The following is a 144,179-nucleotide window of genomic DNA, read 5'->3' on the forward strand; positions in this document are numbered from 1 at the left end:
TCAACTTCAGCACCAGTCCTTCTAATGAACATTCAGGGTTGATTTCCTTCAGGATTGACTGGTTTGATATCCTTGCTATCCAAAGAACTTTCATGAGTCTTTTCCAGCAACAGAATTTGAAAACAGGACTGTAGCCCTGGCTGACAACTTGACTGTAATCTCAGTTTAATTGCTAAGCTTCTCCTGGCTACCTGACCCACATAAACTGGAAGATAATACTCAGTTGTTGTTTTAAGCATCCACGTTTCAGAGTAACTTGCTATATAGCAATAAATAACCAATATACCCCTCAGTGTGTGCTGGGGAGTACAGACTTTATCTTAGCCTTATGCCTAATACAGAGTACCTGATTGATAATTTTGAAGTTGCTCAGTCACGTCTGACTCTTTGCAACCCCATGGACTATACAGTCCATGGAATTCTCCAGACCAGAAACTGGAGAGGGTAGCCTTTCCCTTCTCCATGGGATCTTCCCAACTCAGGGATCGAACTCAGGCCTCCTGCATTGCAGGCAGATTCTTTACCGGCTGAGCCACAAGGGAAGCCCAAGGGAACCACGAGGGACGATTGATAACTGGATCTTACAGTGAATTATGGACTCTCCAGGTGGCTCAGTGGTAACAAATCTGCCTGCCAATGCAGGAAATGAAACAGATACAAGTTCAGTCTCTGGGTGGGGAAGATCCCCTGGAATAGGAAATGGCAACCCACTCCAGTATTCTTGCCTGGAAAATTTCATGAACTAGAGGAACCTGGCGTGCTGCAGTCCATGGGGTTGCAAAGAGTTGGACACAACTGAGCGACTGAGCGTGCAAAGTGAATCACAGATGATAGGGAACCACTGGAGATTTTGGAGTAGGTGAACAACATGATGACAATCTTTTAGAAAAATTAGATGGGAAAGATGAATTAGGGGTGGAGGACATTTGTGTTAGGGAAGCAATTCAGGCTGTTGAAATAGTTAATGCATGTCATGGTTTGGGCCAGGCTTAGGTTTAGGGCAAAGAGGAGGAACAAAGCAAATATAAGTTTCCTGAGAACTGGTCCCTTACTTGTCTTTATCACTAGTGTCTGAGAGCCTTACACAGTGCCTGACACATAATAGGCACTCAGTAACATTTATTGAAGGAGTATTGAATACATGAGTTTGTAGGTAAGTGAATACGAAAGATAGAAATGGGGTGCCCCAGAAACTTTGTTTCCACTTTTCTTTAAAAAGGAAAACTCTCCAAAGATTCTATAGGTAATGTCTGGAGTAGATCTCAGTGACCTCAAACTCCATTTTCTATTTCTGTGATCCTGATTGGGGCCAGCCTGTTTTCAAAGCCCATTCCCATTCTGAGGTTGATTTTAAAACGTTCCTTTTCTTTTCATATCATTCATGCCACAAACATTTATTGGGCATCTATAATATGCTTGGCATCATGATGGGCCCCGGGGGGAGAGGATGAGTGAAAGCTGGTCCTGCGGTGCTTCAGTCTTTCTTTCTCTGCTTTCATCTCTAGTCATCTCAGAAGTTTATTTTTGAAATAAAGATTCATTTTCTTAGTGGAATTCTTAAGTGGGGAGTGATGAGATGAATTCGGGCTTTTAGGAACTGCTTTTAGAACTTGTGGATGACTTCTACTGTTTGCTGCTCACCCTTGCTGATATGCCCTATTAATATTCAAAAGCTGTCACTTTATTTTATCTTTGTTCTTTCGTAGACTAGACTGCTGGCTGGGAGAACCTGGTTTGTCTGGTTTAGTCTTGTCACACTGTGGAGCAGGACAAAAAGAAACATGGCCCAAGGTTGTTAGTTTAAAACAGGAAGTTTCTGCATATTTCTCTTGGTATCACACTCTATTTAATTGACTTCTGTCCCTTTGCCTTGTAAATAAATTTCAACAATGTTAGGAGCAATCCCAGGCTATTGACATTTGCTAGAGGACACACAGTCTGGGATATAAGGCTAAGGAAAAGGCCTAGAGATGGCACTTGTATGTTAAGGGCATTGTCCTTTTAAACAGCAGTGGCTGTCAGCAAGCTGTGTTGAAAGGATTTTGATGCGCACTTGGACATATTATGGGAGTGATGACTGCCCAGGGGCTTGGAATGGGCAGCTATGTGTGGAGCAATTGCTAGAAGGCTTAGATGTTCAGGGTAAGAAACCAGATGAGCAGAAGTGAAGAAAATATATATTTCCTTGACTAATCTTTTCTCCACCTCTTCCGCATCTTCTCTTTCATCATTGCCTTCTTGCTCCCCTCTCTACTTGCCTGCTGCTTCTCCCCATGCTCTATTGTTTTTCGTTTCCTTTCTCCTCTGCCTCCATATACCTCTCTTTCAGGTGATTTAAAGGGTGCCTCTGCACACGCACCCTGGCTGCACACATGTGACATAACCAAGGCTCTTTCAGCTTGTCTGGATACAGTTCAGAACCCCCTAGAGGTTAGGGTGATGGAGGTCAATGGCTTTACAAAGCCCCAGACTCTACCGTACCTCTGATCCTTCTGGCCCTCTTGATATGCTGGCAGAGGCACTAAAGAGGCCGTAAGATCTGCAAGGTCACAGCTCAATGCATGGCCAAGAAGGAGCTCTCACCCTGAGGAGGATGCACGTACCCGTGGCCCCCTGCTTCTCCTCTCCACACTGCACAGACAGACGTGACTCCCAGAGCACTCTCTCTGATTCTTCTCATCAGAATTAAATTCACTTAACATTTTAAAAGAAAAAAAAAAAAATCTGAGAATATTCACACAGTTGAGTCTAAAGGACTCAAAGAACTGGGGTTCATTTACATTTGCTCTCCATTTAAGTCAGTGCGGGCACTCTCAAAGCTGCTTTCTCTAGCAGACTCAACTATTACCATAATGCTTCCCTTTTCTCCCTGATCCCCATTTCATAATCACATTTTATTCTTAAATATTTAGTTTTCTTTTATTCAATCTTTTAGGTTACTATATTGATACAGAAGTGGGGTGGGGGGAGACAGTCTTTTTCTCATCCCAGTTAATATTCATCTGGCTGCCTAAAATTTTTTTTCCTGTTTTTTTCTTTTCTTTTCTTTCTTTTTTCTTTTTGTCATTTACTACCATTTTGGCTGGCGGGTATAGAGTTTGTTTTTTTTTTTTTTTAACCTCTAAGCACACCAAATGTCTTTAGACTTGCATGTTAGACAGGAGACTGATAGCATAATGATGATGGAATGTTAAATGCTATCTATGTAAATCAGCTCCATCAATGGGTACAAGATTCAGCTACTTTAGGCCTCTTTTTTTTTTAACATACATTTTCATTTTTTTAAAGGAGAATAATATTGGATTGTTATTAACCTACTTTAGAAGAATCTTTGCATTACTAGACACATTACTATTTTGCATAAAGCCACATTAGATTTTGGTATGATGTACAACATTATTTCTCCTAAATGCTGCTTTTAACGTCCAAGTAGTTTCTTTTGTATTTTTGGCAGAAGATTGGTTTCTGATAGCCAGATACCAAAGAAATAAGGATCTTTACATGCTCTCTTCAGGCAGAGGAAAGGAAATTATATTTTCTCCACTTATTTGAAGTGTGGATAGATTCTAAGAGTGATTATGCTTTGTGGTGATTGGTGAAACCTCCAGTTCATCTTGGAGTTCTAGAACAAAGCTGTGAGAGCGAGGCTTGTAAATAGGTTTGGATTTAATAAAGGGCATCAGAGTGGTTACCACTCTTGGTTGCAAGTGTTAGGATCAATTCAAACCTGGTTGTAAACTCATGTACACAAGGGTGCCAGGGGCCTCAAGGGTAGCCTGGAAGGAGGACTCCAAGCAAAGCCACTGGGTTTCTGTCTTCTCTCCTTTGTCTCTTATTTCTCCTTCACCTCTTCCCATCTCTCTTCCAATCTGCCTTTCCCTATATCTTTCTCTCTCATCCCAGTTTTTATTTCCCTCTCTCCTTCATTTCTCTCCCTCCTCCACCCCTCTTCCCAACTTGCTCTTTCCCCCAGCATTCTATTATCTCATCTCTCTCCCCCATTTTCCCTCTCCCATCTCTCTCCATCTTTCTCTCACCCCCTTTCTACCCACGTTTGTACCATGTTGTCTCCAATTTTTGTCTTTCTTCTTTCCCCCCATCTTTCTCTGTTCTTCCATCTCTCTTCCCTCATTATCCTCCCCAACTTCTCTCCCATCTTTCTTTTATCTCTTGTCAACTCATTCCCCTCTGTGCCATCTTTCTCTCTCCTACATATCCATCCCATTTACGGCCTCTTCATACAGACTGTGTCATGGCTTCCTCCACATAGTGGGGGATGTGGCATAGGCAGCTCCGGCTTTACCTAGTCCCAGCTTGGTGACGCCAGAGGAAAAAGAATGCTTTAGACTCCAGTTTTATGTAAATATCAGAGAAAGTTGTCATTGACCTAGTTTGGGTTACATGCCCACTTCTTGGGATTAATTCATTTATGCCAACAAAATGAAAAAGCTGCCTCACCTACTTGGATTGAATGCTTATCCCTGTGGCCAGTGGTGATGGGATGGGGGCGAGGTATTAAGCTCGGCACCTTCATCACAATTGGTAAGAGTAAGAAAGAAGTCTTCTATTAGGAGAACAGGAGGGTTATTAACAGAAGATACAGGAAATAGACTGTGGGTGAGCAGAAAGAGCAGATGTCTACTACAGCCACCAAGATGGGCATGGAAAGCAAAGAACAGTCCTCCCATTCACTGTGTTATTCTGACCAGACAGTATACTTCGGAAGCGGGTAGGAGGAGTATATTCCTTACTAGTGGATGTAGCTGGTCTTTTCTCTTTTGATCTTAGGGATCCTTCTCCTGCTGCTGCTGCTGCTGCTGCTAAGTCGCTTCAGTTATGTCCGACTCTGTGCAACCCCATAGACGGCAGCCCACCAGGCTCCCCCGTCCCTGGGATTTTCCAGGCAAGAGTGCTGGAGTGGGGTGCCATTGCCTTCTCCTAAGGATCCTTCTAGTTGGTTGAAAAAGACCTATTTTTAAATCCCTTCAGTGACCTGTCCTCCTTGCCACTAATATCTTCCACATCTCAGCTTGTTGTGAAGGGATGGCCCAGGTGAGCCAAAACAGCTATGCATCTGCCACTCAGGCTCTTTCCCTAGGCTGCTTCTCATTCTAACTGTACCAACTCCACCCAGTTCCTTAGGGTTTCTTAACTCCCTTCAGCAGACGTCAGCTACATACTCTGGACTCATGATTCAGCTTGAACTGGGTAGGTACATTTTTTTTTTTTTTTTAAAGCAAAAAAGAGGGATACCAATCAAAAGAAAAAAGAAATAATAAGAGTTTGGGGACATTCAGTATTGCAATGGGAAATTGGGGAACTGGGCTGTGGAGGGGCATATTCTCCCTCAGTGCATTTTGAATTGATTTTCAGAGATAGAGATGGGCTCTACAATAAGGGCTGAGTATTACCAAACAAGGACTCCCTGCCCTATGAACAGAGAAGCCCATACTATGGCAGTGGCTTTCAAGAAAAGAAAGAGCTTTACTGTGAGGTTGACAGGCAAAAAAGGCATGAGGCAAAGCTCTCAAATTTGTCTCCCTGATCCAGGGTTAAGGTGAAATTTAAAGGGCTAGAGGAATTTCAAATGTGGAAGCTGATTGGCTAGTCTTAGAATTAGTCCTTATAGGCTACTAGTCCTGCTGGAAGCCAAGTTTTCCTAATTGAAAATTTTCTTGCTTGGTAAAGAGCTCCAGTGGCAACATTTTCACTCTTTTGAGTTTTGTAGACTGAAGATTCTTGATTCCAGGGTCATCTTGGGGATGTGGGTTCCTGTTTTGCACATGTCTAGTGCTGTGTCTCTGTAAAGTAACTTAAGATCTGATTAATCAACAACCTGTGCAGCAAAACCCTTTTCAGCTGGTGCTGTTTCACTTAATTGACAAGCTATTTAAGGAGGCAAAACCGGTTCAAACTGGTGCACTTTCAAGAAAGAACAGAGAAGGGATGCAGAGCTGCTGCTGACTCTCCACTTTGCTTTTTTTGTCCTACATTGGAGGTGAATGTCCTTTACTAGGTACAGACAAGCCAGGATTTGGGAGCTGGGGGTGGGGGTGGGGAAAATGATAAACACAAGTTTAATTGGGTTGGAAAGCATTTGTGTGGATTAATTTGCTTCAAAATGCCTTAAGAGAGCCAACCCTGAAGATGAGTTGAAACTATCTTAATTTCTTCCTAATAAATAGAGCCAGGGGTGTAGACAGATACATGTCAACAGAGAAACCAACCTTCATGGGTCCTTCTCAAGAGACTTACGGGAAAGTTGTGGGGCAGAAGGAGAAACGGGGCTCAGAGGTGGTGCTGAGAGCTCCATTTCCTCCTCCAGGCTGTTATAGTAGTTTCTGGCCGAGCCTGTGGCTCTTGCTGCCTATTTTGGATTTGGCCGAGACTCCTCCGGGCAGGCTTTGTGCTGCCTCTGCCTGTTTGTGTAAGAATGTGACACATGGACCCAGCAGTCAGCCAGGTGCCAACCATGTAATCCGACACCATATGTTCCCAAGTCAGGAGCGTATAGAGCAGATTTTTTTTTTTTATACTTTTGCAAGTAGGTTAATTACATTCGTCTATATTTTAAGGTTTAAGGGTCACAGATTCGAAATTATTCCTGACATACTTAGGTGGCCATTTATGACCAAAATTACTAAATGTGAACTGTTGCATCTTGAAGATGGTGCAAAGAGCATATTCTCAGAATGAGACCACAGCTCAAAAAAAATGCTCTCTTAGTAAGACTGTTCTTCATTGGCAGTACTTATAAAAACTGATTTAAAGTGTTGTTTTGAGGCAAAATCAGTGTTGCTCATCTTTTAGGCATCCTTCTTTGCCCAGATGTTTGTTTGTGATATTTAACCAGTTTTCCAGGGGATATTGGTGGATGGAACCAGCTGTGTCTTTTTCTCGGCTGCTCTTTGTTCTTAAAGTTTAAAAATGATGCTAAGGCTGAAACTCCAGTACTTTGGCCACCTCATGCAAAGAGTTGACTCATTGGAAAAGACTGATGCTGGGAGGGATTGGGGGCAGAGGGAGAAGGGGACGACAGAGGATGAGATGGCTGGATGGCATCACTGACTCGATGGACGTGAGTCTCAGTGAACTCCGGGAGTTGGTGATGGATAGGGAGGCCTGGCGTGCTGCGATTCATGAGGTCGCAAAGAGTCGGACACGACTGAGTGACTGATCTGATCTGATAAAAGCTAAATTTTGAAAATGAAGTTTATATAATTCAGGTTATTTTACCAATACCAGTCAATCCAACCAGTCCATCCTGGAGGAAATCAGTCCTGAATATTCATTGGAAGGACTGATGCTGAAGCTGAAACTCCAATAATTTGGCTACCTGATGCGAAGAACTGACTCATTTGAAAAGACCCTGATGCTGGGAAAGATTGAAGGCAGGAGGAGAAGGGGACCACAGAGGATGAGACGGTTGGATGGCATCATTGACTCAATGGAGTTTCAGTAAACTCTGGGAGTTGGCAACGGACAGGGAGGCCTGGTGTGCTGCAGTCCATGGGGTCGCAAAGAGTCGAACACGACTGAGCAACTGGACTGAACCAATACACACTAATGACATAGCTAATATTTGTTGAGAGTTCTATCAGTGCCAAAAAGTTGCTGAGATATTTGCATGCAACGTCTTAATCTTTGAACAACTTATGTAGCAGGGACTCTCTTATTCTTAATGTTAACAATGGGATATGGCTGTTATCTTGCATTGGCCCCTCTGGGTGTGTACCTTACTCTTTCACTCTGTTCTGAGCCTAGGAGGCTGACAGATACCAGTCACATCCACCACTCCTTCCCCTGCCCTCTGGCTTACTTTTGGATTTGGCCAGTCAAGATCCCTGATGAGACAATTAAAGGGATGACTAAGTCTAAAAGAGTTTTAGAAACCCAGTCTCTGAGTACACTACTAAGCATATCTGCTCCTCGAATTTTTGTCTATGAAATAGAGATGAATCTACCTTTTTCTTGGGTGGTGGTGAGGAGGATTAAATTAGATGACTCACATAAAAAATACCTAGCTAGATTTCTCCATTCTAAAGGTCTGTTTTCTGTTGCATTTTGTAACGTAGTAGTCTGTGAAAGTGATGGTTTACAATCACAGTTTGTTCTCTAACATGGCAGGGGCAGGAGGCAGAGTGCCATATCCTGCCCAGACACCCTGGACCCACCTGGGAGTGGCCTACATGCAGTGCGTTGACTGCCACGGCTACTTCTGTCTGCCTGAGTCAGTGTGCTTTGTCCTCAAGCAATCAGAAATGCCAGTGTTTCTTCTGGCTCCTGGACTGATTCTTTTAATATTCACATTCTTACAAATTTCACAAAAATTTGAATTTTGTCAAATGCTTTCCCAGTGTACATGGTTTGTATGATCTCCTTTGATTTATTAGCACAGTGAATTATATTAATAAATCTCCATAGATTGAGCACTCCCTGCATGGCTGGAACATTATTCTAATTGGCTAATTGATTGTTTGCTAATATTATATTTATTTTTGCTTCCATGTTTATAAGTGAAATTGGTCTGTAGTTTTTTTGGCTTTCCTTGTAGCTCAGTCGGTAAAGAATCTGCCTGCAGTGCAGGAGACCTGGGTTCAATCCCTGGGTTGGGAAGATCCCCTGGAGAAAGAAATGGCAACCCACTCCAGTATCCTTGCCTGGAAAATCTCATGGACAGAGGAGCCTGGTGGGCTGCAGTCCGTGGGGTCGCAAAGGGTCGGGCATGACTGAGCAACTAACACTTATTTACTTACCAGATTCAGGTATCAGTGTTACACTTACAAAGGGAATTGGGAAGGTTTCCTTCTTTTTCTACTCTCTGGAACAGGTTGGGTAGCCCTGGGATTGTATCTTCTTTGAAGGTCTGGTTTCTGCATGAAATCCTTTAGGCCTGACACTTTGTTTGCTGTTTCGTAGTAGGTCTTTGATAACTTACTTTTTGTCTCGTAGGAAACTGGTGTGTTCAAACTTTGGTCTACTGGAATCAGTTTGGTGAGTGGTATTAAAATTATTCATTATTTAGGTTTTCAAATTTATTACACAGAATTATACCAAGTATTTTCTAATGGTGTATTTCAGTTTTCTGTTTACCTTTTCTTATTTTGGATGTTTGTGTTTTCTCCTCTTTTTTTTTTTTTTTTAAATTAAATAAGCTAGTGGTTTGTCTGTTGATTTCTTCAAAGACCAGATTTTATTTGTTTGTTGGTTTTACTTTTTCCTCTTTTCTAAAGCATTAGATTTTACTATTTACTTCTTTCCTTCTGGGAGTATATTTTTTATTTTAGGAAGAACAATTTCAAGTTACAATAGCTTTATGATACATAAGACAAATCATTCCTCGTTCATATTTTTCCCCAGATTTTTCTGGGATGTTTTCATTTGTTTGTGAATAGTCTCCCAGAGGTGACTTTTATAATTATTGGTCAAATTTCACTGGAATTACATTGATTATTTTTAGATTTTTGGAGGAGAATGGGTATTTCTATAATACTGAATCTTCTTATCCAGGAACAAGTTATGTCTCTTCATTATTTATTTGTACCTCTCAGTAATTTTATTTTTTATATATATTACACTCAATTTTTGTTAAATTTATTTAAAGTTTTAGCCTTAATTGTTTTTTACTTGTGTGAATGGAATTTTTTCCTTCTATAATCTGTAAGTTGTAAGAATAGTATTGATTTTTGTGTGTTTGTAACTGCCCATTTCATGAATGCTTGTTTCTACTTTTTTGTTCTTCCGTGTTTCCCAAGTGTATAATCATATCATATGCAAATAATTGCAAGTTCATTTTCTAATAGTTGTATCACTTATTGTTTTTTTATATGCACTAATTGGTACTTTCAGAACAGTGTTAAATAACAAATGTAAAAGAAAAACCTCAAGTCATATTGTTGACTTTAGTGAGGATGCTTCTAGTGTTTCAATAGTTAGCATAATTCTTAATTTTGAGGGAGGATACATATGTCCTTTTTCAAGAAGTAAATTTTTTTTAAAGCAAGAGATATATTTGAATATTATTAAAAACTTTTGACAGTTTTCTTGGTAATCATATTTTTCTCCTTTGACCTATTTATTTGATGAATTTCATTAATGGATTTTCTAAGATTGAAATACTTTTGAATTCCTGGAATGAATCAATTTGCATAATGTACTGCTGGATTCTCATTGTTAAGATTTTTAGGGTTTTTCATGCTACTATTTTTAAAGTTAGGTTGGTTTGCATGCTTCATCTTTTATCAAAAATTTAGTTCTTAATGGTTTCCAAGTAGTCTATCATGTGGCTATACCACAAATTAATGCCATTTTCACTTTCATGCATTGGAGAAGGAAATGGAAACCCACTCCAGTGTTCTTGCCTGGAGAATCCCAGGGACGGGGGAGCCGGGTGGGCTGCCGTCCCTGGGGTCGCACAGAGTCGGACACGACTGAAGCGACTTAGCAGCAGCATTGTTCCCTTATAGAGCCATTGATTTGTCATTTCCATTTTTCAACATTGTAAGTAACAATGAATATGCTTGTCCACCCCTTTTCCTTGTTTCTTAGCTTATTTACCACTTCTTAAGAGAGCCCCTTCCTGACCCTCTGACTACACTAAATCCTCTAATTACATGGAACTGTCTTATCTTCCCAGTGCTTTGTTAGGTCTGTAATTTACATTGACTATGTGTAGTTAATGTCATCTTCTTCTCTACTATTTGGTAAGTGGCATGAAGTCATGGACCATGTCTGATATTACACATCACTGCATCCTTCCAGGAGCTCAGTGCCTGACCTATAGTATGAGTTCAGTAAGTACTTTCTGAATAATGATTATCATCTATGTACATATATTTTCTTCTAAGGAGGGTAGGCCTGTTACATAAAAAGAAATTTTAAATTTTATTTTCTGTGTACATTGAGATAGTAAATTAATTGATTGGAACTGGAGGTGAACTACATTATTTTCATAAGAAAGGAGAGAGGAATTTGGGATGGTGGAGAAGGAGCAGGTGAACAGAAAGGTTGGAGTCTGAGACACAGACCCTAAAGCTAGTGGTAAAGGGACTAAGGAGCTTCAGAGAAAGGATTTTTAGTTACAGTAGAATCCTATTCAACTCAAGTGCTAAGTCTTGATAGATTCTTAGGAAAATCATTTTTGTGAAGCTAAGACAGTTATTCAACAAAGATGTCAATGTCATCTGAGTTTCACCAAGAAGGTAAATTAAGTTTAAAAAGGGCAACGGTAAAGTCCTGCATGTAGATTAAAAAATATATCTGTTGCCTGAAGTAGTAGAGGTTTGGAGGGGACCTGACTTTGATAGCTTTCTCTTTAAAAATGTGGGCAATTACCTGAGTACAACGTGTGACAATTTGTGTGATCAGTATTAAAACAGTGAATGCAGGAATTAATAGGAGAACAACATCCTATCCAAGGTAGACCATAGTTCTACTTCACCCTATTGGTCAGGTTACATTTAAAGTATTCATTTCAGTTTTTTTTTAACCTGAACCATTGGCAAACTTGATAGCACCCAGCATGCTACCTAGTAGGGAAGAGTTTGGAAGGCCATGGCCTAAGAATCATGTTTGAGGGGAAGAGAAACCGTTTAGTCTCAAAAAGAGGAAAAGTTCAGGCCACTTGATAACTGTCCTCAAATCTGTTGAAGGACTGATGTGTTGAAAAGGGTTAGATCCTGTTCTATGGGCTGCAGAAGACAGTATTTGGAACAACAGCGTATATTATGGGGCCTAAGATAGACTCAGTACAAAAACTTTAGGATTAAATTAGAATGTGCTGCTGTTGGAAGTGGGAGCTTTCTGGCGTTGAGTATTCTAGCAGAGGCTGTGTGACCATCTATAGAGGAGACTTCTGCTTTGAATGGGTCAGACTACATGACTTCTTCAGTCTTCTCCTATGGAGAATCTATGAAAAAGACTGGCTGCCTCATTGCTTTCACTCTTCATTGTTACTAGTTTAGTATCTGCTTTACTCTTCAGGCTGAAAGCTCTGTGAGGATGAGGACCGTGTCTATTTTGTTCACACTGAAGTAGGAGGGGCTGGCATAGAGCTTTGTGGTCAGTAATTACTTGGTGAAGTGAAATGAATGGTTGTCACCCACGATAAACAATGTCGATGGAGCAGTTTAGCCATTAGAATAGAGGAAATTAATTAAGGGGACTGGGTTCAGTTGATGTCTCTACTTTGGCCCCATCCTTAATATGTCAAGTCTTGAGCCAATAGGAGACCTGGTCTTATTGCCAACTTTATCTTTTAGAGGTAGACTTCCATTTCTCCACTCATGAAATAATAGGGAAAAACCGTATGGCAGAGTGTGTAAGAGCACAGTTCCTGGAGTCAGACTCCCTTGTATTACTTTCACAGGGTTACTGTGAGAATTGAATTTGTGTGTTTGTATGTATGTGTATTGGAGAAGGCAATGGCACCCCACTCCAGTACTCTTGCCTGGAAAATCCCATGGACAGAGGAGCCTGGTGGGCTGCAGTCTATGGGGTTGCTAAGAGTCGGACACGACTGAGCGACTTCACTTTCATGCATTGGAGAAGGAAATGGCAACCCACTCCAGTGTTCTTGCCTGGAGAATCCCAGGGACAGCGGAGCCTGGTAGGCTGCCATCTGTGGGGTCACACAGAGTCGGACACGACTGAAGCGACTTAGCAGCAGCATGTATGTGTATGTGAGCTACTATTATAAATTGGTATAAATTCTTTTTTAAAACTTAAGCATTTGGAAAAGACAGGACACATGGTAGGGCTTTGAATAATGTGCATAATGATGAATTCTCTCTATATATACAGAAGCTTACGAAGAAGCCTTCTAAAAGTTGTACATACACTAGAGAGATAGAAGGCTGAATTTGAATCCCAGTTTTGCCATAAGCCATTCTCCTCTCTGGAATATCAGTAACATGGAGCTGAAAATACCAGTATTGACTACCTTGAGAGTGAAGTGAGCTCAACTATGTGGTAGAATTTTGATAACTGTAGATTAAAATGCATAACTTGAGTTCTATTACTGCTTATGTCTTTATCACTACCACTGGTCTCCCTACCACACACTGTAGTGGGGCCCTGGCTCAGCTGCTACTTTGCAGGATTCTTCTCTTCTACCAGCTTTAGCTCCTTTCCTTCTCATCATCCCTTCCTGGGAGGAGGAAGGGAGGGAGTACTTCCTCTTTGCTTTTAGAGCTATCAGGATCTCAGGTTTAAGGGCTTAGATTAGAAAGAAAAATGGCTGTTTTGATTTCCACCCTGTTCTTCTATGCCATTTCTTTCTTGGTCCCTCTCAAAATTTTCCCAGCTCTCCTGTGGCATAAAGTGAGTCAGAATAGCAAATGAAACATGCAGAAGACATAAATTCCAGGCATAAAATATATATCAAATATACATCTATCAATTGGCTTTATGCTATCTGAGCTGCCCCCAGGGTGTCAGTGGATCAGGTGAATGGATTTCTGCCACTGTGGGTAATTCCGTAAGGTAATAGGGCCGGCCTTAATGCAGTGGAGAGGCAATATTCTCCCAGTTATAGATCAAGGTTTAAAGGGGGATTTGTATATTTTGATTTTGTGAGTCAATGAAGTTGAGTCCCTAAGGCACTCTCGGAACTCAGGCTTTCTGAGGCTGTGGAGAGGAACTGACTAAAAGCCAGGAATGCAGCTTGAAGGGGATGAAGCCACCCTTGGCTCCAAAGGACTGGTCCAGAAAGGTTCAGTCTTAGGATGTCTGAGGAAGCTCAAGAGTAAAGATAATTATTGTATAAATATTGCTTTATTTTTTTCATTTACTTGATCAAGTTAACTATTATACCAAATAGTGAATTTGTCTAATCAAATGGAGAAAAAATTCAAGCTATTTGATTGACTGACAACACCCAACCAGAAAGGTTCATCAGTTAGCTTTAATTGTGATGTTACACCTCTATGATGATGCACTAAGAGGGAAGACTTGGAGAAACACAAGGAACACTTATTAAGATGACATTTTATTTTACAGGTACTGTGCTTAGCATTTCCATGCACTGACTAATGCTTTCTGCACCCCTATGATTTTGGAACTATGGTTATCATTTACATTTTATGGTTGAGGAAATCAAGACATTGAGAAGTTAAGTAACTTGCTCAAGGACCACCTAGTTGGTGGATCAGGGATCTGAATCCATTCTTAACCACTACAAATACTGCCCCAAAGAGAGAAGCTCTTTCCAATTTGGGGAATGGTTTTCTAGGCTCCTGGAAGTCTGAGAACTTAGATTCAGAAAAATTTGATCAGAAATGAGAATATTAGAAATGTGCCTGGGAGTAAGTTAATATTCCTGATATACACCAGTGTGCTTAAGAATGGTTTCTACAGCTCCACACAACTAGTGGGAGGTAGGGAGAAACCTACTCCAACCTTTCTTTAGATGAAATCTGTTAGCAAATTCCACATTTGGACCTGAGCCCTAGCAGAGTTGTTAGAGATCTGATGACTTGGCTGAGATTTAAAAGATTTTCCAAACACAGGGGTCTCAAGAAAGATGCAGACTTTGATTACTGAAGTACAGCTGTGCTAAACATTTCCGATTATTGGGGAGTCCCAAGTCTAGTACATGTCATGCATATGGTAGTAAGCAGGATACTGAAGATTAATATCTATTAGCCGACCTCTTCTTCCCAACAGAACTCAGTTCTATTCCTGCAGTCACCCTGCCCCATGTGGCCAATTAAACACAGCTGATCCCAATTCCAGATCCCAAGGGTGGGCCTGATTAGGTTTAGCAATCCAATTTTTCTATCCTGGGATTGGTTCAACAGTGGGCATATGATCTGATACTGGCCAATTAGAATTGAGAGGATGTCGGGGGAGGAAGAGAAGTTAGGTATCTGCGTCAGTTTTCTTCTATTTTAAGGGAAATTCTCAGAGATTATCTTTTTCTTTCCTTTAGAAGTAGCTATGTTTGTGTTGTGATAACTATGCATGTCTCACAGTGTTTTATAACTTTCTCAAAGACCCAACTAAAATCAGCTTAAAGAATACATGTTTATTTTATAACCATTCACATAAGAGTTTCAGAGGTAGGATGGTTACAGGGTTGGTTAATCCCAGGGGTGCAAGATTCCTTGCACCATTCTCTACTGTGTGTTGGTAGCTTTCTTTGTGCTGACAAGATGATAGTAGCAGCTCTAGGAATCCTCACACGGGAGAGGCAAGAGTGTCCAGAGGCAGGAAAGGTGGCAAGTTCCTGACTTGTGTGGGAAACATTCCTAGAAGGGCCAAAGCTGACTTCCTCTTATGTTGCCAAGAATTGTTGCACGTACATTCTTCAAACAGTTGTGGGTAGATGAAAGAAATGACCATAATTGGCTTAGATAATTAACATCTACACTTCAGTTCAGTTCAGTCACTCAGTCGTGTCCAGCTCTTTGAGAACCCATGAATCGCAGCATGCCAGGCCTCCCTGTCCATCACCAACTCCTGGAGTTCACCCAGACTCACATCCATCGAGTCAGTGATGCCATCCAGCCATCTCATCCTCTGTCGTTCCCTTCTCCTCCTGCCCCCAATCCCTCCCAGCATCAGGGTCTTTTCCAGTGAGTCAACTCTTTGCATGAGGTGGCCAAAGTACTGGAGTTTCAGCTTCAGCATCATTCCTTCCAAAGAAATCCCAGGGCTGATCTCCTTCAAAATGGACTGGTTGGATCTCCTTGCAGTCCAAGGGACTCTCAAGAGTCTTCTCCAACACCACAGTGCAAAAGCATCAATTCTTCGGCACTTAGCCTTCTTCACAGTCCAACTCTCACATCCATACATGACCACAGGAAAAACGATAGCCTTGACTAGACGGACCTTTGTTGGCAAAGTAATATCTCTGCTTTTCAATATGCTATTTAGGTTGGTCATAAGGAAGATGAAATATACTATTTGATACTTGAATAAAACTGGGCTTCTCTTGGAGAGAGAAGTGGGAGAGAGTATGACTGTTGGATAGATAACCAGTAGGGTTGGCCATACCCTACAACAACTGTAGTTGTCAGACTACCAGTTTGAGTGAAGCCAGCATCAAAGATGACAAGGTAGACAGATGCAAGTATCTGGGTCCTTAATGACATAATGAGCCGCTGAATCAAACCAAATAAGAAACCTGCACAGCTTCCTGTGGACTTCTATTATGTGCCATAAGTTCCCTTCTTATTAAAGCTGTTTGAGTTTTCTATAATTTGCAACTGAGATTACTAAAGACAGATACAAGGTGCTTAATGTACACTTGGTGAATAAATCAATGAACAGATGAATGGATTTGAGGTTTATGTACTAAGGATGAAAGTCTCTTACTGTATCATATGAGGATGAGCAATTTTTGAAAAGCAGGCAGGGGTAAGTCAGATTTTGATATACTGAAAATACATAGTAAGTTCTTCTGAAAAGACATATTTATCTTATAAAATAGTTCCTTTTAAAAAACATTAGAGCATATCTGTGGTTATTACTGTTAACAGAAAATTACTGAAAACAACTGGCTCTCTTCTGGATGAGTACAAAGTGGGGAGATAAAGTAGGTATACTATGGAAGTATTTAATAAACCATTTATCAAATATTTCTGGGGTGCTTATGATATGCCAGGCATTGTGGTTGGTCTCAGGGATACAAAAGTGAGCAAGAACAATGTGATCTTACTTTCAAAAATTTGGAGTATTTCTTCTATATTTCAGGGATCTAGACTAAAATATCCCCAATAGATCCTAAACTAGTAGAGAAGCATTACTGTTAATTTGGTTTACTAAAAATTAGGCTAATTGAATATGTAATATTTGGTGGTTGTACAGCACTCCTGTAAAGTATATACATGTATATAATAAAATAAATATTAATAAATACCTGCCATTGATAACTTACTCTGTGCTATGCATGGTTGGTTCTAAATGTCATGTACTTCTCATAATGATCATGTGAAGTAGATACTATCAGCAATCTCATTTTCTAGATGAGAAACCTGAAGCAGAGAACAGTTAAATATTTTATTAAGGTTACACACCTAGCAAGTTGCTCAGTTTGGTTTTCTACCCTGCGAAACTTTTTCCAGAACTTATTCTCATAACCACTCCTATATGGGCATTGTATTTTATTCCCAATTGTATAGATTAGAATCTGAGTTTCAGACAGTGAAAATGACTCACCCTGTCTATAGTAGAAGGGAATCTGTGCTGGTCTCAAAGAGGTTTTTTGAGTATTAAATGAAACAATATGTAAAAAGTACATAAACCAAGGGCCTGGTGTATAGGAGGCCTTCAGAAACTGGAGGGCTTTAAACAAATTTAGGGTTTAGTTTTCTGGTCTTATTCTAGGAATTGTCAGAAATTTCTGAATTTCCAAAACCCACAGCATTTCTTTACCATATCCATTTCTTCTACCCCCCCTTGACTTACAGGAGGCCCCTACTTGCTTTTCAAGTATTGCAGGAGGAAATTATAAGAGGTGATGCAGACTCCTGAATGTAAGTCAGAAAGAGTTCTCCTCTAACTGTCTCATTTCCCTCTTCTGAGAATGTCCAAGGTTAGCACAAGAAATCCATGGGCATTGAATTCTCCATCAATTTTCAAAAGGTTACTTATCATAGAACTTTAGGATTGGAAGGGACCCTGAAGAACTTGTAATTTTAATCCTGTATTTGAAACAATATCTCCTTCTTTGGAATCCCACCAAGAGATAGTTTCTGAAATTTGGATCTGGGCCTGGGGTATTCATGAAGATGTTTATCACTCTTCTATCACACAGAGAAAAAATTAACTTGTTTTTTAAAAATTAATTTTGGTTGAACTATCATCTGTTATAGGAAAGGACAGTAAATCATATAGCTCTATTTATTATCCCCAAGTGAGGCAACAGAAAAGGTTACGAATTTTCACAAAGTGAACTTACTGTGTAACCAGCACTCAGAGGCCTCCTTCATGCCGTTTCCCACATACTAAGCCTTCAAAGGCAATCATTGTCCTAACTTCTGATGCCACAAATCAGTTTTGCCTGGTTTTGAACTTCGTATAAATAGAATCATGCAGCATGTAGTTCCTTGTGTCTGGTTTCATTCTATCAGCATAGAGGTGTGAAATTTATCCATGTTGTTGAATAAGGCTGTAGTTTGTTCATCCTCACTGTTGTGTAGTTTTCACTGTATGACCAGACCGTGACTTATTTATTCATTTTCTGTTGATGAATAGTCGACTGTTTCTAGTTTAGGCTATTAATTACAGTGCTTCTGTGAACATTCCTGTACATGTCTTTTGAACATTTGTTCACATTTCTGTTGTACATACCCAGGATTAGAATTGCCGGGTTATAGGAATGCATGTTTTGTCTTTAGTCAATGCTGTCAAACAATTTTCCAGAGTGTTCTCCAGTCTAAAAAGATTGAGTTGAACTTTTTAAAGGATAGGACCCAAGGGGAACATAAGAAGCTCCATTATAAGTGATGCTACATCTGTACTCAAAGAATCAGAAGCATCTACTTAAAACTTCATTTGTTCATTGAGCACCTACTGTGTGCTACAGGCTCTTAAGTTTTGGGGATCTAAGAGATTAAAAGAGAATTTAAGCATATAATCCAATGATAACTATTTACCAACTGTGGTAAAAGCAATGAAGGAAAAGTACAGAATGCCATAAACCCAAAAGACTAATGCCTTCCCTTTTTTATTCCTTAAGGGAAGGGGAAAAAAAAATAAACAAACAACCAACCTCTAACTGTAATAGTGTTAATTGTAAACCAGCTTCCAGGCTGTCAGGTTGCAACCTAATTAATCACTGAGGGTGGTATGGAATTGACGAATTGCTTTGGTGCTCTTTTACTAGTATAAATCTTTGATTTAATGATTGCTGCTCTCTGATTCATACCGTACTACCTTGGTGATCAATATGCATGATGAATGGCTGATTTTCAAGAACCACCCACTTGGTAATGCTCCTTTACATACACAGCGTGTGTATATATAAATTAGCACGCAAGACAGATTTCTAACAAAGCAGCAGACGGTGAGGTAATATTATGGGTTGAGAAGGAGGGGCAGAAATGGAGGAGATGAATGGAATTTGCTGATAGAAGCTGGGAGGAAATTTTCAGGAAGGGCAAAATAAAACACTCATTGAGAGAATTCTCTTTTCTGTTTACTGTTTGATCAGTTTCCCTTGGCTTAAGTCCTTCAGTTCAAGGATCTGACACTGCTTTGAAGGAGACTTACTATTCACAGCTCCTTCAGAACATGAAATTCATTGTAAGATAAAAGCTATATGTAATTATCAGCTATGGATTCCTTTGCTTTATTTCACAGTTTCTATCACCAGGTGGGCATGAGGGTAGGAAGTTGACTATGGTTTGCAGTGGTCCTGGAAGACCTGTTTTGTGTTTTGTTCATTAAATCCAGAACTGTTTATTGAGTACCTACCGTATCTCAAGCTGCAAGCTAGGTTCTGGAAGTACACTGGTGAGTAAGACAGGATAATGTCCACCCTCAAGGATCCTTTATCTGGAAGGGTCTGTGAGGCTTCTAGAGCCTTCTTTGGTATATTGGACACACATGTGCTATACTTCACTCTGGTGTTGAGATACTTGGTTTCTAGTTTCAGAGAATTGTCTTTAGGTGTCTCTCACCCTCCTGTTCGCACACACATATATTTTGTGATTCAGTTTCCTCATCTGTCAAAACCTTACTCTCTCAGATTTATTAGGGAAAGCCAGAAGTATGTGATGTAACTGTGAAATAGTGAGACCAATTCTGATGTGAGTTTTACAGAAACCAGTCTCTTTATTGCCATGTTGTAAATATGACAGCAACTTGAGTAGTGAAGAATTATATGAATGTAAGCTGTTTTGAATTTTCAGGGAATTTTATTTTATCTGAAAGACAGAATCAAAGAAACACTGAAAGAATTCTTGTTGCATTATTTTTGATAGCAAGAAGTTGGAAAACCTTAAAGACCCATCCCTGGAATTTTGGTGAAACATGATGAAATGATTCAAAATGATTACACAGATCTCTATTGACATAAAAAATAAGTTCTCATCATATTATTGAATAATAAAAAAGGTTTAGAAAAGCACATGTAGTTATGATCCTGGGCACAGAGTGGGTATTTGGTAAATATCTTTTTAATAAACAAATAACTGGTTATTTGTAGCTCTTCCCTACCTCCCTATCAGCAAAAAGAAATGTATGGAATGATGCTCCCTAAATTGTTAAACGTTGCTGTCTTGGTAGTGGAGTTTCATGTAAATAGAAAAAATTTTTGAAAAATATGTTCTAAATAGTTTATTTTTTATAATGAATGTTATTTATTTATATACCTAGAAAATACGAGCTATTTTCATTTTTTTAAAGAACAGTACTCTGAATAAGAATACATTCCATCTGTTAAAAGGAGGCTTGAAGCCTCTCTTCTCTGGGATTTGATCTTCCTCAGTATGCAAGAGAATTAAGAAAAGCGACTCCTGGGCAAGTGGTAGTCTCTTTTTACAAGACCTGGAGGGCTGATTTCATCAAGTCCCCCCTGGAGAAATCTGAATGGTTCCGCATCTCTCCTCCTGGGAGCTGGTTTGCTCTCCCTCTCCTGAAGCCAGGGGATTCTCACTTTTATTACTATTGTGGCTTCTCTTCCCCTCTACCCATCTCAGCCGGGCAGATTTCTTGTTTCATCTAGCACCCAGTAGAGCTCTGCTGAGCTGGGGCCTGTCTTTCCCACCAATCCTCATCCAATTAATTGATAAAAAAATTAATAATTTAATTTTAGTGATGGGAATTATACACCATTCTCTGAGCTCCCTCTTCGTGAAGCATCCCAGAGATGCCTCATACAGACAAGCACCTGAAGCAAGAGGAAGGAACATTTTCTATATTTTAAGTGGATCTGGCCACTTGAGCATCTTTGATTGGAGGGCAGGCAAAAGAACAGGAGTCTGAGAGTAAAAACGGTCCCACTAGAAATCAGAAGGTTGAAAGGAAATTGGTAGGGAAAAAATCACACTTGTTCCCTCTGTGCTGGTGGATATTTCTGGGACTTGTGCCAACCTACTTACTTATTTTAACCCTGAATGGCATAGGTGTGACACAAGTTCATCGATTTTTGGATTCATTTAAAATTCCCTGATAGCTCAGTTGGTAAAGAATATGCCCACAATTCAGGAGACCCTAGTTCGATTCCTGGGTTGGGAAGATCCGCTGGAGAAGAGATAGGCTACCCACTCCAGTATTCTTAGGTTTCCCTGGTGGCTCAGCTGGTAAAGAATCTGCCTGCAATGCGGGAGACCTGGGTTCAATCCCTGGGTTGGGAAGATCCCCTGGAGAAGGGAATGGCTACCCACTCCAGTATTCTGGCCTGGAGAATTCCAGGGACTGTATAGAACATGGGGTCACAAAGAGTCAGATACGACTGAACGACTTTCACTTTCAAAAGTATGAACTCTGAATTCAGTCTTCACAAGCTGTGGGACCTTTGGCTTCAATGTTTTCATCTGTAAATAGAACGAATAAGACAACTTATCTAACAGGGTTGTTGTGACGGTCAGTGATACGATGTCCTTATAGCACTTATAGCCCAATATCTGAGACTTTCTGCAAGGGCTCAAAAGTTTTAGATATAATAGTGAATATTATTTCTGCAAGTCAGTATTAGGGATTATTTAACTAGAGGCCAAGCTAAAGTTTATTAAAGTATTGAAGGGGTTATTTCTTTGTAAATTTAATCTAGGAAGGAAGAGTTTCTTGAAACAATGTGCTGTTTAAGGCAGTGATGTAACATGATTGCAATGGTTAATCAACTCAGAACAGTTTTCAAGTCCCCTCAGGTGTCTTAGAAACCTTGAAATCACATTATTTCTAGTTAGTTATCCAAGTGTACCTTCTGCTAAACATTCTGCTAACAGTATTTTGAATTACTGCAAGTTTTAAAATACCAGTTTATTAAGTATTGTCTAAAGCAGATGTGTGCTTAAATGGACCTTTACATATTTTAAACAAATTGTGGTTTCAGTGTACAGTAGAATTGGTAGCTTAGACTGTATTAAAATGATGAAGATTTGAATTAAACTCTTCTGGGTTTTATTCATGTAAATGCCATAGTATGAAGAGCCATGGAATTATTTGTAAGTATCTTATATCTCTTTTATTCTACAGTAAACCCATAGAGATAAGTGATTGCTCACTTATCTTTTTGTCACGCACATACTATTTATAGCTTGGTTATAGTATAGAGTAAATGCTCAATAAATGTTGAATGAATTATGGCCCAGAGTTTGTGTGAACAAGTATTTGTTAGTCTGGTCAAGGGGAAGATGGTGAAACAGAGCATTTAACCTCAGCCTACTTTTATCTCCTGCAAAGATGAAAAGATCCTTGGGTTCACTGTGTGTTATGTATTTCTTTTGTGTTTTTCTGACAACACATAGGATGGTAAGTATTCAGTATACACTTAATTGGATCAAAGTAAATAGAAGGAGGGAAAAGTAAATAGAGGGAAAAGTAAAATGGGCTACTATTGTTCTTAAATGAGGAAAACAATTTCCCTGGTTTTAGCCTCTCAATAAAATTTTTTGAGCCTTCCCAACTTTGTAGCTCAGCTGCTAAAGAATCCGCCTGCCATGCAGGAGACCTGGGTTCGATCCCTGCGTTGGGAAGATCCCTTGGAGCAGGGAATTGATGCCCACTCCAATATTTTGGCCTGGAGAATTCCATGGTCTGCATAGTCTATGGGGTTGCAAAGAGTCGGACATGACTGAGTGACTTTCTATATATACTATAGATTTTGGTGCATGGCAACACAACTTGATTGCCCATGGAAAACTGGTCATGAAGGGTTTCATCTCTCTTTTTCCACAAAGAATATTTAATAAGGTCACCTTTTGACACACAGTTTTCTCAGTCCTTGCACTCAGCTAAGGAAGGACCCTAGAGCAGTTACCTGGGTAATCGTACCAAGCTTCTCCTCAAATGCAGATAGGGAAGAGCTTTGAGGGAAACATTTGCCACCCTTCTAAACACAGGTTCCTCTGCCTGTAAAGCATAATGAAGCTATAAGCTCAGCTTCAGAGGCCAGGCTGGCACTAACTCTGGAACACCTAACTTCATTGTCCATCTCTAGGTAATGTGTTGGTTTGCCCAGGCATCGCAAAGCTTTGTAGCTAGGGATCTGAGGAACTGATAGAAGAAGGACTTAAAGAAGAATTAATGAGAGAGAAGGGTGATTAATGGAGTGGAGTTGTTTTTGCTGATTAGAACGGTTGATTTTCAGTGGTTGTAAGGAGGGATACCAGACTATTTCCACAAGAAAAACCATAGTCTGTGTAAAAGACAGGCCATTTCGTTCATTAAAAAAAAAAAAAAAAAAAAACAAACAGTAGAAGCAGAGAACCTTAGAAGTCAGGCTTTTAGGATGTTAGTGTCTCCCACCAACAATTAGGTGAGCATAAAGACGCTCCCAAATTGGGTACCAACAGCCGAGAGTATCCAGCCTCTTGAGCAGGACAAAGCTCACCAGCCAGTGTAGGCTTCATGACAGCTGCAAAAGCAATGGCTACATAAACTTTCTCAAGGGTGGGGGGGGCGGGGAGAAAGCGGAATGTGAGAGACGTTTTTGCAGTAAGAAAAACATAATAAATCCAAGAGCTACACATTGCCTGGGGATTTTTATGACCATAGCCAGGCATGAAGGAATGACTGAACTTAACTAAAGCTGTTAATTACCTGGGTGAGATCAAAAGCCCAAGTAAGGGAATATATTTATGATGCACCTTACAGGATATGCTTCAACTTTTTACTTTTTTTCATTAATTGGTTTGATTAAATAGATTTAAAGAGCCTGGGCAGAGCCCTTTAAATCATATTCCATATTGATCTAATGAAATAGTCAATAAATTTACTAACATAGCTCCTTTCCTTTACAGTCTGAAGGGAAATGCTTCACTGAATGGTTATAACTCAACTCCAAACCTCACTGCCATTCCCACAGTGACTCATCGAGAGCAGGAGGATGCTGGGAAAATCTTTTAGGCCATTTGGAGGAGTGCTTGAATAAGTGGTTTAACACCTGTTCACAGACTACTCACCACCCTCTGACCCTCATCCACCAAGCCCTTTGGTATTTCATGGAGGACTTTATTGGAGCTGGCCAGTGTTGGGTGCCTTGTGAATTCTGTGCATAATTTAGCAAATTTACCAATGTTTGCCACCATGTGTTCTAGCCCTGACTCTGGGCCTTCAAGACTCCAGCCATATTTTAGAGCCTTTGACTTTCATTTGTCCATCCAGTTCTGTAAATATTGACAAAATGAGGCTCTTAAATACAGTAAGATGTGCTCAGATGAATAACAAATCTATAGTGAAGATGCCTAAGTCTCTCAGTAAACCTCAAACAAATCCTGGGAAAGTTTCCTAAAGTAGTTTCTTTGTGTCCCTTTCCCACCTCCTAGGGCAGGGCAGAGAACCTGGATGAGAGACATGGATAAAGGGATATTTTATGAAATCTTTTAGACACTGACATTTCATGAATTTCTTCTTTTGAGTGAGGAATGGAGCAAGATTTTGCACTTGCCTTATTGTTATTAATCCCAAAGTTAGGCCTACAAGCAGTGTCCTTGGGGACACAGTTTCCCTGGGCTTGGGGTGTCAAGTCAGCACAGAGGTGACAAAATTAACTTTGGAAGTCCCTTAATGCACCCATACAGGACAGTGTTACTAGTTTTTGTGCCTAAAATCCTGCAAGTAATTTTTGTGTACCTTCAAGTATGAGAACCACTGTGAGGAGGAACAGAGTAGGTGTGCAGCTCTGAGGAATTCAAACCAACCTATCTTTAAAATCACCATCAAAACCTTAGTATGACTGGGGGATGAGCTGGCATTCCCAAAATGACCCTGACAGCCTACAGGCTTTAGTCAACCCTGTTTTTATATTGAGCCTTTCTAACCTTAATGCAGTGTTACAGATTGATTATGATTGCTAAGCTTAAACTAGGAAGCGGAGTCACATCTCGGAGGACGGGGGCAGGGGAGAGTGGGTGGGTTTAGTCTCCCAAACTTGCAAGCCTGCGCTAAATTAGACCTTGATGCAGCTTCACTGTACTCAAGAAAGCAATGGAATTCTTGGGCAAACCAGGGCAGTTTGTGGATATAAAATGACTTTAAAAATTAAATGCTGTAGTGAATTCAAATGTTCAAACTCAGAGTTCCTCAGAGTGGAGGAGAAATCCCTATAATAGAGGCCTTTCTCTCTCCTTTCACTTCTCCCCCTCCATCTTATTGTATCTTCAATTATCTGGGTAATTTGGTCCTGAGGGCATAAATTCCTTTATAACTCAAATCCATTATGCAGAGAAGAGTCATCAGGAAATTACTCAGATTGCATCCCTGATGGTGTGAAGGTTTTGGAGCAGATCCGGCATCCCATTAGCAAAGCACTGCTCTCGAATTTAGATTTGAGCCTGGAGGCTGGACATCCATGCTCTTCCCTTCGCCCCTCTTTGTTTCAGCAAGGGCCGCCTGTAGGGAAGTCCCGTGCTGGTGCTGGCTGGCGGCAGCTTCTCTCCATCCGAGGCCACGGCTGCTGCCAGCTTCCCTTGGCTGGCGTAGACACCTTCTCTCCAGGCCAGGGAGAGCCGCTGCCAGGCGGGCAGACGTATGCTTTCATCATGTCTCACCATCTCCTGGAGCCAGGCACCCAGGCCTTTTAATTCCTGTAAAACTCAGGTCTTTCTGGTGGAGAGCTGGTTTTCATATCTGTGGCCTGACGGGGATCGTCCTTGTGCTGCTGCTGGTGGTCTGTGAGCAGCCTGCCTTTGAGCTGACAGGCCCTCAACCAAAATGCAAACATATTCAAGTTCAATTTTGGAAGAGGACATTCTAAGTCTGGCAACCTCTCTCATCTGGCTTCATTCTTTCTAGATTTCTGGTTTACTAGGGATATTCAGTTTGGTTTTATTATTTGTGTATACAGGTTTTCCCTCTCCCCCCGCCCCCACCCCTGCTCACCCCTGCAAAGTGACGACTTTGAGGAAGGCAGCATGTAGAAGGATCTTAGATTATGGTTCAGGCAGACCTGTGTCTATTGCTCTTTGTGTCTTCCCTCACAATTAAGTAAATACTGTGAGAAGAGAGAATTTTGTGTATTTCAATCTCTGCTGTGTCCCCAGTGTCTGGCATTGTGCCAGGCACATAGTAGGTGATCCATGAGGAATTAAAGTGCATGAGGAAAAGAATGGGCTAGCATGCTGTGCTCTAATTAGCAGCTTTGTGATTTTAGGAAGAATTCTTTTAAATGCCATTTTTCATTTTGTCACCTGCAAAATGGTCATGAAATGTGTAAGACCATAGAGAAAGTACCTGGCTAGTGCTGTGTTCAACAAATGGTAGGGTCTCCCTCTTCCGCTTGTCAACCGTAGAGTGAACTCTTCAAGGACAAACACCTAGTTTGATTCTCCATTTCCCAGGCCTAGCACTGCTCCTGCACAGAGTGGGTGTTCCATAACGACTTGTTGAATGAATCTAGTCCTCCATGGGAAGCGGGTGCTTGGGGATCAGTGAAGTTGACTACTGAGGACAGGCCTAGAAAAGTTACCTTTCTATTGTGTCTCATTCTGGTATCTGTTTCTATGTGAGGGAAATGAATAGAGAATTCTCTCCAGATCATCTGGATCTATGGATTATGTGATGATTTGAAAAGGAATTTTTTACTGAAATTTCTTCTTTTCAGTCAAAAAAGACCACTCATAGGATAAAAGGCCAGGCCTTGCAGTGATTTGCTGACCACACTCTACATATTTTGGAAGTTTGATACTTTATGTGTAATTTCTTGCACATTTGTAATGTTAGGTCACGTGACCCATTCCGTGAGTTAACACACCTGCTACTGTTACACCCATTTGACAAGGAAGAAAAGTAGAGGCAGGACATGGAGATTTGCCAAAGTCAGACACTTATTTAGTGGTGCTAAGTTAGAAACTGCATTTCCTCACCCCAAACTCGCCTCACTAGAGCATGTAGCTTCTGTGAGTATTGAGCTGAAAGGAGGATACAGGTGTTTTGCACTCCAGTTCCCTTTGTCAATGTTACTTATTTGCAAAATCTTGCCTTTTTTTCTGTTACTTGACCCAAGGTCTGTATCTGCCACACCACTTACAAATTGCTCCAATCTCTATTTTTGTTGTTATGCCTGACATATAGTCACTTTCTTAGCTTGCAACTCAATTAATCATGCTCGTGTAATTTTGAAGGGAACTTTTGTGTTCGTTTAAATTTGGAAGGTGTTGAAGAATCACTTACAGCTTTCAGCACTACTTTCTCCAGATATGACCCAGCTGAGAATGTCTATTTGATTTACTGTGTTAAGTTGTGTCTATTTCGTTTTTCAAGAGGGGCTAGCATTATTAATTTTATTCTATTTGGGGGAATAATTAATTTTATTCTATTTTATGGAATCTATATTATTTATAATTTATTTATATTTATAATTCATTTATTTATAATTTTATTCTATTTGGGGAATAATTAATTTTACTCTATTTTGGGCTTCCCTTGTGGCTCAGCTGGTAAAGAATCCACTTGCAATGCAGGAGACCTGGGTTTGATCCCTGGATTGGGAAGATCCCCTGGAGAAGAGAAAGGGTACTCACTCCTGTATTCTTACCTGGAGAATTCCATGGACTAACTCATGGGTTGCAAAGAGTTGGAAACAACTGAATGACTTTCATTTTCAATTTTGGGAAAAAAGAGAAGAATATATTTATTCCTGTATCAGAAGATATTCCTATGCTGGTAATTCAAGGCCAAAATTTTTTTGTTAACCTCTGATAAAATAACATGTAAACTGAATGCAAATCAAGTGTGACCTAAGACTTATTATATTATTGACAATTCTGGTCCCATCCAAAGCCACAGAAGATAATAAATTAAGTACTTCTTCACGTAGTATTGGTGATGTTCAATGCAAACTCTTTTGAAGATGAAATGGAACATTTTTATGAAGAGGGATGAATGAAATACAATAAGCTACTGTGGAGATAATTACTAGAATGGAGGTAAAATAGGTACCTCGGTGATTCTTCTCTAGTGTTGCTATAGGTATGGTCATTTAGATGCAGCATGATGCCTCAAGCTATAGAATGCTAGCTCAAGGGTACCAAAGTGTAGACAATTCTATACTCAGTTCATATGTTTATTCTTCATTCCATTGGACTAACAACTTCCACATCAAGAATGTGTTTTCATGACTTAGTATAGACCCTACAGTGGTGTTTGAGGTCCTTGCTTTAACTAGTGCCCTCCCAACCTCATCTTGCTTTGCTCACTGCACTCTCTCTCCAGTGGCTTTCTTCTTACTTCAGCACATCAAGCTTGTTTTCATCATAGGGTTTGTCTGTGCCAATCCTTCTCTATGGAATAATTTTAATCCAGATCTTCACAAAGTTCAGTGGTTCTTGAACAGAGGTAGGGCTTATTTTGTTTCCTGGGGGAAATTTGGCAGTGTCTGGAGAGATATTTTATAGTTCTGACTTGGATGTAGGGTTGCTACTGGTATCTAGTGGACAGACACCAGGGATACTGATGAACATCTTACAATGCACAGGATAATCCCTCACAACAAAGAATTATCTAGTCCAAAATGTCACCAATGCTGAGGCTGAGAAACCCTGAGTTATAGCTAATCTTTCTCAACTTTCAAATGTCACTTCTGTCTCAGACAGGGGCCTTCCCCATCACCTTCTCTAAAGCAACCACACTCTCTCCCGTTACTTTTTTCCCCCCCTCAGCTCCAGGCTTTATCTGAAATTTTCTTTGTGTATTTTTTTACTTGATTCTTATCTGCTTTTTCTCTTTAAACTATTAATATACACTACTCTGGAGTGAGGCCCTTGTGCTTCTTGTATACCACTGTCTCCTCAAAGCTCAGAATAGTGTCTGTCATTTAGCTGATGCTCAGTACACATTCCTTGGAAAGAGGGAGGGAAGAAGGGAGGTAAGGTGAAGGAGGAAAGAGGAAGGAAGGGAGGTTGGTTGGATGGATGGAAGGATGGATGGATTATGATTATGAATAAATACTGAAAAAACTCAAGGACATAAAAATCACTCCCCATTGTAATGATATATACCAAAAATTCCTAATTGACACACTGACTGTCACATGTCATGAGTACTGGTGATAATAGTTCCTGGTGAATTGTGTAAGTATGTACTATTAATGGTCATTAGTGTAACACTTAATTTTCAGAAGAAGCTCACCAGGTCCATAACCCCAGTTTCCAGTCTGAAGGAATCATGGGCTTCATTAGTTTGTTAGCAGCACAGGTGGAATCTTGGGGACTGATTCTGGGATCTAACGTTAATATGAGTATTAATGTTTGTCACTGGGACAATCTGAGATTCTTTTCTGTGTATTTGTTCTGAGGATTTCAGGGCTTTTCTCCATTTATTTTTCTCAGTATGTTCTTAATTTTCACTGCTTTGTTTTCACTCTTGCTGGACTTTTCTTCCTGATCTCTTTTCATGATTACATGCTGACACTACACTTCTGACTCTGGCTATGTCATCTATAGGAACCTCCATGTTCTTTGGCATCATTTATGGGTAATTCAAGCATATTATATAATCATATGTGTAATTATTTTTAAGAGAAGTATCATAAAAAGTCACTTGGATTATCAATCGTGAAATAAAGTTAGTGCAATGAAATGCGTTTAGTGCTGATATTAGAATGAAGGTAACTGGTTGTAATTGAGTAAGAAGGCAACTCAGGATAACAACGGTGTCATAATCATCATGATGGATTTGCCATTTCCTACTGCAGAGGATCTTCCCAACCCAGGGATCAAGCCCATGTCTCCTGCATTGCAGGCAGGTTCTTTACCTCTGTGCCACCTGGGAAGGCCCCCATCATGATGAATTTGAGTTGTCCTTGTCCCAGAGGTAGGTGTGAGTGCCAAGTTGCAGAGAGATTCCCTGAGTAAAATGGAAAATACGTTTACTCTACCATGGAAAACACATGTTTCATAAAGACATGACTTTATCAGACTTTTCCTCTGGCTTCCTACTGAGACTTTAAACTCTGGAACTTTCATCATGCTTCCATCCCCCCTCACAGCCTCCGTCTTTATCCCCTAATTACATGAGCTTAACTTCCCCTGACCCACAGAGAGTCAAGAAAAATTGGCATATAAAGCCCTGTTGTGTTTTGGTCTGACCTTTGGGTCTTTTAAATGAAGCCAGGATACAGTGCAGGGGTTTGAACTGCTAATGTCTGGACGCCCTTAAGAAGCATAAATCTCTCCAAATCCAAGGGGGACTTGAATGTGGTGATTTCCAACCTTCTTGGATTTGTGACACCTAATGGTTTGATTTGCTAACACCTCTCCCCCAACCCTTTCAAAAGTAACAGGTGTGTCATATGTTTATTTTAAAAATTGAATTATTTATATACTATTATTATTTAGCTTATTTTTGAGGAGGGAGACAGGGAAATCCTTTGGAGAATTTTTAATGGCCATTATGGCTGGCTCCTAAAGGCTAGCTCAGATTTAATCCTCTCTTTATCACTGACCTCATTATCATGATTCTAGTTCATTTAACCTTGCCTGACTTGGTCTGTCATCTGTACTCTCCTGTGTGATACCTGACCACACACTGTCCTCTGTTCTTTAATTGCTCTGGTGTGTTCTGTGTTTCCATCAATATCATTCTCAGATCTGACCCAATTCTAAGCACAGAGTCAGATCAGATCAGTCGCTCAGTTGTGTCCGACTCTTTGCGACCCCATGAATCACAGCACGCCAGGTCTCCCTGTCCATCACCAAGTCCCGGAGTTCATTCAGACTCATGTCCATCGAGTCAGTGATGCCATCCAGCCATCTCATCCTCTGTCATCCCCTTCTCCTCTTGCCCCCAATACTTCCCAGCATCAGAATCTTTTCCAATGAGTCAACTCTTCGCATGAGGTGGCCAAAGTACTGGAGTTCCAGCTTTAGCATCATTCCTTCCAAAGAAATCCCAGGGCTAATCTCCTTCAGAATGGACTGGTTGGATCTCCTTGCAGTCCAAGGGACTCTCAGGAGTCTTCTCCAACACCACAGTTCAAAAGCATCAATTCTTCGGCGCTCAGCCTTCTTCACAGTCCAACTCTCACATCCATACATGACCACAGGAAAAACCATAGCCTTGACTAAACGAACCTTTGTTGGCAAAGTAATGTTTCTGCTTTTGAATATGCTTTCTAGGTTGGTCATAACTTTCCTTCCAAGGAGTAAGTGTCTTTTAATTTCATGGCTGCAGTCACCATCTGCAGTGATTTAGGAGCCCAAAAAGATAAAGTTTGACACTGTTTCCACTGTTTCCCCATCTATTTGCCATGAAGTGGTGGGACCGGATGCCATGATCTTTGTTTTCTGAATGTTGAGCATTAAGACAACTTTTTCACTCTCCACTTGCACTTTCATCAAGAGGGTTTTGAGTTTCTCTTCACTTTCTGCCATAAGGGTGGTGTCATCTGCATATCTGAGGTTATTGATATTTCTCCTGGCAATCTTGATTCCAGCTTGTGTTTCTTCCAGTCCAGCATTTCTCATGATGTACTCTGCATATAGATTAAATAAACAGGGTGACAATATACAGCCTTGACGTACTCCTTTTCCTATTTGGAACCAGTCTGTTGTTCCATGTCCAGTTTTAACTGTTGCTTCCTGAGCTGCATACAAATTTCTCAAGAGGCAGATCTGGTGGTCTGGTATTCCCATCTCTTTCAGAATTTTCCACAGTTTATTGTAACCCACACAGTCAAAGGCTTTGGCATAGTCAATAAAGCAGAAATAGATGTTTTTCTGGAACTCTCTTGCTTTTTTGATGATCCAGCGGATGTTGGCAATTTGATCTCTGGTTCCTCTGCCTTTTCTACAACCAGCTTGAACATCAGGAAATTCACGGTTCACATATTGCTGAAGCCTGGCTTGGAGAATTTTGAGCATTACTTTACTAGCGTGTGAGATGAGTGCAATTGTGTGGTAGTTTGAGCATTCTTTGGCATTGCCTTTCTTTGGGATTTGAATGAAAACTGACCTTTTCCAGTCCTATGGCCACTGCTGAGTTTTCCAAATTTGCTGGCATATTGAGTGCAGCACTTTCACAGCATCATCTTCCAGGATTTGAAAGAGCTCAACTGGAATTCCATCACCTCCACTAGCTTTGTAGTGATGCTTTCTAAGGCCCACTTGACTTCACATACCAGGATGTCTGGCTCTAGGTCAATGATCACACCATCGTGATTATCTGGGTCATGAAGCTCTTTTTTGTACAGTTCTTCTGGTATTCTTGCCATGTCTTCTTAGTATCTTCTGCTTCTGTTAGGTCCATACCATTTCTGTCCTTTATCGAGCCCATCTTTGCATGAAATGTTCCTTTGGTATCTCTGATTTTCTTGAAGGGATCTCTAGTCTTTCCCATTCTGTTGTTTTCCTCTATTTCTTTGCATTGATCACTGAAGAAGGCTTTCTTATCTCTTCTTGCTGTTCTTTGGAACTCTGCATTCAGATGTTTATATCTTTCCTTTTCTCCTTTGCTTTTCACTTCTCTTCTCTTCACAGCTATTTGTAAGGCCTCCCCAGACAGCCATTTTGCTTTTTTGCATTTCTTTTCCATGGGGATGGTCTTGATCCCTGTCTCCTATACAATGTCACGAACCTCTGTCCATAGTTCATCAGGCACTCTATCTATCAGATCTAGGCCCTTAAATCTATTTCTCACTTCCACTGTATAATCATAAGGGATTTGATTTAGGTCATACCTGAATGGTCTAGTGGTTTTCCCTACTTCTTCAATTTAAGTCTGAATTTGGCAATAAGGAGTTCATGGTCTGAGCCACAGTCAGCTCCTGGTCTTGTTTTTGCTGACTGTAGAGAGCTTCTCCATCTTTGGCTGCAATGCCGAGGCCAGGGGCGGCGGCCGGGAGGAGCAACCCCACGCCCGAGGCCGGGGTGGTGGCCGGGAGGACCAACCCCATGTCCAAGGAGCCGTGGCTGCGCGGGCGCAGGAGGGCCTAGAGAAGCTGTCCCATGTTGAAGGTCAGGAAGGGTGGCGGTGAGGAGATACCTCTCGTCCAAGGTAAGGAGCAATGGCTGTGCTTTGCTGGAGCAGCCGTGAAGAGATACCCCACGCCCAACATAAGAGAAACCCAAGTAAGACGGTAGGTGTTGCAAGAGGGCATCAGAGGGCAAACACACTGAAACCATACTCACAGAAAACTAGTCAATCTAATCACACTAGGACCACAGCCTTGTCTAACTCAGTGAAACTAAGCCATGCCCGTGGGGCAACCCAAGTACAGAGAAGATGCACAATAAAATAAATCAGTTGAGTGCTTGGAGACATCCTTGGCTGGTAGTTGGGCACAGTCCATGTTTGGAAGACAAACTCTCAGTGCTCATTGGACAACTCAGAAGAGAGAAGCAAATCTGCTCCAAGATTTACTAAAGATGCATGTTTTCTTTCCATGGAAAGAACAATGATAGCTGTACCATTAGGCACTCTTCTATTCTTTGTGTGCCTGGGTGGAAATAAAATCTCACAGAAATCAAAGGGCATCAGTTGATGCCTTTTAAGGAATGCCATGATATAACCAGGACCTCTTGGCTTATTATCCTGGGTGTTTGCTTCTACTCTTCGTTAGCGTAGGAAGGACAGTCATGGCCATCCTGGCTGTCTTGATCTTTCACCAGCCATTGTACATGGCCAGGCCGTCTGTCCCTCCTCTTTCTCTGCCAACATCTCATTCTTTTGATGAGGATTCCAAACAGCATGGCTTAGTTTTTCTAACTTCTCTTCTGATATTCAACTTATTTGTTTAGCTCTTATCTCCAGGGTCTTGGAACAAGTTCCTATAAAGGAAGTCGGATTGAGAGCTATATGAGAGACATTCCACTATATAATATGCTAAATCTCCTTTTACATCTAGGTCAGTAACCTAGGGTTTAGTCATAGTATTTCCAACCCTTCTTCCTTCCGGAAGAACTTTCTGCCTGGGTTGTTTCCAAATAGAGGGTGTGTGTGTATGCTAAGTCACTTCAGTCATGTCTGACTCTGTGCGACCCTGTGGCCTGTAGCCCACCATGCTCCTCTGTCCATGGGATTCTTCAATCAAGTGTACTGGTGTGGGTTGCTGTGTCCTCCTCCAGAGGATCTTCCTGACTCAGGAATTGAACCTGTCTCTTGTGTCTCCTGCACTGGCCAGTGGGTTCTTTACCACTAGCACCACTGGGGAAGCCCAAAATAGAGGGTAGGCATTCTATGTACCTATTTTATTCCTAACTCCAATGCTCTGGGAAACTCCTTGTACTTAAAAATTCAGCATGTACTTTCCTACCCACAATACTTGCTAAGGGAAACTCCCTTACTCTTTGTACCTCCCTGCAGCTGGTCACAAATAGTTAGATTAGGGATGACTCTGACTCAAGAGTGACCAATTAATAAGCTTTCAGTTTACACAGCCATAAAATTAAAAGACACTTGTTCCTTGGAAGAAAAGCTATGACAAACCTAGACAGCATACTAAAAAGCAGAGACATTACTTTGCCAATAAAGGTCCGTCTGTTCAAGGCTATGGTTTTTCCAGTGGTCATGTATGGATGTGAGAGTTGGACCATAAAGAAAACAGAGCACTGAAAAACTGATGCTTTTGAACTGTGGTGTTGGAAAAGACTCTTGAGAGTCCCTTGGACTGCAAGATCAAACCAGTCAATTCTAAAGGAGATCAGTCCTGAATATTCATTGGAGGGACTAATGCTGAAGCTGAAGCTCTAATACTTTGGCCACCTGATGTGAAGAACTGACTCATTGGAAAAAACTCTGATGCTGGGAAAGGTTGAGGGCATGAGGAGAAGGAGTCGACAGTTGGATGGCATCACCAACTCGAGGGACATGAGTTTGAGCAAGCTCCGGGAGTTGGTGATGGACAGGGAAGCCTGGTGTGCTGCAGCCCATGGAGTCGCAGAGTCAGACATGACTGAGCTACTGAACTGAACTTAACACAGCTTAGGGTGAGAAGTGAGCTGAACAAATCTGAATCTCACCCTTAGGAGTTAGAACTGGGAAACTTGGAGAGCCCATGGCAGCTAGCAAAAGGGGCAGAAAAATGCCCGAAATTAAAGTCATGGCCAGTAGTTTTTATGATGGAGCAGAAACTAAGACAAGGCATGAAGGAAGTAGATAAGCCAACTGTGTCAAGAGGTAAGTGAGATAGGGAGAGGGAAAGAGTGGCCCGGGCAGAAGGAAATGCATGGGGCAGGGTCTGAAAGCAAGTGCTTGATGGACATAGAGAACCAGTCCAGATCAGATCAGATCAGATCAGTCACTCAGTTGTATCCAACTCTTTGCGACCTCATGAATCGCAGCACGCCAGGCCTCCCTGTCCATCACCAACTCCCGGAGTTGTCTCAGACTCACGTCCATCAAGTTAGTGATGCCATCCAGCCATCTCATCCTCTGTCGTCCCTTTCTCCTCCTGCCCCCAATCCCTCCCAGCATCAGAGTCTTTTCCAATGAGTCAACTCTTCACATGAGGTGGCCAAAGTACTGGAGTTTCAGCTTTAGCATCATTCCTTCCAAAGAAATCCCGGGGCTGATCTCCTTCAGAATAGCATAAAGATTAGTGGTGTTGACTGCAGCTGAGACCACACTGGGTCTTATCAGCTGGATGAAGAAGTTGGGACTCTATTAAAGCAGCAACTGACAGGGAACATTAAAATGTTGATTGAGCAAACTAAGCCCTATAATGACGCAGAAAAATATTTATTTTGGGGATTCTTAGAACAGACTTGATTATATCTTTAGGTTTGTAGTTTTTTTTTTTTTTTTAAGGTTCACAGTAAAATTATTCTAAAATGAATTTTTATTGACGCTCAGAGCACAAAGGTGAAAGAAACCTCCAGAGGTCATTGAGATTTTAGCCCTGTCTTTAGGCAGAAACATACATAAATCTTTCTAGACAGATGGGTGTTTGTTGGCAAAGGTATTCAGCCGCAAAGAAGTAATTGCTGCTTTTGTTGACAGATTTAGAGATGTTTCACCAAACACTATCTTAAAATACTATGATTAAATGTAATTTTGCAAAAATGAGTCTATAATGGAGGTGATTCACTTGCCGTATCAACTAAGGAGTATCTTCTATTTACAGTTTATTTAATTTACGTTTGATTAATTTACACTGAGTGCAAGCAGTTATTCTATAATTATCTCTCTGCCTGCATCAGATACATACAACATTATGTTTGGAAAATTGTGAAGTCAGATGTTAACATAGAAAACATGCATTAAGTAATCTCTTTCACCTATTTACCGTCAAAGCAAACCTTTTATGACTTTATATTCATGAGTTTTTAAAATCTGTATTTCCCACATATCGTAACACCAAATACTATTTACCTTCCATTTTTCACAATTTAATATCTAAGCTGTCACAAAACACAATTCTTTTGTTTGTTTAGTCCTAGTATCTCCACCATTAGTAGGAAAAGCAGTAATTTTAAACACATCTTTCAGGAAAACCATATACATGTATATTCTCTGAACTTCACTCAGACAAGAATTGTGTTCTCTGTGATTATTAATTTTTAAAATACTGATGATGCACTTTGGAAATTGTGGTAAATAGGACTTAAATGAACAATTGACTCCAAGTAATGTAAGCCAAGGGTTCATAAACTATAGCCCTTGGGCCAAACCTAACGTGCTACCTGTTTTCCTGTGGCCTTGGAACAAAGAATCGTTTCTACATTTTTTAAAGGATTGGACAACATTCAGAAGAAGAATATTTCATGATATGCAAATATTATATGGAATTTGAATTTTAGTGTCTGTAAATAGTTTTATTGGAAAATAACTGTTCTCATTCATGTACGCATTGTTTATGGGTGCCTTTGTGTTACAGAAGCACCTTGAGGAGTTGCAATGGACACGTATGATTTGCCAAATCTAAGATATTTACAATCTGGTTTTTTACAGAAAAAGTTTGCTGATTTCCTGTCCAGCAGTAATCATGGTAATCTCATTTCCCCTGTGGATGAATGGTTTGGGAATGAACATAAAACCTAATCCTGGGAAATGGAATATCAGAACTATGCCAAGGGCTTCTGGGAAAGGTTTCTAGCTCTTCTAAAAAAGGCACAGGACAGTATAATTCCTTTCTTCTTTTGTCATTGTTGCACCTGGATGAGGAGCGATGGCATCTATCTTATGCCCATGAGGACTCCCACTTGAAGGTAACACCTGCCTCACTGAGATGGCAGCAGGGAGATGGGAAGGGAAAGGGTGTGTTTTATTGTTTTTTTTTTTTTTTAGCTTATAAACAACAAAAATTTACTTCTCAAGTGCTTCTGGAGGCTAGAAGTCTGAGACTAGGGCAACAGTATGAGTGGATGAGGGGTGTGATATTGAATCATTGAATGAGCCCTCAACATCACCCTGTCTTTGTACTTCATGTTGTATTGGATAACACACTTGCTTAATGCTCAGTTTGAGATGAGGTTTTCTGGTCCTTGGAGCCAAAGCTTCCTACATAGGCCTCTACAATTTACTACCCTCTATACCAGTTGAATAAACTCCAGGAGTTGGTGATGGACAGGGAGGCCTGGTGTGCTGCGATTCATGGGGTCGCAAAGAGTCGGACACAACTGAGCGACTGAACTGAACTGAACCGATACGAGTTGTTGGGAATATAACACCAAAATAAAACATAGTACTTTTCTCTACCAGCTCAATCTAATAGGGAGATACTTCTATTAAAAATGGGATCAGATCAGATCAGTCGCTCAGTCGTGTCCGACTCTTTGCGACCCCATGAAGGAATGTTTAAGGCTATTTTGGAGAGTAAGAGTGAACTTCACAGAAGTGCTAGTATTTGATCTGAGAGCTGTATTTTATCAGGCCAATTTATAGGGTCTTTTCTAGGGAAAGAGAAGAATATATAGAAAGGTGTTTGGGGGTAAACATAAGAAATTTGATATGGCTGAAGATACTGCTGAAGAGGGAAGGAATAGTCAGAATTTTTGTAGCACGGAACTTGGATATGTTCTTGCAGCAATCACTACAACCACTACTGCTAGTATTAAAACAACTATGAAAGAATTGGTATTAACAACAGGCATCATTTACTGAGTACATATGAGATTGGGCACTTGAAATGTATTATCTCATTTGATTCTCATCAGAATTCTACGTGGAAGGTCCTCTAAGTCTATTTATGTTTTAAAGGTAATTTACCAAGGCTCAGCCAAGTTAAAGACTTGTCCAAAGTCACTTAGCTAATAAGCAGAGAAGTGGGAATAAAACCTTGATATTTCTGATTCAAAGTTGGTGTCCTGACCAGGATGCCTAAAGCCTTTCAGGTCCTGTGGATCAGAGTTGGTTTGAATCTTGTTGCATTCTGCATACCAATGGATTTAATGACTCTTGCACATCTTGTAGAGCCATTGTTATAGCTTCAGGAACTGTAGCACAGTTGAATTTCAGAGGTTTTAAAAAAATCTTTTTACAAGTACAGTTTTAGAAATGAGTATGGACATTTCAGATATGAATTTGGACTCACAGCTTCAGGTGCTTTTCACAGCTGTGCCAGTGGGTACTCAGGAAAGCATAGTTTGTACAGTAGAGAATTTCTATTTTTGAAAGCAATGCCCATGTCTGTGTATTCTAATTCGGTTGCAGTATAAATACATACCATCTAGTTACATTTGGTGTATACATGTCCTTCCTAAAATGCAAGTTTCTAATACCCTGCTTGAAGAAGCAACACTTGAAGGTGTGAGCAGTAGAGGACCATTTCAGAATCCAGATGCAGTGATAACTAGCTGGAGCAAATGAAAAGCAGAGCAAAAGCTGAGTTGCCAAATGCCCGGGTGCCAGAGCCAATTAAGAGAAGTAGTTTCAAATGAGTAGAGCTGATGGGAAAGTGAAAAGGAAACATGAGGGCTCTGGGGTCACATGGGAGAAAGTGACAAAGAAAAGGTCAGGGAAAGAGGTGGTAGAAAATGCAGGAGGTCACTTGTGGCTGGATCGAAAAAGAATGGGAAAAGTTTCCAGATGGAATACAGTCCAAGTAGGAGTGAAGGCAAGTTTCTGCGGCTGTGTGGAGCCATTATGAGACAGCTGGGCCATGGGGTCAGGTGGCTGCATTCCAACCCCAGTACTGCCACTGTGCCACCTAGAGAGGTTAACTAAATCACTTAAGCCTTTGTTTCCTCATCTGTAAAATGGGGATAATCATAGTACTTGACTTGTAAGGTTGTTAGGATTAAATGAAATCATCTATGTTAAGTACTTAGTACAGTGCCAGACTCATAGTAAAATATTCAATAAATGTCAGCCACATTGATACTATCATAATATCTGGCACAGTAAATCTCATTGTTCTTCCAAACTCCAGGCAGAATCTTTCTCAGAAGGTGGAATGGCTGTCCAGGACAGGCATTTAAAGCCATCTGTTAAATGAATGAATGGCTCTTACCCCCTTGAATTGTTATCATTATTATTTTTTGGTTGGACCACTTCTGCAGTTGATTTACCCGTCCTCGCACAAGGGTATACAGTGGTGAGAATTTTAATGCATGAGTGGTTTGGGCAACAGCCTCAAAATGTCTTATTTTTACTACGTATTATTATAGCATTACATTCATAGTTAGGGGTCAGCTGCCATTTCCTGAGGTTTATAACATGCCTGTTTTAATTAACATCAAGCTAAATTTTGGCATACAGGTGGTCAGCCCAGATGTGAATGTTATTTTTAAAAGTGCCTTATGGCTGTTAAATCTCTTTCTTTAAAATAGCAAAACATATATGAGTGTGTGTGCATGGTTGGGGGGGTGTGTGGTGGAGAGCAGTAAAAATCTGAAATACTGATTATTTCAGGCCTTCTTTAGGCAAACTTCAATGATGAAAAGATTCCTTCAAAATTATTAAAATATGCTCACATAAGCCACAAACTAATATATTGAATAGAATCCAGAATAACAATAAAAATGAGGTGACCACACAGTGGAGAGATGAAAAAAAAAGTATATAGAGCGTTGCATATACACTCCAGTTTAGAAAAATAAGCACAGAGAATGAATAATATGTCAAAGGGATGCACTTAATAGAGGTGTGAGATGGGCACAAGGGTTCTAACTTTTATTTAGGAATATAAAACTATTGTATGTGAACACACAGTATATAGAAAAACATCCTTTCTCTCTCATACACATCATGTGCATGCATGTACACTATATATACATACACATGTCATGAGCTCAGTCATTAATAGATGTGGGTTGATTTCTAGAAAATTTATTTACTTTTCTGAGCCTAATTTCTAAACAAGGATACTGGACCTGATGATTCATGCAACTCATTGATACCTCCTTCTTCTTTATCCCCATATCCATATCGAATCTATTACCAAGTCTAATGAATTTCACCTCCTAGATATTTACCAAACGTTTCCATACTTTATCTACCTCTGCCTCATCTAAGCTACTGCCATCTTGATCTGGGCCACTGCAGTAGCTTCCAGCCTGGTCAGGCTGTAGCTACTCTTGCCCACTTCCAAATCTCATTTCCATACTACTTTCAGAGTTATTTCTTTGAAATAATCTAAATGTATTATGGTCCTGGTTGGGACACTTGGCCTTCCCTCATTGCTCTTCAGATAAAGACAAAACTCTTCACCATGGCCTTCTGAGGTCTGCAAAATCTTGACTCTGCCTATTATCTTACCATAATCTTCTGAATTTCTATGCTCAAGACAAGCTGGATTTCTTTCAGGCCTTGTACTTTCCATACTCCTCACTAACACAGAGCCTTTGCAAAGCTTTGCACATTTTTCCTAAAATGGCCTTCTTTCTTTTCTCTCATTACATTCTCAGTTGGACCTAAATTGGGGACAAAGTCTTTCCTCAGAGAAAAGGCATGGACTAATACAAAGATGATGCTGTGAAAGTGCTGCACTCAGTACGCCAGCAAATTTGGAAAACTCAGTAGTGGACAAGGACTGGAAAAGGTCAGTTTTCATTCCAATCCCAAAGAAAGGCAATGCCAAAGAATGTTCAAACTACTACACAATTGCACTCATCTCACACACTAGCAAAATAATGCTCAAAATTCTCCAAGCCAGGCTTCAACAGTATGTGAACCGTGAACTTCCAGATGTTCAAGCTGGATTTAGAAAAGGCAGAGGAACCAGAGATCAAATTGCCAACATCCGCTGGATCATCAAAAAAGCAAGAAAGTTCCAGAAAAACATCTACTTCTGCTTTATTGACTATGCCAATGCCTTTATCTGTGTGGATCACAAGAAACTGTGGAAAATTCTGAAAGAGATGGGCATACCAGACCACCTGACGAAATCTGTATACAGGTCAAGAAGCAACAGTTAGAACTGGACATGGAACAACAGACTGTTCCAAATATGGAAAGCATTACATCAAGGCTGTATATTGTCACCCTGCTTATTTAACTTATATGCAGAGTACGTCATAAGAAATGCTGGGCTGGATGAAGCACAAGCTGGAATCAAGATTGCCAGGAGAAATATCAATAAACTCAGATATGCAACTGACACCACACTTATGACAGAAAGCAAAGAAGAATTAAAGAGCCTCTTGATGAAAGTGAAAGAGAAGAGTGAAAAAGTTGGCTTAAAACTCAACATTCAGAAAACTAAGATCATGGCATCCGATCCCATCATTTCATGGCAAATAGATGGGAAAAAAATGGAAACAGTGAGAGATTTTATTTTTGGGGGCTGCAAAATCACTGCAGATGGTGACAGCAGCCATGAAATTTAGACATTTGCTCCTTGGAAGAAAAGCTAGGACCAACCTAGACTGAATATTCAAAAGCAGAGACATTACTTTGCCAACAAAGGTCCATGTAAGCAAAGCTATGGTTTTTCCAGTAGTCATGTGTGGATGTGAGAGTTGGACTATAAAGAAAGCAGAGCACTGAAGAATTGATGCTTTTGAACTGTGGAGGTGGAGAAGACTCTTGAGAGTCCCTTGGACTGCAAGGAGATCCAACCAGTCCATCCTAAAGGAAATCAGTCCTGAATACTCATTGAAGAAACTGATGCTGAAGCTGAAACTCCAATACTTTGGCCATCTGATGCAAAGAACTGACTCATTTGAAAAGACCCTGACGCTGGGAAAGATTGAAGGCAGGAGGAGAAAGGGACAACAGAAGATGAGATGGTTGGATGGCAACTTTGATAGACATGGGTTTGAGTAAGCTCCGGAAATTGGTGATGGAAAGGGAAGCCTGGCATGCTGCAGTCCATGGGGTCGCAAAGAGTCAGACATGACTGAGCAGCTGAACTGACTGTGAATGCAAATAGCTTTGGGAGAAGGAGTCTATTGAAGGGATGAAGGTGTAAATGACATATCCTGCTTTTCTTACAGATTGTATGTCTTGATGGAGGGGAAAAGCATCAGAATTAATGACTGAATTGCTAACCATTTTTCAAGGAAATTGACTTTATAAAAATTCTAAGTTATACATATCACTCCCTTTACAGAATCCCATATATAGTATGAGGTAAATACTAATAATATTCCTACTCTATGAATGAGGAAATTGAGGATAGGAGAAGTTGAATAACTAACCTAAAAGCACCTACTTAGTAACTAACTGGTCTGGGATTCCAACATAAGCTCTATTTAATTCTAGAATTATAGCTCTTTCTTTTATTACTTAGCTATCTCCATATGGAAGAATAAAAAGCCACAAGTGTAGGTTTTAGATGCTAATGGTAACAGCTATCAAAATTCAATACAACTTCTAGTGTTCAGCTGTGTAAGTTAATTGTTTATCCAGTGATAAAGAAAAGTGATCCAATAAAAGAAAAATCTGACCCGGTGTCAGTGTATCACCATTAGTCTCAAGTCGTTTGTGTAACTGGGAATTGCTCATTTCCCAGTGTAACTTCCCAATGAGTTTCCCAATCCTTGGGTGATACCTTGGAAATAGCAGAATGAACAAATCCCACCCACAGAGAGGGCAGCAATGGCTTTCTTGCCATGTTTATGGCAAACATTCAATGAGCCTGCTAGAATTAAATGGCAAAATTCATCACAACTAATTTCTATTTGTCATCTATTAAGCTACATTGTTTTGTCTTCAACATCAAGTTAAATAATGAACCTCTCACAATGGAGTGAATTAACTTCCACTTTATGTTCATGTCATTGTCAAATGGAAACATCACTTGCACAAATGAAAAAGATTCATTAGTAACACGAATGCACAAGCTTCACTCTAGTAAAAGATAAGAGGGACTTAGACCTTGTCATAGTGTGTCGGTGCAGAACTCCCAGTTATTTATGATGCCGGCTATAATCTTCAGAGATTATTTTCAGCAATGGCAATTAGCCACAGTGTGTTGGGGCAATTATGGGCCAGAGTGTCTGCCTTTGACAGGTATGCCTCCATGGCTCTAAGAGCCATGATCCTTGAGAAATGTAATCCCATGGCATACTGCCAGGCGTTCATCTGGCTTTCCCATGGGTGAAGCCTGGGAAAGTAAGCTGTGCCCGGCCAGCTCCTTCTAAGTGCTCAGTTGGCTGGCATGAAGAAAACTTCTAGTTTACATTGCTGCCTGATTCTGGAAGGTCATAGCCCTTGCTCAGAGACAAGATCCAGCCTTCTTTTTCATTTTGCCTGATTTCATTCATACCTTGTCAGTATAAACAGCTCTTAGTTGTTCAGATTCTAATTGTCTAAGCAGTAATATATTTGGGTCCTTTTCTTTTCTGTTTCACCAGTTTCTTTGGACCATTTTACTGCATGTTCACCATTTCCTTAAAAAGTCGATAAGAGAATAGTGATAATGCATTTACATATTATATGGGCGTATAAATTTGTACCCCCTTTTTGAAAAGCAGATCAACAAAAAGGATCAATATCTTCAAAAAATGAGTACCATTTGACTTGGGTGTGCCACTTGTAAGAATTTACCCTAAGGAATCAAATGTGTACATACACAAAAACTTAGCTGCATGTCGTCTTCATATTCGGGCATCCCTACTGTCTCAGACAGTAAAGCACCCACCTGCCAATGCAGGAGACATAAGAGACCCGGGTAGAGTGCTTGAGGCAGGGAGAGGATAAGAGGTGTGTATTTTGCTGAGGTAGATTTCTTGAAGAACAATTTAAAGTGGTTGCAGTTCTCCTGCTGGTTATGTCTTGGTTAATTCTCCTTTTTGTGTAGTATTCCCTGTCCCCATCGGCCACAAGGTAACCCGTGTGATTTGCAGTATCCATCTCTGTGGTCCTCAGCAGTTGGTCCAGGTGTGGGTATGCAGATCCAAACCACTCAGTCAAAACTCTTCCTTGAGACTTTTAGAAAAATGAAGCTCTGATGAATGTACTTTCATTCCGCTTTTGTTTGTAGAATTTCAAGGATGGGAGCTATCAGTTGCTTGTGTCTCTCTTAGCTTGTGGTGAAGCATACTGGCCAGTGAAACTTACACCTTAAATTAGATATGTGCAACAGAAATATGCCTGATATGATGTCTCAGGCTGAGGCATTTACCAAGCCTTGGTCTGAATGGGCCACACTACTCCTTAATTCTTCTTAAGGTGGAAAATTGGAAGCAGTGACATTCTCATCTTTCTTCAGAAAGGCCTCGGTTTCTCCATATGGTAAGATGAGCTCAACAATACTGATCTATTCCCACTAAGGGGTGAGGCGAGGTTGTGTGAAACGAGCGTTCATCAAGTACTTTGAGATCCTGGACTGAAAAGCCCCTGAAGCTCTAAAGTGCAATTAGCACTTTCCTTTTTCTTTTTGGCATAGAGTTTTGAAAAAGTTACTTTAAAATGTTCTATTAAATCAGTTTTCAGGATCATGAATGCTGGAAGATTGACAGCTCTGGGAAGAGCGCCATCTCTCAAGTGCACATTTTAGGAGATGCAGTAGTTGAAATTGCACCTCTCCAGTACCTTATGAGGCCTCTGCTGACATGACGTGACATGCCCAGCACTCAGCACGGGTGGGAGAGATTTCCATGATTCTTTGAGTTCTCCCTAGTTTTGCCATTTCCTCCAATCTACTATGACTTTGTGGCATGTCTTTGTGGGTGTGAATCAAAGCACCTCTAAATTGTGCCATCTGGGTCATGCAATATAGTAACTGGGGAGAACTGGGAAGCAGGTACAGATTGTCTTCAACCCCCACTGTCTGACTTAGGGATGGATTGGCTCCAGAAACAAAGCCCAGTTTGCAAAAGTAAAGTTGCGAGTGGAGTTTTTATAATTGCAGTTGGCCATCACATGTTACACAGGAAGAAAAGCACAATTAGGCCCCTCAGAGAAAGGGAGGACCTGAGGGGCCTTTCTGTTTCTCAGGAGTCACAGAATCTCTCTCGTCCTTGCTTGTTGCTCTTCTCCAGCTCTCCCTGCTTGCAGACCCATTCACCTGTCCTCAGCCTCCACCTTCCTCTACCTCTGCAAGTCTGCTACACCCTACTCTACCTCTCAGATATCTACAGTCTGCGTGTGTGTGTCCTGGTGCAAACGAGAGAGGGGGAGAGGGAGAAAGGGGTGAGTTTTTAGTCCTATCATGTGTACCTAGAGATGACCATGGCCTTGTGGGGTTGAAGAGGGGAGCAGAGTAGAAGGGGTGCTGGTAAGTAGGCAAAAGCTGGCCTTACAAGTCTACCCTCTGGTTGATAGATGTGATGTGATATAATATCTAGGCTGAAGCCCACTTCCTGGTGTATTTCCAGTGAGGGTGGGCTGCAGAGAAAGTCCGTGTGTGAAATTTGGAGGCTGGAAGGGAAGTAGGAGTCATTTTGTAGTTCACACACAGTGTGCCTTATCTGAAGGCTCACCTCCTTGGCATCTGGCTGCAGCCAGGCAGATCTGCAACTATTTTTCCTTCCTCAGGACCCTCCTTCAGCTTCTCTCTGACTCTTGGGCAATGTGCATGCTCAGCTCCATGGTGAAAGGCTCTGACTTCCGCAGGAAATCCACACCATCGGGTCAGAGGTCATGAGAACTGACAGAGGCTCCAGTTGATGGGAACTCCAGCTCATACAGTGGCTTCCAGCTTGTCTTTGCTGTTTCTCACTTTTCATCCATCTTTCCTTTTTTTGCTGCCTGCCCTGCAGGCTTTAAGAACCAGCATAAGATGCAAAGACAACAGCCTTAAAGATACAGCTTTACTAGTTCCTACGGTTGTGCAAAGTCAGATCCCTGTAACAAATCCTGTAACATGCACATGTACACATACAGCTGCCTCCTAGGGGTCCTGCTTCTGACTGAATCCAGACTCGTGTAGTTTGTCAGTACCCTCGCAGAGTTGAGCTGACAGTGATTTCTTACTTTCTACCAAGATACCCAGTGTTTCTGTTTATTTTTTCGTATTTAGGTCCTCTACACAAAACTATTCCTTGGGGGTCGTCTTTGTCTTTTCCCCCTTACACCAATGTTTCTTTATTTAAGTTTGTTAGAGTGTAGTTGACTTACAATGTTGTGTTTCGGGTGTATGGCACAGTGATTCAGTTATACATATACATATATTCATTCTTTTTTAGACTTCTTTTCTTATATAGGTTATCGCAGAATATTGACTAGAATTCCCTGTACTATATTGTAGGTCCTTGTTGGTTATCTATATTTAATCTTATATATAGTAGTATGTATATGTTCATTCCAAGCTCCTGATTTATCCGTTCCCCCATGTTTCCCCTTTGGTAACCATAAGTTTGTTCTCCATATCTGTAAGTCTGTTTCAATCTTGTAAATAAGTTCATTTGTTTCATTTTAAAAAAAATTAGGTTTCACATATGAGTGATATTTGTTTTACTCTGGCTCACTTCACTTAGTGTGATAATCTCTAGGTCCATTCATGTTACTTCAAATGACTTTCTATTCTTTTTTATGGCTGAGTAATATTTCATTGTATCTATCACATTTTCTTCATCCATTCCGCTGTTGATGGACATTTAGGTCACTCCTGTGTCCTAGCTATTGTAAATAGTGCTGCAATGAACATTGGGATGCATGTATCCTTTCTGATTATGCTTTTCTCTGGATGTGTGCCCAGGAGTGAAATGGCTGCATCATATGGTATGTCTAGTTTTAGTTTTTAAAGGAACTTCCATACTGTTCTCCATAGATGGCTATACCAATTTACCTGCCCACCATAGTGTAGGAGGGTTTCCTTTTCTCCATACCCTCTGCAGCACTTATTGTTTGTAGATATTTTGATGATAGCCATTCTGGCTGGCATTTCTCTGATAATTAGTGATGTTGAGCGTCTTTTCATGTGCTTTTTGACCATCTGTGTGTATTCTTTGGAGAAATGTTTATTTAGATCTTCTGCCCATTTTTTGATTGGATTGTTTTTTTTTTTTTTGACAGAGAACTGCATGAATTGTTTGTGTATTTTAGAGAATGAATCCCTTATTGGTTGCTTCATTTGCAAATGTTTTCACCCATTATGTGGGTGTCTTTTCATTTTGTTTATGGTTTCCTTTGCTGTGCAGAAACTTTGTGTTCTTGGTATTAACCTTACCTATCAAATTAAATCACACTAAATTAACACTCAGGTGTTAGGAGGCCATTGTGCTTTGGGGACAATCCCCTGAACTCCCACCTAACCCATCTTTATCTCCTGCTCCTCTTGGCTCACTGCAATGCAACCACAATTATCTCTTCCAGATCCTTGGATATGTCAATATCATTTCCTATCTGGCACTTTTCGTATGTTGTTCCCTTCCGCCTAGAATGCTCTTCCCCTGAATCTTTACATGTCTGTCTTCGTCTCATCCTTAAATCCCCTCTGAACTGGATCCTGCTTGAAGAGGCCTTTCTGAATCAGTACATGTTGAACTTGACGAGTAATAAATGTTTGGATTATCATCTTAAGAATTCTGAGACTGAATCCAAGTTTCCAATAAAAAGAGTGCTGTGCTTGATTAGTGTTGCCTGGCACTGACATCACAAAAATAAAGAGCTGAAAGATAATTTCTGTGTATTTTCCTTCTTTGGTTTAAATGATTTTGCCATTAACTAGAACCCTAAATTCTGGCCTTGCTGCTGACTTAATGTATGAGTTTCATTTAGTCATGTGACTACCTTACTTGAGCTTTCTCACCAACAAGGACCCTTAGTGAATTCACAGATCACTGACACATGTGAATGGTGGTGGGGAGGCAATGGGGGTGGGTGTTCAGTAGATAAATGTGAATATTCAGTGACATTTGGAGTTCTGGAGGATGCAAGAAAATTTTAATATCTTATTTTTTAGAAATAATGGCTTCTCAACTAAATTTATAAGCAGATATATGAAGAAACAATTAAACTTGTCTTTTAGAAAGCTAAAGAAAAAGAAAGCCTATGTGGGAACACCTTCTGGGTGCCTCATTCTCTGAGGATGCTAGAAAGAAGCAAAAACCTGGATCTCTGTCTTTGTTGTGCTGTATTAACCAGTATTATGACCTTTGAATATGTCTGTTAACCTCTCAGGACACTGGCTTTCTAATCGGTAGCAGACATATTGCACTTCTGCTAAGATTCAGTGTCAAACTTCCTATAATAAAAATGTTGGCAAGATGGAAGGACTCTAGAAAGTGGTGAAATTAAAGGGTAGGAGAGAGATTCTCTGGGGAAAACAATGGGTTTGCTGGCTGCTGATGCAAGGTTGTAGTGTTGCTTTAGGGAAGGCAGGGAATCTTCAAATCTCTTTTCCCTGGTGTGTCTATCCAGTTTTGATCTGTGACTTCAAATTAGTGTGTGAATGACAAGACACTGCAAAGAAGCATTAGGTGTTTTGTGGGCAGCCTTCATGTGTCCGGGGTGGGAGAGAGGGCAGAGCTGGGGGTCACTCTTGGTCCAGACAGATGCCGCTGCTGCCAACTGCCCCTTGCGGAGCCCAGTGGCAGCCTAGGGAGTTACATGACTCCAGGCTAGTCTGATCAATAAAGGGCATCCTTACTGTAGCAACGCAGCGTGATGGCAGGGCTGTCCATGGATCACGTGCCCCCCTCCCCAGACACTGTGGAGTTTGCAGCAGGCAATTAGAACTTGAGGGCAGCTTCTCTCAGAGGTCGATGAGCTGACAGATGAGCAAAGAGCTTTCCTGCTCTTCCGTCCCTGTATGGGCATGGAAGAGTTTTAGCCCACTCACCTTTGGTATTAGCCCTTCTTGGGTTGTAATGGGAAAATCACAGCAAGGCTTAGAAGTAGAAGCATGGGGAAATCCAGAGAAATCTCTTATTAATAATAACAATAGCTAATTTTTATTGTTCATGTGACTCTGATTAATATCTCCTCTCTAGATTGTAGCTCTCTGAGCACAGAAACAGTAAGTGTTTTCACAAACCTCTATGTCCATAGCATCTTGGGCTCGATAAATGTTTACTGAATGAATTAATCAATTGCTGATTGCAAAACAGGCACCATATTGAAGGTTTAACATAGATTGTCTTGTTGTATCCAGTTAAAATTCTATTATTACCCTCATTTTATTGACAAATCCAAAAGAGGCTGCTAGAGTCAAAGAAGCTTGCCTCGGGTCAGCCAGGAAATGTCTGTGCTATTATAGGAGGCACCTTAGTTTTCTAGTTACTAGAGCAGGGTTTCTTAACTATGACAATATTGGCATTTTGGGTCAGATAATTCTTTGTTGTAGGAGGCTGTCTTGTACATATTAGCAGCACCCTTAGCCTCTACCCACTAAAAGCCAGTAGCACACCCTCTCCTTGCCATTTGTAACAATCAAGAATGTCTCAAGATACTGCCAATGTCTCCTTGGAGGAAAATCACCCTAGTTGAGAGCTGTTGTACTAAAGGAAAGCCCAGGCTGAGCTGAACTCTGAAAGAGGGTTTATTTTGCCTTCCTTTCACAATGTGTATAAATGATGTGTATGTGTTACACTATTGAAGGTGAAAAGGTTGCAAAGCAAAGCTTTTTTTTTTTTTAATAAGAAAAAAAACTTTATTTGAAGTGTTCACAAGAATTTTAACATAGTAAACCTCAACTCAAACATTGACACACAAACAATAAAAAATATTAAAGAGTATCATCATACATCATTTCGGCAAAACAAGATGGTCCAAGTTCTTGTCACAAAACATTGCATAGTGACATTTTTCCTGTCAAATGACTAACTAGATGAAAATACCACATTTCTTTTGTGTCCTTAAGAATATGTAGGTCATTTATCGATTATTGAGTTTTGAGAAGATTCATCTACAATATATTCCTCTGAAAGCTCATAACCTGACCAATTTTGCCATCATTAACAGAGTCTAAGAGTGCTGCTACCTGCCTCTTTCCATTTATCCTCTGATTCATCTAATAACTTGGAAACATCTTCCTCTATCAATTTCCTTTTATTTGCCACTATGAATGGAAAATGAAAAATTCTAAATTCTCAACTTGTATGAAATCTTGAAGCAAACCATAAAGATAGTCCCTTCAAGTCTTATTTTATTCCTTCTTGAAAATGAAAGCAGTACTTTGGGCACTATGATAGGAAAACTGCAGGATAATATATTTTTTAAAGACAGTGCATCATCTTTTAGGGGATTTCATCATTTTCCATGTTTTGTATATCTTAATTCTTTTTACTTTTTTTTTTTAAATTTTTATTCCTTTATTTCTCATGTGTTCCCCATCCTGAACCCTCCTCCCTCCTCCCTCCCCATACCATCCCTCTGGGTCGTCCCAGTGCACCAGGCCCAAGCATCCAGCATCGTGCATTGAACCTGGACTGGTGACTGGTTTCATATATGATATTATACATATTTCAATGCCATTCTCCCAAATCTTCCCACCCTCTCCCTCTCCCACAGAGTCCATAAGCCTGTTCTATACATCAGTGTCTCTTTTGCTGTCTCGTATACAGGGTTATCGTTACCATCTTTCTAAATTCCATATATATGCGTTAGTATACTGTATTGGTGTTTTTCCTTCTGGCTTACTTCACTCTGTATAATAGGTTCCAGTTTCATCCACCTCATTAGAACTGATTCAAATGTATTCTTTTTAATGGCTGAGTAATACTCCATTGTGTATATGTACCACTGCTTTCTTATCCATTCATCTGCCAATGGACATCTAGGTTGCTTCCATGTCCTGGCTATTATAAACAGTGCTCTGATGAACATTGGGGTACACGTGTCTCTTTCCCTTCTGGTTTCCTCAGTGTGTATGCCCAGCAGTGGGATTGCTGGATCATAAGGCAGTTCTATTTCCAGTTTTTTAAGGAATCTCCACACTGTTCTCCATAGTGGCTGTACTAGTTTGCATTCCCACCAACAGTGTAAGAGGGTTCCCTTTTCTCCACAGCCTCTCCAGCATTTATTGCTTGTAGACTTTTGGATCGCAGCCATTCTGACTGGTGTGAAATGGTATCTCATAGTGGTTTTGATTTGCATTTCTCTGATAATGAGTGATGTTGAGCATCTTTTCATGTGTTTGTTAGCCATCTGTATGTCTTCTTTGGAGAAATGTCTATTTAGATCTTTGGCCCATTTTTTGATTGGGTCATTTATTTTTCTGGAGTTGAGCTGGAGGAGTTGCTTGTATATTTTTGAGATTAGTTGTTTGTCGGTTGCTTCATTTGCTATTATTTTCTCCCATTCTGAAGGCTGTCTTTTCACCTTGCTAATAGTTTCCTTTGATGTGCAGAAGCTTTTAAGTTTAATTAGGTCCCATTTGTTTATTTTTGCTTTTATTTCCAATATTCTGGGAGGTGGGTCATAGAGGATCCTGCTGTGATGTATGAAAAGAAAACTACAGGCCAATATCACTGATGAATATAGATGCAAAAATCCTAAACAAAATTCTAGCAATCAGAATCCAACAACACATTAAAAAGATCATACACCATGACCAAGTGGGCTTTATCCCAGGGATGCAAGGATTCTTCAATATCTGCAAATCAATCAATGTAATACACCACATTAACAAATTGAAAAACAAAAACCATATGATTATCTCAATAGATGCAGAGAAAGCCTTTGACAAAATTCAACACCCATTTATGATAAAAACTCTCCAGAAAGCAGGAATAGAAGGAACATACCTCAACATAATAAAAGCTATATATGACAAAACCCACAGCAAACATTATTCTCAATGGTGAAAATTGAAAGCATTTCCTCTAAAGTCAGAAACAAGACAAGGGTGCCCACTTTCACCATTACTATTCAACATAGTTTTGGAAGTTTTGGCCACAGCAATCAGAGCAGAAAAAGAAATAAAAGGAATCCAAATTGGAAAAGAAGAAGTAAAACTCTCACTATTTGCAGATGACATGATCCTCTACATAGAAAACCCTAAAGACTCCACCAGAAAATTACTAGAACTAATCAATGATTATAGTAAAGTTGCAGGATATAAAATCAACACACAGAAATCCCTTGCATTCCTATACACTAATAATGAGAAAACAGAAAGAGAAATTTAGGAAACAATTCCATTCACCATTATGACGGAAAGAATAAAATACTTAGGAATATATCTACCTAAAGAAACTAAAGACCTATATATAGAAAACTATAAAACACTGGTGAAAGAAATCAAAGAGGACACTAATAGATGGAGAAATATACCATGTTCATGGATTGGAAGAATCAATATAGTGAAAATGAGTATACTACCCAAAGCAATTTATAGATTCAATGCAATCCCTATCAAGCTACCAACAGTATTCTTCACAGAGCTAGAACAAATAATTTCACAATTTGTATGGAAATACAAAAAACCTCGAATAGCCAAAGCGATCCTGAGAAAGAAGAATGGAACTGGAGGAATCAACCTACCTGACTTCAGGCTCTACTACAAAGGCACAGTTATCAAGACAGTATGGTACTGGCACAAAGACAGAAATATAGATCAATGGAACAAAATAGAAAGCCCAGAGATAAATCCACGCACATATGGACACCTTATCTTTGACAAAGGAGGCAAGAATATACAATGGATTAAAGACAATCTCTTTAACAAGTGGTGCTGGGAAATCTGGTCAACCACTTGTAAAAGAATGAAACTAGAATACTTTCTAACACCATATACAAAAATAAACTCAAAGTGGATTAAAGATTTCAATGTAAGACCAGAAACTATAAAACTCCTAGAGGAGAACATAGGCAAAACACTCTCTAACATACATCAAAGCAAAGCTTTAAAGGGCTTTTGAAAACCATGTGGGTTTATGTATGTGTGAGCAAGGGGACCTCAACCAGGAGTTACATCTTTGGGCTTCAGGCTTGTGACCCCTTTGGTTATAAACTGAGCAGTTCAGCTTAGACTCTAGAAGAAGGGAGAGGACCCCAAAGTGTCTGGGAAGTTCCTTCTAAGAACCACATTAGCTCTGAGAGAAAATTACATTGTCCTGGAATGATGGTTGAGGGCAGCCTAATATATGGAAAGAGCAAAGGCCTGTAAGTGTTCATTATTTCCTCTAAGCTTGTTTCTTCATCTGTAAAACTAGAGATTCTAGGAAGATGGACTTAGATGATCATCAGTTCTGAGGCACCAGGCTGACAATGACAGCGGCTCCTACCTGGAGCTACTGGTGTGTGCATGTGCAGAGACAAGAGGGATGGACACTTTTCTGAAAGTTTGATATGTATTAACCCACGTAATCTTCACAATTCCTCATAAACACAGCCATATAAGAATGCCTGGTCAGCTGATCACAGAACTGGATTCCAATATATTTCCATTGTCGACATTAAACCCAGTTAAAGTTCTTATTGATGAATTCCAAAAATACTTTTTTATTCATATTGGTTATATGTGGAATTTTGAGACTCAAGTTGTTTTTTTTTTTCATTCCACAAAGCATATATGATAGGATTGTTTCACAGTTATTCTTATAGCAAATTGGGACCTACATGCTGATGAGAGAATTAAAGTAATTTTATGTGATACTCCCAGAATATAATACATATTGCATAATTTTCCTATTGAGAAGAATGATGTTTTCCAGATGCAATCATATATAAACCTAATAATGAAATGTCCACTAGGGTATAATTTAAATTAATCTATTCTGCTTTTTAAAAAATGCATTCCTTCCGTACTGAGATATTTTATTTCTTGTTTAGAAAACTATATAATTTGAACTTTTAACTATCATGCTTAATTTCTCAAAGGAAGGCAGTTAGTCTTTGGAACTTCTATTATTTGTTGTAGTAAATCTCCTGTTCATTTAAAACTTTTCCTCAATTCTTCCTTTTCTTTGGGTTTGGATGCCCTATAGTCCAGGTAGGGATATATATTCATAGATCTGTATTCTAATCTTGTACCTTCTACTATATTGCTTAGAGCAATTGCTTATAAACTTAATGTCATTAAACTTTTTAATGTCACATCACTATCAATAAAATATTTTTGAGTGTGCATCTCTGTGTGCACAGTTGTTATAAATTATATATATTACTTTCTTGCTGTATATTGGTAAGGTTCCACTTATTTGCTTTTTTAGGCAAAAGCATAAATACAACATGTGTATTAATGTATTTAAAGATAGGTGTATTAATGTATTTAAAGATAAAATATGTAATGTATTTAAAGATAAATAATATATAATGTTTTCACATCCATATTAATCATTTCACATGTCATGTTTGAGAGTTCATTGTGATAGAGAAGTAATATGGCCTATTTTCTTCCCTGATAAATGAGGGATATTATCCATCCTGCTTATCTCAAGGTTGGAAGAGACTCAAATGAAATGAAATAATAGTGATTATAATTGTATTAGTAAATTTAGCTATCACTATCTAACAATATTATTTTAATGATTATTTTATTATTTTAATGATTCCTCCAAATAAACTTAAATTATATTGGTATATTAAGATGTTCTCTGGATTGAAAGACTTCATTTGGAGGAATTACCATGAGTTTTCAGCTATGTTTTGCTGAAAGTTCCATTTTTCTTTATGCCACACTATTAAAAATTTTAAAACTGTAAATATCATTTGACCAATGATGAGACTGAAGCCTCAGGACATTTGTTATTATGATTATACCTCACATACTACCTCAAGGATCTGAGTATGCTTATAATAGAGAATACATATTAAAATAGAAATGAGTACATGGATATTAGCTTTTTGTTTTTTTAAAGGAAGGATGGAAATGATTTTTTAAGGATTTTTTTAAGGAATGATTGAATCCAAAAAGTTAGGCTGAGAAAATCTGTTGCAGTTGGGCATAAATATAAGTTCCAAGTTTTTGAGCTATTAGGGCAAAAGGAAAATATCTGCATACTCTTGTTATCCAATAAAAGATAGCATTATATGAGACAACCTCTTTTATTCTCGAAATTTAAACTAAGGGAGAAATTTGCATTGAAGTTATTTATGTTAGTAGCATCATCAAGTCTTGATTGCTATTGTTATGAGATTTTTTCCTTTTAGGTGCTCTTTATACTGACCTTTCATGAGAGAATTATGCTCAGAGTAATAAATAAGAATCAATAAAACTCTTGGGCAGATTTAAAAAATACAGCATATAAAATTTAAAAAATAGTGTTATTGAGATAAATAGATGGATCATATTGCATATTCAGTTCGTTCAGTTGCTCAGTCGTGTCCAACTCTTTGAGACCCCAAGGACTGCAGTACACCAGGCTTGCCCGTCCATCACCAACTCCCAGAGCTTACTCAAACTCATGTCCATTGAGTCAGTGGACATATTGCAGATTATATACAATTAAAAAGGAAATTATTAGATTGGAAGATAAATCAGAGGAAATTACAGATTGCAACACAGAGAAACAAAGAAATAGAAAATGTTAGGAGCTAAGGAGGACAGAGTGAAGTGAAATGAAAGTTGCTCAGTTGTGTCTGACTCTTTGCAACACCATGGAACACAGTCCATGGAATTCTCCTGGCCAGAATACTGGAATGGGTAGCCTTTCCCTTCTCCAAGGGATCTTCCCAATCCCCTGGAGAAGGGAAGGGATCAAACCCAGGTCTCCCTCATTGCAGGTGGATTCTTTACCAACTGAGCCACAGGAGAAACCCAAGAATACTGGAATGGGTAGCCTATCCCTTCTCCAGCAGATCTTCCCAACCCAGGAGTCAAACTGGGGTCTCCTGCATTGCAGGTGGATTGTTTACCAAATGAGCTATCAGGGAAGCCTGGCAGATAGAGTAAAAGACTCTAAACTGTCTAAACAGTTGTGGAAGAAGAGAATAGAAGAGGAGGCAATATTTGAGGAGATAATGACTGAAAAATTTCTAGAGTTAATGAAAGACATAAATTCTCAGATTAAAATCATATCAAACAGGACAAAACAAATTTATGAACAAAGCCTCATAAATAGCAAACTGAAGAAATTTTCAAAACAAACAGAAAAATATCCTTCCCCCAGGTTACCTATACATTTAATTGCAAGCAGAAGATAATTAAACAATGAGAACTGAATTTCAGTAGCAGCAATGGAATCCAGAATGATTGCTTCAAAAATCAAAGGAAGGAATCAGTCAACCTAGAATAATATATCCAATTAATGCATCTTTCAAAAATAGTTGAAAAAAAGAAACTTGCAGACAAATAAAAACAGTGTTCGTAAGCTACCAACAATTCTTAACAAAATCACTTCTAAAGGATAGACTTCAGAAGGGAGTGAAATAATCTCAGAAAAAAAATAGAATGAAATAAACACGCACTTCAAAAGAAAGCAAGAAAGGAAACCCACACAAATGCAAATAGGACAAATAGACAGTACAAAGTAAGATGGTAGAAATAATATAAATGTAACTGTAGTTTATTATAAATAGGAAAAATGATATATTTAAAAGACAAATGTTTTAGGATTTGATTAAAGAAAAATAGCACTAAAAAGAAAGCAAAGCCCAGTTTTATGTTAAGAGACTGGTCTAAAATTATGAGGACACACAAACCTAAAGAACAGATCTGTGGTGGTCAATGTGGTGTAGGGTAGTGAGGGGGCAGGGATGGATTGGGAGTTTGGGATTAGCAAATGCAAACTAGTATATGTAGAATAAATGAAAAACAAGATCCTATTGTTTAGCACAAGGAAGTATATTCAGTATCCTGTAGTAAACCATAATGGAAAATAATAGGAAAAAAATGTATATGAAATATATATATATATATTTCTAAGAATATATATATATATATAGTCTGAATTATTTTGCTGTATGCCAGAAACTAGCACAACATTGTAAATCAATTATACTTTAATTTAAAAACTTAAACTTTTCTGAGGGAAGCAAAATTAAAAATAAGTAGGATATAGGTTAAAAATAAAAGAATAGAAAAAGATATACCAGGCAACCAAAAGAAAGATTGTGTAGCTGTGCTAATTAATAACAAGCAAAGTAGATTTTAAAGGCAAAAGCATGACTGAAGATAAAGAGGGTTCCCATTTGGATGAAAATATTTCAACTCCTCAGAGGTAATATTTTAAAATTTGTGTACACCTTCAAATTATATAAAATAAAAACTGCAAGAATTGCAAAGAGAAACTGACAAATGAACATTGTAAACTTTAACATAACCTCTCTTTCTCAAAAACTGACTGCTCAAACAGATAAAATGTTAGTAAGAATAAGGAATATTTAAGTGAAACAACATTAATCTAAGTATCATATATAATAACAATCGCCTGACAGTGAAAAGACCCTCAGTTTTAAGGATTATATAACAGTTAACAAAAATTGACTCTTTACTTGGCTATAAAGCAACTCTGAACAAATTTTAAAAATCAGCATTAAAAAAAGTCAGCATCATATGAATACTGAACACACTATTCTCTTCCCATAGTAAGAGATTACAAACTGAATCCCCTACAAAGTACCTTATTTTTAGATAAACTAAAAGAAATGATAATAATTCTAAATAACTCACGCATCCAATGCAAATTATAGTGGAAATTAGGAAATTCTTGAATCTGAAGAATAAATAAAACAGGACATATTAAAATTTGTGAGATATAAGAAAGGAAGTGCTAGAGGAAAATTCAAAGCTGTATAATAGAAAAGAAGAAAGGCTAAATTAATAAGCAAACACTCTAAGTTGGAAAAGCAATACCAATAAAAATAAAAAGCAAGAAACTAGTAAAGATAAAAAAATTAATGGAGGAGGAAACTGAACTTTTTCAAATGCTAACTGGGGTTGTCCTTAATCTGTTCACGAAATATTTCTACTTACAAGCAAATGGAATGGCATTTCTCTGATCCTTACGGTTGTGTATGGTCGTTGTGATTTGCTTTGGCTGATGAACTGTGAGTGAAAGGAAGTATGCATCATCTTTGGATGGATGTTATGTTTGTCAGTACATGGCTTACAAAAGTCTGTGTTTTTGTGTCATGTTTAACAGCAGTGCTTCAGATGGTGGCTCCTCAATTAGTCTGATCCTGGAGCTGAGTCGTCAGCCTAACTAAGCTGTTCCACAACAGCTTGTAGTGGAAGCAAGAAATAAAGATCACTGGTTGTGATTCGGTGATTTTCCTAACAGTATAATCTAGTGCAGTGATTCTCAACCTGTTGGTGATTTTGCCCTTGAGGAAACATTTGACAATGTCTGGAGACATCTTGGTTGTCACAACTGGGGCAAGGTGTAGGGGTTCCACTGGCATGTCAGCAGAGATCAGGGATGTTGCTAAACTTCCTACAATGGACAGGACAGCCCCACACAACAAAGAACCCAGAGCAAAATATCTAGTACAAAATATCAATAGTGCCAACATTGAGAAACTCTGATTTTGTGTATGTGGCTTGAAAAAGTTAAGAAGCAAATGTGAAGTGGAATCACACCGATTTTTTTTCTTTTGCTTCTATTCCAGTGAATTCTTTATTCAGTCTCCCTGACACTGAATATGTTCAGTCCCATTTTTTTTAATCTTCCCTCTGATAAGGCTTGGTGAAGCTCAAGCACTCAAGCACAATGATTGGACCGAAAATGTGAGTGTGGAGTCGAGTCATTATGTATGTGCTGATGTAGGCAAGGTCACGTACTAGTGGAGGAATTCTCTGTCTCTAGATTTCTGGATAATTCTCTTCCTGGGATCATAAGTACATCGTCAAATGGTTGGTGTCTGTATTTGCTTCTCTCTGTCTCTCCCATTTACCTTTCCTCTTTTCTGTTTCTTCCTTCCATGCAGCCTAAGTAGTGGCATGGGCAGGATCCTTACTTCAGGAGCAAGCTGAGCTATCTCTTTGCTCTTTCTTTTCTCATGTGGCAGTTAGGTCTACAGCTACTGCATGGACCACAGCCGGGGCAGTTTGATGCCATGTGCTGCAGCATGCTCATTTGTAGTCTGTGGATGTTTGGGTTTATTCATTTTGGAGCTGGCAGGTGTGATCGATTGATTGTCTACCTAGGCAAAAACAGTATTCCATATGGTTCTGTCCAGTCCACTAAAACTCTTTGCACTGAGGTTTAGAGCCAACACCTGTGCTAAAAATGTTACTTTGATTTCCACCTAACATTATTACTTGCTCACATATAACCCCTGAGCTCTTACCTGAAAGAATGGCTGTCGTCTGTATTTTCATACTCCTGGCCATTGTTGTTGTCTAGTTGCTAAGTTGTGTCTGACTCTTTTGCAATCCCAGGGACTGTAGCCTGCCAGGCTCTTCTGTCCATGGGATTTCCCAGGCAGAAGACTGAAGTAGGTTGCCATTTGCTTCTCCAGGAGATCTTCTGACCAAGGATTGAATCCATGTCTCCTGCATTGGCACACTAATTCTTTACCAGTGAGCCACTAGGGAAGCCCACCATCTGGTCCTAATATTATATAATTGCAGGGCAAATAAACCTCACTGCTACTTCTTCTGCAATTCAATTCTCTCCATTTAGCTAGACTAAGCTCATGATTCATCTCAATAGAGAACTTTTAACCTCTTGCTGAATGATGAGTTACTTATCAGCCAACATATTTTAAACACTCAGTATTTACTAGGCAATCATATAAACATTTTAATGAATTACATCATTCAAGTCTCAGTTTATATCCTTACTTAGCATATGAGGACAGTGGACAGTAGAGAGTTTAAGGAACTTGTTGGTAGTGTAACACGCCACTCTTGGACTTCAGAGACTATGCTGTGAACCCCTATGCCATCTTGCTTGCCCTGTGACTTAGATTGTAATCATCCCATTTTTCTTTCAGTTCAGAAGGCGGTGGTCTTGGTCGAGTAGGACAGTTGGCAAAGTAGAGACCCATCATAGGTAGAACTTGGTGTTCTCCGTTCATCCTAGCTTGTGCTGCCTGGGTCTTAGGAACATTAATTTGAAGCATTTGGTCTCAGTATGTACTGTCCACCCTTGGAAATCAAATGAAAAGCTGCCCTGGTGCCATTGCAGGGCTTGCTTCTCTTACATTGACTAGAAAGCCTTTGGTAGAACCTCAGGGGACATCAGCTAGAAAAGCGAGTATGTCAAGTTGATTTGGAAAATTGGTACTGTAAGCTCCTCAGAATCACAAACCTAGTGTTCCCTTAATTAGAGAGGTGGCCCTCCAATCAATATTCTTGCTATTCCTTGCTGAGCCATTTTCCTTGCTTCCCAGCCAGCCACTCTGGGGATTTTCAGCTGACGATGGTACAATCCTCCTGGGGCTGTACAAAGCACAGAAGGAGAGAAGGAGCATAATTTGTTGGCCTGTTACATGGGGTTGGTAAAGCACAGGACTGCATTCATCAAAGCCAGCATAGTTCTTCCCGGTTTTATATTCGGAATGCATGTCCCATGGTTCACAAGTGATGGCAGGATGCAGCAGGTACACTAAAGCATAGTCTGGAAGTGTTTAAGCATTTTAATATTTTTGTTGAAAAAAGAAAATACCCAAAGCTCCATATAAGAAATCACACTGTCCCAAGAACTGAACTCTGCCCAGATGTCTATTATAGCTAGTTTGAACTTTGCATGAGTATCTTCTCATGTAATAAAAGAAACTGAGGTGATAAGAGAGAAAACAAACACAGTCATCAATTCTCATTGTTACTGATTCAGTATCATATCAGGCACTAAATGACTGATTCATTATCTCATTCAATGTTCACAACCATCCTACAAGGTAGAGCTCTAACGTCCATATCATACATATGAAGAACTGGGGATTAGAGTGCCAGAGTAAATTGTCTACAATCCCACAGGATTTGAATTCTGGTCTCACTCACTCTGAAGCCCCTTATCTGAACCACTGGTTTGAATTTGATTTATTTGTTCAAATGAAATTAGAAATTCCCACTCCAGATTTGATTAATCAGGATTCTCTCATAATCCTTGGTGACGGTATGAAATAAACTGATTAGTCTTAAAGCATGGCTGAAACAGGTCACCTCGGCTATGTTTATAGGGATAATATAATTACAGCAGTTTTCAGGAGTTTTCAGACTCCCCCAAAATAAACATTAGTGAAGAAAGATAAGTTAGGGACCCCAATTAGCCAGTTTGGATCAATTTCACTAGCTGGATGTATAACTTCCCAGTTCACTTTCCTTGTATAAACACAGCTGTGATGTACCAACACATGCCTTGGCATGCTGGGATCCAGAGGTAAGATGAAAGTTCTTAAAGAGAATTCTGAAAACTGTTTATCATCTTGTCCTGTGCTGTCTTGCCTTAGGGCCAGATATTTATTTGGCATAAAACTGAGAAAGAAAACACAAGCTCATCTAAATGGTTCCTTTATAACCTGAGGAAAAGACCTTGAGTTATGACCTCAAAAGAGTTATATCAATAAAAGAGTCCCTTAAAACACTTATTCTTCTGTAATTTGAGCTAGTTTGCTATTGTTATTGTTAAAGAACAATTGGCATATTATTTCACTTACTCCTCAGGTTGGGACAGTGAATAGTCTAAGTGTCAGCTTGTTCTCAAACGGGCTTTGTCCAACATTAGAAGACATACACAATTCCTGAAACTTAGACTTCATTTGGGAAGTTAGCTAATGACAATCAAAGAGGATGTCTAGAGAAACAGTGAAGAGAAAGGAAAACAAAGGGAATTACATGTTAACAGGGATAAATTTATGCATTTCAGTTTTAGGGTTTGAAACAGTGTGAAATCCAACGTTTATTCATTAAGGATTCTCTTCAGTGTAGGGGATTAAAGCTCTTCATTGAGGATAAAAACATGAGTTTGTTAGCTCTGCGTTGGTACTCAGTGACTTTATACCCTAAGATTAAATAGAGGCTTATAACTGAGTAGTTTAGCCTGATGCCTTACTTTAAAGAAATTTTTATGCAACTGTTTAATTAAAGAGTGTTCTTTTTTGGACTGATGTTAGCACAGGCAAAGGAGGGAGCCAACTAAGTATGGAGTGGCAAGTAGATTTTCTTTCCTGTGACAATACTGATGGATAGAGTCAGCTTTGAGATGACTGAGGTCAAATCTGGGTTTGATTAGTGATGTCTGTCATAGACATTGCAGGGGTGGGGGAGGGGAAGAATGTTGGTAGGATGTGTATAGTTAATATTGGTGATAGAAATTCTGCAGTTTGAACTGTAGCAAATGCTGTGTCCGTTCCCTAAGAAGCTTCTCCACTACTATAATACTGAAAACATGGTCTCTAATTTGCTGCTTTGGCTTACATTATTATTAAAAAATAAAAGCTAACATGTATTGGGTTCTTATTACATGTCAGGCAGTACTTGCACTTTGCACATATTATCTTATACTCCTATTTCACAGATGAGGACCATGAGATTCACTCTCTAGAAATTGAATCAACGTCTTTTGGGCATCAGAGTTTATGCCTCTAACCATTGCAATTTTGGAAAAACTTTTTATTTTATATTGGAGTGTAGCTAATTAACAATGTTGTGATAGTTTCAGGTGGACAGCAAAGGAATTCAGCCATACATATATGTATATCCGTTCTCCCCCAAACTCCTATTCCATCCAGTCTGCCACATAACATTGAGCAGTGTTCCCTGTGCTATATAGTAGGTCCTTGTCTGTTATCCATTTTAAATATAGCATTGAACACTGCACTTTTAAGGCACATTCTTTTGAGGCTTCTGGTGAGGCTTTTTATCCCCCTCTCTATTTTGGGAGAACATCTCTCCTGAGAAACCAGAGGAATATTGAACAAGAGCATAAAGAACAGAAAACAGAAAGCACAGATGTGGAACAACTTTGTAACACACGACTAGCCCTGATTTCTCAGGTCACGTAAGCCATTGGTTCTTTAACAGGCATTGGCCTATTTTGTGAAGGGCCTTCTTTGGGATCCAATGTGTTTCCTAAGATGAGGAAGTTGTAAGTTTTGCTTCTATTGGGCAATAACTTAAAATTGCAGGGGGTACAGAATGGGGATATACTGATAAAAAGGAATGCTTTGGTGGGTCCAGGGCATGAGATACTGCAGTGGAGACAAGTTGGAAAGGTCCTTGCATAGGAACACAGCATTCATTCACTTATTTATTCAATTGTTCATTTATCCAACAGACTTACTGAGTACCTGCTTTCTCTGGGCATTGTGCCAAATGCTAGAGATAAGGGTTCCTGTTAACAAGGAGTTTCAGAAGAGAGGAGACTAGCTCTGGAAATAAATGATACACTTACAGAGTTTGTCTAAGTTTGCACTGGCTTCCCATCTTTTCCACTTGGAGAGCCTGTTTACTCCAGGTTGGATATCACTATTATTACAACACTCAACAATCTAATTCTAAACAACATAGATGAGATGTGAAAATTCACATGCATCATGTTAAGTAAAGAAAGGTCAAATATAATATTTTATCCACAATATGATCATAGCCATGTCAAAATTATATGAGTGCAACAAGATGACCTAACTGAAAATGTGTCTGAAGATTTTGAAACATTTACAAGAAGCTGAAAAAAATCCTGTCTTTTAAGAGCTGCAAAGATTTTCTGTCTCGTAAGAAAATCAGCCTTCTTTACTTCTCTGGGTCAGACTAGTTCTTTGTTCTAGAAAAATGACTGAATTGTCTTTATGTTACTGAAATGTAAAGCAAGAAGCTGGCTGTTATTTGGGAGGCTTGTGAACTCATCGAGACACCTTTGACTGAGAAACCAAATGCTCTGTGTGGTCGTGTTCTTTTGTTGCCTGCGTATGAGCAGGGCATCCTGTGTTTCTTTTATCTGTGTGGGCTGAGACTGCACTGTGCCCTAACTATGGTCACCTGTGTCTGGGGTGGTCTGTAGATTATTATTTGAGCTTTTGTCTTCCAGGGAAGTGATTTCCAGAAGGATAAGTAGACACAGTTTTTATCTCATGTGGGGAGTATCAGGCTGACCTAGGGTTTGGGGTTGGACTGGGCTTTCAATGACCTATTTGATCTGGTCATCCAGATTTTGAGAAGTGCCCTGATTCTGGATTATTATTTTCTTAAGTATAAACTTATATTATTAAATTTATACTGGGACCAAAGAGTGGGGCCGCATTCTTGTGAGTGAGGGTAGGGCTTGCTCTGGGAAGGAATGGTATTGCCTTTCCTTAAGATTGGTATTGCCTTAAGATTCCATAACATCTTATGGAAAAACCCAAAGAAATTTTTGGCTGACTCAAAAGTTTCCTTCTGTTCTTCTTGAATTGTAAGTAAAGTCTTATTAGAAGTTGGAGCCCCGTCTCACTACTGCTGTGGAAAATCAATAGAAAATCTTCTTTCACTTTGGGGGTTCCAAACAAGAGGAGGTTCAATTTGCTCTCCCTCTGAGGCCTGGGTGATGGACCCCAGACTTTGGTCCTCAGAACTGCAGCAGAGGCAGGCTGCAGCAAAAGTAATGTAACTGCCACCTTCCCTTTCCAGCCTCTGTCCATCCCCTATTCTCCTAGATGACAAATGGGATGGGATTTTGCAAGGACAGTAACCCTAAGATCTAGCAGTCAAGTTGATAAGGCTTGGAGACCTGGGCAGGCAAACACATTTGGTAAACAACAGAAAAGAAAGGATGGTAAATGGGAGGGGAAAAAAGAGAAAAGAGGAAATTCTAGAGAATTATTTCCATTATTTAATTTCTATAGTTATATTTTTTGTAATAAATCAAGACTCATAGTGATATGATTATTGTGACCACCATTGACAAACCAAGTCCCTGTTCAACAAAGGATTAATACCTGACATTAACTCCATTAACTAACATCCAATGTAAAAATTGGAGGTGTGTCATCTGCAAAGATATCTTTCACATAAACCTGCTAATTGATTTTTGTTTTCATGTCCCAGGTGGGGTTTCTCGTGTTTTAATTTACACTAGGTCCATTTGTGCAGTGTTGTTGGTTTCAGCAGGAGAGCATGTTGGTTGGTGAAGGCAGCCAGTCCTGAGAGCTAAAATCACCTAATTCTTATTTTTGTAAAATGATGTAAGTCCTACTTATGTTTTTAGTGTACGAAAGACATGTTCATGTATCTAAATTAAAGGCAGTAGCCCACCAGGCTCCGCCATCCCTGGGATTCTCCAGGCAAGAACACTGGAGTGGCTTGCCATTTCCTTCTCCAATGCATGAAAGTGAAAAGTGAAAGTCAAGTCACTCAGTCGTGTCCAACTCTTAGCGACCCCATGGACTACAGCCTACCAGGCTCCTCCATCCATGGGATTTTCCAGGCAAGAGTACTGGAGTGGGGTGCCATTGCCTTCTCCGAAATTAAAAGGTACCAAAGTTAAAAAAAAAAAAAAAAAGTATCAAAGTAAACATCAAAATGTTCCTTCCTGTTGCTCTTCAGAGATGATTATTTACCAATTCCTTGAGTAATTTTTCCAGAGATAATTTATGCATATATGAGCAAATACTTGTGTCTGTGATGTTTTTAAATGCACATTTAAATGCTCATCTTGAGCCTGACACTCTGTTGAGTGTTTTACATGCATTGATCCTTCAACTGTCACAATATACCTATGAATAGGGACTTGGGTTTTTTGGGAGGGGCAGGGGGACTCAAGTATTGTTAACATCCCCATTCTGTAGAGGAGGAAACTGAGGCTCAGAGACCAGGGTGTGCTGAGCTGTCTTATTATACCAGTGTGGGAGAACCCTTTGTTAAATAGTTAGAAATTTTGTGATCTGGTTGACCACAGATTGAGCTTGAAATTGAAACCATTGGGAGTGTTTGCATTTGTAGAAATTGACAGATGCTGAAAATCACATTCCTTCTAGCCAGAGCTGGCTGGGCAATGTTTACCAGCACACCATTTCTCAGAGATGTCCAATGACTTGTTCAAGATCACAAGCTAATGGTGGCTGAGTCAAAATTTGACCTCAGGCCTCTCTGACTCTGGACCCTGTGTTCTGAGCCAGGATCACACTGAGAAGCAGGAGAAAATGAACTTGAGCTTCCCAGTGCCAGTTCTGGTGACCTCCCAGCCCTTGGACTCTCCAGATTTAGGCTGCGTTATGCTATCTCTCTTTCTCTTGTGATTTTCATTAGTGTCTTAATAGTTTGTTTCCTTCTCATCATAAAACTGACCTATGCTTCTTGCAGACAAGTTGTAAAATGAAATATATTAAGAAGTAAATAGCCATCCCTGAAATAACTGGTGCTAGCATTTTGTCACCTTTTACTGACTTTGACCTTTGTGTTTTTGGTTGCTTGAACTAAGCTTGATTCTTATTTGGTATCTCTGTTTTTTGCCTTTGGACATTCTTCTCTTTGATTTGTTATTTGATGTTTCTTTGTACTTTTCACTCTGCTTGTTCACACAGGATTCCTAGCTGTGACATGGGCTGCAATTAACCCTGTTCTATGTAGCATCAGCATGTATGGTGAAAAAAAAAATAAACCATGTAGTCAGCTTTATCCTTGAATCAGGCCCTGTGCCTCAAGAGGCTCATGATGTGAGAAGCAAGAGGGAAACAAAACCACCAATTCAGGTTGCCTGATTCACACTCCCTGTGATATGTGTGTCTTGAGTGAATGAAGGCAAAATTACACACACAGTTTACACTGCTCTTTCTCTTCCTCTCACTATTTTTTCCACTGAGCTAGGGCACAGTAGTTGAATTTATGTAATTTGAATGTGCAAATTACATACTTTCTTGGTAAAAGAGAGCAGCAAGAGGAGCTAAGTAAAACACTTAGCCTTCTAAAGCATAGAAAATCAGTTGCTCAATGTTAGCGCATTGTTAACTTTAGCTATAACAGCTAACAATATTATATTTCACTTCTAGAGTATACCTTTAAGACAATATTTATGTGTTTGTATGTGTGCTAGCATGTGAGTCTCACTATATATATGTGTGTATGTATATTTATATATACACACATATATGTATATATAAACCATAATAACTAATTCTGCATCAGGTAATTGATTGGGAGTGTTAAAGAGGAGCCATTTTCTTCACAACATTTCAATAGTGAGTAAGTGGCATAGAGAAATAGAGGCTGTCCCAAGAGACAAACCCTGTCCTTGGCTTTGGGCTATGCAAACCCTGTAGGTTCTGAGCATCAGTGATACAAATTGTGCCAATCTGTTAGAACAGACCCAGCTTCCCAGTGGTTTTGTGACTGTCGCCTGCCTCTGCATCTCTTATAATGAAATGGTTCTTGGACAGCTGGGTTATCAGCAAAGAGCTATGTAGGAAGTGCCCTGCCCAATTAATCAGATGTCATTCTGACCAGATTTCTTCAGCACACTGCTTCATGGTAAACAGCAGAGTATTAATAAATGAAAATCAAAAAGAGACAAAGGAGAAAGACATCATTTTTATGTATACTTGTCTTAAGGCATATTTTTCCATTTCTGAAACTTGAAAAATAACCATCTGGAAAGAATCATATTATAGACAAGGCATGTCATGACATTTACAGCAAATATTTTTTCCTGTGAGGATCAGTATTCTCTCATTGCCCCATCAACTGCCATATAATCAGATACCCATAAAGTATTCAATAAATAGAGGGTTCCTGCAATAAATCAATAGTGCAGGAATAATATGTTTTAAGTGTTCACATTTTCCTTTGTTTATCCTTCTTTTTAAACACAGTTTTGCGTCACAAACCTCCTTAAACGTTTGTCTTTGTTTCTTTGCCTCTCAGCCACCCAGTCTCGGGCAAATGACATTAAACTGCACCACTGCAGAGAGATCTCTGGCATAAATAAATGTATCAGGAGGTCAAGAGGTCAAGAGCATAAATGAGGCAAAGATTTCAAAGAAATCACCGACCAAATGATTTATAAATCATGGAAAATACTGCTCCAGCCATAAAAGAGAAATTAAATTTATACATCATGAGCTTCAAGATGCTTTGGGTTCTGGTAGGTAACTGGGTTAGAAATGGAAGAGCTTATGTCATCCTGTTGTTGGTTTGGAGCCTTGTTACAGCGGCATTTACCCCAGGACTCTAAATCAGGAGGACTGAGACTAAACTCCCCCGCCCTTCTCCTGTGTCTCCAGAAACATTTGCTTTTACCTCTGACCTAGAATTTCCACCCCACCAGCCTCAACTCTGGAGTCGGGTAAAAATCACTTCATTGTTGGGCAGGATGATTGTACCCGAGAGTGAATATGAGCCTCCCATCTGTTGGTGAAAGGCTGAGAGTCCTACCTTTGTCTACAGAAAAGCAACAGAGAATTATAGCATCTGCCCTGGCTGGCCAAGGAAGCTGTGGAACTGAGGCCTTCTGGAGCATAACAGCCAAAACATCTATAGGAGAGAGTAAAATGAGCCAGTCTCTGTAAAAAGAACAAAAATACCTTATGCTATAATCATCTGTAAAGAGAATCTGTCCAGAACTTTTACAGCTTAAAAATAATCCTTTCTACTTTTTGATGCATTTTCTTCAAAAACATGATGTTTAATCATTTCTCTCTTCTTCCCCCCTCCCCAATCTCTTTCTTTTTTCCTGCATTTGGGAAAATATCAGATTGGAAACTGCTTGAAAGTATCTATTTCATCTCTGTATGAAATGTACACAGTGATCTGTACATAAAACTGAAGTAATTTCATGGGGAACTTGCCGAAAATATAGTCAGTTGGGAATGTCACTTCCGAGTTAAACAGATGTGAAGCGGCAAATGACACCATGAACAGCCATCAAGCTTTGGAATTGATTGCTGCTCTTTATGACCTATCCGATGGGGACTTAAACTTGGGGCTGGTTTTAAAGTTTTCCTGGAAACAAATTTTGGTAATCCTATTCAATGGAAACAATATGTTGGTTCCTAGCTTGAAATACAGATCTGTGGTGATAACAGAGAAAAACAATATGCTGTGTCAAGATTCCTTTGCTCTCACAATCCCAGGTAGGATTTCAGTGGAGTTCTGAGTTTTCTTCCTTCTCTTTTCCTTCCTCTCTCCCTCCTCACTTTCCCTCTCTTCTTTCCTTCTCTCTTTTCCATTTCTATTTTTTCTTCTCAGGCTTCTCTTCTTAGCTTCAGGTATTTGCAGGAAGAAAATCTGTTAGAAAATTTTCGGCTATGTGTTTTGCTTTTTAAATATCTAAGACACATTTTATTCAAACATTTGGGATTAAAGAAATGTTAAGGTACATTCTCCCCACCACCCCCCATATACTTTTGCTAGTTTTTCTAAGCCTAGGTTATATGTTAAAGGGCATTTAATCCACAGCTTGATACTGCCTTTATTCTTACATTATCGAAATTGGGTTTTGAATCACCTTGCTTAATGATGTCTTTCCAATTCTCTTTTCCTTGATAATTGGAAAGTTGAGTCTTATGGGTTGGGCCACAAATCTATGCTGTGTTTGGAATTCTGGCTCCTAAGAACAGGTTAGTACTGTTTTCTTTCTTTATTCATTTTAGAAGGATGCTTTATCTTCCTTATCTTAGAATCTCTACAAATACCCCAGTGGGGCATCTACCTAAGAATCATCACTTTCCCCAAATAGATTTAATATAGAAAGTTGAATAGGTTAAAAAACAAACAAGCTCACATAAGCTGCCTTACTTTTCTCTGCCTTTAGCTTTTTTCACATTGAAGAAGAAAAAGAAACTGAGATTTTTGCAAAGATCTGAACATAACACTGTAAACGTTTTCAATGGTTTTCCCCAATATTCTCATAGTAGTTTTGCTTGGATTATGTCTCATTACTCAATAAAGGACAAAAAAGGATATTAATTCACATCTTAGAAAAAACATGTAAACAATATATCTGGAGAGAACCTGTTAATAATGATTAGTTTGTTTGCATTTTTCTGTGACTTGTTAGAAATTTTGAATAGTGTTTTGTTGAGGCAATTTGGTTGCTCACTTAGCCTCTTCCTTACACTGTGGCTCTGGTGTTCTCAGTTATAACTGCCTGTCTCAGTCGGGCTTTCATGTAGTTGGGTCTGTTGGGCCAAGAAAGAGAAGAGAGAATCTCTGCTGCCACTAAATCTCTAACTTTGTTAAAGATTTATTCATTTTTAAGGAAGTGAGCAATGAATATTACCATATTTGCCTTTTCTGGTCCATTGCCTTTTATTTTTCCCCAAAAGAATTCCTACTTGTATTGCAATAACTTTTTGTAAGGGTTCCATATTTTCAGTACAGTGTTTGTCTGGATATTACAACATAGGGCAGGTTGCCCTGTAGGGGGTCATATGTTTCCACAAGAATAATATTATAATGAGGAGGAGGATATTCCATCTAACAAATCATTGTAATAACATTTATAATAATAAAAAATGAAAAATACTATTAAGTTTTCAAAGGAAATGCAATGTAAAAATTCATACCTTTGGAACAGATATTGCTTGAGATGATTTATAAGTTATCCAAATTATATCTCTGGTCCATTGGCTGTTGATCACATCTCATGGCTTTGTTTTTTTTAGCACATGATATTTTGTTTGTGCTGAGAAATAAAGTCATAATCTTGAACATGCAGATGAAGAGAGGGCTGAGGTATTCTGTATACAGGCTGTGTGATGAGGTCTATTACATGGCTCCTATACAGTATATAATAGTGGATGACAAGCAGTGTGACAGTCTGAGTAGAGAGTAAGTGAGACAGTAATTCAGAAATACTAGTCTCATAAGGCAAAAAAATAAAAATACAAAAACAAATATTTCTTACTGGTTTCAGCATGGAATTTCTTTAATAATACTCTCTGATTTAAGTGAAATCAGATATAATTCCCCAGGGTCTATTTTAAAGAATAAAGAAGAATCTTGCATTTAGTTCATGGACAGAAGACTATAATATAAGAATTCTTGACATTTTTTTCATTTGTCGTCTGAATATCTGCTTCCTCAATTTCCCTTTGTAGTAAAAGCAATTAGGAGCATGGTCTCTGCAGTTAACAGTTCAAATCTTGCTTCAAAGACAGACTGATCTTATGCAGGCTACCTGACTTCTCCTTGCCTCAGTTCTGTTCTCTGTAAAATAGTGAAGACAGTACTACCCATCATGTAGAGTCACTGTGCGATTTAAGTACACGAAAAGCAGAAGAGTTCTTGGCACATGGTGAATTAACAATTACTAAATATTCGCTGCTGCTATTATTAGTGTTGCTATTGAGCACCTACCTTTTGCATAGACAGGTTAAGGCAAACTGGGCTAGCCTACGCTCACATGATTCTAACCTGGCTAGATGTTAATTGCTAAGAGTACTAAAATAAGCCTCTGAGACCTCCAAAGGCAAACTGAAAATTAAGCCCTTGGCTGTTAAGGGATAGTACCTGTGTTTGCACGATAATTTTATAGTTAAGAAAAGTGGAAATATACAGTGAAAATCTGATAATGAGGAAAGAACATTGGATTATGAGTTGGAAAATGTGCCATTAAAAACAGACAAACAAAAATGCATGACCTTGGGCAGGTCACATGTCCTTCTTGAATCTCATCAGCCAAATGAGAATGGGAGTGATGATACCCAATCTGTGTGTTTCCCAGGATTACTATGGAATCCGATTAGAAGAAACTTGGGCACAGGAAAGCTCTCTGGAAAGATGAATGTGCTGTTCAGGCAGGAGGTGATGCAAGTTGAATGACAGAGCAGGCTTTTGCCCATCAATCCTGCACTTCCGCTGTTGCTGTTACTGCTCCAGTATGGGATGCTGGAGGATGGCCCGATTGCAAATTCCAGGGCACGCACATGGCCTGCTGATTGCACTGGCACCTGCTGTGCAAAAGGAACCAGGGTGCATTTTTATGTGTCAATTCCGGACAGACAGATAATTTTGCTTTGGAATAAAGAGGCTTTCCTGGGTGAAACGGGACAAATGCTTAGACCCCCATATCCTCCGAAACAGCATCCGAGTGGCTGAAGCTTTGTGCCCTTTGAGGTCTGAATGATACCTAGTAATTTTGTGACAGTCTATTCCTTAGGCAGAGTCGCAGAGTTCAGCAGCCACCCCCTACAGCCCTGGCAAAAGCAGTTTCTGAAAATGCCAGAATAGAGAGGAGTTAATATACAGTGCGGAAGAGGAAAGGCCCAGGGAGTCCAGATCCAAGCCAGGAGACGGTTTTCAACAATGAGGGAGAAAGAGCGCATGGACGCACACACACGCGTGTAAGGCACAGAATTAAGAGGACCAGAAATCTCCCCTACACCACCAATCCAGATGCAGAAATAAGAGGAGGGGGCCCGGTTGGGGCCCTAATCTATCACTCAGCCTGGCACGAGCAGGGAAGTCACGAGCCTGGCACCAGCCGCTGTGCTCTGGGGCCGCCTCCCCGCCTTGGGCGGCAGAAGGGCTGCAGGCTGAGCCGTGACATCCTGGGCCTGTGCTCCTCAACAGATGGCACTGTAAATCTGAAATATTCCACAGGAGAAAGACAAATGGGAATCAGCCGAGGAGGCTTGGAGCCTGGCATACGGAGCGAAATAAATAGAGGCCCGGCATCCTTATGGGGCCGTTCCTTCCTCCTGCTCTTAAATATCACACTTCTGAAGTCATCTCCCATTGGAACTCCCGGCAACTGAATAGGTTCATAAACACAGTTCTCTCTGGGCAGAGGGAAACTGAGAACATCAGGAAACTTTGTACTGATGCTTCCAGCCCAAAGTTAGGTGTGGAGATTGAACTTGTGAATGATTTCACACGAGACTCCACTCTGGCTGATGACTCTGCCCTTATCCCCCACCTTCGGCCCCATTATTGAGCAGGAAACAATCCCTTCCCTGATCTTCTTAAATATTTGCTGACCCTGTACTATGTACAATCTCTATCATTCATTCATTCACTAGTCATTTATTCTCCTTTATTGAGCATCTCCTTTTTCTCCTACGCTATGCTTGTGACTGAGGCCACAAAGATAATTGATGGTAACTTGCCCTCAAGAAGTTCTAGTTCAGTGTCATGGATAGATATTAATCAGGCTTACAAAACCAAATACAATGGTTAAAAGGCTCGTTCTGCCCTTTAACAGAGAGAGAAGCTCTCGATGTACTGATAAAATTTGGATTCCAGTTATTATCTTACCTGTGTTTCAGTGAGTCCATTTATGACAAATTTCAACTGAGGTGTTTCAAAATCTCTTGTTTGAGGCTGATGTATATAGTTGTAAAATATTTAAAATGTCTTTATAGTACACATACAGAGCATAAAATCCATCTCTCACTATGCTGGAGTGGGCATGGCAACCCACTCCATACTGTTATTCTGCAGCTCTGCCTGCCTTCTTGAATGTCAACTGCTTTGTTGTCTCTGATCTTCAGTCACACTGTTCCAGTTTCAGTGAGTGCTCTGCCCAGGTCCCTTGTATGAGTGCCTCGTTGCAAGCTCTCAGGCATCAGCATAAATAGCATTTCTCCATAGAGGCAGGATGTTGTGGTGGCTGAGTGGACTCTGCAGCAGTCCTGCCAGGATCAAAATCTGAACCAGCTAATTGCTAGCTATTTGATGGTGAAGGAGATGGTGGAAGACAAGAGAAGCCTGGTGTGCTGCAGTCCATGGGGTCACGAAGAGTCAGACACGACTGAGTAACTGAACAACAACAATGTGATCTTAGGCAGATTCCTTACTCTGCTAATGTTTCCCCATTTAAACAATGTGGGTTGTTATGATACCTATCTCATTAGATTGCTAGGAGGTTTAAGTTAGAAAATATATGGGAAGTATTTACAGTAGCACTCAATAAATATTAGCTTTTTTGTTTCCTATGATATCTAATGGCTTCCCAAGTGGTGCTAGTGGTAAAGAACCCACCTGCCAACGCAGGAGACATAAGAGACACGGGTTTGATCCCTGGGTCAGGAAGGTCCCCTGGGGGAGGGCATGGCAACCCACTCCAGTTTCTTGCCTGGAGAATCCCATGGACGGAGGCAGCTGGGGAGCTACAATCCATAGGATCACAAAGTCTGACATGACTGAAGCGACTTAGTACACATGTGCTTCATATCTAAGTCGACTCACTCCTATTACTGTGTTACTCTCTGCCCTCTTTTGGTATGACACAAGTAGGTATGACAATCATGTAAGGTAATTCTGTGCTTATTTATCTATTATCGATCTTTTCCAGTACAGTGTGAGCTCCACAAGGCTCTTTTACTTAACAAAGTATCCCCAGCACTTAGCATAGTGCTTGCTTATGGGTTGATCTTGGAAATATGCTGCTTGGAAATCATTCTGTCTTGCTTTCCTAACAATGGAGAGTTCTGGATGCCAAACAAATGCACAAAAATTTTCCATATTGTAATGGGCGTCTGTAGATATTCTTCTGAGACAATTATGAAATATAATATGCCTCCATGATATGATATATGATATCTGGATCTTTTTCAGATACAGGTAGGGAGGTTTCATTGAATCTTCTTAATGAAAATCAATCATCTAAAAATTAAGTTGATGCAACTAACTATTCAGTCCCACTTGCTTCTTAGCAAAAGCACCCAACCCACCACTGGGATCCCTGTTGCTAAGTTTTCTCAAGAAACAAACTGATTAATAGACTTTTTTTTTTTTTTCCTAAAGGCCTTTCAAGTAAGCAGGTCAAGTAGCTACGATTTCATTAGGGCCTCTCTAGTCAGTGATAGCTATGCAATTTGGTTCCAAACATCCAACTTATAGATTGGCCTAAGCCCCACAGAATTGATTGTGTTGCAGGGATTTTAGAAGTCTGTGGATTGTCATTAACTATGATTAAGGAATTTTGGAAGGGAAGTAGGAAGCTTTGCTGAGAAGCAAATATTTGCACATTTCATTCAATGAAATGATGCACTAGGGCCAATGCACTCCCCCTTTCATCCTATGCTCCCAAAATCACAAAATATATTAAAGTTGTTTATTAATGACACTGTTTTTTATAAGGGACTTCCCTGGTGGCTCAGACAGTAAAGCGTCTGTCTACAATGTGAGAGACCTGGGTTGGATCCCTGGGTTGGGAAGATTCCCTGGAGAAGGAAATGGCAACCCACTCCAGGACTCTTGCCTTGAAAATGAACTTCTAAAATGAAGAATTAGGAACCAGCAAGATACGGTCATACATTAATGAGAGATTTGGAAATAACAAAGAAGATGATGGCAAAGCCCAAAGGAGAAGTTTGATATGTTTAATAGGTTTGATAAGTTTGTTATTTTTGATAACTGGTCAAGTCTTCAACTCACTTCTTCATTTTGGTACCAGTAGAACTTTAAGGGGATACAACATTAGGACGGTAAAAGTAAACATTTATCCATGTACATATGTCTATCTCTATGTCTGTTATCTATGTTGATATCCATGACTGTGTATACCTAAATCACCTATCTATATATAATTGTGGCTCCTATTGTGAACCACTATAGTAGGTATATATAAAATGCACTTATTTTGTACATAGTAGCAGAGGAATTGGGAAGACAGCTCAAAGACCAATGGTGGAAAATGAGGATCATGGAAGTAATGGTGAGTGAAGAAATCCGAGTTTCCACAATGAAAGATGCCCAGTGTAGGTAACACCTGGAGGATCCAGAGGAACTTAATTAGATAACCCAATATCTGAAACAGTTTCAGAAATTATCATTTTTCTCTGAACTTCCAGGTATAGTTGAAAGTCTGCTGCTACTACTGCTAAGTCATGTCAGTCATGTCTGACTCTGTGTGACCCCACAGATGGCAGCCCACCAGGCTCCCGTCCCTGGGATTCCCCAGGCAAGAATACTGGAGTGGGTTGCCATTTCCCTCTCCAGTGCATGAAAGTGAAAAGTGAAAGTGATGTCGCTCAGTCATGTCTGACTCTTCGAGACCCCATGGACTGCAGCCTACCAGGCTCCTCCGTCCATGGGATTTCCCAGGCAAAAGTACTGGAGTGGGGTGCCATTGCCTTCTCTAAGTTGAAAGTCAATAAATGATAATTAATAAGGTAGCTTTTTAAAAAGGATAATGTCAAGCACATTTTTTTAAAGTTGAAATAGACTTTAGAAATTCCATTTTTTACAACTTAAAAATTAAAAATTTTTAATAGTTTTAGATTTATAGAGAAGTTGCCAGAATCATACAGAGTTCCTGTGTAGTCTGGGCTTCCCTTGTGGCTCAGCTGGTAAAGAATCTGCCCGTGATGCAGGAGACCTGGGTTCAATCCCTGGGTTGGGAAGATCCCCTGGAGAAGGGAAAGGCTACCCACTCCAGTATTCTGGCCTGGAGAATTCCATGGACTCTATAGTCCATGAGGTCTCAAAGAGTTGGACACGACTGAGCAACTTTCACTTTTAATACAAAATCACCTCATTTTGCAGACAAGAAAATTGTCCTAGAAAACTAAATGATTTGCTCCTGGCAATGTCAAGGGGAGAACCAGGATGCAATTTCCTCAGCTGGCAGCTGAGGGCTCTTCCTAGTAAACTGTGCCTTTTTCCATCTTGTGATTTTGTACTTCCTCTATGTTTTTGCTAATTAGAAACAAATTTGGTTCAGAAATTCTTGGTGTGAAATAGATCCAGGCAGAGCTGGCCTGGATGACGTGTACTTCATCCCTGGGGCACCTGAAACATCTTTGAGTAACTCTCAGGGCTCCAAGGAGGGTAGTTTGGCAGCAGCTCTGGGGTTCAATGACAGAACTTGTTAAAAGTTAACCATTGGGCACCATCTGCCCTGTGAGGCTTGAGGTGGGGCTGCAAGTGTCTGAATCAAGAGCCACTATGAGCAGGGAGGTGAGTCAAGTACACAGGTTACAGATGGGATGTGCTATTCTGTAAGAGCATTCTCTTAACCCTTAGAGATTAAACTTAAGAAAGAAAGAGTCAAATAACTACATTTGAGTTCATACAAATCCCCTAACCGTACCTTTCATGTTATGTGTTCTCGGAATAAAGGCGAGATTGGCTCAAAATGTACCTTTGGGTCCTCTGTTTTCCTCATCCCTAGAAAAAGAAATTCTTCACCTTCCTTAATTTTTCCTTTTACCAATGTGGGGTAGGGAAAAAAGAGGAGCAAATAAGCAGTAAAAAAAAAAAAAAAAAAGAGAGAGATAGAGAGACAGAAAAGAAAAAGACATTATGACATAAGGACCTAAAGTTACAGCCCAGAATCAGAAAAATTTGGATTTAATGCCCAGTGTTGCAATATATTAACTGTGTGATTTTTGAGGGAGTTACTCAGTCTCTCTGTGGCTCAGTTTCCTTATTGGTAAACAAGAATGGTATTTATGGCAGGTATTCAAATTTGTCACTGAGGGAACAGAATGAGATAATGCATCTAAATAGTTTTGCCTCAGGCATGGGAAACTGTCAGGACTTAATTAACAGTGGTTGTTATTTTTTTCACTAGTACTACAATAATAATCAGAGAGGGCAATGGCATCCCACTCCAGTACTCTTGCCTGGAAAATCCCATAGATGGAGGAGCCTGGTGGACTGCAGTCCATGGGGTCACTAAGTGTCGGACATGACTGAGTGACTTCACTTTCACTTTCACAATAACAATACTGTCAAGAAGGGAATAAACACAAAAGAATGAATAAGCAACTTTCTGGGCCAACCTATCAGTCTTTTACTTTTAGTAGCACTCTTTAGAAAAAGTTACCTTTCCCAAAGTACTTGTTTTTTTCTTTGAATTTTTGATGATTATTTATTTAATGATAATACATTCTCTCATTCATATAGCATGGTGGAATTGTCGAATTGACTTATTTTATAGAGTTTTTTTTTTTTTTTTCTTAAATAGTCTCATGCTCTAAAACTGAAGAATCTGAGCTATAGGATTTTTTTAAAGATGAAAGTATTGGGCTGGTTAAAAAGTTTGTTTGGGCAAATGAACTTTATGGCCAATCCAATACTTGAATTTTCACAATTTTCTTCGATCAGTTGTTTATTCAACAAGTATTTGTTAAGTGCCTGCTATGCACGAGCACTATTCTAGTCATCTGAGATACACAAAACAAAGATCCATGATATAAGAGCTAGCTAAACCCAACATAAGATGACAATAAATTATATTGTATGTTAGATGGTTGTTAAGTGCTATAGAAAAAGAGAAAATCAGGACAAGGCAAGGAGTGTTGGAAGCCCAGAGGCTTGGGTTTGTTTTATTTTATTTTATTTTTTAATTTAATTTTATTTTTAAACTTTACATCATTGTATTAGTTCTGCCAGATATCAAAATGAATCCGCCACAGGTATACATGTATTCCCCGTCCTGAACCCTCCTCCCTCTTCCCTCCCCATACCATCCCTCTGGGTCGTCCCAGTGCACTAGCCCCGAGCATCCAGTATCGTGCATCGAACCTGGACTGGCAGCTCGTTTCTTACATGATATTTTATATGTTTCGATGTCATTCTCCCAAATCTTCCCACCCTCTCTCTCCCCCATAGAGTTGGTTTGTTTTATTTTTAATGAAATGTGACCCTTGTGGGGACAGGCCCTCGTGTCTGGGTAAAGAGAATAGATGCTAAAAGAACTGATCTTTCAACCACTCTTGATTTTCTGTTCTACTGCCTTCCAATGAGTCAGCTTTCCCTGCTGCAGCAGCCTGATTTCTAGCTGCTACCAATCCTAGCAGATCCACTTTTCTGACAGGCCAGAAACAGGCCCATTCAATTACTGTGACCCAAAGCCCAGCCAGAGGTAGATGAAAAGTGACGTTCCAGAGCATGAACAGTTTTCTCCTCCTTGTAGTTTTCTAGGATTACGGGCAAACGAGGGAACTGCATCTAGATGTTAGGTGGAAGCTCTTGGGTTTTCTAGCCCCTCTTGTAGGGATTCCAGCTTTCGTTCACAGGTGAGAGCTGCCAGGACACTCAAGTGCAAGGTAGCATTATCATTAATCTCCCAACCAGGGCTCCTATTAATGTGTCACTGAAACAGCCTATTTTCTTATACCAGTTCTCACCCCTTTGATATACTGGACATGTGTCAAAGAAATCAGAGGCCATCCATATCTTATCTTACATTAGGAAGAGGCATGTAGAAATGTCCCTTCATTACCAGGACAGTCATGTCAAAAAGAATCGACTTATTGTCAACGTTTCTAACCTAACAATGTTAATGGAGCCTTTAGACATCCTTTCTCCTCATTTGTTTCTTAGATGCCTATCAAGGAGACAGTTGCATGACTTTCCAAGCTCTGGGGAGCCCTGTGTATGTGTATTAAATGACAGCACTCTAGGCTGCTTATTATAAAGGACACGGGGTAGGTGGGAGGATTGAGATCCTGGAAGGAAAGCATGCTGTTGGCGGAGTGCCAAGATGGTGAGAGACTCCAAGAAAGACTCCAGGCTCCAAAGTTAGATATTGTTTCTCCCCTCTCGTGTCCTCCCCTCCAAAATTTTCCAGCATTGCATGATAAATATATACATTGAGTGAAGACAGTTTCCAGTAATGTTTTAGATACCTTTCACCCTTAATTCATACACGTAGTTCAATTATTTTTTTCCTGAGACAGAGGAGGAATTAAGGAAAGAAATCATTGGCTAGAGAATTTTCTAGGCCCTTCTGAAAGTACCTGGTGCTGGGGAGGGATATCCAGGTTGAAGCTGATCTTGGAGGAACCAGCTCCCCGATAACGCGTTGTTTGCCATCCAGTGCCGATCAATGGTAACAAGATGACGGGTTGATATTAATGAATAAATCAATAAGCCATTTCCCCCTGTGGAAGTTACACAAATGCCTTGTCCTAATAGTATGAAACCATTGGAATTTTTCTTGGAAATGCCCATAGGCTCTTACAGTAAATCTCTTTCACAAATGGATAATTCACCCTTCTTTCTTTTAAGACACAATGAATATGCTCCTTAGATCTGCAGTCTTAATCAAACCCACTCAGATGCAGTTGAACTTTGTCCAGTCAGCATGGTTCAGCAAGATACAGCTGTCACCTGTGTGCACAGTACTTTCATAGATTTCAGGGGGCTATTTGCCATTTGGGGAAATGCTCAGCACCAGACACCCCTTTTCTGTGGGAATCCCTTATGTATAACTCACAGAGGAAGGTTGTACTTTGCCTTCCATTTCCACGTTGGAAGCTGATTGAACCTAGATTTTCCTCTCACCAACCCCTGGCTCAGCCAACTAGATGTTCTTGCCCGGCTGTTTGGGCTGTGAGCTGTGATGTGAACTTGGAGGGGATTAATCATGGTGGTGGCGCCTTGCGGCAGTGGCTGCAGCTCTCGGTGGTGAAGGCACAGGTGTCTAGCAGTGAGTTGTTCTCCCCGGTCTTTCTGAACTCAGTCTTTCTTTTGTTCTCCCTGGTCTTTCTTTTGTGAGCAGCTGTGTATCTCTTGGATATGGCTTGTGTTTCTGGTTTTTGAGTTTGGGGGCTAATACTCTGAGTCACCTGCCAACATTTTAAAAGTACCTTTCCACTTAAGTTAGCTAGAGTTGGTTTCTGACCATTAAAGAAGCTTTATCATGTTTCAGCACTGAGATGAAATGCCAGATGTCACTTGCTGCATTGTGTGGAGGAGAAGGCTGAGCCTGGGCAAGATGAGTAACTTGCCAATGTTTTCACTGGTGAGTGGCAGAGTTGAGACTTGCAGTGAGCCTATGAGACCTGTGGAAGCAAGCTTTATGTCTTATTTAATGTGTTATGTTTAGGACCTGGCAAAGGACCAGACTCTCAAGATTTGGACACCACATTCAGCCTACAGGTTACATTATTGTCTCTATTTGAGAGAGAAACTAGTTATCTACAGTATATTAGGACCTTTCCAGTACAAAAATGTTTGTTGTTTTTCAGGAGAATAGGCTCAGGAAACCTGGAGCACAACCACATCTATCTTCCTGTTCAAATGAATCCCGTTATTTGCCATTCTTGAGGGTGAACATAGTATGGAAGGGCTTTGTGGGAAATAGAGACTACAAAGTGGCGAGGCTGGAATGTCATTTATTCAACTATGTTTTGGGAAACATGCATAGACTGTCACTCTGTGCTGGGTAGGCATCTGAGGTATAGCTTTCTCATTTCATCCTAATAATTGTTGACAATATGATGTTGGTGCTATTATTGTTCTTGCTTTATAGATAAGGAACCTGAGACTTAGAAAGTCTAAGTTCTTGCCCCAGACTTAACAGCCAGTAAGCTATAACACCAAGTATGACTGACGTCATGACCCAAGCTCCTGACCAATATACTATACCAGTGGGGCCTGTTGACATTTGGATCTGGGGTTTGTTGATGATGGTTGACTGCTTTTGAGCACGTTTCATTAAAAAAATGTATAGAATGGCTTATGTTATTCCAAGGTCATGGTCTTTGAGAGAGATACCCTTCCTCCACTATTTTTATTTTTCTGTGGGAGAAAGCTGAAATTTGGAAGACTTGGCAAAGAGAGTGTTAATGTGCTAACATCAAATGAATTCCATGGATTTTCTATTCATTAAGGCCCATTTCCCTGCACATAACTCACCTCTGCTTGGTTATACTACTCCAGGGTATGCTAGTAAAAAGGGGGAAAAAATGGGGAAGCCAGCCAAAAAGAGGTGTTTTTGGCTGCAAAAATCAACTTACACCTACCAACAAAGAAAAACAGAAAGGCTTTGCCAAACAGTAAATATCAAGTTCATTGCCTAAACCCCAGAAGAAAACGTATTAAGCAATTTATGGTACCTTTTTGAGTCTGTGGTCACCTGATACTACTTGGCTGTGAATCTGGGGAATTGCAATTCAGCAGTTCGGAGGCAGATCAGAGCAAAGACTCTGCTCATTTCATAGGTTGGCTGAAGTACTGGGGAGATGGCAAAATGAGAGTCCCCTTTGTCTTAGATGATGAATGAACATTTATTTATTCATTTACTGAATCAATTTACTAAGCACCTAACCAGGTACCAGGCAATCTTTTACCCCTAGGGATAAAGCAGTTGACTAGACTTGCAATATCCTTCTCACAGAACTTACAGTCTAGCCAAGGGAGATGGATAAATTAAGACAACAAATAAATGAATAATTTCAAAGAGTGATAAGCGACTTGAAGAACACAAATCAAGTGCTGCAATAGAAGATGACCCGTGGAGAGAGAGTAATTGAGATTGAGTGGCCTGGAAGGTCTCCCTGAGGCCCAGATGTTAAGAAAAAGCCCAGCCAAAGATTTTTGAGCAAACATTCTGGACAGTAGGTGCAAAGGACACAATGGTAACTGAACAGATCAGCAGAGCAGATCACAAAGGAACTTCATTCATACTCAACAGCAACGAGAAGCACTTGAGAGCATTTGAGCAAAAGCATTGATGTGTCTGATTGACATTGATTGAAGGCTCATTGGGCAGTCTCAGTAGAAGGTGGTTTCGAGAGGCCTAGGAATAAACATGGCTTCCCCAGTGGCTCAGCAGTAAAAGAATGGGCCTGCAGTGCAGGAGACACAGAAGAAGCGGGTTCGATCCCTCAGTTGGGAACATCCCCTGGAGGAGGGCATGACAACCCACTCCAGTATTCTCTCTGGGAAAATCCCATGGACAGAGGAGCCTGATGAGTTATAGTACATGGCATTGCAAAGAGTTGGACATAAATGAAGCAACTGAGCTCATACACACACACGCACACACACAGAAATAAATGCAGGAAGAAGAGGTAGAGGATGTAGCCAGACTGCAGAAGTATCACTGTTGCTGAACAGGAGTGTGTATATCTAAAGTATACTCAGAGTGATTTTCAACTCTGACTGCACATTTGAGTCACATTTGAAACTTCTTAGGAATATAGCTACCTGGGATTCATCCTTGAATATAGTGATTCAGCAGGTTAGGAAACACATCTGTCTTTTAAGAAAGAAACAATAGGAGATTTTAAAGTCTAAACAGGGTTGAGAACCACTGGTTTAAAAGTATTTTCACATTCATTACTACTTTTGGTTGTCCCATAATCTGTGAGTTAGCTGCTGTTGCTTTCCCCATTTCGTGGATAAGAGCACTGAGGCTTGCAGAAAGAAAGTGATTTATTTAAGATTACATAGTGAGCCGAAGCCAGAATCTAGTTCTCTATATGCAAACCCAATGTTCTTCCTCTTACCCCACCACATATCCCTGAATGTAACCAGTAGGTGGATTACTGTCTTTGAAAATCCAAGATAGAGAAGGGTGCTTACCATCAATAAGTAGCAACATAATGAGGATTTGGAGAGAAAGTGGGAGCCCCTGGGCTGGAGGTGAAGTATGGAGGTATTCCTACATGGTGCCAGTAGGAAGATGGATCAGATAACATGGAATCTAAAGAGGTGATGAAAACAGCTTTGAGGGAATAAATGGTGGAAAGTTTGGAGGAAAGAAGGCATAATTAGCTGTGGGAAGATGAAGATACTTTCATAAAGATGCTTCCATGAACCAGTACTATAGTGTCTTTTATTTTTTTTATTTTGATGTTTAGCATTGATTCCAGTTTCTTTTTAGAGAGGGAGAGGTGAAGATTTCTTCTCCATTGGCTTTTCTACCAAGATGCTTTGTGTTGCCTTGACCATGTTAATTTTAAGGATTTTCAACTTTCCCTTTGATCCTGAGGTACTTCTTTATCTTCTTACAAGATCCCCTTTAGCTGTGGGTGTGCAAAACCAATTTCCATTGCTGTCAACAAAGCAGTCCTTAAGCTGTTTGATACAGTGAACACTTAGAGAAGGAAGACTGAATGTGCAATTCTCTAAATTAGCAAGCAGACTAATTTGGCATCCTCCTGCCCCATTCTCTATACCCAACCTCTCTACACCTCTCTCTGGTTTCAGCTCTTGTGAAAATCGTTGACTTCTTTTCTGGGATGCATGCCTTGCGTTTATTTGCAACCAAGTGACTGTCATCAAGGAGAAATATTGGATACTCAGGAAAGATCATTCCTTCAATCCATTCTTCATTTAATAGCCAGAGTGATTTTTTTCAAAGTGGAAATCTGATTGTGGCACTTCCTACTTTAAACTCTTCAGTGACTTCTTATGCAACTAAGATAATGCTGAGCCCATAAAGTGCTTGCAAGACCCCAGGGATGTGTCGTTTACCAAGATTCAACCTCATTTTCCCTTGCCTTTGATATCTATACCCCAACCACACACACATTTTTGTAGTTCCCTGTAGGTAGAGTGCTCCAGCTACCACAGGACATTTGTACATTCTTTTCTTCACTTTAAAGACCCTTCCTTTCCCATTTTACTAAAGTTAATTTTTTATTTGCACTTCAGAACTCTGTCATTTCATCAGATAGGCCTTGTCTGGTCATCCTAAATTAATCCCAGTTCTGGCTCCCTCTTCTTCCTCAATGTCCATCCCCCCCACCCCAACTTTTCCCCATCAAGGCATCACACACATCTCATCTGAAGCACCAATCATAGTGGCAATCTCACATTTGTTTTTGTGATTCCTCAAATTTGATTAAAGTTTAAGCCCCCTCTAATCTGTAAATTTTGTGAAACTAGGCCCCTGATTGTTTGTATCAACATTGGGGATTGTGTGGATTCTGTTCCATGTCTATACACAATGCTTGGTACATAATGATAAGAGTGAAAATAAGAGAATAACAATAGTAGCTACCATTTATATACTATGGACTGTTCTAGCTCCTCTTGTATATTAAATCCTTTTGTCCTTTAACAACCGTATGAGGTAGGTTCTACCATTATTCCCATTTAAATACAGGGAAGCAGAGCTACAGGGAGGCTATACGACTATAAAGGTCACACAGCTAAAAAGTAGTAAAGCTGAGATGAAAACCACTCAATGTGGTTACAAACTTAGCATTTTAAATTATAATGCTATCTTTCTTTTGTATAAAATAGATGTTCTGTAACTCTTTGTTGAATGACGAGTTGAATGAAGATATGAATAAAAAAGCACATGACTCCAAAAATCTGGAATAAAATTCCAGAGACCTGAGCTCAGTCTCAACTCTGTGCCTGACACCTATGTGTAATTTCAGCTTTGAAGACCTCCATTCCCTCCCTTTGTGTGAACAGGGGAAGTGAGACAGACAAGCATTAAGCATAAACAATCTGACTCCAAGCTGGCATGACTTAAAAGGCTACATCTGGATTCAGCTCTTGGGCTTTGAAACCTTAAAACAAAAATGACCAAGGTAGAGAGCTTGTTTCCTAGATCATAAGGGAAGTTAGAGCCCCTGAGAGATGGCACAATAAACGGAAAGACCATCTGAATGGAGCATGCATCGTGCTTCCAGACCAAGCAAACAGGAAGTTGTAGGCCTTTCTCTGCCTATCATTTTAGGTATTGCACGAGGGGGGATTTAGGGGATAATTATCAACAATCACTTCCTTCTTGAGATATTTGTTATTAGCAGTTGTGAATGCCTGCTGGAGAAACCACTGAGTTAATTTTCCCCTTTCCTAATGTAGTTATACAAAAGTCTCATTGCGTTAATACTTTTGCAATTGTGCTGTAACTGAAGCCTCAGAAAACAGCTCACCAGAGAGCCCAAGCCTTGCAAACAAGTCTCGGGAAGCCTGCATGGAAAATGCAGACGTGCTCCTCTGTTGCTAGTTAAGCTGGCTGGGACATTAATGCATGCCTCCTCCAGCATTTTAGACCCAGGCCCCAGGCTCAGGCCCCCATCCCCACCCCCAAAGCTGCCATCAGGGTCCTATGTGCCTCCTAAACACTTGGCTGCGGCACTTGGGACATTTTATTGAGGCAGCTTTACTGGAAGGATCCAATTACAGGGAATGGCATGTTAGATTCAGTGCCCCGGTTAACAATGCTATGGAGAACACTGAGGTTCCTTTAGTCCTTCCTGGGATGAAAAAAAGACGAATAGAGGTAATGGCAAACAGCCCCTTGAGATGGCTGCTACTTCTGGACATGAACACTCCACTGGTTTTTTTTTTTAACTTTATATTTTTATTCATGTATAAAAAGCAATACATCATAGTTGCAGAACAAAAATGTCCAACAATAGGAAGTAGAAAGAGTAAAAAGTAAAGTTCTCCCTTCCTGCCCTTAAAATCCCACATACTTCCCCTGAGGTAAGCACTGTTTTCAGATCGTTGCGTATCCTTCCAGATCTTTCTTTATTGCATTTAAAACAAAATTATATTATGCTTTAAAAATTTCTGTCTACATTTTTCTGCAACTTTGTTTTTTGCCTTAGCAATACATCTTGGATATTTTCCACATCAATGCATACAAGTCTACTTTATTCTTTCTAACTGATGCTTTGCAATTCCTAGTATGTCTATATTACAATTTTCTTAAGCAGTTCTTCTTGTTGATCCATTTTTAGATGCTTCCCAAATTTTGGCCACTACATATAATTCTGTGATGAATATCTATAGTTTCTTTAAAAGCAGTGTGCACACAGAGAGTTTTTGTAAATTCCAGAGTGATTATTCAGAGGATTAGATGAAAATATTACTTCTAGGATGGTCAAGTTCAGGTTTCCTCTTGAGCTTGAATAAACCTTTGGAGGTTTTCTTTTTTTTAAATATAAATTTAAAAAATAAAATAGTTCTGCAGTCACGTGACAGATCCACATATTTACTTTCCTGTTGTAATCCCTCATCCAGCCAGTTCAACTTCAAGCCCTACAGGTAACCACTGCTATTACTTTCTTAGGTTTTCTTCCAAATCTTTTAATGCATAAACAAGCAAATGTGTGTATATTTTCTTATTTCTTCCCCCATTTTTACATAAAAGCAATATATTTTATGTACTCTTTGCTCTTGCTGTTTTCTCTTACCCATACATCTGATAGGCTTTTCCATATAAATACACAGAAAGCTTTCTCATTACTTAAAAAAAATTATGTTTTTAGTACAATTTTAGGTTTACAGAAAACTTGAGTAGAAATGGCTGAGGTACAGAGAGTTTCTATATACCACTCTGTGCCTTCCCACCAGTTTTCCATGTTATCCAATCTTGCATCAGTATGGTAACTTTGTTACAACTGATGAACCAATACTGATACGTTATTACTAACAAAAGTCCATAGTTACATTAGGGTTCACTTTTTGTGTCTTACATATCTGAGTTTTGAAAAAGTCATATATTCATCCTTCAGTATCATGCAGAACAGTTTGTGTCCTAAAAATCCCGTTTTCACCTAGTTGGCTCTCCCTCCCTGGCAATTACTGATCATTTTACTGTCTCTACGGTTTTGCCTTTTTCAGAATGTCATATAGTTGGACTCATAGAGTGTATAGCCTTTGCAGACTGGCTTCTTTATGTAATGTGTATTTCATTCTTCCAAATTTTTTTCATGACTTGATAGCTTTTTTTTTTTTAATTGCTGAATAATTCCAATGGGTGCACCACCATTTATTCACTTGTTGAAGGACATCTTGGTTGCTTCCAAGTTTTGGCAACTATGAATAAAACTTCTGTTAGCCTTTTTGTGCAAGTGTTTGTGTGGACTGAATTTCATACCAAGGAGTACAATTGCTGAATCATATGGTGAGACTTGTTTAGATTTATAAGAAATTGCGAAACTGTTTTACAAAGTGTCTGTAACATTTTGCATCCCCATTAGCAGTGAATGGGAATTCCTTGTCAGCAGCTGGTGTTTAGTTTTGAATATTAGCCATTCGAATAGATGTGTAGCGGTCTCTCGTTGTTGTTTTAACTTGCAGTTCCCTAATGATATATAATGTTGAACATCTTTTCATATGCTTATTTGCCATCTCTATAACTGCTTTGGTTAGGTGTCTCTTCAGATCTTTCACCTGTTTTTAAATTTGGATGTTTTCTTATTATTGAGGTGTAGGAGTTCTGTATATTTTGGATATAATTCCATTATCAGGTATGCTTTGCAAGTACTTTTTCTCAGTCTGTGACTTGCCTTTTCATTTTAATAAATGTCTTTTGCAGAGCAGAAGTTTTAAACTTAAAGTATAGCATCATTTATTTTCTTTTATAAATTGTGCTTTTGATGTTGTATCTAAAAAATCCTCACCAAACCCAATGTCACCTAGATTTTCTCCTATATTTTCATCTACAAGTTTACATTTAGATTTATGATCCATTTTGTGTTAATTCTTGTGAAAGCTGTAAGGTATGAGTTTAGGTTCATTTCTTTGTATTTGGATGTCTAGTTTATTTCAATATCATTTGTAGAAAAAAAATATCATTTAATTATTAAAGTATCTTTGCTTCTTTGTCAAAGATCAATTGACTATACTTGTGTGAGGTTATTTTTTGGCTCTTTATTCTGTTCCATGATCTATAATTCTATTCTTTTGCCAATCCTACTCTGTAGCTTTGTATTTAAGTCTTAAATTTGCGTAGTATCAATCCTCTCAGTTTCCTTTTCTTTACTGTGGGTTGGCTATTCTGGGTCTCCTTGCCTTTTTACATAAACTTTAGAAATCACTTTGTTGATATCCAGAAAGTAATGTGCTTGAATTTTACTATTATTTCATTAAATCTTTAGATAAAAATAAGAAGAATTGATATCTTAACAACTTTCAGTCTTTCTATACATGAACATGCACTATTTCACCGTTTATTTAGATATTTTATGTCTTTCATTAGAGTTTTGGAATTTTCCTTAGATAGTTCTTGTACATATTTTGTTATATTTATACCTAAATATTTAATTTTAATGGAGGGCTAATGTAAATGGTGCTATGTTTTACATTTTAAATTCCTGTTGTCATTGCTGGTATTTGAGAAAGTAATTGACTTTTGTATATTAACTTTGTGTCCTGAAACCTTGTTGTAATCACTTACTAGTTCCTGGAGTTTTTCTGTTGATTCTTCGGAATTTTCTACATAAACAATCATGTCATCTGTGAACAAAGACAATTTTATTTCTTCCGTCCCAATCTGTGAAACATTTGTTTCCTTTTCTTGTCATATTACATTGGCTAGGACTTCTAGTCGTATGTTGAAAAGCTGTAGTGAGAGGGGACGTTATTGCCTTGTTCCCATTTAAGAGAAAGGTATCTAGAAACTCACATTATGTGTTATGTTAACTGTAGATTTTTTTGTAGATGTCTTCTACTTAAGTTGAAGAACTTTCACTCTATTCCTGGTTTGCAGAGCATTTTTACTGTGAATTGCCTAATGCTTTCTGTTTTAGAAGGTTCTTATTGTTGATTCAATTTATTTATATACATAGACACTTCAGATTACTTACCCATTTCATCTTTTATGAGTTTTTATAGAATCTGACTTTCAAGTAATTGGTCCATTTCATCTAAAGTTATCAAATTTGTCAGCACAGAATTACAAAATTCTCCATTATTGTCGGTTTAATTTCCATCAATAGTGATGGTCCAGCTTTCATTTCTAATATTGGTAATTTTTGTTTTCCTTTTTTTTCTTGGTTTGCCTGGCTAGCATTTTTTTAATCTTATTGATTTAAATTGTTCTTATTTTATTGTTTTCTATTTTATCAATTTCTGCTCTTATTTTCTGTTTTATTTGAATTTAATTTGCTTCTCTTTTTGTAGTTTCCTACCATGGGGTCGCTAAGAGTCGGACACGACTGAGTGACTTCACTTTCACTTTTCACTTTCATGCATTGGAGAAGGAAATGGCAACCCACTCCAGTGTTCTTGCCTGGAGAATCCCAGGGACGGGGGAGCCAAGGGGCTGCCGTCTCTGGGGTCGCACAGAGTCGGACACAACTGAAGCAACTTAGCAGCAGCAGCAGCAGCTGCAAGATGGAAGCTTAGATCGCTTATTGTAGATCTTTTCCTTTCTAGCATATGCATTCATGTAATACATTTCCCTCTAAACGTTGTTTTCACTACATCCACAAATTTTGATAAGTTGTATTTTCATTTAATTCCAAATATTTTAAAATTTCTTTGATACTTCCTCTTTGAGCCACGTGTTACTTAGAAGTGTGCTGTTTAATCTTCAAATATCTTTTCCAGTATCTTTCTGTTATTGATTTATAATTTAATTCCATTGTGGTCTGAGAGTGTACTTTGTTTGATTTATATTCTTTTAAATTTGTTAAGGTGTGTTTTATGACCCATAATGTGGTCTGTCTTAGTGAATGCTGCATGTGAGCTTGAGTAGAATGTGTATTCTGCTGTTGTTGGGTGAAGTATTCTATAAATGTCAATTAGGTCTACTTGATTGATGGTCCTGTTCAGTTCAACTGTATACTTATAGATATTCTGCCTGCTGGATCTGTCAGTTACTGAGAGGAGTGTTGAAGTTTCTAAATACAATAGTGGAAATGTCTGTTTCTCTTTGCAGTTCTATCAGTTTTCACTTTACACATTTGACACTCTGTTGTTAGGCACATACACATTAAGGATTATTATATCCTTTTGGGGTATTGACCCCTTTATCATTATTTGATACCCCTTTTGTCTCTGATAATAATCCTTGCTCTGAAGTCCACTTAGTCTGAAATTAGTATAGCTACTCCAGCTTTCCTTTGATTTGTTATCACGGTTTGTCTTTCTCTAGCTCTTTACTCTTGTTAGTCTATGTCTTTATGTTTTAAGTAGATATCTTTTAGATATCCAAAAAATAAGATAATTGGGTCTTGCTTTGTTTTAATCTACTCCAACAGTCTCCGTCTTTTCTTTCGTGTATTTAGACCATTCACACTTAAAATGAGTATTGATGTAGTAGGTGTAATATCATTATATGTGTAACTGGTTTGTGCTCATTGCCCTTGGTCTTTGTATCTTTTTTGACTTTCACTTTTCTGCCTCCAGCGGTTTTCAGTGAGCATTTTCTCTGTTCCCATTTTCTTCTCGTAGTATATACATTATATTTGCTTTTTAAGTTCTTTTAGTGGTTTCTCTGGAGTTTGAAATATATAATTTACCCAAGTTCACTCAATATGGACACTATACCATGGAAATGTATACCGTTTATATATATACGTTACGTGTGTAAGAATTAACTATATTGCTTCATGGGTAATGTGGTTTATCTTGTAACACAGTACCTCTACTTCCTCCTTTTTATATTTTATAACATTGTCACTTATTTATCCATAAACTGCAATCATCTAACACATATTATTAGCGTTATTATTTTGAACAAACTATTACCTGTTAGATGAATAAGAAAAGATTTTACTTCACCTCCATTTCTTCTATAATCCTCCTTTCTTTATGTAAGTCAGTGTTTCATATTGTTCTTTTCTTTTTGAAGAACTTCTTTTAACATTTCTTGCAAAGCATGTATAATGGTGACAAATTCTCTCAATTTTGTTTGATAAAGTTTTTATTTCTTCACTATTAAAGGATGATTTTGCTGGATACAGAATTCTAAGTTGGCGGTTTTCTCCTTCCAACACTTAAATAACATTATACTGTCATAAATATTGAGTGCATATACTTTAATATTTGACAAGTATAGCTTTCTCTCAGTGCTCTTAAAAGATTCCTCCCTATGTCCACCTTTAAAGTTTTCCTGGCTGTCATTTATTTTATATATATAGGAAGATCAAATAAGAATGTCTAATTTCAGACTATCCCCACAAAATCTTGTATTTTTATTGAGATTACCCTGTTCTTCAAATTAATAAGGAAGAATTGTTATGCCAATAGAACCCTTGTTGAGCAAAAAGAGTTGTAGTGTTTTCCAGTAACCATTGGTTTGATATAAAATATAGCTTATTCCTATCTTATTAAGAGTTTTTCTTAACAATAATGAAAGTTTTAATGCATTTTTAGCAACTATGGAGATTAGCATCACATTTTTGTGCTTAGATCTGCATTAATGTGGTAGATCATATTAACAGATTTCTTAATACTGTAAATCCTTTTATTCTTAGAATAAACCCCACTTTGTCAGATGTATAATTTTTTAATGTGCTGTTGGATTATGTTTGACATTTATTTTAAAATCTTGCTTCAATATTCATAAGCAAGATTGGCCTATACTTTTCTTATTTGTGTAGGTGTGTGCATGTCTGTAAGTACACACACTCAATCTTTGCCAGGTTATTGTTTCATTTTAGGTACTATTGGAATTAATTTGCTTTATGAGGTTGGAAAATGTTCCATATGAAATCATTTGGATATGTAGATGTGGAGGAGAGGGGGAAATGGGTATAATCAAACTATGTTTGCTATGTCTTCTTTGGAAATCAGACTATTATATTTTCTGTTCCTTCTGGAGGCTGTTTGGTAAAATACAAACAACCAGTGGTTTTGGTAAAATATTTGGTAAAATACAAACATTGATGAGGTCTTTACCTCTAGTGCCACCTGGAAAGCCCTATGCCTTTTATAGTTTTATTTGTAAAAAAAAAACTTATTTTTATTTTTTCTTGATTAGATTAGGTCATTTATCTTTTACTTTAAAAATTAACCAGCTTTTCAAAGGTCAAACACATATTTATACTCTTCAAGTAAGAAAAAAAGGGTATGAAAAATGTACATACATATATATTCATTTGAGTAAAAGAAAGGCAGGAAGCATAAGATAGAAACTAATGAGACTGGTTAGTTGCAGGGTGGTAATGGAATGGAAATAATGAAGTGATGAGAACAGAGTGGGAGGAATGAATGGGAGGCACACTACTCCATATCTATGTGTTTGTATAGAGCTCACGCTTAGAACCATGACAAAGTTCACATACTGGAAAATAATTAATATCCACCAGGATATGAGTGCAATCCAAAATAGAATATAAAAATCATGAATGAACCCAACTACAGGTGAATAAAGTAACTGCACTGAAGGAGATAGAGAAGAAAAAACTAACCTAAGCAAACCTTAAAACAGTATTTTGACTGTACCCTTAGTAAAGACAAAAACATTTATACACAAAAATTGCCCTAGCTACTGAATTTGAGTTTATGGGGCTATGGTGAACAATGCTGAAACCATGTATATACTAGAATTAAACAAATCAATATATCTATTATAGATAATAAAAGCAAGGTTCTTAACTTTCAGAGAAACAAGTTACAGATAAAGGAAAGGAGAGACTAGAATGGGCTCTGTGGTGTTAGATTAGAATAAGAGATAGCAAAATGAACTCTTAGTTTTTAATGAATACAAATAGATATAGAAATAAATATAGATGTGTGTGTGTATGCAGGAGTTGGTATACATGTGTATGCTTCCTAGCTGTGTCCACAGAGAGGGGCTAGACACTCCAGTAGCAATGAACACCCTGGCACTCAGGTTATGGTTTCTATAGGTCATTTTCCAATAGCAGAAATCAGGGTTCCTTTAAAAAAAAACTGTGGATTCCAGGGAAGTAGCAGATGAACCTGGAAAATATTCCAGCTGCAGAAATAAAGAAATATTTTTTAAATGACAGGGATATGTTCAAAAGAACACTGAAGACAACTTGAAGAAGCTCCAGAATCTCCAAAATTAAAGACAATTTGGGCAAGAAAATTATTAGTATATTGCATTATAACATGTAGAATAAAGCAAATAATATTTTGCTGTATTTGCTTTATCACATACCTATCCATCCATCCATCACTCCATCCATTCTTCAATCCATCTCATTTTTTGATCCATTAAAAATTAGTAGACATCAGATAGCCTGTCCCTCAAATACTTCAGCATGCATATTATTAACTAGAGCTTAATATTTTTTTACAATTCCTTTTGAGGTAAGGTTTACATTTTATACATATAAACATACAGTTATATTTTGCTGGTATTGCTCAATGTCTCCTGCTGCTGAATATTGAAGTGGAAAAATCTGGGATCATTTTCCTTCATCTTATGAGTGACTTAATCTTTTTTATTGACTCCAGAGGATTCTTTATTTGTCTTTAAAATTCAAGAGTTTCCCAGATACAATTACTATTTACCTTCCTATATCAATTTTTTTTTTCTTAGAACATGGTGTCATCTTTCAGTGGGCAAATTCAAATCTTCTTTTTAAAAATAAATTATTTCTTAAATTGTATTTTCCATTATGTGTTTTGATCCATTATTTTTTGTTTTATTTAGCACAGACTCCAATTACATGATTGCTGCATCTTCTATATATATCTTTTAGTCATTGATCCTTTTAAACTCTTTATTCCGTATTTTTTGCCTTTTTAAATTGCTGTCTACTATTTGTCTTACTGAATTTTCAACAGTGTCTATTATCTCATATGTTCATTCAATATTGGATGATTTGGATTTAAATTGTTTTTGTATTTCTTAGTGAGTTCTGCCATTTTTTATCACCTGTGTTTTTCATCTCACCATCCATTATTTGAGACTCTGTATCTCTGCTTTATAATACTCCTTCATAGGCATGGTTGCTTCACTATTGTTTTTAACTTTATGATACGATATCTGACCAGTTTTCTAGAAAGTGTTCTTTATCTCTTGGTGAATGTTGCCAGTCTTCTCTACATTTTTCCCTTTTTAATTATTCCATTGCTCCTTCCATTTTTATTATTCAACATTACATCATTTGCATTGCCCTTGGCTAGATATTTGAAGAGGTTCAGAGTTGGGGTATTAGACAGTCCTCAAAGTCTGGGACTATGCTTTGTATCTCTCTCAGTCTGTAAGTCTCCACGAATAGGAGCAAACCCTTAAACAGTAGTGTTAAAGATGATTAGGCATGATGGAAAAAAGAAAAAGATGTTTTTCCTGACCGTATTTACACAGGGTGGATTTGATAACTGTGCTGCTTTTTCTGCTGATAATATGTCTTCAGTTAACATAAGGAGTGGAGGACAGTTTTATTACTTTAAGGTGCCTGGGGTCTTTTTGTGTATATCCAACACTGTCATTTGCCCTTAGTAGGTACACAATAATTGTTTGCATATTTGAATTCTTGGGTAGGATGGATTATAATAGGAGGAAAAAGTCAAATCAAAGCTCTTTGCTTAAACCATGTAGATCATCCTCATGAGCATGTGAGCAAAAAGCTCTTGCATATTAAGATCCTATGGTAGGCACTTGTATAATTTAATGAAAAAGACAGAAATCCTGTCCTCTAGCTAGTGCCAGAGAACTCAAAATAATGTTAGAGAGTTTCTCAGCTTCAGACTTTAGGTTATTTTTTTCTGTATCTTAGAATCTCCTCTTATGACCTAGAATCTACTTATTTGATTGGGTGAAATATATACTCTTGGGTCCCTGAACTGTTACTATTGTTTATTATACTTTTAATTAATTAACTGTGTGTTTATACTAAAGGACTCATTCTGCAAGCGCGTTTAGTTTTTAATGATAAAAATTCAATTGAGGTGGGTAAATTTCTGGATCTTTTTGTTCTGCCTCCTCACTCAATTATCATTTACTCCTGTAATAATCATCATGTGTCTCAGTGTTTGATGTGGCATCTTACTTTGTGATTTTTTTTCAATACAGAAGTAAATTCTCTTATTTAAATAAGTCATATCTTTGCAGTGTATCTTCCTTTTCTTTATTCAAAGATAAAGAACACAAATGAATAACCAGACACCAGCTGTTTTTAGCTTTCCCCCAAGATTCAAAATCTTACCTGGGGTGTGAAGAAACAGAAGTATCTTGGTCTGTAGCTGAGATTATTACTGAAGCTATCATGTGCTGACACGGTAAACATCCCTAGTTACAGTATTTGTTGATGCAAAGAATAAAGAAACATATTAGGAGTGCTAGGATAATCAAAAATCTCTCTGATTCATGCACTGGGGGTGTCAGATATCTCTTTCTTAAGGGAACGGATGTTTATGGACTGAGGGAGTGTGCCTTTTTATTTATATGATGGATTTGGGGTTCTGAGATGTGTGTATACTTAATTTTATGATAAGCAGGGTTCTGATAAGTCAAAGACTTCTTATATTAAAGGCAACACCGGTTTTGCTGGAGAAGGGCAGGGTGACTAATTTGGTTAAGTGTCTGTGTCAATACTCAATGGCATATTTGCAGGCAGCTGGTTTAAAAGTAGAAACTGACTTGTCCATTTAAAATGGGTGCTGGTGGTGAGAAAATAGATCTTTAGAAATTAAACCTGCTTAATATGGCTTAACAGAATGAAAAATAATAGCAGTGCAGTTTCACAGACTGACTTTCTTGCTAAACAAACACCAAAGCGTCTTTCAATTTTCCACATGCAGGGACTAGTTTCAAAAGATGGATTCATGTTACCCTGGAAAGCTCCCAACCAAATAATGTCTCTTTATTGGAAGCAAATGAAGAAAAAATAGGATCTGTGGGGGAGTGGGAGCTACATAATTATATTAAAGCATAAACTCAGGAGTTCAGATAGGGATACATGGGAGGAATAGTTGTCCTGGCTTTGGGTGGAGAGAAACTGTGATCAAAAATATTTATTTGATAGGGTAGCCTTATTAGTGAGTTAGACGATGATAGAAAAGCTTGAGAATTCAGCCAGGATCGAATTTAAACAAGTTTTCCTGCTCTCTAGGGAGCTGAGATGGAGAAGGCGATGGCACCCCACTCCAGTACTCTTGCCTGGAAAATCCCATGGACAAAGAAGCCTGGTAGGCTGCAGTCCATGGAGTTGCGAAGAGTCGGACACGACTGAGCGATTTCACTTTCACTTTTCACTTTCATGCATTGGAGAAGGAAATGGCAACCCACTCCAGTGTTCTTGCCTGGAGAATCCCAGGGACAGGGGAGCCTGGTGGGCTGCCGTCTATGGGGTCGCACAGAGTCGGACATGACTGAAGCGACTTAACAGCAGCAGCAGCAGCCCAGAGCTGGAAGACCTTGGAGTTTAGTTGTCCAGCAGGGGAGGCAGGAGTGGGATTTGGTGAAGAAGCAGAATGCAGTTTCTAACAATTTAGGTTCCAGAAGCCTGAAGCCTTAGGTATTAGTGGTGACTCTGCTCTTTAGCACAGGTGTGACTTTGGACAAGCTACCCAGTCCCTGATTTATTTTCTTATCTCTAAACAGGGATAAAATCAGTATTTATTTTATAAAGTTTTGGGGGAGATAAGCAGTGCTAGTACATACAAAGCATTTAGCAAATTGCTGAACATTCAGGTAGGATACATAAATGTAAGCTGCTTTGATATTATATTGCAATAATAATAATGACAAAAACAATAATAAACAGCAGCAGCTGCCATCCAGGATTTAAGTCTGAGTCTTCCTTGTTTAAAATAACTAATGCAACTAACAGTTTTCTCTTGCATATTCACTAATTGTTCCACCAGTCTATTCTTTGAAATACTTTCCCCACTTCTCAGTCCCCCAAATGGGGCTCATAGCAAGACACTTGTACTGAAAGCATCCATCCATTCATCTGTCAGTTACTTATTCATTCAACAAGCATTTATTGAGAAGCCACTGTTTGGCAGACCCTGTTGGGAGCCAGGGATATACATGATGGTTAAAAAGGCAGATTCTTCCATTCTGGAAATTTAAGACCTAGTACTAGTCCATTCTAAAGGAGATCAGTCCTGGGTGTTCATTGGAAGGAATGATGCTAAAGCTGAAACTCCAATACTTTGGCCACCTCATGAGAAGAGTTGACTCGTTGGAAAAGACCCTGATTCTGCGAGGGATTGGGGGCAGGTGGAGAAGGGAATGACAGAGGATGAGATGGCTGGATGGCATCACCGACTTGATGGACATGAGTTTGAGTGAACTCTGGGAGTTGGTGATGGACAGGGAGGCCTGGCATGCTGCGATTCATGGGGTAGCAAAGAGTCGGGGGCTATACATGGGTGTTTGAGAGGAAACTAGGGTTTGGGCAATGGCTTTCTGGAAGAAGTATTTAAGTTGAAACTTAAATACTTAAGCAGGAATCACTCAGTTGAAGGGGATCAGGAATGGATAAGAACAGGGGAAACTATTCCAAAAAGGAAGAGCCTGTGCAGAGGCAAGAATTTGTGAAAGAGAATAGAATGCTATCCAGTGTGCCTGGATAAGGGATGTGAAGAGAAGGGTGTCCAGAGATAAGAGATGGGTTGACATTGGTTATGAAGGGCTTTGTTAAATCACCTTCAGAGAGTATTTATTTTATCCTGAGGGCAATGAGATTGGAAAATCAAAAAATCTTAACATGTCCACGAAAACACTGGTATGCAATTTTTTTTCCTGCCATTTTCATTTCAGTTATTCCATTTCATCCTCACAACAAGTCTAAGAGGTAGAGGAGGGCAGGCATCTCTCCCCCTTCTGTAGCCAAGGAAACAGTGTCAGACTCGTGTCCTTCCAGGTCACTGCCAAGTTCCATTTTGTAAGACCGCCTGACGATAAAAAGCACCTTTTGCTTTACCTCCTGATACACTCTTTCTCTAAATTTAATTGATGGGATGTTGATGCTGAGATATTGTTCAAGGAGAACACTTTATAGAGTAAGGCAAGCCCTTTAGGAAGGAAGGTGACCTGATACAGGCCCCTACAGCTCCCAAATCACTTGATTCCATGGAGCTCCACATGCCTTGGCCTGCCTTCTCCATTTGGAAGCTCTGGCTGGGGCTGTTCTTGAAACCCATTGAGGAAACTGTGTGAGGTTATCTCCATTATTCCCTCACATCTTCCTCCCTTGGCACAAGGAAGCTGTTAAAATGAATTGGAATTTGAAAAAGGTCCAAGTGTAGCCACGCATCAATCACAGATATTTGAGCAGGTCCAAAAGCACAGAAAACAAGCAATATTTAATCAGAGATTCATGGGTCCCCACAGGCCCAGGTTACCATACATTCATACATATATACACAAATGAACAAAAACCAACAAATATTAAAAATAGGGCTCTGCCCAGCTTGAAATTTTTCCAGCCAAGAAAATACTCTTCATTTTTCTCACCATCTTAGTGATTTCTTTCTCCCTTGATTTTTTTTATCCTTATGAGAAGCCAGTGGATTCATGAACAAGGGTGAAATCCTGACAAGCAAGAGGGAGAGAGAATGAATAGGACATAATTGTTATATGAGGCAACTGTTTATTTTTCTTCTTTAAATGACAAGCTTTTAGGAAGGAGGATACTATACTAGTTACCTAGAAGAGAACAAGGACTTAGCTTTCAAATGCAATAAATCAGTGGGGTAACTATATAAGCTGTTGTTTACTTTTGTAAAATTATTTGTATTTTGAAATGATTTTAGACTTGCAGAAGAGCTGCAAAAAAAAAAAAAAGTACCTATAGGCTTCACACAGTATACACTTATGCTAACAGCTTATGTAACTAACAAATTAATTTTAGTACAATGTTATTAAACTAAAGAACTTAATTGGATTTCACTAATTTTTCCACTAATGTCCCATTTCGGTCCCAGGATTATATTTAGTTTTATGTTCGCATTTTATGCTTCCTTAGTCATTTCTAATCTGTGACAGTTCCTCTGTCTTTCCTAGTCTTTCATGACCTTGACACATTTGAAGAGTACTTGCTAATTATTTTGTAGAATGTTGTGCAATTTAAATTTGTCTGTTGTTTTCTCTTGGTTATGCTACAGTTATATATTGGGAAGAACGCAACAGAGGTGCTGTGCCCTTCTCCGGGCACATGTTAAGGGGTACGTGGTGTTGACAAATGTTCCTTAACCTTGACCACTTGTCTAACATCCAGCACCTGGCTGGCCTCCTAGACTTTCCACGAAAAGTTCAATTTTCCTGTTTGAAATGACTATTTTTGAGAAGATAATTTGGGATTGTGTATGTACTCTGTTTCTGCCTAATCTTTCTCTCACCAACTTAAGCATCCTTTAGTGGAGTTCACCGGCAGCAATTCTTGCTATAATATGATAGTCTAATAATGATACTGTTTCTTTGATTCTTTTTATGTGCATTCTTGGAATTCTTCTGTAAGGAGGAATTGTCACTTCACTTATTCAGTATTAACTTGTGGACTTTTTTGCTCTTTGGATTATAATTCAATATTATGGCTCTTTATTTTGTTGCTTGATTGCTCAAATTTGGGCCATTGGCAGCATTTCCATATTGGCTGCCTGTCATTTCCGTATGCTGTCTTTTTTCTGTCCTTTTTTTCCCCCAAGATTTTCTTACTTCCTGGCACCAGAAGATACTCCAGACTCATGGTACATATGCTCAGTGCCCCAGCCTGGAAAACTACCATTTGTCCAGAAGCTAGTTCCTTTTATTGGAGAAAGTAATTATAGACATGAAGTTCTGATTGTTAATTGTGGTTATTGCTACTAAAGTCTCTGCTACTACTGTTTCTAGGCCCTTTCAGTGGCTAGATATAGGAAATATATGTATGTGTACTGACTAATTCACGCATGCACATCTCTCTCTAGTGATCTATATCTATTTCATGTTGATACCCCTCACTTCAGCACCATAGTCTCCCTCCTTCCTTGTTGTTAGCTACTTCCTCTGATAGTAGAAAAAAAACTTGACCCTTATTAGGAACACAATACACTTATTCATTCAACATTTTACTCAAATATATTAATAGTTTCTCAGAATCCCTATCCCATATTCCTGTAAAAAACAAATTTGTCAGCTAGAATGTACTATTTGTGTATAGTTCTTTCTGTTCTTAGCCCAATAGTATCCTCTGAAAACATTTTTTTCAGAAATATGTAGGCTAGGTACATTCTTATACAACATCTTCACTGTGGTGATGTGATTCATTTGTAGTTTGGTTAAATTTGTTTGCCACAGGTTGTGTTCCTTCTTTTTCACCACATTTTGGTTTGTTTATTATTTTTACATTTGCATAAAGTATGGTAGTTTTGTTTAACTTTATAAGAAACCTCCAAAGTGTTTCCAGAATAACTCCTGTCTTACATTCCCATCACAATGTATGAGTTTTAGTTGCTGAATATCATTGCCTGAACTTGGTGTTTCTATTGCAGTTGTTATTTTTCTTTAGTTTTACCCATTCTAATAGAGACATAGTGATATCTCATTGTGGGCTTTAAGTTGTACTTCCTTTATGATTAGTAATGTGGGGCATCTTTGAACATGTGTATCGTCTATATATCTCCTTTGTTGAAGTGTCTGCTCTGATCTATTGCTCATATTTTAAGTTAGCTTGTTTGCTTTTTATTGAGTTTTAAAAGTTCTTTACATATTCTGGGTGCATGTCCTTTGTCTGTAACCTGATTTTCAGACAAACCTAGTCTGTGGCTTGTCTTTTCATTCTTTTGATAGTTTCTGTCACAAAGCAAACATTTTTAATTTTAATTCAGTCCAACTTATTTTTCTCTTTTATGGATCATGCTTTTCTTGCCATATCTGAAAACTTTTGCCTAACCAAAGGTCACCTGTATTTTTTCCTATGTTTTCTAAAAGAGTTTTATAACTTTATTGTTTTTGTGGGCATGACCCATTTTATTTAATTTTTGTGTAAGGTGTGAGGAATAGGTCAAAGCACTTTTGGCATATGGATATCCACTTATTTAAGCACTATTGTTGAAACTACTATCCTTACTCTGTTTTAGTGCCTTTGTGACTTTGTCAGTAATCACTTGATTCTACATGTATGTGTTTATTCCTGGACTCTCTTGTTTGTTCTTTGATCTACCTATTGATCTATCATTTCTTTAATATTACATGGTCTTGATTTATAATACCTTTATGTCTTCAAAATGGGTAATATGAGTCCTCCAACATCATTCATCTTTTTCAAAAATATTTTGTGTTCTAGTTTTTTTACTTCTTAAATTTTAGAATTATAGAATCACCTACCATTTTTAGCTGATTAGATAATTTAGGAATTATCTAAATTTAGAAATTATTTTAAATAATTTAGGAATTATCTAAAATTAACTAAAAATTTAGGATTAGATAACTTAGGAATTATCTAAAACTGTTGAACAACACCATAGCATTTTTAGATAATTCCTAAAAGTCTGCTTGGATTTGGATAGGGATTGCAGTGAATCTGTAAATCAAATGGGAGAGAATTGACATCAGTTAACAATATTTTCTTTTTCTAATTAGTTCACAATTTATATTATTTTTACTTAAATGTTTGGTAAGTTGCCAGTGCAATAATTTGAGCCAAGAGTTGCTTTTTGAAAGGTTTTAGACTATAAATTCATTTTCTTTAATAGGTATAGGATTTTCAGGTTATGTGTTTCTTTCTGAGTTAATTTTGATAATTTATGACTTTAAGAAATTGATCCATTTTAAATTTATGGGTGTGGAAGTTTTTTTTGGTTTCTTTTGCAGTATTCTCTTGTTAATATTATAATGTTGGTAAGTTACATTGTGATAATCCCTCTTTTGTTCCTGATGTTGATATTTTGGGGTTTTCTTTTGGTTAGTAAGGCTAGAGATTTATGATTTTTTAAAATCTTTTCAAAGAATCAACTTTTTATTTCACTGATATTCTCTATCATTTTTCTGTTTGCAATTTCAATAAGTTTTGTTCTCATTTTTATTTCCTTCTTTGGCTCACTTTGATACAGTTTACTCTTTTTCTAACTTCTTGAAGTGGAGACTTAGATTAATAATTTGAGGTTTTCTTTTCTTATATAAGCATTCAATGCTATTAATTGCCATTTAAATACTGCTTTAGCTACCCATGTTTTGTAGTTTGATATAGTTCAAAATATTTAAAAGTTTGAGACTTCCACTTTGATCTGTGGGTTATTTAAAAGTGTATTTTCTAATTTCCAAAAATTGGAGCATTTTCCAGATATTCTTTTTTTTTAATGATTTTTTAGTTTAGTTTTGTTATCTGAGAACATAAGTAGTATTATTTCTATTCTTTAATTTGTTAAGATTTATTTTATGGTTCCAAATTGGTCTATGTTAGTGAGTGTTCCAGTTGCAACTGAAAAAAAATTGTATTTTGTTTCTTTTGAATATTCTATATAAATGTTAGTTATATCTTCTGTTCTTGTTTATAATTCCACTTTATTCCTTAGATTAATTTATTAATGTAGCTACTTCAGATTCTTTTTTGTAGTATTTGTGTGGTACTGTATTTCTCCATCTTTTATTTTTAATCCATTTAGGCCTTTATGTTCAAAGTAGGTTTTTTTGTAGAAATAATGATTTGGGTCTTATTTTTTTTAATCCAGTATGGCAATCTCTATCTTTTAATTGCTGTGTTTAGACTATGGACATTTAATGTTATCATTTATATGACTGGGTTAAAATCTATCATTACTAGCTGTTTTCTATTCTTTCCTTCAGTTCTTTTTTCCCCCCTCCCTTTTAATGCCTTTTCTGCTGTTAATTTAGCATCTTTTAATGATTTCATTTTACCTCCTATGTTGATTGATTTGTTATACTACCTTTTAAAAATAATTTTAGTGGCTACCTGATAGTTTAAACTATACATCTTTCCTTAGAGTCTAGCTTCAAATAATTTCATGAATGACACGAATAACATCATTTCATGCCTTCTGCAAGGAACTTATAACAATATATTCCTTAAATCATTTGTGATTTACATATAGTATAAACCCACAATGTAGTCCTACTATTTTTACTTGAAAAATTATCTTTTAGAGCAATTATTAGTAAAAATGATAAAAATGAATTCAATTTTACCTTTGTTCCATTTCTAGCAGTCATCATTTCTTTGTTTAGATCCAAGTTTCAGTCTAATATCATACTTTTTCTGTCTAAGTGAAAGTGTTAGTCACTCAGTAGTGTCTGACTCCTGATGACTACATGTACTATAACCCACCAGGCCCCTCTGTCTATGTAATTCTTCAGGCAAGAATACTGGAATGGGTAGCTATTCCCTTCTCCAGGTGATCTTTCTGACCCAGGGGTCGAACCTCGGTCTCTTGCATTGCAGGCAGATTCTTTACCATCTGAGCCACCTTTTCTGCTAAACAATGCAATTATTCTTATTTATTGTGGTATAATTGATCAGAATTTTACATATTTGAAATTTCACAAGGTGAAACATCAGCAAGATGACAGATTAAGAAGTTCAAACACTTGTCTCTTCCATGGAAATAGTTAAAACAACAGATAACTGCAGATTGATTAAAAAAAAAAGCTTTGGGAGATCTGAGAACTACAATAAAGAAGAGCAGAAACCTTGGGGATTATGATAATGGAGGATTGCAGCATAGGAATAGGAAGCATTTTACCTGCTTCACCCCAACCCACAGTCTAGAGCAGTTCAGTGACAAGAGAGATCCCCTCAGAGGGATTTCATCCTATGGGGAAATGAGAACAGAAGGACCTGCAGAAATCCTTGTCACCTTCATGAACATTTACAGCCTTTGCTACTGAGGATTCCTGCAGTCTTCACTGATGCTGAACTCAACTGATGGAGCTACCTAGAGTCTCTGCCACTGCATCTCCTCCCTGGGGCTAGAGCTGTTGCTATGGTGAAACCTTAGAAGCCTGAGTTGCTGCTTCTCCTTGCTCTCCTTGACTGGCACCACAGTGCCTTGCTACCTAGTGAACTGGAGCTGCCACTAGGCTGTGCCCTACTTCCTGGATCCCAAGTCATGCTTTGACCTTCCATCATTAGGGCTATGCAGTTGGAACTCTTTATCTGCCCTGAAGGTCTTGAGTTTAAGATCTGGAACATGCCTTCATCAGGGCTTTAGTATTGCTGCTCAACACCCTGCTCCTGGGGCCTGAGTCTGGACTTTGACCTGCCATTCTCTGGGCATGTACCATTGCTGTATCCTGCACTACTCTCTAAGTCACCTTGATGAGCACCAGAAACCCAGGTCCCAGTTCCATGGGTGATATGCATATGCTTACAGCTCAAACACTGGTACCACTAATGTCTTCTGCATCTGTGCTGCAGGCTCCCGATGCCATGGTAAATCCATGTGCCCCTGAGCCCAGGATCCTGGGTCCACTGCCTTTTATTTCATTTTTGAAATTCATCTATATCTCCCATCCCTCCCTACCCCACACATATACACATACCTCATTCTTGGTTAAGGTACTTTCCTCTGATAGATCCTTAGTCCTACCCCTTTCTATTAGTGCTAAAACTCACATACTGTCTCTCTGTCTCTGGATTTCTTGCCTTGAGTCTCACACAGGTGGCCTGACTTCTTCTAAATGTGGAATAACTCTATTGTTTTATCCCTTGCAATACTCAAAGGGATCCAAAGGTGTAATTGTATTATTCTAGTGCCCTAAGGCACAGACACTTAGCCTTAGCACTGCTGCTGCTGCTGCTGCTGCTAAGTCGCTTCAGTCGTGTCCGACTCTGCGTGACCCCATAGACGGCAGCCCACCAGGCTCCCTCGTCCCTGGGATTCTCCAGGCAAGAACACTTGAGTGGGTTGCCATTTCCTTCTCCAATGCATGAAGTGAAAAGGGAAAGTGAAGTCACTCAGTCGTGTCTGACTCGTCACGACCCCATGGACTGCAGCCTACCGAGCTCCTCCATCTATGGGATTTTCCAGGCAAGAGTACTGGAGTGGGGTGCCATCGCCTTCTCCAGCCTTAGCACTGGAACCAGTTAATTGGGCCCTCAAACAACCCAGTTGAGATCTGAGGCTGGAACACTTCTGCTCTGTGCTCTTGTTTCTCTATCCTTTAGAATCGTCATGTTTCAGGCTTGGAGGAAATCATAAAGACCAAGCATTCAATAGTTATCAACTTTCATTCTTTTGCAACAAAAGGAATAATGTAGACAAGGATAAGAATCTCCCATTGACGCAGGTCAGTCGAGTTTACTCACTACAAAGATAATTTGCTTTGTGGGTATGTGCAGTTATCTTCTTTCAGTTCTCTTATTCTTTAGGTAAAAATACTGGCATGAGTTATCATTTCCTTCTCCAGGAGATCTTCCTGACCCAGGGATTGAACCTGGCTCTCTTGCTTTGCAGGTGGATTCTTTACCATCTGAGCCACCAGGGAAGCCCTAGCTATTCTATACCTGTCCAGTAGGTTTTTATTGTAATCAATGAACTGATATAATTTATATATTAAAAAAATAGTTGCAGATATTGTTCTACATTTGTAGTAACAAATTACCTGTGGTGACCACAGCTGTGAATCGGAAAGTAAAGTTGAAAACTTCTGTACCAGGTCTAACCCTTCAATTGACTTTTGAGATCCTGTGTTTCTGTCAAATTTATTCATCTTGCACTTGCACACCTCTAGTGGCAGAGGATCTGATTTGCTTCTTCCTGAGGGAACTCCAATTATTAGTAAGCTCAGTCTGGATGGCGCTGAAATATCTCTCTGAAATGTTTCCCCACCAGTTTTATTGTATATTCTTAGGCCATGTAGGAGGTGTCTGTGAAGAGGTCACGACAGATGGCAGACCTTTGGCTTCTTCCTTGTGGTGTTGGCCAAACCTATGATGGTACCACTAGACTTGATGTAGTCATTCTGGATAATAGGGAATTCTGCTTGACGATTAGGGCTGGTTAGCATTCTTGAAGCAGAGATAAACACATTTTGAAGAATGTCCAACCAGGAGAAGCATGTGGAGAAATTGGAGGTGAGGAAAACTCAGAGAAGATGCTCTTTGCCCTCTCTAAACGTCAGTGAATACCAGTCTTACCCAAAGGAGCAGTAGAGTCTAAGAAAGGGAATTTATCTCTGTAGAAATGAATCCTGATCTGCAGTATGAGGGCCAATAGAATTATTTTCTGGACACAGCAAGAGTTTATAAATGAAATAAGTGTTCAAGAATCTGTATTTCAGAAAGAGAATGACTGGGTTTGAATCAAAGCTCTGCCATGCCATTTTGGACAGACTGTTCGAGCTTTAAACATTAGCTTCTTCATCTGCATATTTTGGATAATAATAACACTAAGTCATTATGAGATTAAATGTGATAAGTTATGTTATGGATCACTAAAGGGCATTATTATTTATACTTAAAAATTTACATTCAAGTTAAAAGAGGTAATATTGGTAAAAATTTCAGAGTTAAGTTGGCACACTTATTTTTTGGATTAATTTAAAATTTATACAAATTGAAAATCAAACTCATTAAATGGCCTCCCCTACTCTTTTTGTTCCCCTCCTAACTGATGTTTAGAAGCAGAGGATAGCTTTGCTAATCTCATCTCGGCAACTCTTTTCAAAGACTGTAGATTACTATGGAAATATTGCATTTAAAACTATGAGCTTAATGATAAGTGCCATCATGACTCTGCTGGTTGTACCTTTCTATTCATGGGCATTCAGATGTATAAGACATTTCTTCTCTGATGGTACATACACAATCTCTGAAATATCTTGATTCAACTACTTGGATTAGGGATTCTGTACAGACATAGCCAACATTGTTGCTGGATGGAAAATAAGAAAAGGCCAATGTGAGAATAATCATAGGTGGCTCAGATGGTAAAGAATCTGCGTGCAATGTGGGAGACCCAGGTTCAATATCTAGGTCAGGAAGATCCCCTGGAGAAGGGCATGGCAACCCACTCCAGTATGGCAACTTGCCCAGAGAATTCCATAGACAGAGACACCTGGTGGGCTACAGTCCATGGAGTCACAAAGAGTCAGACATGACTGAGCGACTAACACATAAAATAAACATATGTTCCAATAAAATACCTGTTCCATGATATTGTCTTTCAAACTTTAACTGGATGGGCCAAAATGGTGTCTTATTGCTTGATTTAACTGAAGTTGAACATTTTGTCATATATTAATAAGCAAAAGTATTTTTTTTATTGTGAAATCTCTGTTCATGTCTTCTGCCCATTTTCTATTGGATTGTATATGTCCTACTTAAATTAGGTTGCCTTATTGTTATTGTGTTATTTTTTAACATTATTTGTATTGGTTTGTAGAAAATATCTTTACATGTCAAGGAAATGATCACTTTTACATGATGAATTTTTTCTATTTTATATAATTTAAGTAGTGATGGTATCTAAAATATAAATCAGGGAATTATCAATATATCTTTAAGTTCTGGAAAATGATTTCTGTGTGTGTGTGTTCATAATATGTGCTTTATTTGCAGTACTCCCAGATCAGTACTAATTTCTAATTAAAAGAAAAAAGAAAAAACATAAGTTCAGTTTTTATTATTGCTTCTTTTAAAAAAAGCATCTCTTTCTTAAACTTCATTAACAAAGATGCTTGATACAAGTGCACCACTTTTGTTCTGAGATTCCGTAAGCTTTATTTATTCATTTTAGTCTTAAATATATGTCAAAATGGGTAAGAATTTAGTTAAGAATACCACAGTTTTTATTCTCTGTTTTTTCTTCTAGATAGAGCATCGAGCAGCAATCATATTTTGCTTAAGGAAGTTCGCTGCATACACTTGTTCCCAAGGTACTGTACTATGCCCTTATACTGTTTGGATATATCTGAATGTAATTTCTTGTTTCTCTTAGTTTTACCAATAATACCTAGCAATATTTTAAGCTTGGGGTGTTCAATAATGCTTAGTAGTTAGTTAAGTAGGAATTGATGCATTATTAACATTCATCATAGCAGCAATAGTAGTAGAAGTAGTATTTAGAGTTGTTGTTTTTAACATTTCTTCTGTTGGATATAAGAAAAGAGGAAAATATGGTCAGTTTCTTCATCTGGAAAATAGGAACACTAATGGCCTTTCCCCATGAGTTTTTTTTAAGTTTTAAAGAATTAATACATGAAAAAGTTGGCTTAAAGCTCAACATTCAGAAAACTAAGATCATGGCATCCGGTCCCATCACTTCATGGGAAATCGATGGGGAAACAGTGGAAACAGTGTCAGACTTTATTTTTTGGGGCTCCAGAATCACTGCAGATGGTGATTGTAGCCATGAAATTAAAAGATGCTTACTCCTTGGAGGGAAAGTTATGACCAACCTAGATAGCATATTGAAAAGCAGAGATATTACTTTGCCAACAAAGGTCCGTCTAGTCAAGGCTATGGTTTTTCCAGTGGTAATGTATGGATGTGAGAGCTGGACTGTGAAGAAAGCTGAGTGCCAAAGAATTGATGCTTTTGAACTGTGGTGTTGGAGAAGACTCTTGAGAGTCCCTTGGAATGCAAAGAGATCCAACCAGTCCATTCTAAAGGAGATCAGCCCTAGGTGTTCTTTGGAAGGACTGATGCTAAAGCTGAAACTCCAGTACTTTGGCCACCTCATGTGAAGAGTTGACTCATTGGAAAAGACTCTGATGCTGGGAGGGATTGGGGGCAGGAGGAGAAGGGGATGACAGAGGATGAGATGGCTGGATGGCATCACTGACTCGATGGACGTGAGTCTCAGTGAACTCTGGGAGTTGGTGATGGACAGGGAGGCCTGGCGTGCTGGGATTCGTGGGGTCGCAAAGAGTTGCACATGACTGAGCGACTGAACTGAACCAAACTGAACTAAAAGCACATGGACTCACGTCTAACATACAACAGCTTCTCAACAAAAAATACCTTTTATTATCATCTGTCAATATTAAATCCTAATTCAAGAGAAAGCATTTCCACTCAAGTTTTCCTGAGCCACTGAGGCACACTAATAGTTCTTTTCTGGAGGCAGTTCTGCTCCCAGAGGTAAGTGTTAGGACTTGAGAGAAGCCCATAGATGTCAGTTGTTTGCTCCAGGGTCAAATTTGTCCATGAAAAGGGTATTCTTTCTTCATTCTCAGTAAAACACAGAGTGCTCAGCAATGCTCAAATCACTCCCTAAATCTACTAAATTAAGTCCTTTTCTAGGAAAATTACCAAGTAGAGGAAGGAAAACAACTGCATGTCATCCAGTATTGTGTGCACACTTAGGTCTTTAATTACATAGAGTTTGATTCTGTGCTTGACCAAGAAAGAAATGTGGTTCTTGCTAATGAGTTGAGCACATAGGAATTTGGAGATGTTCATCGTCAACAGTGCTTCCAGGAAGAGTTTCCCCTCCATTGTCGTGGTTCATTATTGGATTATATGATTTTCATTTTTTCTGTCTCCAGCTTTACCGCTTTAAATGTTCCATCCTTTGCAATCAAATGCAACTCTTAAGCTTCATTTAGAAGTAACAATAGTGGTGTTCTATGGAATGGAAAAAGAAAAGAAAGAAAAAAAAAATAGAGATGAGATCTAATTTACCAGAACACATCTTAAGAAATGAGAAGAAGATAAACTTGTCCCTGGGAACCCACAACACTCCAGTATAGGGCCTAGTGTGGGGAATTCACAGTGGATTGGGGTTTTACAGGCAGATTTCTGGGAAACAGGGTTTTGTTGGAATGGGGAGCCATAGAGCCATGGGCCTGTTGCAAAAATATTTGGGAACCTGGTCTGTTTAACAGCCTCCAAAATACTTCCAAAGGTCACAAATGCTAAAAATAAAAGAAACAACTTCCCTGGGTTGGGAGCAAGCTCTGCAAAGTGAAGATGGTATAGGAGTAAGCCTCTGGATATAGGGGGAAAAAAATCAACTTCTCTATAAATCTTGGTTTACTACTGTGTTCACCTCTTGCTTTCTGTCTCTGGTCATGCAGACAGGAGACCACCTGGTTAGGAGTCCAAAGAACTAAGGACTTATTATTACACCACGACCTCATGTATCATCTCTATGAATCTACATCCTTGAAAGTAAAAGTGTTAGTTGCTCGGTTGTATTTGACTCTCTGTGACCCCAGTGGACTGTAGCCTGCCAGGCTCTGCAGTCCATGGAATTTTCCAGGCAAGAATACTGGAGTAGGTTGCCAATTGACATCCTTGAATGTCCTCTTTTGATGCTAATAGCCTATGATCCTACTTTTCAAGTGCAAGGGCTGAAATCATAGGGTTAAATGTAAGCAAGATCCTTTCTAAGCAAGCCAGGCTGTTTTGATGAATACATTTTTGTGTAAAGTCGTGGACTTTTTGAACACAAAATCATTAATCTTATCATTCTTCCAGCTGCCTCTACCTCCCACACCCACCCGTTTCCCATGCATTTTTAGATTGTTTTAAAATCAGCCTCAGACAAACCAACACAGATTTCTAAAATATGATTATTAGACTATATCTTGCATTTTAGGAATTTAGAGCTGCTTAGGCACTCGGGAAATTTCAGGTCCAATTTCTGTATTTTCAGGCAGAGCAGCAAATGATTTCTACTTGAAGATGAGATATTGCAACTGTCCTGCCCATAACCCTCGGGCTCTGCCTTCCAGTATGCTTTTCCTGACTACTAGACCCGCATCTGCATATCTTTGCCTAAGGACTTTCCCTGGCCTTTTTGGAGGTGACTCTGCCCACACACATAGCAGTCCAGAGATGCCTGGGGAATTACTGCCTTATACTCCAGCATCCTTTTGTCAGTGATAGAAAGTATGTATGATATACTTATTATATATAAGTATCCCAGTTTCATCCCCATCAATTCTCACCTTTGCCTGTTTAAAGTAACTCTGAAGCACATGTTCTGCACTGGCTCCCAGAGTTACCAACATTGGTAACCTGACTAGTTATCACTTATAATGTATGTAGTGTAATAGTTTCCCCTATACTGACATCCTTTCCTTCCCTGACTTATCTTCCCTATTACCTGGGTTCCCTAGATTACCTTCCAAATATCTGCCATTTGTACACAAATCCTAACCTCAGGTTCTACTCCTGGGGGAATTCAAAGATGCCTCTGCACCTTGCACATACGTCTACCACGTTTTCCTAGCAGAAGGATTCCTAATGGGTTGCTTTTATTGCTGTGACCCCTGCCAGCTGATAGATTTGTTGATTATTGTTAGTAAGTTTGCATCGTTGCTTGCTCAGGCTTTAGTACAGTCCTAGTCAGACATGACTGAGCGACTTCCCTTTCACTTTTCACTTTCATGAATTGGAGAAGGAAATGGCAACCCACTCCAGTGTTCTTGCCTGGAGAATCCCAGGGACGGGGGAGCCTGGTGGGCTGCCGTCTATGGGGTCACACAGAGTTGGACACGACTGAAGCGACTTAGCAGCAGCAGCAGCATGTTGTAAGATGTGGTACATCTTTGTGGCAATGAATTAAATTGAATTTCCAAGACTTTTTCACTGGTTACGCCAAAGCTGGAAAGAAGTGCCCAGGGCTCTTGAATCCTATGTTTCTCTTCATGCAACAGCATCATCCATACCTTCTGTGATGGACCTCTACTGCTTGTGACCACCCAGCATGCATTCCACCCTAGACAGTTGCAGTCCCCATAGCTAGCGTGTGCCTTCCAGTTCATGTAGTCCTTCCCTCTGACCACAGCAAACTGCTCAGAGATCCAAACTTTTGGAACTGCTGAACTGAGAAGCCTATTCTTTCTCTCTTCTTACTTTCCTTTCTCCCTTCCTCCTTCCCTTTCTCTCTCTCTCTATTTCCTTCTTTTATTCATTCTTTCATTATTACTAGAGTTACTGAACTTATAGGAATGTGAGCCTAGAGCTTGCTGGTGGACTACTTTCTACCCAAAGGAGAGAGCCTGCTCAAAGTAAAATCAATAGAATAAAAGATGGAATGAATAGGGCAGGGGGAGAGAGAGTAGAGAGAGATTGAATCCTAAAGACACTGTCTTAGTTCTTGCATACAGATGTGCTTAAAAGATCTTGGACTTTTCAACTATGTAAGTCAACATATTACCATTTTTGCTTAAGTCAAACTGAGTTTCTTAGAGTTCTTGAGTTTCTTAGAGTTAAATACAAACTTTAGTTAAATTATTGTACCCACTTAGCACCAGACCCTGTTCAGGTACTAGAGATTCAGAGATACAGGTACTTTCACTGTCCACAGAGAATTTGCATACAAATGAATAATTTAAGGAGTGATATTACAACACTTCCCTGGTGACTCATCTGGTAAAGAGTCTGCCTGCAATGCGGGAGACCTGAGTTTGATCCCTGGGTTGGGAAGATCCCCTGGAGAAGACTATCTGCTCCAGTATTCTGGTCTGGAAAATTCCATGGACTGTATAGTCCATGGGGTCCCAAAGAGTTGGGCACAACTGAGTGACTTTCACACACATTATAACACTAGGTTTTTCATTTTCTTGCTTTCCTTTTTTTGGAGCCACTGTGTTTCTTCTTCTCGTGGCTTTCTCAAGAGACAAAGAAGCTAGGTTATTTTCCTTTCAGTTTCCCCAGTCACAGAGAATTCCTTTCTAGTACTTTTTTTTTTTTTTTTAAGAGGCTAGCATATCCTGGTTGTTTGTGCCATGTGATAAATGTCCCCATTGCTTATTAACCTTCAAAATAGGCAGCCCCCACTATTAGGGCTTATGGTCTGTATGAGACAACATAAAAACAAGACACATTCTCCCCCATGCACATTTCAAATGAAATGTAACAGAAGAGAAATAAATAAAAATGGAAAAAAATGCCTTAAATGGTTTATGTTGGAAAATGTTATATGGGCAATAATGGTACTTATATGGGCTTTGGGCAGAGACTTTGATAATGAAGGTTAAATGAGGGAATGTTACAAAAAATGTTCACTGTTCATAAAAATAAATCTCTGGTATGAACCAGAATGAAATCAGCAGAGTTGCAGGCACTGAGAGCAGCTGGGGTGACCTCAGCCTCAGGTTGGTAATAGCCAGACTCGCTGGAACCACACACTCTCACCTCAGCAGGATTCACTTAACTCTCCATCACAAGGACATTGAGTTCCATGGGCCTCAGAGGTGGCTCTTCAGCTGTCACTGAAAAACAAGGACATTGTCCTTTCTAGCATTCTTCCTTTTTAGGTCCTGGCAGGGTTTCCAGGGACCCTGTCTTTCTAGGTTAAGTATCTGTCCAGAGGTTTCAAATGCAAATGTCCAGCAGCAGGTTGTGAATGAATAAAATGGACTTGAAAGCTGCTGCTGCTGCTAAGTCACTTCAGTCGTGTCCGACCCTGTGCGACCCCATAGATGGCAGCCCACCAGGCTCCCCCATCCCTGGGATTCTCCAGGCAAGAACACTGGAGTGGGTTGCCATTTCCTTCTCCAGTGCATGAAAGTGAAAAGTGAAAGTGAAGTCGTTCAGTCGTTTCCGACTCTTAGCGACCCCATGGACTGCAGCTACCAGGCTCCTCCGTCCATGGGATTTTCCAGGCAAGAGTACTTGAGTGGGTTGCCATTGCCTTTTCCGGACTTGAAAGGGATAATAGCAAATTGGAGAAACATGTGCCATATGAAAGGGTCACTATTTAGTTCAGACAGTGGGAATGCCAACTTAGTGGGGTTAAGTCTTTCTTTTTTTCAAGGGGAAAGCTGGAGTTCTCAATTTTATGAATTTTAAAAAATAATTTTCAATATTTGTAACTGATTTTGGTTATATACATATAATATATGAATATATTTATATGCATATATATTAATATATGTATGTAGATATTTATGGGTGTAGGGGAAGAATATGTGTCTAAGGGGCAAACTTGGCCTACAGCAGCCAGTTTGGAATCTATTATAAGTGAATGCTGAGATTGTAATTATCATTGTTTACTTTCATTGATTTAATAATTCATTGATTATTGCTGTCGAGCTGTCAGATAAAGGTCCTCCATAATGTCTAGTCCTGGAGGCAAGAGCTTGTATTTGAAACAGTCAGTCATTAGCATGTACTGTGTGCTGGGCATTTGTCTATGAGCTTCACATGGATTATTTCATTATAATCGCCTTACTGTCCAAAAAGAAAGCACCAATGTTGGCCCGTTTATAATAAAGGAAACTGAGGTTTCCAGAAATGAAGTATTTGATTGACCACAGTTATTGTACAGGACACCTTTTGTATAGCACCTCTCGTCATCTTGGCCTTGCCACTGTTTCCAGCCAAGGCTACCACTCCACCTCGTGTGCTCTGGCTTCCTTTGGCTGCACAAAGATATTCATACATCATGGGGAAGCCCTCTGCCTATGGAGGCAGGAGCTGATGGATAAAGGCTTTTGACCGTGGCTGACAGTTCTGACACACATTCCATAAGACTCCTCAGAAGGCCTTGTGTGAAGTAAGCAGTCACCTGTAGCAGTTAACACTCTTGTACTGGTGTTTCCTCCCTTCCTGTTCACCTCCCTGCCCCTTATTTAGGGAATCACATTCCCCCAGTAAACCACCTATACATGCCACATCTTCATCGCAGGCTCTGCTGTTGGGGAAGTCAAGCTAAGATAGTAAGTGGTAAAGCTGGAATTAAAATCTAATTTTGACTTGTCTCCAAATGAATACTGTATTAAATCAGTCTTTATGTGATTCCTTTACCAGGTCCTTTCCAGTCTGGTTGTGAAATAAAGGTTTTGAGTTAAAAAAGGCTCTGAAATGGAGTATTACTCAGCCATTAAAAAGAATATATTTGAATCAGTTCTAATGAGGTAGATGAAACTGGAGCCTATTATACAGAGTGAAGTAAGCCAGAAAGAAAAACACCAATACAGTATACTAATGCATATATATGGAATTTAGAAAGATGGTAACAATAAACCTGTGTACGAGACAGCAAAAGAGACACTGATGTATAGAACAGTCTTATGGACTCTGTGGGAGAGGGGGAGGGTGGGGAGATTTGGGAGAATGGCATTGAAACATGTATAATATCATGTATGAAACGAGTCGCCAGTCCAGGTTCGATGCACGGTACTGGATGCTTGGGGCTGGTGCACTGGGACAACCCAGAGGGAGGGTGTGGGGAGGGAGGAGGGAGGAGGGTTCAGGATGGGGAGCACAGGTATACCTGTGGCGGATTCATTTCGATGTTTGGCAAAACTAATACAATATTGTAAAGTTTAAAAATAAAAAAAAAAAAAAGGCTCCGAAAGGACTCTTGACCAGCAGAAAGGGAGGATGGTAGTGTGAGGTAGTTGGTACACAGAAAATAAATAGGAGAAACAAGGCAAAATGTAGTTTTAGTTTATAATACAGTTAATTTTTTGGCACTGCTTATGTGTTTGTCACTGTGCCAAGTACTAAAAAAGGAACGCAGAACTCTGGAAATGAAAACTATGGTGGAAAAGACTTATTTCCAAAGATCTTCAGTGACTTTAGGCAAGAATGTCAATTTCAAATGCCTGCAGGGGCCAAGTGAGACCCTGGAGTTAAACTAGCCTGGTTTTTGTTTGCATATCAAACACAACTGTGTGGTTTTCACTGCTACACAAAATTAGGCTTTAGGTTTTCTCCCATTTTTCTTCCAACACATGGCTGTCCCAGTCTGCTCATTTTCCCATTTTGGATAGACATGAAGGTACAAAAATAGTTTGCTTTCATTAATTAATAAAAATTGAGATACAATTGGTATATAATATTAAGTATATATAAGGTGAACAGCATTTTGGTTTGATACATTTGTGTATTGCAACATGATTATAATAATGTTAGCTTTAGCTGACACTTCTGTCTCATCACATAACTGTCCCTTTTTTATTATAACAACAATTAAGACTTAGTCTCTTAGCAGTTCTGAAGTTTATAATACAGTATTGTTGACTATACTCACTATTCTGTGCATTAGATCTCCCAAAACTATTTATCTGCTAGTTTCAAGTTTGCACCTGTAGTTTGTATCCTTTAACACCATCTCCCATTCCCCTACCACCTAGCTCCTGGTAACCACTATGAAAAATGAAAGTGTAGTCACTCAGTTGTTTCTGACACTGTGACCCCACGGACTATAGCCTACCAGGAATACTGGACACCCATTCCAGTATTCTTGCCTGAAGAATACTGGAATGGGTGTCCATTCCCTTCCCCAGGAGATCTTCCAGACCCAGGGATCAAACTCGGGTCTTTGCATTGCAGGCAGATTCTTTACTATCTGAGCCACCAAGGAAGTCCCAGTAACCACTATACAATTCTTCACTTTAACTAGTTCAGCTTTTTTTTTTTTTTAAGTTGCAAATATAAAAGATATCATGCAATATTTGTCTTTCTATCTGACATCTCACTTAGCATTATACTCTCATGATCCATCCATATTGTTGGCAATGGCAAGGTTTTCTTCTTCCTCATGGCTTTATAATATTCTATATCTCTACCACATCATTTTATCCTTTTCTCTCTTGACACTTAGGTTGTTTCCAAAGCATGTCTATTATATTATAAATAATGCTGTAATGAACATAGATGTGTATGTATCTCTTTGAGATATTGATTTCAGTTCCTTCAGATGTACACCCAGAAATGGAATTGCTGTATCATATGGTAGTTAATTTTTTTTTTTTTTAGCAACTTCCATCCTCTTTTCTACAATGGCTATACCATTTTACTACCCCAATGAAAGATTCCCTTTTCTCCATATTCTTGTCAACATTTGTTATGTCTTATCTTTTTGATGATAGGCATTCTGACAGGTGTGAGATGATAATCTCATTTTGGTTTTGATTTGCCTTTTCCTGATGGTTAGTGATGTCAAGCACCTTACATCAATATACACCTATTGGCCATTTGTATGTCTTCTTTGGTAAAATGTCTTTTCATGTTTTTTGCCCATTTAAAAATTGGATTATTTCCTTTTTTAGCCTTTGAGTTGTATGAGTTCTTTATATGTTTCTGGTATTAATACCTTTATCACATACATGGATATTTTCTCCCATTTCATAGGCTACCTTTTCAGTTTATTACCAGGTGGGACAGTGGTAAAGAATCTGCCTGCCAAAGCATTCTGCTGTGCAGAATCCCATTAGTTTAATGTGGTCTTACTTGTTTCTTTTCCTTTTTTGTTGCCTTTGATATTGTGTCTTAGGCAAGAAATCATTGACAAGACCAGTGTTAAGGATCTTTTTCTCTATGTTTTCTCAGACTTTTATGGTTTGGGATCTGACATTTAAGTCTTTGATCCATTTTGAGTTAATTTTGTCAGTAGTGTAAGACAGCAGTCTAGTTTCATGATGCATGTGGATATCCAGTTTTCCCAATGCTATTTACTGAAAAGACTGTCCTTTCTCCATTGCATGTTCTTGGCACACTTTTCATTCGGTTGACATATATGTAAGGTTTACGTCCGGACTCTCTATTGTGTTCCACTAGTCTTTGTGCCTGTGCTTTCCTTACAACTGTACAGAAAGCAGCCCCTTAAGGTGAATGACAAACGGCAACCAATTCTGCCATCTTGTTAAGGGAATATGATAGAGTCTAGGAACTGGGGAGGCTGGCCCGTCTATCAGCTAGCTATAGGTCGACTCCAGCTGGCTGTCACTGTGTGGGAATGTTAGTTTCCTCATGCCAGATCTCCTAATTGTTCAAGAGTAGTTGGAAACCCAGAAATATTTGTGAAAATCTCTACATTTTTAAATGCTAACAGCGATTTCAAATTTCTTAAACAACAGGCAAGTCAACCCTGACGGAGCAAACAGAACACATGTGCAAGTTGTATTTTCCACACAGGCCACTGGTTTGCACTCAGTGATACAGGCTCAGCCCTCTTTTCCTCCAAAGCCCTTGAGCTGTGCCCTGTTTTCCTGGGAGAGATGCAAGACTGGGAAAAGTGGCATAGGATGTGGGCTGCCATTGAATTTGTCTCTTAGGATTCTCTTCACTTTCTGTTTTTAGAGAAAGTAGGTTAAGACTTCTTTATTTGTGTGTGTGTGTGTGTATGCACATGTGTTTTCTAAGGGTTCAGAAATAGACCTAATTTAAGAAAAACACACAGTCAAATATGTACGTTGATGTTCTTTAGAAACTATGAAGAGGGCAAGGAAAAACTAATTAACCAAATAAGTGGCTTTTGCTGGTGGATGGTGGTATTTGAACATGTAGGTAGAGGTGTTTTTTTTTTTTTTTTTTTAAGGGATTCTTAAATCAGGAAGAAAGGAGTGTAGAACTTTCCTTTTTTTTTTTAATTTGCGTAAAATTACCATGTCCCCTGGCCAGATTTCTATTGGCCTTGATGATTAGTTGGCTATTTTAGTAGTTCATTGTCTCATCCTTTAGAAAAAGCTCCTCCTAAATGCGACTCACTATGTCATAACTATATAAAATATTCATTGAGATGGTGCTTTTAATGGATTTGTTTGGAATGAACTCGAGCAGAGGGAGCCATCGCTGATTTGTGAAGCAGCAGGACAGTTTCAGGGCTGTGTCTGCCCCAAGCATTGCTTTGTTCAACAAGGCTCTCCACCTGCCCTCTTTGCCTGCAGGCTATAATCTGAGAGAAGGCACTAAAACCATACTTTTGGGGCTTTTCAAGACTAGGATTTGTATCCATTTTTCATAAAGGTGTTCCGATGTGGAGTTTTTCATATTGTGTTCAATAGAGATCTACTACAGCTTATCTGAATTATACTGGAGTGTTCATGCCACATAGGATTCATTGCCTAGAGTGAGTTCTTGAACTCCAGAATTAGACAAATTTAGCTTTGAATCCTGACTCTGTCACCTACTAGTTATGTGACCCTCAGGCAAATATTTTAACATTTCTGAGCTTTAGCTTCCTTATCTTTTTAATCTAGAAAATGCTAGTACATACTTCACACAGAATTTGAAGCTTGAATGGGGATAGTTTGCAAAGTACATAGTCTAGTGCCTAGGACATATTAGAAACTTACTAACATTGGCCATTATTCTCTAAGTAGTACTATAAATCCAACCGCTGCAGCATATCTGGGACCACTAGAGGTTTGTATGGAGTTTTCTGCTAAGCATGCCATATGGTTCTTTTCTTTTACCAAACTTGACAGTAGAGCAGGGATAACTGAGCACCTTGAAACAAACGGAAGAATTGTGGACCAGAAAGGATAAGGGAAATGATCAAGACTGTCCTGCGAATTAGTGATAAGTCAGACCAGGGAATATAATTGAGTACTTTGACCCCTTTCTCAGCATTAATTACAAACCTTTTAAAAAATCAGATTAGGGGCTTTTCTTTTTTCTTTATTTTTTGCAACCAGAGTACATCTGAATCTGAAACCATGCCATCATGACCTCTACTATTTAATTTCTGTGTGTGTACCTCTTTACTTTTTGGTTCTAAGTAGTTACCTTCTTGCCAACCTTTTGTAATATGAAATAAAAAGTCACAAAAATCTTCCCTATCTTAACACAACCAGCCTCAAAACCTGGAGTCTCTAGGCCCAGCCCCAGCACCCAGCAAGCATGCTCTCATTTTATCCCACCCCTTTCCATTCCCTCCTGATTCTGAACACTGTGTATCTGTTAGAAGGAGCTGTAATCCATTTGGGGAATGACCTTGGGCAAATTACTTCACTTTTTGGGTCACAGTTTCTCCATCCTTAAAGTGGAAAAGATGATTAATTTCTTAATAAGGGAATAATAGTTCCCCATAAAGGTATGGAAGGCATTTGACAATGATCCACTTTGCCTGTTGCCTTCTGGGACTGGGTGGGGCTGGGGTTTTATTTTTATAATCTTCAAATTGAAGACACAAATAATTTTCATAAGCTTGCTGAAATAATGAAATGGCTATTTCTCAGGGCAAGGTCCAGTGAAGTGGTAAGGACGGAGCAAACATGGGGGAAATGGGCCAGAGGCAGCCTCAGATATGCTCTTCCTTGGTGTCTCAGTCCTGGGAGGGAAAAGAGGCTCATCAAAATCCTGATTAAGCAGGGATTGCCAATAGCACTCTATCCAGGCAAATAAGAGCTACCCCTCCCCCTTCCCTTTTACTCTTAAAACAAAAATCTATGAAGATTTAATCACATTGCTATATCTCCAGGACCTAACCTCTGAGTGTTCCTGAGAACATTTCAGTTTGTCTCCAGGCTCTCAAGCTTGTGCCTCAATGGGAATGTGATCCCTTTAGGCTTTTTACTTGAGTGGAAGAAGCAAAGATTGCTTTTTGTTCCCCTTTGACTCTTCTGAATTAACATGAAATTGAAGATGACTGTAGTTAGGGGAAGAGAGAGAGAGAACAATGAGAAGGGAAGTGAGGAAGGAGGCTCAGAAAGCCAGTGCAAAGAGTATGTCTTGGAACCCGAGGGAAGCTCTGTGTTCATCAAGGTGATAGTTTCCTTCTAGGCCATCAGCAGAATGAAAACGGCTCACCCAGCCTCATTTAAACCCTTTCATCTAGGTCTCTGAGGCCCTTCTCTGGGGAATGCTCTTTGGAGTGTGAATTCCTCCAAGCTCATTATCTCAGTGTAAGTGCAGATGCTACCCCCACCTGCCTTTGGTCCTTCTTCCACTGCAACCGCCCTTTCTGGGCTCTAGGACCAAACTGATGCTGGCAATAAGGGTGACTGCATCTTAATTGTGTAATTGACAAACAACGTGGATACTGATGTCTCAGTATTATTTAATGGAATCTGATGTTTGTGGCTGTCATATCAACCAGTGACTTTTTTTTTTTCAGAAAAGTAATTAAACCATGGGTAGGAGTTTGGACCACAGGTAGTGGTTTGGAGGACTTCCCTGGAGGCTCAGTGATAAAGAATCTGCTTGCTGATGCAGGAGATGTGGGTTTGATCCCCGGGTCGGGAAGATTCCTGGAGTAGGAAATGGCAGTCCACTCCAGGGTTCTTGCCTGGGAAATCCCATGAACAGAGGAGTCTGGAGGGTTACAGTTCACGGGGTCACAAACGAGTTGGACATGACTTAGCAACTAAACAACAAGGGGTTTGGAAGTTCTCTATACAAGTCTAAGGGTTGATTGGGATTGGTGAAAGGACCTGCCTCTTTGGTTTAAGTCATGTGTGAGCTTTGTCTAAAACCACAGACTTAGATTCCAGTGCTGAGAGAGTGGGGAGGCCTGAGCGGAAGGGCTTTCTGCTGCCTTTCACCCTCATTCCCTCCACACCTTTGCCACTGGCTTGTTCCCTCCCACTTCCTCCCATGGCTGTCCCTGCTCTGTGCAGGGAAAGCCCACCCATTTGCCTGCTAAAAAGAGGTGTGAAAAAAATGATGGCAATAGGACTCCATGAGAAAAATTTTGGTAGAGCATATTGGGATATAGTCACCAGATATTTTATGGTCTGACAGAAAGGCTTGAATTTCAATATTCTGTCCTTCTGAAGTGTCCTTTATTTGCATTTTTGGATCCTTCCTTCTTTTCCTCTTTCTTTCTCCATCTCTTTTCTTTACTCTTCTTTCTTTCCTTGAACAGACGTCATATTCATTTCAAATTTTTTGAGTAACATTGTTTTTGGATTGTGAATGGAAACAATATATACTCATTATAAGAAAATCAGCTAAAGAAGTATGAAAGAATGCCAACTGAGAAGTAATAACATTGAAGTGCTAGTGGTGATAAGCTCTATGCTAAGTGCTTCACATATATGATCTCATTTAATCCTTTCGACAACCATGTGAGAAAGTTACTATTATCACTTGTGTTTTGCAGATGAGAAAACTGAAACAGAGAGGTTACGTAACTTGCCTCAAGTCACATAGCTGGTGAGCAGTAGTGCAGACTTTGAACTTAGGTGGTCTAACTCCAGAGTCTCTTTCCTATCCAACATGCTCTGTGTTGCTCTGTGCTGTTCCAACTACACATCAAGAAAGACAGTGCCAACTGGGGAGACCTCCAGTCACTCAGATTAGTCCTCCTTGGGAGCATCTGGTCTGAGGAACTCATCACCCTCCACACTAAGGCTCTCTACTTCACAGGCTCAGAAGCCTTTCTTTTACAGTGATGAATCAACATTACTAAATTCACAGAAATAGCTGTGGTACTAAGACTATTAATCTCATTAATTTACAAAGAACAAGTCTAGGGAGACTTAAGTTTACCTATCAGTACATCCTCATTCTACAGTAGAACTGTATGGGAAGCTAACCAACTACTGTTTCTTTGGACTGGGGAGCCTCAAGTCAGTGCATGGGAGTCATTCAGCTAACTCTCAGCTGAGTTATCTTTTCAAAACCACTGTTTTCCTCTTCCCCTACCTCCCTCATTACAGGAGTAATGGAAACCCTAATACACCAGTGCATTAAGCCAAGTCATCGCTCTCCTTTATCCTACGACCACTCTCCATTCTGATAACACATTGGTTCTGTAGACTTCTTTCTACCATCAGTTAGGCTACAGTCAAGTCTTTTTGGTCTGGGAGTCATTCTGTCTTCTGAAGTTTGCATATCTCTGCTTGTGTCTGCTAACTGTTAATTTAAGCTCAAGTCTTAAAGGGCACATTTAAAAAATTTTATGGAAGTATATTTTACAGATCACAAAATTTTAAAGATAAAATTACACTCTTTTAAAATATACAATTCAGTGGTTTTTATGAAGTTTACCAGGTTGTGCAGCCACTCTCCTAACGCTTTCATCACCCCAGTAAGATCCATCATGCCCATTAACAGTTAATCTCTGTTCCCATCCTGGATTTCATAGAAATGAAATCCTACAGTATGAGGTCTTTGTGTCTGGCTTTTTTCAATTAGCATAATGTTTTGGAAATTGATCCATATGGTAGTGTGTATCAATATGCATTCCTTTTTATTAGTGAATAATGTTTCATTGTATGGTTATGTTATGTTTTATTTATCTATTCATCTGATGAACATTTGAATTGTTTCCATTTTTTAGCTATTATGAATAATGCTGCTGTGAACATGCATGTGCAACTTTTTGTGTGGTCATATGTTTTCATTTCTCTTGGGCAGATATCAATGAGTGGAATTGCTCGGTCATATGGTAGATTTATGCTTAACTTTTTGAGAAACATCCAAAATATTTCCCAAAGTGGCTACATCAAAGGGCTGTTTTACTGGCCTAATTTCCAAGTTGTTGGACTATCCGTCATGCTAGCTCCCCAGGGCTGAAAATAAAAGGAATGAAAATGACCCATAATCTCATCCTTATTAACATTTTATTGATACATACAAAATTGTTATTTTATGTATCATACTATATAAATACAAATGTATAAAATTTTATGCACAATAGAGTAAAATTTATTTCTATATGTATGTCTGTATTTCATGTCAAGAAAACTATGTATGTGTATACAGATACGTATATAAATATTATACAAGATGAAAATGTACATATACATACACTTAGGACACATTATATTAATAATTGAACTTTTTAGGCTTAGTTATAACTGAATAATTGTCACTTATCTGTATTATTAAATATGAAGTGAATGTGATTTTCAATCTTATTAATAGACTTCACATAATACACCATAGTTTTTAAAACCATTGTTCTTTTTTGGACTTCTGCATGGTGTTGTATTTACGTCTAAGTCATAATTTTTAATATATATATACTTTCAGTATTTACTTAAATTTGTCTGGGCTCTATCTCATGCATTTCTTGAATACTTGGATATTTCGTGGCTGTATTCACACTTCATCAGGTTTTCCCTCTCAGTTGTCTCTTGGTACAATGTGAAGTCTGGTCCTTTCATCCACAGAATCACTTAGAAGGCAAACTTCTTTTTAAAGTGTGTCTGTTTCTAATAATATAAAAGCTGAAAAAAAAAGTAAAAGTTGCTCAGTCATGTCTGACTCTTTGCGATCCCATGGACTGTAGCCTGCCAGGCTCCTCTGTCCATGGAATTCTCCTGGCAAGAATACTGGAGTGGGTTGCCATTTCCTCCTCCAGGGCATCTTGCTGACCCAGGGCTTGAACCTGGGACTCCTGCATTGCAGGCAAGTTCTTTACTGTTTGAGCCATCAGGGAAGCCAAAGGATGATGTAATTTAAAAAACAACCTCAAGAAGGATGGTGGTTTTGTGAGTATAGATAGTTTGGCTGAAGTATTTCACTCTGTAATAGGGTTTTATATAAGCCTTATCTGAGGATGGGAAAGTGAGGTGACTTCTTAAGATTCTCCCAGAGACATAGTAAGAATGATAGATCTTAATATAAAATACTACGATGAGATAATGCCTTTAGTGACCTTCTAACACATTGCCATACTGTAAACCAAGTCTTCCAACTTATAAAATAAATTCTCAGTGGAGATCTGTTCATGTGGCTGTTCATTTCTCTTTACATGGTCATTCAAGATGTGTCATGGCTCCCCAACCTATGTCACATCTTACCTAAGCTGGGAGATTATCTCTTCCATCAGAAGAGACTTTTAACCTCCCAATCTCCCTCCCCCGTGACCTTTTTAAAAATAAAGTCTCATTGAGATACACACATACTAAAATATCCTATTGAGATACATACATACCAAGCTATTATCCTTTTAAAATAGGTTTTATTCAGATACACACATACCAAAATATCACCCTATTAAAATATGTACTGCAGTGGTTTTTAGTACATTCATAGAGTTTTACAACTATCATCACTATCTAATTTTAGAACATTTTGTCACCTCAAAAAGAAACCTAGTAACTCCCTATTTCCTCTTCCCTTTGGCTCCTGGCAACCACTAATCTCCTCTCTGTTTGATAGATTTCCTTATTCCTTATTTGATAGATTACTTATTTATATAAACAGTCATATAATATGACTATTATTTCTGCCTCTATCACTTCGCGTGTTTTGAAGATTCATATTGTTGTAGCATGTATCAGTACTTCATTTCTTTTCTAGGCAAAATAATATTTTGTTGTATGGATATACCACCTTTTGTTTATTCGTTCATCATTCAGTGATTCTACTTTTCTGGCTATTTGTATAATGCTGTTATGAATATTCATATGTTATACGTTTTTGGTTGACATTTATTTTTAGTTGTTTTGGGAATATAGCTAGGACTGAAATGCTGAGTTATGTAATAATTCTATATTTAACACCGTGAGGGTCTGCCCAACTGTTTTATTTCTTTCCTCATTAAATTGTTTGGACACTCTTGTCAAAAATCAGTTGACCATAAATGTGAAGGTTTATTTTTTAGACTGTCAATTCTATTATATTAACCTGTATATCTATCCTTTTACCAGTAACATACTGTATTTATTACTGTAATTCTGCAGTAAGTTTTCAAATTTAAAAGTATGAGTCCTCCAGCATTGTTCTTTTTGAAGATATTTCTTTGGCTATCCTGGAACTCTTACATTTACACAAGAATTTTAGGATCAATCAGTTTTGTCAATTTCTGAAAAAAGTCAGCTGGGATGTTGATGCTGCATGTATTGAATCTATAGGTCAATTTGAGGAATATTGTCTTCCAATTTATAAGCATGATTATCTCTCCATTTATATAGGTCTTCTTTAATTTCTTTCAACAATAGTTTGCATTTTTCAGTGTCTGAGTCTTACAACTTCATTGGCTGAATTTATTTATAAATACTTCATTCTTTATGTTACTGTGTAAGTGGAATTATCTTATTAATTTTGTTTATGGCTTGTTCATTGCTAGTATATAAAAATACAACTGAGTTTTATATACTGATCTGGTATTCTGCAACCTTGCTGAACTCATTTATTAGTTCTAATAGTATTTTTAGTGGACTCCTTAGGGTTTTCTATACTCAAGACTATATCTTATGTAAACAGAGATAGTTTTACTTGTTGCTTTTGATTATGTGTGACTTTTATTTCTTTTTCTTGCCCAGTTCCTATGGTCTGAACCCCCAGTATAATGTTGTATAAAGAGCAGACATCCTTATCTTTTTTCTGTCCTTACAGGGAAAATATTATATTTCATTATTAAATATGATTTAGTTGTGGGTTCCTTGCTTTTTTGTATGGTTCACTTTTATCTGGAATGCCTTTTTCTAATCTCCATATCTCTCTTTTTCAAAACAATATCCATCAATCAAGGCCAAATGCCTAGGCAGATATCATTTCCCCCATCCTGGAATTTATGTTTGCTCATATATCTAACAAAACACTTATCAAATTCCATCTTTTACTGTAACTATTTATGTGTTTATTATGGGAAGCCATCTCCTGTTGTAAGCAGCAACTTTTTGCATATAGCCCACATTGTATAGATTCTTATTCTGGAAAATAGTAAAATTATATTAAAAAAAAAATTAAAGATTAAGTAAAACTGGAATTAGATTAAATGTTTCAAAAAGTTGCCTCTGACTCCTTTCTTCTAAAAAAAATTTATCACCATTAAATCTTTCTACAGCAATGTGTACAAATTGAAAATTCTTAACTACTTGAAGAGCTTCCTAGGGCTCAGAAATCTTTTGGTGTAGAAACAGTATCAACAACAAAACTATAGACAGAAGAGTTCTTGGAATCCGGAGAGAGGGTGGCACGATTGCTAACCTGTTAAAAATCGTTTAGAAATATTGCCATGTTTTTGTTCACTAAGGAAAAGTTAAAGAATTCTTAAAGAAAACTCAAGAGATGGGAATATCAGACCACCTTACCTGCCTCCTGAGGAACCTGTGTCAAAAAGCAAAAATCAGGTCAAAAAGTAATAGTTAGAACCTGACATGGAACAACAGGCTGGTTCAAACTGGGAAAGGATCACGTCAAGGGTGTATATTGTCCCCCTGCTGATTTAATTTATATGCAGAGTACATCATGAGAAACGCTTGGCTGAAGTGAAGCACAAGCTAGAATTAAGATTGCCGGGAGAAATATCAATAACCTCAAATATACACCCTTATGGCAGAAAGTGAAGAGCAACTAAAGAGCCTCTTGATGAAAGTGAAAGAGGAGAGTGAAAAAGCTAGCTTAAAACTCAAGATTCAGAAAATGAAGACAATGGCATCCAGTCCCATCACTTCCATGGCAAATAGATGGAGAAACAATGGAAACAGTGACAGACTTTATTTTCTTGGGCTCCAAAATCACTGCAGATGGTGACTGCAGTCATGAAATTAAAAGATGCTTGCTCCTTGGAAGAAAAGCTATGACCAACCTAGATAGCATATTAAAAAGCAGAGACATTACTTTGCCAACAAAGGTCCTTCTAGTCAAAGCTGTGGTTTTTCCAGGAGTCATATGGTTGTGAAAGTTGGACCATAAAGAAGGCTGAGTGCCAACGAATTGATGCTTTTGAACTGTGGTGTTGGAGAAGTCCCTTGAAAGTCCCTTGGACTGTAAGGAGATCAAATCAATCAATCCTAAAGGAAATGAGTCCTGAATGTTCATTGGAAGGACTGATGCTGAAGCTGAAACTCCAATACTTTGGCCACCTGATGTGAAGAGCTGACTCATTAGAAAAGACCCTGATGCTAGGGAAGATTGAAAGCAAGAGGAAAAGGGGATGACAGAGGATGAGATGGTTGGATGGCATCACGGACTCAGTGGACATGAGTTTGAGCAAGCTCTGAGAGATGGTGAAGGATGGGGAAGCCTGGTATGCTGCAGTCCATGGGGTCGCAAAGAGTCAGACATGACTGAGCAACCGAACAACAAAGGACACACAATTTTTTCCTTGCTGAAGCTGATCAGTGCTGGAAAGGAAAGAGGGTCAGTGAGGCTCACATTTCTGAGACTGACCAGATGACTGGGCTCAGAATTAACATGTCGTACCAAGTAGTCTATGGGGTCACAAAGAGTCAGACACAACTGAGCAACTGAACAACAGCAGAGTAGAGATTAACATAGTAATTCTAGAATATAGAGTTTTTTGTAGTATGTTCCCTGCACCAGCTGCATTCTCTTTTTACTCAATGTTGTTGTCATTTAGTTGTAAGGATAGAAATCTTATTAAACAAATCTCTTTATAAACTGTTTGCTTATTTTTGTATTCACAGTCCTTAGTACAGAGAGCTTTAAATAGGTGCTTAGTAGGTGCTTATATCTTTTGAGTGAATGGGTAAAGCAAATTTATAATGAGATATCAGTGATCTGTGGAAGCTTAATGCATTGATTTTCTGGTGTTGTCCTAAAGTAAATAGACCCAGGGATAGAACTCAGGTCTCCTCCATTGCAAGATGGTAAAGACAGCAGATTCTTTGCCATCTGGGAAGATGGGAAGCCTAGAAGCCCCCAAATAAATAGATTGCCAATTATTTCTTCAGCAAAAGTGGATGTGTTTTAGATCAACAAAGAGTGGCCATTTGGGATCTGCAACCATGGTGAGCCATATGCAAGTGCCTGCATGGTAAGAAGAGGAGAACTTTTTCAAAGAGGAGAAAAGCAAGCTGAGAGGGCCGTAGTAAACAAAGTATAGTGGCTTTTCACTAGCTGAGTTGTGACAGTTTCTCATTGGCTGAACTCTTGCCAGGCAAGAAGAAGTTTTTCTTCTTTGCATTTGGCTTTACTGTCATGTAGGGCATGAGACCTCCCCATTCTGGCCTCCCAACTCTATATTAACTGAAGTTTCTTACATTTCCACCTTTTGATAAGCTCTTTCTCTGATAGCATCACTGATCAAGAGTCAGGTTTTCTTGTTTCAGTGGCCCTTTGTCCCTCAGTGCCAGGAAGGACCTTTCATAAGTGTAGTATTTCATATCAGAGGCAGAGTACACAGATTGGAAAACTGTTGATGTCGCATTTGAGTAACAAGGTAGGAGGGAGAACTCTCAGGCACTTCTTATTTAATGTCCATATGTTATCAAGATGATAGACATTGCAGATCATCTGAAGCATTATGTCATCATCAAAAGTTTACCAACAGACATCAAACAGGTCTGGATATCTTGGAAAAGCTGTCTCATTAGCTGTTGTCTACCTCAATTTTGTAAAATATATTTGCTTTCAGATCAATAGATGTGTACAGGGCCAATCAAGGTTTGGTGCTCTCGTTAGATGTGTTGAGTGAATCCAAGAGTCTATTCCTTAGAGTTTGATGGAACAGTGAGCCAAGTTTAGAACACCCCAGAATCTTAATAATAGTGAGAGTGACGGGTAAAAGTATTCCATCCAATAATTCCTGAACATAAGAGCCATTGTAAGTTTTATTTTTGTTGAGAGTGAGGAAGCCATGTTGCCTCCACAACATTCCAAAATCTTGAGATACTCAGCATATCTACTTTTAGTACAAATATTGGAAGTTTTGCCCTTGACTCGAGTGCGAGCCTGTATAAGAGCAGAGAATTCAACTTTTGGGGTCAAAGTAGCCATAGGTAAAGGTGCTTCCTCAACAGTACCAAAAGGAGTTGCAATAGCATACCCAGCATAATATTTGTCATTGTCCTCCTTAAAATAAGAACCATCAGGGAACCATGAGAATTCAGCATTACTCAGAGGAATTTCCTGAAGATCATCGTTAGGAGTTAGGAAGTGGTCCATCAGCCTCATGGGCTTCTATAGTCTATAGGGTTGAAAAGAGGCATGACTGAGTATGTATATACATATAGAAGGAATTTGTCAGTGACTGAGGGGAGAAGAGTAGCAGGGTTAAGGTTGTTACAATGTATATGAGTCATGTGAGGAGCAGTTAATGAAAGGACTTCTTAGGAGGTGAGGCTGCTGACTGAGAAATGTTGAGTGTGATGAAAATTCGGAGGGCTTCTACTTCATGAAGTACACAAATGGTTGAAGGGGATCCCACAGCAAATTTCCTGTGATGGTCTTAGCCAAAAGGGCAGGGGCACCAACGGCTCTAAAGCAAGGGGAGGTATCCCTATGCCACAGGATGCAGTGACTAGCTATAATACTGATCAATGGTGATACCCAGGTTTTTGGGTGAGTATCCCAAGAGCATTTTCTTCCTTTTCATATACAAAATGGGAGAAAAAACAAAAAAAGAATCTGGTAATTGGGATGCCCAAGGTCAGGTTCATCACACTCTTTCTTAAGGCCTTAAAGGCTATGTAGTGATGGCTATGATCCTTACAATAAAATTGGATCAAGATTGTTATTCTTTATAAAAACATATGGAATTCTGGCTATAAGAAGTTTGGAATTCACTTTTGGCAATAACCAATGAACCAAAGAAAGCCTCACAGTGGCACTTAATTTTGGGTTTGGAGAAACATAGGATAGCATGAAGCCTATATGAATCCAGGTGTAGTCCTTGTTGTTATATCAGATGTCCTAAATAGTGAATGTGGATTTGGGCAAACCACAATTTTTCTTGGTGACCTTATGTCGCTTTAAGGCTAAAAGCTTTAGCAAGTGGATGCTGTCTTCCTGAGGGCTTGAGAAGGAAAGCAAAGAAGCAAATCATCCATATACTGCAACAAAGTAGAACCTCTAGGGAACCTTATATCATCCAGATCAGCCTTCAGGATTTCTGAGAAATAAGAAGGACTCTCAGTAAAATCCCAGGGTATTATTGTCCAGCTGAATTGTTGTTTTTTTTTTCAAGTAAAGGCGAAAACTTATTGTCTTGCTTCATCATCTAGAATACTAAAGAATGTACTGCATAAATCAGTTGCAGTAAAGAATTTGCTTCTAGTGGGAATGAATATTTGTAAAGTATGAGAGTTGGAAACAACAACAGAGTGTCAGGGGATAACAATGTTGTTTATTGTGTCAAGGTCGGGCAAATATCCACTCTTGGCCTGTAGGTTTTTGCACAGGTAAAATGAAAGTGTTGTAGGGGCTAGTACAAGGATAGTGAGGTGCCGGGGTCCAGCCCCGGTGGATCCAGGGGATTCGAAGCTGGGGACAGCGTCGGCGACCTATTTATTTAAATATTTAATCAAAGATATAAAAAGTAATAGAATGAGGATAGCTCAGTGAGGAAATTCAGTGGAGAAAAGAGGCTGAAATAAGGATAGCTCAATGAGGAAATTCAGTGGAGAAAAGAGGCTGAATAATTCAGCCAGACGGTAAGAGAAAGAACGACATGGTGAGACCAAGTTTCGGTGAACAAGGCCCGCACTTTATTTTCCAAAGTAGTTTTTATACCTTAAGTTATGCATAGAGGATAATGGGGGAAGGGGTAGAGTCATGCAGCAAGCCAGGCTTTCTTCCTGCAAACTTATCATATGCAAAAGCTTAGGTGATTTGCATCATCTTCTGGCCCGGAGGCCTGTTAACATTTTAAGACCCTTTCTTCAGAAAACTTATTTTTCTCTAAAGGTGATTAGTCAGGCGCCACCCTCCAAAAGCATTAGATAAAGTTGCATTCCTACAGAGCAAAGGTGTGGTGGGCTATAACAAGAAAAAGAATTAATTCAAGGGTTCCAGGTTACAAACGTTAAAGCTACTACTTACACCAATTCTATTAATCAATACACTGCCAGGGACACAGCAGGTAAGGGATATGGAAACTTAGCAGCAAACATTGGCCCAACAAGTGAAAATCCCTTCACCAATGCAATTTCTAATCAATCTTTTAACTACTCAAAAGAATCTGCGTTTAGACAGTTAGAACATCTCCTGCCTCTCACAGTTGGGAGGCTCTGAACAATCACATGTGGCCGGAAAAACCTATTCAGGCAGGCTAGAGGATTTCCAAAGGAGTTTGTAGGTTGAAACACTGTCACACCCAGGAATTATTAACTGGACCTGTAAGCTAACTCTTTTTTCAGAGAGAGGTAGTGGGGGACAGCCCCCCGTAAAGTCAGAGGTGTAGGTGAAAGCACAAAGCAGAAAGTAGGCAGACTCTGGTTTTGGGGGTAGATGCTCGAGAATTTCCAGGGGGACTCCTGAAGCTCGATCCCGCCTTTGCGTAAGACGAGCCTCCTTCCTCATGACCTTTGTCATGGGCGGAGTTCCTCACGATTGCTCCCGGCAGTGATAGAATTCCAGTTGAGCTATTCCAGATCCTGAAAGATGATGCTGTGGAAAGTGCTGCACTCAATATGCAATATGCAATATGCACTCAATATGCAATATGCCGGCTCCCAGCGGTGAGGCCTTGTGCCTTGTAACATTTTGTTGTGAGTTTGGTGTCCTGAAGGTCTTCTTTATTCATAGAGCATTGATTAATTCTGGGTAGATGTTTTGAGGGATCTATTTGAATCTTGATAGGAGGTGAGCTATAAATTTTGCCAATATCAGTTGAAGATTTTGCACATAAGGAGGGTTGTAGCTGATTGAATAGGGATAAATAATCAATGCTTCCAGAATCATCTCTAGTATCATCAGAAGTGAAGCAAATAAGATTGCAAAAGCTCATCTAATTCACCTGCTTGGTTGCTTTGATGACTACTCTCAAATTCTAGAATAATTCTCCCTTTGGGGAGAAAAATGTTCCAGCATGGTACTTCTCTAAGAAGTCTCAGCCTAATAAATGGATGAGGGCTAAGGAACTAAAAAGAAAAGAGTGTGGATCTTTCAGAGGGTCTAAACAAAAGTGAATAGGTAAGAGACAGGAATCTTTTAAGGTTCACTGGAGAGCCCCGCTAGCTGAATGTGGTAGTCCAAGGCAGGGGCTGCCTTACAATAGTGGGGTTGAGCACTAGAGTGTGGCTCCAGTTTCAGACCTGGAAGAGATTCATCCCCAAACTGGAGAAATGTTTCTCAAGCTGGTGAAGAGAAAGCACTGGGAAGAGCCCCTGTAGTTCCTTGGAGCCCTGTCACTTAAGAATTGGGAAGACATGGGAAAGGCTGGTTAGAAGGGCTGTAGGTGTCTGAAATGCTTGAATTTGTAACACTTTTCAGATGTCCTGGCTCTTTTCATTAAAAACAGAAACTAAGAAGCTTTTGGTTTCATTTACAAGCCTTTACTGGCTGGAGTTAAGCTAAAGTTAAGAATTTTAGTAATCTTTTAAGTGACTCTAGTGCAAGAGAGCTGGTTTGCCAGATGAACTATATCTGGGGTAAAGATAGTTTCCAATTCCACCCGGATCCTTTTTACTTGAAGGGAGAGGTTCCAGTTCAGCTCATTATAAACATAGAGTTAAAAACTACTTGGGTGGGATAAACATATGAAAGAAGACCAGAATTTCTTCTTTTTTTTTTCATAATATGAAGTAAGGTGTAATAACTATGAACAAGTTTATCAGATTTTTGTGTGTAAGCCTGAATTTTGTTCCAATCAATAGGTTTTGGGAAAGTCATAGAATTGCCTAATGAAGTTGCCTGGTGATGCCCTAGGCCATGTGTTCAATTAGTGGGCTCGTCTCCTGGCTGTAATCCTAGAGACCTTTTAAGATTTTCCCAATTAGTAGTGTTCCTCCATGCTGGGCCTGGCCTTAACCAACTAGCTGATGTAAGTCGAGAGAAACAGTTTGGAGACCTGTCAGGATCCTTGATTACTTTCAGAAAATCTTTGAGTATTGCTGCCAGTTCATCTTTTGGCATCGTTGTTCAGTCACTCAGTCATGTCCAACTCTCTGCAACCCCATGGACTGCAGCATTCCAGGCTTCACTGTTCTTCACTGTCTCCTAGAGTTTGCTCAAACTCATGTCCATTGAGTCAGTGATGCCATCCAACCATCTTATCCTCTGTTGTCCCCTTCTCCTCCTGCCCTCAATCAGCATTAAGGTATTTTCCAATGAGTCAGTTCTTTGCATCATGTAGCCAAATTATTGGAGCTTCATCTTCAGCATCAGTCCTTTCAATGAATAAAGAGGATTGATTTCCTTTAGAATTGATTGGTTTGACCTCCTTGCAGTCCAAGTGATTCTCAAGAGTCTTCTCCAGCACCACAATTTGAGAGCATCAATTCTTTGCTGCTCAGCCTTGTATGCAATCCAACACTCACATCTGTACATGACTAGTGGGAAATACATAGCTTTGATTATAATGGACCTTCGTTGACAATGTAATGTCTCTGCTTTTTAATACACTGTCTAGGTTTGTTATAGCTTTTCTTCCAAGGAGCAAGTGTCATTTAATTTCATGGCTGCATAGGTTCCAAAACCTATGTTTATGACTGTCCCCAGTGATTTAGGAGCCCAAGAAAATAAAATTTGTCACTCTTTCCATTGTTTCCCCATGATCTTAGTTTTTTGAATGTTGAGGTTTAAGCCAGCTTTTTCACTCTCCTCTTTCACTTTCATCAAGAGATTCTTCTTTGCTTTTTGCCATAAGGGTGGTGTCATCTGCATATCTGAGGTTATTGATATTTCTCCTGGCAATCTTGATTCCAGCTTGTGCTTCATCCAGCCCAGCATTTGTCATGATGTACTCTGCATATAAGTTAAATAAGCAGGGTGACAATATACAGCCTTGATGTACTCCTTTTCCTATTTGGAACCAGTCTGTTGTTCCATGTCCAGTTCTAACTGTTGCTTCCTGACCTGCATACAGATTTCTCAGGAGGCAGGTCAGGTAGTCTGGTATTCCCATCTCTTTCAGAATTTACCACAGTTTGTTGTGATCCACACAGTCAAAGGCTTTGGCATAGTCAATAAAGCACAAATAGATGTTTTTTGGAACTTCCTTGCTTTTTTGATGATCCAGTGGATGTTGGCAATTTGTTCTCTGGTTCCTCTGCCTTTTCAAATCCAGCTTGAACATTTGGAAGTTCACGGTTCACGTAACCTGCAGATCTAATACCAGTCATTTCTAAGGGAACTGTCTGGTTGGAAAGGAGCCAGATCAAAGGCTGCTCAGTACAGCTTCAAGGGTACAGTAATTCTGAAGGAATCAAGCCAAAGGTTTAAAGCACAGTTCCACTAGAAAGATCCAATCCTGAAGGAGTCAGGCTAAAAGTTTAATACTCTAGTGTCAATAGACCAACCCCTTTTCCAAAAAGAATGGAGTGAAGTCTAGCCAGTTCTAGAAAGAATGGCCTTATTTTTTAAAATGTGTCAAATGAATACTCACATATGTAACAAAGCCTTAAACAGAAAGGATAAAGCCTTAAAACAGATCCTAAGAAAACCCCAAGAAGTTTAAAATGCAAAGAGAGAAGCTAGAATCTAGGAGAAAGACTTACCCTCAAATTCTGATCAGTGGGAAGCAGTGAGCAGCAGTGGGCTCAGTATGGCCACTGCACCTGTTTGCTCACCATCTTCAGAGTCAGTAGGAGTCCTTCTCTGGATCCCTGTATGAGCCACCAAAATGTTGACTTGAAACAAATAGACTTTCAGTTCTCTCTTCAGCAAAAGTGAGTTTATTTACAAGTAACAAAGAACTGCATTTTTGGGGTCTGCAACCATGGCAAGCCACATCTAAGACCCCATACAGCAAAGGGAGGAAAATTCTTTCAAAGAGGGGAAAGAGAACTCGGGAAGGCCATCAAAAACAAATAGTTAATCGAAGAATTGAGAGTTTGAAATATGATGACTTTTTCTTCGGCTGAGTTGTGACAGTCTTTCAATTGGGTGAGCTCTTGACAGGCAATAAAAAGAAGTCTTTGTTCTTGTTGGGCTCTGCTATCATTGTAGGGCATGAGAGCATCCCCCTTATGGCCTCTGAACTCTGTTTTAATAGAGGTTTTTTTTTTTATTATTACTTTTTAAACCAGGTATTTACATTTTAAAGGATAATCGACTTAAATGAATTAATCTCTAAATTATAAATGTACAATCCAATTTTTTAAATGTACAAAAGATTTGAGAAACACTTCACCAAAGATATACTGTGATAGATAAGCTTGTGAGAAGATCTCAACATTAGTCATTAGAGAATTGCATAAAACCATAAGCCTACATAGCATATTAAAAAGCAGAGATGTTACTTTGCCAACAAAGGTCCATCTAGTCAAGGCTATGGTTTTTCCAGTGGTCATGTATGGATGTGAGAGTTGGACTGTAAAGAAAGCTGAGCGCCAAAGAATTGATGCTTTTGAACTGTAGTGTTGAAGAAGACTCTTGAGAGTCCCTTGGACTGCAAGGAGATCCAACCAGTCCATTCTAAAGGAGATCAGTCCTGGGTGTTCATTGGAAGGACTGATGCTGAAACTCCAATACTTTGGCCACGTCATAAAAGACCCTGATGCTGGGAAGAAGTGGGGGCTGGAGGAGAAGGGAATGACAGAGGATGAGATGGCTGAATGGCATCACCGACTTGATGCACATGAGTTGAGTGAACTCTGGGAGTTGGTGATGGACAGGGAGGCCTGGCGTGCTGAGATTCATGGGGTTGCAAAGAGTTGGACACGACTGAGCAACTGAAGTAAACTGATGATGAGATATTAATTGCTAAAGCAAAGCACCCTGACAATATTAAGTGCTGACAAGGATGGAATAATGGGAACTCTCCCATGCTGTTGGCAAAAGTGCAGGATGTTACAGTCACTTTGGAAAACAGGCAGTTTCATATAAAGTCAAAGGTAAACTTAGAATATGAACAAGCTACTCTTCCTCAGGGCTTACATGAAATAAAAATCTATGTTCACAAAAACTGTATATACAAATGTTTATAGCAGCTATTTGTAGTTATCAAAAACTGGAAATAATTCAAATATCCCTCAATTGGTAAATGGATTAACAATCTATGAAACATCCATGCAGTGGAATATTACTCATCGATAAAAAAGAATGGACTACTGATATTCAAAACGCATGGGTGAATTTATTTTTTATTACATTAGTTTCAGGTGTACAACATTATAATTGACATTCGTACACCACTAAGTGATCACCACCACAAGTCTAGTTACCATCCATAGCCGTACAGTTGGCCCCCCTCACCCATTTTGCCCATCTCCTCCCAAAATATGAATGGATTATGCTGAGTGAAACAAGCCTGACTGAGAGATACATGTTATATGATTGTATTTTATATGACATTATGGAGAAAACCAAAGTAACAGGGACAGAGAATGGTCAGCGGTCGGCGAGTTAGGAGCAGGTGACAGCAAAGGAATAGCATGAGGGGATTTATTTGAATGGGATGGAAATGCTCTGTATCTTGATTGTAGTAGTGCTTATACGACTGCAGGCATTTGTTAAACTCATGGAACAGTACACCACAGAGGGTGTATTTTACTGTATGCAAATTGAAAAGTATTTTTAAAATAATGTTTTTAGAGGAAGATGAAGTATGAGGCCTGAAGCTTCATGGATTATAGAACAGATGAGTTGGTTTGGGTCTGGCTCTATGACCAAGTAGTTGCTGTGAGTTATATGTTACCAGCAGTGAGAGCTAGTGAATAGTGACTTAACTTTTCCGGACATCAAAGAGAGCTTAGGAATGTCAGGAAGAAAAGTGGCCAGTGAAATAAATAATCTTTCAGAATAGAACTGAGATCATGAATAGCGATTTCAATTGTGAATTGTTTAAGGAAAAAGGGGCCAACACTAGATTGCTTCTTGTGAAGAAGATACGGAAGAAAAAAAAAGACAAAGAATAGGATGAAAATGTTCCTCCCTGAATGATTATCAGCAGCAGCATTATGGATTCCAAAGGGGATACACTCAGTGGTTCTCATTGAAAATCCAACATGCACTTCTTTTAGAATGCTTGGTCTGTGAAGGAAGCTTTCCAGGAATTTCTTTAAGTTTCGAAGAATCAGAGAAACCTAGATGAATGTCAGCTCTGTCATTTATAAGGCTAGATCCCTTGTAAAAACCACTGTTCTTCTCTAGTCTTCAATTTTTCCATCTACAAAGCAGGGTTAAGAAGAGCATGTATCTTTCAATATTGGGAAAATTAATAGAGATAATGCGTGTATAGCACCAGGCATAATACCTCACATAAGAAGCACTCAAAAACTTGCAATGAGAATTATACTACTGCCTAGTTTCCAGAGCTTGCATATGTTTATTTTTGCCAAGCTCATACTTGTATTTAATTTTTTTCTTGTCACCATCTCATCAGCAGGAGATTATCAAGTTTTAGCAGCATCATCTTGCTGCCTAGAGTAGATAGAGAGAGTCAATTTGAAGAGAGACATATTATTCCCAGAAACACAGACTCTTTTATACTCAATACAAAGAACCTTCAAAAGTAAGAGCTGTGACTTCCTCCCTCCAGAACTGGTTAACCTGTTGGGATATTTGGTAGATGAATTCTGTGCCACGCACTCTTGTATACTGTGCACCAGGCCGGGAGACAGCAGCTGCTCTCCATGCTGTCCTTCCAACACAGAAAACCAATCTCACAGCACCAGGGGAGACTGTAAAAAACGAAAAAAAAAATGCAAATGTCCAGCATTGATTAATTTTGCCAGCTGCTTTTCTTTAGAATCAATGGATGGGCCACTTTAGCTTTAAGTCCATTGGACACACTTAGGGGTTCTTTTTGTTATTGTTTGTTTCCTTTGTTGTTGTTTTTTTTTTTTTTAGAAATTGTATTAAAGAATAAATAATCCTTTGCAGGACAAACCTGTCAAAGAAGTTGACAAATGGAAGGAGGGCTTAAATAGAAGAAAGAGATAATAAGCCTCTATTGAACTGTTTCTGAAAATATCTTTGACCCAGGGGACGATCTGGTTCTTTCAAACGTGGGATTGAAGAGTCAAATGCTTTCAGAGGCTAGGCTACTTATGTAAATAAATGAGGAAGCAGGAAGAGTCTGGGTGTAAGGCAATAGGGAGTGGTGGTGGGTTTGGGTGTATTTTTTTGTTTTCCTACTCTTTTGAGATCTTTGAATACAAAATTATTTCACTATTCTTTTTCTCAACTCTACTATAAGATGAGGTGATCTTAGGGAATGTGTGATGATAAATGACAGTCTTGAAGTGGTTTGTCATTCAGAGGAGAGTGAAAAAGTTGGCTTAAAGCTCAACATTCAGAAAATGAAGATCATGGCATCTGGTTCCATCACTTCATGGCAAATAGATGGGAAAACAGTGGAAACAGTAGCTGACTTTATTTTTGGGGGGCTCTAAATCACTGCAGATGGTGATTGCAGCCATGAAATTAAAAGATGCTTACTCCTTGGAAGGAAAGTTATGACCAACCTAGATAGCATATTAAAAAGCAGAGACATTACTTTGTCAACAAAGGTCCATCTAGTCAAGGCTATGGTTTTTCCCGTAGTCATGTATGGATGTGAGAGTTGGACTATAAAGAAAGCTGAGCCCCGAAGAATTGATGCTTTTGAACTGTGGATTGGAGAAGACTCTTGAGAGTCGTTTGGACTGCAAGGAGGTCCAACCAGTCCATCCTAAAGGAGATCAGCCCTGGGTGTTCATTGGAAGGATTGATGTTGAAGCTGATACTTTGGCCACCTGATGTGAAGGGCTGACTCATTTGAAAAGACCCTGATGCTGGGAAAGATTGAGTGCAGGAGGAGGAGGGTATGACAGAGGATGAGATGGTTGGATGGCATCACCGACTCAATGGACATGAGTTTGTGTAAACTCTGGGATTTGGTGATGGACAGGGAGGCCTGTCATGTTGCAGTTCATGGGGTTGCAATGAGTTAGACATGACTGAACAACTGAACTGAACTGATGTAAGGGTCATGGCTAGTATGTGCTTCATTCTTCATACCACTTGCTGCTGAGAGACAATAATATCAGCTTCAGTGGATATTTGAAGACTCTATTATGAAACAGAATGTAGTCAGAAATTATAATTTTTTAAAAAAATCAAACTAAACAGAGTCCTACTCAGAAAGGCCCAGACAGATACTGTGTCTGTTCATGTGCTTGGGACTTGGGGACTTGCAATTCTTTTTTAACTATATTATCTTCTTTGGGATGCACTCTATCTTCAGAAATGTTCCTGCTTTACCTGTTGCTGCCCCTTCCTTGTCTTGGTCCTGAGTTTGGCTCATTTTGGAGCAAGACTAGTCAGCTTAACTGACTAATGTAGTGTTTCCTAGCACACACTTGCATTGACTTGAAGTTGTCTGGTCTCTGCTGTGAATATGCACCTCTTCTGTGGAAAAGAGTGAGATAATGATTAGACTTTCTTCTTTTTATTTTCTTAAACCTTTATATTTAGCTGGATAGATATAGGTATATAACAATAAAAACACAGACATACATATGTCTGAAAGAATAAAACAAAAACTGACAATGGTGATTGGCTCTGGGGAAGAAGCTTGAAAAGTATTCTTTTTATGCCCAATAAGTGGATTGTGGAATTGATAAACTACATTTCCAATACCATGGATGCGCTATTTGCAATGAAGAAAGAAGGAGAAATAACTAGATTGAGTTATTTAAACTATACTGTCTGAGGAAAATTTTTAAAATAGAATCTCTAATAAGTTAGAGGAAAGTTAGATAATTTTGTCAGACAGACTTTAGAGTGTTTTCAGGATCTCTAGCTCCTGGTATTCATACCTTTGTGTAATCCCTTTGAGTATGGGAAGGATCAGTGACTTTCTTCTAAATCTTGGAATGTGACAAAGGTGAGAGGTTTATGTGATCACATCTGTGATTGCATAATAATGTAATGCCCATCATGCCAGACTGTCTCTCTGTCTGACTTTGATGAAGCAAGATGCCATGAATCACATAGTATCAGGAAATGAATTTGAGCAACAATCTGAAAGAATTTGGCAGCAGATCCTTCCCCAGTTGAGCTTCTGATGAGAACATAGTTCTGGCCAAGACCTTGAGCATAGGCTCTGAAACTCTAAGCCAAGGATCCAGTTAATCAATGCCAAACTCCTGATCCATAGAAACTGCAACATTGTGTGTATTGTCTTCAGCTGATAAGGCTGTGGTAATTTGTGATGCAGCAATGAAAAGCTGACATAGTTCTATATGCATTCATGAATTAATAAAAAAAAAAAAAAAACTATACAAATCACTAAAAGGAAATACAGCAGCATGCTTTTATAATCTTGACATACAAAGGATATTTCTAAAGAAGAAATGAACACCAAAAACCACACCAAAAAGACTGGCAAATTTGACTACATTGAAAGTGTAAAATTGCACATGAAAAACCACTATAATATAACTAATTTCCTTAGTTTTTCTATGTCTGTAAATAAAGAAACAAAACCAACAACCAAAAGAAAAATGAACTGAGAATGTTAACAGTAAGTTCAAAGGGAAAAAAAAAAGTCTTTACCGTTCAACAAAATGTTCAACCTTATTCACAATTAAAGAAACAGAAATTTTAAAAAATGAAATTTCACTTTTTACTTAACAGATTTACTAATATATGAAGCTTAATAGTACTGGGGAAACAAGTACTCATATATTATTATTCGGAAAGTAAATTGGTGCAGCCTTTTTGGCAATAGAAATAAAAATTTATAGCATACCTGCACTTGACAGCCTTCTTGTATGAAGTTATTCAGTAGTCATGCCCACACATTTTACAGTGACTCCTGAATAACAAAAATTAGAAATAAGCAAAATATTCATCGGTGGAAGGCCTGTTAAGAACATTCAGGGATAGCTTACTGTGGAAAAAATTTTGTTTTTCCATCTAGAAGTCATGATAAGGAATGATTTATAAGCTGTCCTTGAGGGCAGGGACCATATTTCATTCATCTCTGCTTCCTTTGAGCCTAGGGCAGTGCTTGATGGTTGGTACATAACAGAGAGGAACAAATAGTATTTGATGAGAGAATGTATGAACGCATACTGGTGCATGTATACAGCTGGGTAGTGTCTGGGGTTAAACATTAAATGTGAGTGCATTTTAAAAAGTGTTTAAATGTGTAAAAGATGAAAGCTAGAGTTAACCATAGACTCTGAGGCATTATGTGATGCTTTTGAATCCTGATCTTTTGTACGCTGAGACCATGTCTGGAACCACCAGGGAAGCTAAATGATCTCTATGAAGGCTGTCCTAGAGTGGGTTTGGAAACTACAGGGAGGAGGAATTTAGTTATAAAAGTGAGAGGAGAAAGAACAGGTAGGGTGTAGCCTGACCCTCCTTTCTGTGCTTCCTTAGTAACACCCTGCCCCAAAGGTCACTCTCCAGCCATCTCTAGTCTCCCTGTCCCTTTAATTCTGCTTATAGTCCAGCACATGATTAATAGTCCTGCCACCACCCTCTCCCCACTGCCTTTAAATGCGGCCACACTACCACTCACCTAAACCCGACAGAAAAAAATACAGTCCTGTCACAATCTTGTGGCAAGCTAGATCTCCCAGCATTAAATCACCATTAAGGGCCTCTGTGAATTTAATAGCAGCTTTAGGGGTCTTTTCCCCCTTTTTCTCTCATTTAGAACTCAGCTAAAGCTTTCCTGTTATGGGAGGTGGATGCTATAAAGACAAACAGTTCACTATCCTGGCCTCCACAGGTGCACTCGATCCATAATTGTTCCTTGAGAGGAGAAGTGCAGAGGACCTCCTAGCAAAGCCCTTTAGCCTCTGTCTGTTGAGCTGTTGGCAGGGTGGAGATGTGGTGTCTACATCTGCTATCTGCACAGTCATTTGTGAAATGCTTTTCATAGGTATCCCATTGGATCCTACCAGGAATCCTGCTAACAGAAGTATTTATTATATTCATTTTAAATATAAGGAAACCAAGATCCAAAGGCCTGAAGTAGTTAATAAAACCCCAGGACTGAACACAGGACCTCTGACTTAAGAGACCGGAGATTCTGAGAAACTTCAGATATTTCCCAAATAATTTGTTCTTTCCAAAGCCTTCCCTGGGCATGTCAGACTCTGAAAGTAGATATCCTAAGTCCACATCTTGGCTCTGCTGCTGCTGCTAAGTTGCTTCAGTCGTGTCCGACTCTGTGTGACCCCATAGATGGCAGCCCATCAGGCTCCACCGTCCCTGGGATTCTCCAGGCAAGAACACTGGAGTGGGTTGCCATTTCCTTCTCCAATGCAGGAAAGTGAAAAGTGAAAGTGAAGTCACTCACTCATGTCTGACTCTTAGTGACCCCATGGAGTGCAGCCCACCAGGCTCCTCTCTGTCCATGGGATTCTCCAGGCAAGGGTACTGGAGTGGGGTGCCATTGCCTTCTCCGCATCTTGGCTCTACCAGTTACTATTTGGGTGACTTTGGAAAGTTACTAAGTAACCTATCTCACAGTTATGTAATGCCACAATAATGTTGCTAAATGGACAGCTATGGGTCTGCAGTGGCATGCAATATTAAGCATAGTGAACATTTATTTTTGCTCAAGAATCCAGAGATTGGCTGATCAGAGCTGGGTTCACTTAGGTAATCTCTGCTTAGCTAGTGGATCTGCTGGGTGTTGGCTAGTTGGCTTGCGTGAGTCAAATTTGCTCCATGTGCCTCTCTTGTTCTAGCCAGCTTGTCCAGGCTACTGCACATGAGAAAGGTTTTAAGAGAGAGACAATTGAAGCAGGCAAGCTCTCTTTAAGCATAAGTTCAGAACTGGCACACCATCACTTCTACACAGCTATTTGGACCAAAACAAGTCACAAGACACAAGTCACAAGCCTAGATCCAAGGGATGGGAAAGTAGACTCTACCCTTTGAGAAGACCCACAGAATCACTGGACACAGGATATGCATAGAGGCAGACCATTAAATGGCACCATTAGTACAACTAAATCCAGCTTAAACATCTGGAAGTTCATGGTTCATGTACTCTTGAAGCCTGGCTTGGAGAATTTTGAGCATTACTTGGCTGGCGTGTGAGATGAGTGCAATTGTGCAATAGTTTGAACATTCTTTGGCATTGCCTTTCTTTGGGATTGGAATGAAAACTGACCTTTTCCAGTCCTGTGGCCACTGCTGAGTTTTCCAGATTTGCTGGCATATTGAGCAAATATGCCAGTATCATCTTTTATGATTTGAAATAGCTCAACTGGAATTCCATCACCTCCACTAGCTTTGTTCATAGTGATGCCTCCTAAGGCCCACTTAACTTCACATTCCAGGATGTCTGGCTCTAGGTGAGTGATCACACCATCATGGTTATCTGGGTCATGAGGATATTTTTTGTATAATTCTTCTGCGTATTCTTTCTTTGTTGATTATGCCAAAGCCTTTGTGTGGATCATAACAAACTGTGGAAAATTCTTAAAGAGATGGGAATATCAGACCACCTGACTTGCCTCCTGAGAAATCTGTGTGCAGGTCAAGAA

This window comes from Bos mutus, chromosome 7 (assembly GCF_027580195.1).
Source record: "Bos mutus isolate GX-2022 chromosome 7, NWIPB_WYAK_1.1, whole genome shotgun sequence".
Lineage (NCBI taxonomy): Eukaryota > Metazoa > Chordata > Mammalia > Artiodactyla > Bovidae > Bos > Bos mutus.